Source organism: Platichthys flesus, chromosome 7, assembly GCF_949316205.1.
Source record: "Platichthys flesus chromosome 7, fPlaFle2.1, whole genome shotgun sequence".
Taxonomy (NCBI): domain Eukaryota; kingdom Metazoa; phylum Chordata; class Actinopteri; order Pleuronectiformes; family Pleuronectidae; genus Platichthys; species Platichthys flesus.
The window spans coordinates 4,751,673-4,871,494 of record NC_084951.1 but is presented as its reverse complement, the minus strand read 5'-3'; the positions used below and the strand labels follow the sequence as shown (position 1 = coordinate 4,871,494).

General features: G+C 42.7%; 5 protein-coding genes across 9 annotated transcripts; 3 read left to right on the top strand and 2 right to left on the bottom strand.

Moving 5' to 3' along the window:
* Positions 1 to 4,324: 4,324 nt before the first annotated feature.
* pard6b (par-6 partitioning defective 6 homolog beta (C. elegans)) lies at positions 4,325 to 25,884 on the top strand. Its single transcript, XM_062392195.1, has 3 exons — positions 4,325 to 4,706; positions 6,487 to 6,709; positions 21,331 to 25,884. Exons 1-3 carry the CDS (start codon positions 4,644 to 4,646, stop codon positions 22,269 to 22,271), a joined length of 1,227 nt encoding a protein of 408 aa, XP_062248179.1. The 5' UTR covers positions 4,325 to 4,643; the 3' UTR covers positions 22,272 to 25,884.
* A 44-nt stretch (positions 25,885 to 25,928) lies between these two features.
* Positions 25,929 to 31,256, bottom strand: LOC133956831 (mucin-2-like). Its single transcript, XM_062392166.1, has 6 exons — positions 31,092 to 31,256; positions 29,991 to 30,749; positions 28,806 to 29,133; positions 27,685 to 28,259; positions 27,140 to 27,242; positions 25,929 to 26,032 (listed from the first exon to the last, which is right to left on the bottom strand). The coding sequence occupies exons 1-6, from the start codon at positions 31,254 to 31,256 to the stop codon at positions 25,929 to 25,931; spliced, it is 2,034 nt and encodes a 677-aa protein (XP_062248150.1).
* Positions 31,257 to 32,523: 1,267 nt separating this feature from the next.
* Positions 32,524 to 59,901, top strand: arfgef2 (ADP-ribosylation factor guanine nucleotide-exchange factor 2 (brefeldin A-inhibited)). Its single transcript, XM_062391458.1, has 39 exons — positions 32,524 to 32,873; positions 35,443 to 35,473; positions 35,894 to 36,017; positions 36,482 to 36,628; positions 37,550 to 37,729; positions 38,417 to 38,729; positions 38,894 to 39,046; positions 39,135 to 39,262; positions 40,711 to 40,844; positions 41,832 to 42,066; positions 42,166 to 42,265; positions 42,897 to 43,036; positions 43,138 to 43,246; positions 43,327 to 43,516; positions 43,672 to 43,783; positions 43,869 to 44,074; positions 44,227 to 44,311; positions 45,515 to 45,686; positions 45,869 to 46,020; positions 46,131 to 46,259; positions 46,411 to 46,569; positions 47,548 to 47,695; positions 48,467 to 48,563; positions 48,704 to 48,744; positions 48,836 to 49,005; positions 49,612 to 49,763; positions 49,925 to 50,097; positions 50,560 to 50,720; positions 50,864 to 50,994; positions 51,801 to 51,930; positions 52,091 to 52,226; positions 54,037 to 54,175; positions 54,432 to 54,489; positions 54,672 to 54,780; positions 54,926 to 55,056; positions 55,573 to 55,744; positions 56,452 to 56,590; positions 57,402 to 57,519; positions 58,229 to 59,901. Exons 1-39 carry the CDS (start codon positions 32,672 to 32,674, stop codon positions 58,391 to 58,393), a joined length of 5,571 nt encoding a protein of 1,856 aa, XP_062247442.1. The 5' UTR covers positions 32,524 to 32,671; the 3' UTR covers positions 58,394 to 59,901.
* A 4,512-nt stretch (positions 59,902 to 64,413) lies between these two features.
* Positions 64,414 to 94,561, top strand: bcl2l1 (BCL2 like 1). 5 transcript variants are annotated; one of them, XM_062391593.1, is made up of 3 exons: positions 64,414 to 64,516; positions 69,502 to 70,265; positions 90,883 to 94,561. In XM_062391593.1, the coding sequence occupies exons 2-3, from the start codon at positions 69,711 to 69,713 to the stop codon at positions 91,024 to 91,026; spliced, it is 699 nt and encodes a 232-aa protein (XP_062247577.1). In that variant the 5' UTR covers positions 64,414 to 64,516; positions 69,502 to 69,710; the 3' UTR covers positions 91,027 to 94,561. The 5 variants fall into 5 exon arrangements, with proteins under 5 accessions (XP_062247577.1, XP_062247579.1, XP_062247581.1 ...); XM_062391595.1 differs by lacking the exon at positions 64,414 to 64,516 and adding an exon at positions 64,960 to 65,080; XM_062391597.1 differs by lacking the exon at positions 64,414 to 64,516 and adding an exon at positions 65,062 to 65,084.
* A 4,594-nt stretch (positions 94,562 to 99,155) lies between these two features.
* LOC133956655 (cytochrome c oxidase subunit 4 isoform 2, mitochondrial) lies at positions 99,156 to 105,019 on the bottom strand. Its single transcript, XM_062391889.1, has 5 exons — positions 104,860 to 105,019; positions 102,929 to 103,022; positions 101,437 to 101,601; positions 100,201 to 100,332; positions 99,156 to 99,523 (listed from the first exon to the last, which is right to left on the bottom strand). Exons 2-5 carry the CDS (start codon positions 103,020 to 103,022, stop codon positions 99,390 to 99,392), a joined length of 525 nt encoding a protein of 174 aa, XP_062247873.1. The 5' UTR covers positions 104,860 to 105,019; the 3' UTR covers positions 99,156 to 99,389.
* Between the last annotated feature and the right edge of the window lie 14,803 nt (positions 105,020 to 119,822).

Below are 119,822 nucleotides of genomic sequence, written 5' to 3'. Positions count from 1 at the left end.
GTCATTCGGTCCTGACCGCTGCAGGCCAGTGACGACCAGCATACTAAATGAGACGTTTCTTCAGTTTTGTAAACAACACAGTGGAGTAATGTAAACAAACTTTAAATACATGCAGTGAAAGGGACTAAAGAAGCTACAATCTATAATGATATAGATTACGTATGGATTACATGGCTTTTTGTAGCAAAAGGTGTTGCTCTTTTTGATGAACCTACATATCATCACCATATCTAAATTTCCCTTTCAGGTTGTTCATGTCATTGTTCCACTTTTACTGTTTTGGTTCACTCTCGTATTACTTCCGCCTGAAACATGCAGCTGTTTTCTGGGAAAAGGCAAAAAAAATCTAAACTAACCTGCTGAGCATCAAACAGCTCAAACGTGTTTCAGTCCATGCAGGTTAAACATTTGCTTTGCTAACTGACTCTACACCTCTGAGTCTGTCTGACCACATTTTATTGTATCTTGTCTCAGAAAAGCAGGGTCTTTTGTGAATTTAGCGAAATTAGAGCCGAATTCAGATGAAGCTGCATGCTCTCGCTTTGATTGAGATAACATTTGTGTGTGTCCGTGGAAGTGCTGATGCCACTTTGTTTTGGGATTATCCTAACGGTGAAGAGCACAACATGATCAGGGAGAAAATGAATTCCCATGTTCATCCAGGTATCTGTCGGATAATCTCAGAGTGGCTGGTGATCAGTGGAAGTTGGGTGATGCAGCAGAATATCAAGGTAAATCTACAGAGTAACTTCAACAATCAGTTTTTTCAGAGTCAGAGTAAGGGACTCTATGGAATGACCTCAGGAGGACTGATCACAACAAACTTCATATGGCCAATCAATTTTCACGTAAGAATTCCCATGTAAACGATTACATTTGCAAAACTCTGGATGCTCAAACAAGACTTGATGAAAAGTTCATCCCTTATCAATGACACTTCTTTGAGGGAGATAAGGGGCCAGAGCCAATCCCAGCAGAAAATGGGTGAGAGGTGGGATATACCACCTGGACAGGTCCCCAGCAGGGCTGACATACAAAGACAAACAACCACACTCACCTTCACACATATAAGAGCAATTCAAAGTCTCCAAATAATGTAAGCTGCATGTCTTTGGACTGGGAGGAAGCTGCTCCTGGAGAAAATCTACACAGACAAAGGGAGAACATGCAAACCCTGAACCTTCTTACTGTGAGGAGACATTGCCAGCCAATGTTCCACCTGCTGCACATTGATGTTGCATTAGAACAAAAGATACAATTTGTCCTCGTGCCAAGACATGTCATTGACTATTGGACAGAAAACTTTAAAAGTGATGACAACAAAAAATCAGTTTGAAAAAGTTCCTGGAGTTTAGGGTCACCCAAAGATGTCCGGTTCGGACATTGAAAAGTTTAGAAATAATCAATAATCAATGGTTCGATAAGCACTTCTTCCATACCAACTGTTCCCACAGCTGCTCAATAGGATAGAGATTCATTGACTAGCTGTTCCATAAAAGACACAACACCAGTTGACGGCTTCTTGTCTAAATAGCTCATGCATAGTTTGGAGCTGTGCTTTGGGTCATTGCCCTGTTGTCAGAGCAAACTGGCTCCAATCCATCAGCCTCCACAGGAGATGGTGTGGCGTTCTTGTTCAAGAACCCTTTTATTCTGTAAAAATCTCCACCTTACTTCACAGATTTGGGCAAGCACTCCTCCAGCATCTTTTCATTTGTTCCCTGTCTCACAAATATCTCAATAAAATCCAAATCCCTTTTGCCTTAATGTTCCTCTGGCCATGACCCGTGATCTTTTTCCCATCTTATCTTTTCCTTTCCAGTCTCAGGTATGATTTCAACTCTCCCCAGAGGCCCAGTAGCCTGGAGTCATCTCTTCATACTGGACGTTGGTGTTCTGTGGGTGCCAAGTCATAAAGCTGCCAGCTGATCCCTCGACTGTTTCTCAATCTAGAGACTTAGCTTGTCGTCATTCTCAGTTGTGCAGTGGGGTCTCCATCTTCTCTTGAAGGTAGTAGTGAACATAATCTCTAACATACATGGGAGAAAGAGACTACTTTAATAAATAAAATGATCTATAATTGAATCACAGGGTGATAGCCCTTGTACGCCTTTGTAGAAATTCCTTGATGATGGATCATTGAACATTGTTATTATTAACCCAATTATTATTCGCAACATGATCAATTCAATGTTATATCAATTGAAAACAAATGTGCTTTTCTTTCACAACCGACGAACATTAGCGCTTTATTTTATACGCTTAAAACTGCAACTTCCAATGGCCTGAATGACAAATGCAATCTAGTTGACTTTCTGTAAAACATATTGTTGGGAGCAGGGTATAAAAAAGTAAAAATATCCTAATGATCTAGTATCTTGCTTCCTTCATGTGGCAGTGCTGACAACACATTGGGTGCCACGTATTTCATTGCCTTGTCTGGTGTAATGCTAATATCACCAGACAAGGCAATCAAATAGGAATGTGCTACATCAAAAGGCAGCTACATTAACATTTAGACTTTTACAAACAAGACCTCTTGCTCACCAACTGTGACCCTGATATATCAGTATCAGTGAATATGTAATACAAATTAAATAGAATAATCCTACTGCATCATGTCAACATGTCCTCACATTTCGTCAATTTCATCCTGTGTTTTGTTTATTATGATCTTAAGACTGTGTTCCATTGCTTAATGAAACACGCTGTAACTATTATTTTAGGAAAAGTGCATTAAAAATAAAACCATAATATCATGAATCCTTTCAAATTCCATCTTTATAATTTTGTTGAGCGTACTCATTAAATAAAAAAATGAAACTGAGATTTTTTTCCCCAGAAGACATTTTAACGGGCAGAAATCCACAGGTGTAAATATTAAAATGAATTATGGCTGAATTCCATTTAGCTGCTTCAGTTTCAGGGACCTGTTGTTCATGCTGACTCACTGACACTGTCATATTTCACTGGGACATTTAAACAGAAGAGAGACATTGTTAATAATATTAACACCTTTGCTTTTTCTGTTACGGCAAATTAAAAATGTATTGTCCTATAAATACCCAACATGTAACAAAGCCTCAGAGGGACAATTCAAGTATCCTGCTAATTCCACTGCATCACACAATTTGTAACTAGCATCATTTTACCAACTAGTTGGTAAACTAGTTGGTAAAATGATGCTAGTACATGCTAGTACAAGATAAAATGCTAGTACAAGATAAAATCACTCATCCAAGGTACAATGATGTTTTCTTTAAGAAGAAGTGAACATGGATAAACTGGTTTTCATTGACACTGACTCCGGGCTATTTCGATTAACAACATAGTAGAAGGAGAGTTAGACCAATCGCGCAGTGCACACAGACTAAATTGTGAATGCACTTTAATTATGTGTGCAGCACCCTGCAGCCAGTGGGCCTTTATAGCTTTGGCCAGAAGATGTCGCTATAGAATAAGAAACATGGTTCAGTCAACTATAAATATTTTATTTGTATTACCTTCATAAATGTTGTATGTGGAGCTATATCTGACATTGTAACGATTCCGTTTATATACTTGGAGTAGGGTACACACTGTAACTCACGAAAACATGCAAATAATACAACACATTGTATAAATATTGAGACACATGCACATCAGGTTACAAGTTGAGATTTAGGCTCACCATTAGGATATGTTATCTTGTATGAACAATGCTGAAGTTGACTTAATTCTAAGGGCCTGTTTATCCCATAATACTTTCTAGGTGAGACCATAGAACTTTAGCATATGATTAATGTATATTCATAAAGATAAAAAAAGGTGATTATTGTAAAGTTTCTCATCTTTTAAAAACCATTACACGGTACAAAGAACATTTTAGCCATATCTTTTATTTCATAATATAAAATGATTTCAGGTGCTCGGTTAAATTTGGATTCTTTAATATAAATATATGAATTTGATCATTTTCATTATGCTATAGTGACTTCACTGACTTGTTACATTTGTTCATTTTTGTATTGCCTTCAGTGGGACTGTTACCAAATCATGGCAAATAGTTCAGGACCTAATAGGGTACTAGTTGAATTATTCAGGGTATGGAAAGTCGGTATAAAAAGCTTATGCTTCAGCCTGCACCTATTCACTTAATAATTCGTTTTTTGTTTCACCTCTTAAATAAACTGAACTGAAGTGAAGGGACTGGAATGTAAGGGGCTCTTATTTTGAAGGGACGGGTTAGAGGAAAAGACAGTGGCTGCGACTTTTATTTTGAAATGTAATGTCGCCAGCTCTCCAGGCACACACTCACACGCACTCACTCACACACAAACACTCACACACAAACACTTAGAGGTAGAGTTAGAGGTGAACAACACACACACACACACACACACAGTGTACAGCAGTTCCGCTGGAGCGGCTGTGACATCAGTCAGCATGAGAGGAGCTAAGTTTCCAGGCTGATCGGTGCTGTCGCAATCACAGAGTGGACGTGAAGCCCCGGGACGTCGAGGATCCGCGGGGACACTGGCCAGAAACAGCCGCTCTGACACGCGCGGTGCTCGGATACTCAGCAGCAGCAGTAGCGGCGGCGGCGGCAGGAGGACCAGGGCGAGTGTGTGAGGCGAGGCGGCGGGACCCGCTGCTAGCGAAACATGAACAAGAACCACCGGGTGCCGAGCAGCCGTTCACTCAGTGCCGTGGAGGTGAAGAGCAAGGTGCGTGTGGACTCTTCTTCATCACTTTATTTCACATCTTCACTCTCTTCTGGCTCCGACTCCTCAGGCTAAATTAGCTGCTAAGTGGCTTGATGGCGAGTTATGATGTCGCACAAATGAGCGACATACGAGCTCGAGCTTAACGAGCCTGCGCGGCTCCTGTCACTCCGGACCAGCTCTTGGTTGTTCGGTATATTAAAAACTTTGACGCCAACCGTGTGGTGGTTCTGATTTCAGGTAGAAGTGATAAGTTTAATCTAGCTAGGAAGTTTGAAGGTGGAGGTTATTGTCAGCTGACGCCACAGTGAGCCCGTGTCACCTGTCACAGCTCCCTCCTCCCCTGCTGTTTACCTCACTAATGCAGTGCCCCAGCCAAACCTGGCTGTTCTCAACCCTAAACCCACCTGTTCTAAACCCTTAACCCGCCTGTTCTAAACCCTAGACCGGCCTGTCCTAAACCTACTGTCCTAAAACCCCAGACCTGCCTGTTCTAAACTCTAAACCCTAAACCTAGTTGTTCTAAACTTCCTGTTCTAAACCTGCCTCTTCTAAACCCGCCTTTTCTAAACCTGCATATTCTATACCCTAGACCTGCCTTTACTAAACCCACCTGTTCTTAACCCTAGTCGTGCCTGTTCTAGAACCAATGGTTCTGAGCCCTAAACCTTCCTCTTCTTAACGTCCTGTTCTAAACCTGCCTCTTTTAATCCCCCTCTTTCTATATCCGATATTTTTGTTCACATGTGTGGTTGATATATAGGCTAATTTTGGGGGATTTATTTCATAAAGTTATTTTTCATACCGAACATGTTGGAGGGCTCTGCTAAGCAATCTACACAATATTCAGACCCAAGTTCACAGCTTTTCAAAATACAGGCTCTTTGAACATTGTGCATTTACTTGAAATAAAAATGTCCTAAGAGGAAGTGATTCTGTGACAGTTGTTGCCACGACGGCCCCTGTGACTCCTGTCAATCAGTCGGTTATGGTGAAATGAAAATCAGCTAATAATCAAAACGATCCGGCTGAATGAGTATGTAAATAATACTGAGTCTAAGTTTGAATTAAGTCTTCGTCTCAGCAGAACCCAAAGAACCCAGTGGGAAGGGTTCTTTACTCATGAGGCGTTCATGTCAAATTAGCCTGTTAGAAGCGACCTCCTGTGCAGGTGTCGTACGGCTCCCTGCGCCACAGGCAGCCTGCCTCCTGCCTGCTGCGTGATGACACTCATGCTGAGGAGCGGGGCCCCTCAAGGCGCTGTTTGCTGCTACAAACTAGTATTTAGAGCTAGATGTAGGTATTGACACAAACTGTGGCCTATTTCCAGTCAGATCACCACTGAATAATATGTAACTCAAAAGCCAGTGATGTGTTTTGTAGTAACACAAGTCTGTCATGCAACAACGTGCATTCCAAGCATTCTGACAGGCAGCATTCTACAGTCTTGAACATGCTTAATCCACAAGCATAGAAAGACAGACACAAATGTCACAAAGTCTACATGAATAATTCATCACATGTGGCATGTCAGAGCTGTCCACGTGGTAGACAGACTCTTACAAGGCTGCCAGTGCAGCGTAGTGTCTGCTCCTCCGTCACAGCCTCAAATCTCAGATTCTTTCAAGAGATGCTCCTTAATATTGCATGTATGCCTTTAACTAGAACTCGCACACTTTTTTTCCGGTTCTTAAATTAGACTATTTCTTTGTCTCTTTCATACTCGTATTTGCTTTTGTTTGCACACTTGTCCTCATGTGGATATCCTTTTGTTCCTTCCCAGTTTGGTGCAGAGTTTCGTCGGTTCTCTTTGGATCGGTCCAAGCCGGGCCGATTTGACGAGTTCTATGGCCTCCTGCAGCACGTACACCGCATCCCCAATGTGGACTTGTTGGTGGGCTACGCTGATGTGCAAGGCGACCTACTGCCCATCAACAACGATGACAACTACCACAAGGCCATCTCCACTGCCAGTCCTCTGCTCAGGCTGTTCCTGCAGAGGAAAGGTAATCACAGAGGAAGTGCTTGAACAAAGCGGCCTAGATTTTTCACTGTCAGGTGGAATCTGCTTTTCTATGAAAATACAAACGAAAGTCTTGTGTTGGCTTTGAAAATGCAGTTTAGAAAGACGGGATAGGTCCTTAAATAGAAAGTACTTTTTGATAATATATAATATAATAATATAATAGACAAAATATTGTAGGATCGTGTTACCTCTTCATTTGTAAGTATATTTCCTGAGTATTTTGTCCTCATTGCAAACAAATGACTAAATCCCTTGCCCAAGGACAAAAATAAATCAGTAATATAAAGAGCAAGAGAGATAAATTAATGCTTTGTTGTTTCTTGGAATTTATTCAATTCTCTGAACACCCTTCATAAAACTCCCCTGGGGGCACTCAACCAGATAAGATGTCCTGTAGTTTAGAATGGCATCACTCGGGAGGTGTGTTTTTTACTGTTTGCCTGCTGACTGATAGTTCTAAAAAAAAATGAAGGTTTAAAGTTCATTACATACACTTTCGGGTACAATACTCTCATTGTCTCTCACTTCCTCACTGACTTATTACTGCACTGTTGGTCCTGCTGTTATAGCACATGGTGTCATTCATCTCTTTTGGGGATAGAAAAATACTTTTGTTACTGTAATTAATGCTCATAACTGAACTTAACTTGCACATGCTTAGGGATTGCATGAACCTCTTTCGTCAGATTGACAATCAAACATTGTAACTGCTCTCTTTGATTTGAAGCTCATCCTAATTCATGAGATTCTGAGTGTGACCTGTTGAATGCAGGGAGGACCCTAAGGTCGGCTGGCTGGGGCAGGGCGGGCTGCACAGTATTGTGTGTAAGCCCCCTCCCTGTACCATATGACCCTATAGAAGCTAAGCCACGTTGTCATGAGGAGATTAGTGGGGTCACTGTGTAGCGCTGCATGAGACCGTGTTTCAATTACATGCCCCAGACACTAGCCCCATGCTGGGCTCACTGCTGCTCACACACACACACAAATAACACAAAAACACATGTCATGCAGGCAAGCAGGCATCCCACATTAGTTATGCACTCACAAGTGCACCGCCTTCTAGAAAAGATTGAACAAATCCAGTTTGTCGCACACAAACACTAATGCAGCCCCCCCCCGCAGACCTATTTCCCTCAGACCCTAGTTTCCTTCCTGATTTTGCCAATCCCCCCCTCAAGCACCATTTGGTCCGAGCTTAAAAGGCCCTGCACTGTGCAGAGGCAGCAAATTGGCCGCTTATAGGTCATTTATTATATATCTGCAGTTATTATCTCGTGATGGCTGTGTTGTGTATTGAGTTAATGGCTTCTATATGTTGGGGCCAAGTGAGCTGTGTCAGGCCAAGGGCCCACTCAGAACATTTTTAACACTGAGCACCAAGAGTAGTTTATCTGAATAGTATTTCAGATCCTTAAATTCTGCTTTCTCTGGAACATGATGTGAGACTGACAGAAAAAACTAATTATTTTGAGGTAGAGCAATCGGTTTTGTCATGACCGTGTTTGTTGAAATAGTGCTATCTGCAAAAGATGACTCCCCACCAAGAGTAGATGGTGTTTAATCAGACCACTGTGGGACGGCAACTCTAACTGGTGCAACCCTACCACACTTTTGTAGCTGCTGACTGCTGAGTGATTCCACCACACCAGTTTGTGTTTAGTTCATTACAGTGATTCAGCTTTACAGTCACAAGCTGGATTATAATGCAATCGGACTACTATGTCCTTTGGAGACCATCGTTTTCTTAGATGGCCGGTAGTCAGATAGGATTAGATTGGTTAATGTCGCAGTAGAGCAGGATTTGAAATGAGGCAGCAGTGTGGGCTAAAGTTAGTTCCTACTTGACTTCATAGAAAAGACCGGTGGAGTCTAATTGCACAGATATCTGGGAAATGTGTTTTGAAGGTAATAAAACCAAAGCTGCAGCTTTAGTCTCACTGATAATAAAAAAATATGTCTTTGAGACAGCCTCTGTTGACATCAGCTGCTTTCAGACCTGCCCTGAATTCAGGATAATCTCCTGAAATTATCCAAAGGGTCTGTAACTGAGAATGTATATGTCTGTGTCAGTTGCTGCAGACATTATCTGTGAGATTATCAATAGGAGATTATCCGGAGGATTCCCTACGAACATGGGGGTGTTGATAACATTTCTAACACGCAAAGGATGCAAAACAAGAAAATAATTCAAATATATGAAAAAGAGATGCCATACATGTAGAGGACAACTACAAAGATCCTAACTTGGAATAGACAACAAAAGCCCTTGGTCCAAGGGCTTTTGTTGTCTATTCCAAGTTGTCTATTCTAAGAAACACAGGCCTGATGCCTGTGTTTCTGTGTTTGCAAAACATGTGATCTCAACAGTGGAATTTACATGTTACATCCTGGTGCAGCACCCCTCACCTGAACACTGAGAATTTGCTTGAAAATGCATCTGACCCGAGAATCTCCTGCTGCCTCCTTTACATAATAAAATGCAAACTCTGGACCAAGTCCACATCCCGTCTGAACAGTTAATGCCTGAAAACAGCTATGATGACAGTTCAGTGCGCGTCATGTTAGGTTATTTGTCTGGAAGACTCTCCCAGCCTGTGTATATCTTAAGATAGGTGCTCTTTGGGTTTTATACATTCATTGGTGAGCAGGTGGTTTGGTGGATGGACAGAGGGATGGATATGCGGCTGTGTGTGTCTGTTGGTGTATTGTTGTGGTCTGGGTCTTGAATAATGCCCACATTGTTGTTGTTTCTGCATCATTGCTACATTTCTGATCAGCCATTAGTGATCCATTGTTCACTGCAGAAAAAGGGCCTAAGTGTTTGTGCTTGTGTGGACTCTGTCACTGCCAATCATTTCTAAACTTGCCATAGCACACACACCGCTACAACTCAACTATAAGCCCTGCCCTCCGCTCGTGAACAATGTGTCGATGGCTATTGAGCTGGCAGTGAGGTGTCCACTGTTTACTGGTTGTCATGGCAGCTCTGAAGAGGCCTGTTCATAGGTGGATTAACAGTTTTGGAGTCTCTTTAAGGCTGATGAGAGCTGCAAAGCATGCTGGGAGCAGGGTTGCTAGCATTCAAACTTGAAAACACAAGAGGTCTGTCTGAGCTGTCTTGTTACAGCTTTATTTGTCATTTCAGTTTGTTGATATTCAGCTGATTGATTAGTATAGTAGTATGTGTGTCAGACTAACTACACAAACTCCTAGTTCATAAACACAATGAAAATCAATAAATCTTAATTCATACCCACTCCAGGCAGCACATTATCATTCACTGATCGCTGTTCAGAGCCATTTCCTGGTTCAGGCTGTTTTTGCTATGCTCTGTGTAAATGGAGAACATGGTGTTCATTAGTCAGCTGCCAAAGATATAACTGTAGTGTTGTTTTGTCAATGACTGCTGTTTTAAATCCTGAAAAATGCAGCTGTTTCACATCTGGCCTTTCACTTATCAGCTAGTCGGCTATCCTAACATCTTGTCTTCCACATTGCTTTCGTTTATAGCATTGTGATAATAACATACTTTGCCTTTAAGTACATTATAAATTTAAAATGTATCTACAAAACACCATCACAGTGGTTTAGAAACTTTACAAAATATATATAATAATCCAGTAATATATTAAGGGTATATTTAGATTAAAGCCCAATAAATATTGGCTTTTTAAAGCCACTACTAATGTCAATATTGACATATATATAAAAAAGCATTTAGTAGCCTGGATTATCAACCCTAGATTTTATTATTTTGGATCTCAGGATACAGAAAAGACCCTTCCCAACATTCTTAGTGCAAGGTTTTCTGTTGATGTATTTAAGCAGAGCCCAGTGGAATGCAGGTTTAGCAGAGAAAATGGCTTTCTTGCTGAACAACAGTATACTTGTTTGTAGTGTGGTTTTGACAAGCAGCCAGGGTAATGTTGGGGGCATTTTGTCACCACTGGTATGAAATATATATATATAGTTTTCTAGCACCTCTGTTCCAGACAAACTGCAACTGCAATAGTTGGTCTGTCCGATATATCGCTCTGGCTGACATGTTATAACCGCCACATATATTCTGAGATTGAAAATCTTTGCATTGTGTGGTCCATGTGTTTCACATATCTTTGTTTATTTGTAAATGCAGTAGACAGTAAAACATTGTATTGGTTTGCAGGGAAGATATTTTAGTTGGCTACAAAGGCCTGTTGAGAAATGTTTAATGTCACATTCCAGTTGAAGTTTCTGATACAACCGAGGCTGACATCAGGGAAACTGTTGGTCACGCCCGATTTTGCAAATGATTGACTGTTCACATAGTTGTCACAGGAGATTTTTCTCAGTTCAAGAGACTCCCATGTTTACCTGTATCAGTCGTACAGAACATTCTTTGAGTTTGCACAATCACAACATACACCGAGTTTCCAGGTCTTCGTCCATGTAGCAGTTTCTCTTTTGGCCTCTCTCAGGGACTCAGTTTGTTTGGTGACATTGCTCATTGCTTGCGCGGTTTCGGTGCCTTCACCCTTCACTAGAGGGGAAAGGTATGGAGGGGGACAGGAATGCTTTTATTTGCATATCCCTGCAGGGACTGTCTTGGTAATTAGTCACCAGCACATGAGTCATTTGTCCACAGAAAAGGAAATGTACACAAGAGTCTACCCACCCTGCAAAGTAAGCAGTAGAGCAGGATAACTTGTGATAAACACTGTACTGAACAAAGTCTGTTAAGTCATGGAGGGGAGAGATGCTGTAGCTGTGTAGTGACAAGGTTGGGGTGAGAGTGTCACAGTCACAATGAGCCACATCAAACAAAGGAAGACATGGTGGACACAGTGTTTCAAGTGTAAAAAAGAAAGCATGAAGTCAGAATGAGTATGGAAGGGGAGATCTATAGAGATGATGAAGGGATTAATGCAAAAGAGACAAAGTGTTGGTTCTAGAGCTGGTTGAGTTCAAGAGCATGATCTGTGAAACTATTAATCAGCCATCCCTCCCGTGGATCTGAAGTTGTCCACAGAGCGCAGATTATTCCCTGGGATGCAATATGTAATGAGAGAGGGAAGGATGAATTCATAGCACCGGTGGAGGAATGTGTGGAGGAGGAACATATCTTCGGTCTAATAAGAGAGATGGAAGGATGAAAGAGAGAGGGAGGGTAAACGGTATTAAAGAGGGAGTAATGTATAAGTCATTGTTTAGGCAAGGCATGTAATTAGAGATGTGGGGAAAGGAGAGGGACTAGTGTAAGTAAGTGAGAGAGAGAGAGAGAGAGAAAAATACTATTAGTGAGGGAGGAATGCAGAATGAGGCCCAAGCTGGGGAGGGTGGGACAGAGAGAGAGAAATGGAGGGAGGGGACCTTTTTTTGGCGGAATGTGGCCAGTCTCTGATCACGTCTGCTTGCTAGATTAGACAGGACAACAGGCCAGACTGGACTACAAATGGATAGAGAAAGTGAAGGAGAACAGGTGCAACGAGAGAGAGCGCACAGCCTTGTTCTCTCTGCCCTTTGAAACCTGGCTTGATAAGACCGTAACAAGATGGAGGGAGAGCGGCTTAGATGGAAGGGGGGAAACGTTGGTGGCCCACGCGCTCTGTCAAAGAATCTGTCAGAATTTCTCAGTTCAGTTGGTTTGAGGAGGATGAATGGACAGAGGAGGAAGGGAATGAAATGGACTTTGGAATGAACTTTACCAGCTTGGAAGTCAAATATATGGCCATCATAAATGTGAGCTGATATGTTGTTGCTGCTGGAGAACCCCTCAGACTGTGTAAAGAGTTCAAACATAGACACTTGTTTAACTGCTAGGCACTGGTTTCGAGCAGGGATAGTGGTTTTCCTGAGCAAAGATATGAATGTGTAGTCATTAATTGTGAATAAAAAAGAAAATCATGGATTTGAACTGAAGTGAAGATCAGTAGTTTATTCCCATTCTAAGAATTGGTGGCATTAATGAGGAAATCACATTTTAGACCTCAGTGATAACGTGTGCCATTATTTTTATTTTGACTTGCAAGCAGTATTTCATGCCTGGTTTTAATTAAAAAGACACATTCTTTATGTTGTTTTTGTCCCTTGGGCTGTGTGCTAAAGCGATACTGATATGAAGCTTGATAACTGATGTGCTTATCTGTGAATTTCTTTCAGCACGCCATTCTAGCTTATTAACCCTGGATGGCTACATATGAGCAGACCAGTAGGCTCTGACATGCTGCTCCCAAACACTGTTGCTTAACTGCCGCCACTGTTTTTACTTAATTTTCTCCTTTCTACACTGTGAAATAAAATGATGTTGACATACCTGTATGTAATGTGAGAGGGTTAGTGATTATTGTGATTGTTTCCTATCCATCCCTGCTGTAATAAGATCTCTTCCTAATGATTTCAATGGAAGTGTTTGCGATCTCAGTAATTACCAAGATCAAATTTTGAGTTATGAATCAGGGTAATTTAAACAAAGATCATGAAACAATCTAGGGCTGGGCGATACAAATATAACGAGAATAATTAATGCGATAGAACTTTTCCTAGATAGAAATTGAAGACATGGTCGATCAAACGTCGATAGAACTCATTCCATCATATTTTGACGGTCAAAAAGAACAGCCAATGATAATGATAATAGCACCGTGCCGAACCAATCCTGTTGCTCCAATAAGACCAGGACAGACACACAAGAAAGGTCTGGTCATCCTGTGTCAGAATCTGTCAGAGTCTGCTTCCTCCTCACTCCTTTGACCTGTGCTCACACTACAGTAAAACGATAAACGCCAACACTGATCAAAAGTTTGATTAGATCAAGAGTTTATGAGGCACACGTTTAAACCTGCTACCCAAGACGAGACGTTTGGTGACGCGCACAGTTAGGACATTAGGGTTAAAGTGACTGGAACGATTAGGAGTCATGATTCGGCACCATGGATTTATAACTCAGTACATGTGATGGTGAGTTTGCGTTCGAGGGACAGAGATGAGTGCACACACACACTCCTGCAGACACAATGTCCTTCCACAGATTTGACACAACGCTGGGTTTCAACTTCATTGTTAAAGAAGAAACGACGCCCCATTTATCCAGGATCATAAGTAGGAATTCAGCAGGTTTCTATAAAGATCAGTTCTAAGTGTGAGTGATTGAAATCAGAGTCACTTGTTGACCTGCAAAGAGTAATGCGCCTCAGTGCAATGGTGAAGATATATATCCGTATCGAATGATATTTTTTTCATAACGCCCAGCCCAAGATACACAAGACTTGTCCCAATTCAGCGGCCGCTTCCTTTGGAGGATGCGGTCTACACTGTCCATGAAGGACGCAGTCTTTGTGGGCTAATGTTAAAAATATACTTTTAACATTAGTTGACACAATTATTCTTCAAATGCAGGCTCCAAAGGATGCAGCCCCTGAGTTGAGACCCCATTATTGTCATTGGACTCAACCTTATTTGGAATATGCACAGATTTGTAGTCATCTCTCAGCAGACATTTTGACCAGTCACAGTAAGAAAAGCACAGATGACAATAGCAACGACAGCTCCTTGTTTTCAAGTGTAGCAGAAAGTCATGTCAATGAGACAGTGGAACAGTATGTAGTTTATCAGGACTTGGAAACAAAGCAGAGTCCAGTTATCATAACCTACATCTATGCTTTCTGTGAGAAAGGCAGAATCTGATGAAGAAACCTCTTATATACCTTGATCCCAAAATGAACTGGTGTATTGGTGTAAATATTTTCTGTTAAGTCTTTCATTCTGTCACCTACTGTGCATTCAGCTCAGTGTTTACTTTGACAGTGTGAAATTACCTTATCTGCCAGATCTAACTTCAAAGCTGAAGTCAGCAGTCCGCCCAGAGTAAAGTCCTTAAACAGACGCATGAGTGACAGGTTTGTGAGGCTAGACTTGGGTTCCCCCACCCCACTTGGCTGCTCCTCCCTCCCTTCCTCTCCTCCATCCTCCCCCATATCTCCTCCTTTATGTCCCTTCTCCTCCTTTAGGCTAGCCATAGCACGGCTACTTAGAAGGCGCAGTTTATCAGACCTCGATCTCACCACCACACCCATGACTCAAGGGAAGAGAGGTATAACAGAGGCAGAAATCTGTAAGACCAAGAGGGACAGACAGAGGTGGAGATGCAGAAAACTCATACTGAGCCTGAGTGACTGCAGGACAGATATGAATAAAGCCACAGAAATTGCAGAGGAGGGAGAGAGGTGTCTATGTCAGCACAAACGATATTGATGGAGTTACCTCATACCGCAGTGACGAGGTACAAACATGCACACAGGGAGAGTGTTGTATACAAGTGTAGACAAGCAAATGAAATGTGTTAAATCTGTATTGATGTGCTAATTCTACATCACATTCTGCTACATTATAGCTGGGTTCCCTGCAGTGTAGATTTGAGTTTCTTTATTTTCTGATAAATGACTCGTGCCAAGACAGAGTAATGAAGCAGGACTGATGATTGTCATAGATAATTCATGAGTGAGATTATATGAAGAGGCCTGAAAAGGGCTAATGTCTATGACCAGACTCTTTTTAATTATGGATTTAACAAGTAATTCTTCAAATGGTCAGTTCAATAACATATCAAGGCTTTGTCTATGTCTCCACCTCTGCCTCTACAGCATCTCCTTCTCCCAGACACCGGACTTATATTTGTACACTGTATAGAATGCATGTCTTTTTTTTTTCTTGGTGTCCCTATTCCGTCCTTCTCTTCTTCTTCAGCACTCTCTCTTTGACACCCCTCCTTCCATTTCTTTCTCCTGCTCATATCAGCAGCAATGAGGCACTTTTATCTGGGCTGTGCCAGGGAGGTATGCTCACCACACCAGGAATAGTAACCCTCCGGGAATGTACTCCTTTGAAAGTTTTGTTTTTAATCAACTCCTCCCTCTCTATTTTCCTTTCCTCGCTCTCTCTCTCTCTCTCTCTCCCTCTCTCCGTCTCAGTCCCTCTCTGTCCGCTGTGTGTATTTGCTGTGTTTCTCTCTCTCCTGCCTGTTTCACATCTTTAGTTTTCCTCCAGTGCTGGTTTTTGTCTCTGCACAAGTTCACGCTGACAGACGCACACTCCCTGTACACTCCCCCTCTCCTCCCCTTCTTGTATCGTTCTGTGTCAGGAACACCCTGGCACCAGCCATGTGGTGAACATCCGAGCTTGTCATCAACAAACCTGACTGATTCCAGAACACTACACACTTAAACTCCTCATCTTTCGTCTATGTTTTTGTTCCTTTCATTGACATTTCATTTGAATAATTTAAAGTTGTTAAATTATCTACAGAACCTTTTATGCGTTTGTATAGTGTTTGACTAGTTTTCCTCAATTGATTACTTATTTGACCTTGTTCATAATCAAATATTGTACTTTTCATTTTTCCTACCATTAGTAGTTGTAATACTAATCGTAGTAGTCGTCCTCTTTTGACAGTCACAGTGCTCGGTGTCAGGTTTCCCTAACACAGCCCCTGAACAAGTACCAGGAAGTCATGGATATTTGGTGTTGTCGTCAGGAGTCATTACCTTACAATGAAACCCAGTGCTTTGTCATCCTGTATCATCATAATTCTTACACAGTGTGACCAGAGGACAAGTGGGTGTAATGATAAGGCGCTACTACAAACGGGTTCACATTTCTCTCAACTGAAAAAGGTGTGACCCGAGTTTAAAAAAAAAGAAGCCTATTTTCCATAATTTCTTTTGGTCAAGATAAGCATTTCCGGACAGAGATAGTGGTGTAAAAAGCTGGGGCGTGTTCTGAATGCCTGCACATTGCACTTATTCTCAGCTATTGACACTGGCTCTTTAAAAGCCAGTCCACAGTTTGACCGTGATGCATCCAGATTGTGTGTAGAACCGAGCACCGAGGGAGATGATGTGTTCAACCAATCCATGCCAGTTCACACACACAAGTAGTTTCTTCTCCTTAGGCAGAGTTGCATTAGTCCCTTCAATGTCAGGAAGGAGATGCATTAATTGGTTCCCCCCCCATGTGTGCGTGCGTGCGCGTGTGCGTGTGTGTGTGGAAAGTTACATACTACAGAGAAGAATGACAAGGCAATTCCTTGTGTGTCCTCACTTGTGACGTTGTGTTGCTGGGTTGTCATTTCCTTCTCTGCTACTTCGCTTCCTCTGCTCCTCACTGACTCCATTCAGCGTGGGAAATAGCACAGCAGTCATTGCATAGCTGGGATACCTAACCTGTACAGAGCCATGGCAAGTGTAGTTACCTTTTATCTTCTAGGTTTTGTGAATAATTCCTGAAGTATGAAGATTGTGATACACTTCTATCATGCGGATTGACATATATTCATGTAAAATATTCACATGGAGGAGGTGAAATGTTCGCTGACAAATTCTTCACGTCTTAAGGGATTTGCTTTAAACGCCAGCTATTTGATAATTACCCTCCTAAATCTGGAAATTTTACAGTTTTCTTTACAGTTTTCTATCACCTAGTTGACCTCTGATTGTTTTTTTTATTAATCATTATCTAAAGCAGCCGCATACCTGTACACTCGTTAGCTGCAGCATGTTAACCATTGGTCCAGCAGCTTCTTCATTGGCTCATGTTGAGATGTCTGTCTTGTAGCCAAGGTCAGATTGACAGGTGAAAACCAATTCTCCGGACATCCTCCAGAGGTTGTGATTGCAAACAGCTTAACATGGTTGCAAAGCCTATAGTGGCATATCTCCACATGCCCCTTTAGAGAAGCTGAAAGCATCTATGCATATCACAAATACAAGTTATAATCGGTCCTACATCACCAAGGTAAGTTGGTGATAACAGGCAGTCTGAGTTAAAGACCCAGACAGACTTTCGAATGATTTCAAATCAAATGTTGTAGTTACGTTACCACAGCCTTGAAAGAATGGATGAATGGGCAAATACCTGTATCTTAAACCAAATGCTATGATATAACACAAAATCTGTCCAGGTTTTTAAACATTTGGTGCCAGTTTGATTTAATGATGTAGATCAACGGATAGTTGGGAGATCAGTCCCAGGACCATCCCAAAGATTTTTTACCCAACATTTTGAAAAAGGGAAATTACCTTTTTAGATGACTGGTCTGATAATGGAGTCTGTGGTTTTTATAAATACACAACAACCATTTACAGGTCATCAAGTTACCTATTTTACATACAATATGCACTCAAAGTGCACAAGACTATTGTGCAAATAGTTTTATGTCTGCATCCCTGGGACATTTGGTAGTGTTATTCTATAAAGAAATGGAAGCAAAAGATAGTAATTTGTTCTTACAAATGAGGAACTGTGTGTGTGTTTGTTTGTATTTTGATTTGCCGATAGGTCTTTGTATCCAATTAGACTGAGAGCTTGGCTTGTTTGAGCTAATGAGCTGTAATGTAGCGATGGTGTTTTCAGGGTATTAGGTTTCTCTCATCATCATCATCACTAACCACAGATAAACTTTATAGATTGTGTGTGTGCGTGCATGTGTTCAAATGAATGCTGGATTGTGTGGGCTTGCAGATGCTCGCAAATGTTGTTTCTGTGTGTGAGTACACACACTGTATTCAAGAAGCTGCAAGCTGATACCATTTGACGCTAGAGCAGCATCTCCTTACCGTGTGTGTGTGCACCTGTGAGTGGCCCTAAGGGACATTACATACAACTATAAGCCTATACCTTCATAAGCTCGAGATGGAGGGATGGTTCAGATGAAAAGAAGACTAGAGTGAGTGACATGAGATGTGTAGGGTTGCCTCCTGCTGTGCACGACTGCACCGCAACAGCACCCTTTGTGGCCATGTGTTTGTGTGGCCCTTTTGCCCCTTTTTATCCCCAGGTTTGTTTGCATGTAGAAAGAACAGTGACAGGGATTGAGTGATTTAAACATATTTTCAGCATTTTGGCCTCATGGAACCTCATAAAGGTTCTGTTGCAATATTTCCTCATATGTAGTTGTCGCCCATACCAAGGTCAGGACTGGCAAAGATCTAGCAAATGTGTATACACTAGACTCGTGCCTCATGGGAACTGAAATGCGAAACTGCTCAGGACAATCGATCCTTTGTTTTGTTTTTAGGAATGGAGGGGGGAGTGGTGGGGTCAGAACCTGAGAGCTAGACTATTTATCAGCCACCTGAGTGGACATTTCACTTGATTACACACACACACATACACACACACACACACACACACACACACACACACGCGCACACACAGAGGGACAGAGAAATAGGAACGTTTTCAGTGTAAGACTGCCAGAGCTTTATTTATAGAGCACTTTCATCTAATAATGGAGATTTCAAAGTGCTGTAAAGATGAGGAAGTTAAAAATAGCATCAGAAACAGAAACACCTTCGACTCAGCTGAGTGAAAAGCTGCAGCCACAGTTGCAGAAGCATATGCCGGCCTTCAGAGAAACAAGGTCCTGTTTCCCCTCCTTTACTTGTCCAGCCCTTGGCCTAGTGTAAATATGAGCCACACTGCGTTAAAGTCAATAGTAGCATGACAGTGTTGACACTCCCAGTGCAAAATGTACATAACATGCATAGTTCAGTGGCATCCCAGTGACTCGTGCAGCTAAGATATGCCCATAATATTCAAGGAACAAGGATCTTTACTATCGCTATGAGGGTAATTTGTTGTACGGTCAGCAGTCAATCACACAATCATCTGACAAACAGTGAAGAATGGACAATAAATACAACAAAGAACTTGCACTGAGTTATTTAAAATACAAATAGCAGCTGGTACAAGTGCTTTTCAGCAGGCTGGGATCAGGAGTAGTTTAGCATTTGAGAATTTGCTCATTCGCTTTTTTTTGCTGATAGGTGGTTGAAAAGATTGATACCACTTGTTTCTGTGTTGAAGATTTTCATTTGAATAAATGTCTGCTAAATCCCTATTGACAAATGAGGTAGCATAAAACTGATAGGTAGCTTAAAATATTACTAATTGAGTGTCTGAAGGGATTGTTTCATAACATATGTTGTATGAAGTTACTGCTGATGCAAACCAAACATATCCTACTGCTGCAGCTTCACATTAAAATCATTTCACTCACATTATTATGTCAATTGTAAGCAAGGTTAGCACCACAAAACAAAACTCTGGTAATTTTTAACATTATTTTGAAAGCAGGATCTGAAATATATCACGGACAGAGCACCAGGAACAGCCACAGTGAGCTGCAGATGATGGGTTACACACACCTTCAATTTCTCAGTGACGTTTGCAGTTTCTGTCACTGTGGCCTCAAGTTCCCAGACTCTTGCTGTGTGCATCATAAAATCAGATCGCTGTTGTTCCGAATGATTGGCAATTATTACCCGACTTCTTTATTATAACAACAATAAATTGAAGTCTGTGACCTGTGGCATTAAACTAAATTGTATTGTAGATTTGGCCATTTCAGCTGAGACTAAAATCTTTCTCACCTTTAATTGAATCTTCAGCCAGGAGATACTTGGATGTAACCTTAAAGATTGGAAATGGGAAAATGGCTCAATGGTGTCTGTCCACAGCTCACACAATGAATACAACCAATCATTTCATTCAGTCCAAATGAAGTAAAGATCAAGTGGTTAGTATATCTGTCTGTCAATAACTGACCTGCCTGCCTGTGCGCATCTTGCACCTGCTCTTACTGTGCATGACAGGCGTCTTCAGCCAGAGATACATAAACCAGGAATCACAGAGAAGTCGTCTTTTGGCGGGTTTTAGTCAGTGCTTGTTCATGTGTTTGGGGGTGTGGCTTTGACGAGAGGACTGATGGGAGGAGCAGGAGGTTTCGGTTGCATTTCTCCAAAGTCTAGCCTGCCCTTACTAGCTTTTCAAGGATTACAAACCCTAGCTTTAATTAGTAATCTTAAGAGGTTCTTCTATATAGGACAGAGCCAGGCCAGCTGTTTCCGTCTGCCACCAGGCAATACTAGCTGTAGCTATCTGGTTCCTGGTTGTATCTTCACATTCAATGGTCAGATATGATCGTTATGTAGCTCACACTGAATCGCCAATGAACATAATAATTTTCTCCAACTTTCAGATTAGTCCTTTAAAAATTCTAGGTCACTGACAGGATTGAGCTTTATGTCCTTCATTAAGTAGGAGCGCATCATTATAAAAAAATGCATCCTGAAATTAAAAGGATTCACACCAAACATATGCTCATTAAATCAATAAAACAGCATTCCTGTGCACCTGCAAGGCTGTGTGAAGCATATGGAGTCTAATTTGTGTGCCGCAGCGCGACTGAGCGCTGATGAAGGAGTTGAGCTGAGCGCCTGTTTGGCTGCTGTGGCATTTTGCATCAGAACGACCTGAGGGGAGTTTTGGGGATCAGCGTCTTGTGTGTGTTTAACACAGGCACCCTGCAGTGAAACCTCAGGCTCAGAGCTGTTCTATCGCAAAACATTATTCATTCTCCTGAAACGACATGATGCAACAGAATGTCAGCCTGAATAATGACTTCATGTTTAATGAGCCCAGCTTGAAATTAATGTAAAATTAACCAGCTTTTGTTAAATATCTTCTTTGTTTTTCTCTTCTTCTTCTTCTTCTACCACCTAACCTTCCCCCTTTTGTCTTCCTCTTCTCTCTCTCTACTTCCTCTATCTTGTTATTTTGCAGAGGAAGCTGATTACACAACCTTTGGTACCAACTCGCTGACCAGGAAGAAAAACACTGTGCTTTCTGCGGTTCTTCTACGGCCTGACACCAACAGGAAAAAACCTCCTGTCATCATCAGCCTCCCTAAGGACTTTCGCCCCGTGTCCTCCATCATCGATGTGGACATCCTCCCTGAGACGCACCGACGTGTACGCCTCTACAAGCATGGTCAGGAAAAACCATTGGGCTTCTACATCCGTGATGGTTCCAGTGTACGGGTCACCCCACAGGGCCTGGAGAAGGTGCCGGGGATATTCATCTCTCGCATGGTGCCTGGTGGGCTGGCAGAGAGCACCGGCCTGCTAGCAGTCAACGATGAGGTGCTGGAAGTGAACGGTATTGAGGTGGCCGGGAAGTCTCTGGACCAGGTGACGGACATGATGATTGCAAACAGCCACAACCTCATCATCACCGTGAAGCCTGCTAACCAGCGGAACAATGTTGTTCGCGGTGGAGGAGGAGGAGGAGGAGGAGGAGGCGGCGCGTCTGGAAGCTCAGGACGCTCATCAGACAGCGGGGCCAGTTACTATGGCTACTCATCACACGGCGGTGCTGCAGCCTCCATGCCGTCGCATATCATCCAGAACTTCCCTGTCGGGGAGCTGGAGAGCGACGAGGACGACGAGGACCTGGTGATCGAGGTGGGAGGCGAGGCCGAGCCAATCAGACACTCCCCTTCCAACTACAGCATGCCATCACTGCCCCGGTATGAGCCGCACCTCAACCTCCGCACTAACACCAACTCCGCTTCTGCTCATTCCATCAATGCCAATGGGACCCTGCTAGCCAGCGGCAGCAGTGGATCACTAAGCTACGCCAACGCCACTTCGACCACTCCATCTCCAGACAGAGCAATGGAGAGGCAGAGCCTGGAGGAAGATGGCACTGTTATAACTCTGTAGACATTCACACACTAAACACTGGAAACAAACGCAAAATACTTCCTCACACATTTGGGGGTCATGGACCGGCAGTTCAGACACAGGTTCCATCGTACAGTGACTGTATCTGAGAAGCACAATGATGTGTGTACATATTACATCTGACAGTTAAATGTTTGTACATCCCAACATGTACACGACAAACACTGCACCCTATACCTTGCACCTCTACATGCCAATAATCACGCATGTGTGCCATAGTGGTGACTGGCCCCCATCCTAAGTTCTTCAGGCACAAAATTGTCGAAGAAAAAGAAAAAGTGTAGTTTTTGTTCTCCACTACCCTCCACTTTATTTTTTTAACCACTAGAAGCACTTGTTTTTAACCCCAAACTGTATTTCTGCTGAATTTCCACTAGAGGGCAGAGATGAGATATTGTCATCAAACCATTTGTGGACTATCTGGTACTGTTTTGTTTTTTTGCCTTGTCTCCCCACACCTCCACCCCTGCACCGTACTACGTCTCCCAGGTGACCACAGCCCCCGACAGAATTCTATCCTACTAAGGCAATTGACCAGTAGCTGAGACCTGCATAAAACCTTTTAGTTTTTGTTAGGGGGCGAACGACCTAAAAACAAAGCAAGTCTTTGTGTAGGTTCAGATGCTTTTTTTTAAACCACTAGTTTTATTAGTTTTTCCTCTTTATATGCTGTGTTAATGACTGAAAGGTTGATGATTTTTAATAATAATTATTCTTCCCATAAACATTAGGCCTGTATCTTTATATGATTTGCATATTTTGTTTATGTAAAATTTGTTTGAATACATGATAGGGCTGTCACTTTTTCTAAAAAGGGTTAGGGTTAACCATGTGCAGTTCCCCCTAGCCCAAGGTGTCGTGAGCCTTTACTTGCTAGCGTTCCTCCATTTTTGTAGCAAAACAATGCAACATAACTGACCTACTTTATTGATGGCAATTGATCAAGCTGACAGTGATCGGCCTCTGCTGGATCGTCTGATGTGCTTCTAGACTAAATGCAGAACATGTCATTATAGGTCAAATATTAACTTATCTTCCCACGTTGGAATTTAAGTTTTAATTTTGAATATAAAGTGACAGCCCTAACGTATTAATGTATCTCACAGGTCACGACATAGACCATATTCCATCTGTTTCACGTCACTCACGTAAAATTGCTTCTCCCTGGGAATTGGACATGTTAGAAGTAATAATCCTTAATCTTGCACACCCTCTCCTTTCCATGACAAGGGCTATTTCCCCTGCTGCATGTCTACAAATGAGAAAATGTGAATGTGACTTTAATTTGTTTGTGTTTGTGTGTTTGTTTGTTTGGTCTCTCCCCCTTGGTTCTGTCTGGGCCACAACACAATATATCTTATCTCAGTGCTGTACAATATATTCATCTCTTTTTATCCATAGGCCCTGAGTTCACTTGGATGTGTCCTGAGTCATTCACATATGAAAAGTGATCTCTCCAGTGTTTTTGCACCGTTTCCTTTGTGTATCATCGTTTTCATTGAACTCAATTAACGACACTCTATGAGCGAATGCTTGATTTTGAATCTGGGCCTAAATTGCACATCGATTGTTGGGCTGTAACACTTTTAGCAAACACAACCACAGAAATAAGTTGAAAGGACTGGTATACACACACACACACACGCACACAGTGACAGTAGAGAAACTTCCTGTATCTCAAAGTAAAGCCCGGTTGAGTCACATTGAAACAAACACACTTGCAGGTACACTGGGCACAGACTGATTCACTTTGTTTGTCGAAGGTGAGGCTGGTCCGCTGAAAGTACTGCATGTCTTTTACTGCAATACTGTTTTCATAAACCGTTCTTAAAAACCGTGCGACCTTCAAGGCAAATTTCAGATGTTGGGAGCTGTAGAAATTTGATTTGAATTTTACGTGGCAGAGTTGATCCTAATCAACCAACAAACGTTTACATGACATTAAATTGTATGTGAGGTATTTATTGGTCCTTGAATCTAAATTAATTTGCTGCTGACATTACTTATTGTTTGAGAAGCGGTTCACTGCCTCTCTGAAGTCAAAGCAGATGGTCTTTTTATTAGCATTTTGCTGTCCTGTAATAGGTGATATCTTTAACATTATTGCTCATTGAAACTTTGACTCCCAACATTAGCCATTTTCAGACAACTCTGGAGAGCAGGGTCTGAACTTTCTCTGCAGTTTGCCTTTCACCCATGGAGAATGCCGCAGTAGATTCTCTGCTCAGACGCGTTCACAACAACACAGGAATCTCCGGAGCGTTCAGGTGAAGAGTGATGCTGAGGCAGGAAGTAACGTTAGCTGCAGAGATCACGTGTTTTGTTTACAGCACATCAACACCGACGTTGTCTTATCACCAAAAAGCTCTCATGACATCTCTGTCGGTGTCTTCTACATGAACGGCACTTATGCAAAAATACAACGTCATGTATCCGTCAGCGAACACCTACTGGATTGCGGTGAATCCTGCAGACGATATCCTGCCGTTTTCTTACATGGGTTCAATCGGACACTATGCAGACTTTTTACTCGGGGGGGGCTTGCTGGATAAAGTCCGGAGCCTGTCACCTACACATTTGTGTTCTCACCTGAAGCCCCTCAGGAGAATGACTGGAGATTATCTGGAGTTCGGTGAATGTCTGAAAAGCGGCAAAGTCTGTCAGTAAGGTCTATTGGTTTCATTTGAGCCAATACTCACTTGTAATAACCATATAATCCATACCACACCATTTATCATTGTAATTTTCTGGTTATTATTGAAATCACATATCACATATATATGTCTATGACTGGAAACCAACACACAGGACATGTATGTGCATCCACCATTGTATTTCACGATATATGTACAAGGTACTGTTTCTTTAGCCTTTTTTTGTTATAGTCGCGCTGGTGAAGGTTAGATTCTGGCTTCTTTCACTCCCAACATCAAGCACAGTGATCAATGGTACTCTTGAAAGGATTTTTTTTTTTTTTTTAAATCAATGTTAATTTATTTTCTTTATCTCTTTACCACAGGACACTGGGATTGTAACCATGGCGGCATTTGTTATTTATTCTCTAATCATTGCTTTGCATATTCTCTGTTCACATTGTACGACTATTTTATATATTGATTGTTTTGGTTGTACATCTCATGGTACAGTAGATGTTATTGCCCATTAGGAGACGTTTTAATCGCTGATATCCCTGTTCCTCCTGACGCAAGAGGAGAATCTGTGCAAGACATGACACTATTATTTTATTTTTACAAACTGTGAATTATCATTATTATTTTGTGGGAGAAAAGAAACAGTTCTGTCGGTATAATTTCAAAAGATGCGACTTGTTCTTTGCTTTTGAGTCTTTACTTTTTTTTTTAAGTGATTGAGCAATGATTTGTTTTTTTTTGCTAGCCAGATAAAACCTATGGTATAGATTTATAATGAAGATTGTCAGTATTTTCATATCGATGCTATATATGATGATGTACATTTTTATCACGTTTAATGAAAAATGTTTTAAGATTCAACTGGAGACTAATGATTAAATAGATATACACCTGTACTGATTTAAGGAGCTGGATAAAATAAAGTCATGTAGCAACCCTCAGTGTTTGGTGTGATTGTTGAGATGCTACTGTCCCTGCCCTCCTCCTACTTTTTCTTTATCTTCGCCTCCTCTTTCTTTTCCACCTCCCTCATCTTCTTGTCCTTCTCCTCCCGCTTGTTCATCTCCTTCTCCTCCTCCTTTGTCCTCTCTGGAGTTTTACGGGAGTGGTTATCCAGTGTTGCATCACTTCCATCTCCTTGATTCTCCCTCGTAGGTATTTATAGTCAGTTTATTTGGCCCTTTTTATAAATATATATTTGTTCCCATGTGTACCCGTTTTACTTTCTAACAGTGATTCACCTGCTTCTTCTGCGCCACCTGCAGGACATTTCAGGAACTACCTCTGGTTCAGGGAGCGCTTGACAAAACCTATCATTGTTGTTCTCCTGTAGAGTTGGCGCAGTTGAAATGGTCAGACCTCTCTTGTGCGGTCTTTATTTATTTTTAGCCACACATTTGACAAGAGACAAAGCATAGATAAACATTAGTTTTTTTCTGTATCAAACTTAATCAACAATAACAATTATGACAAGGAGGGACGTTCAAGAAAAAAAACTAAGAATCTTAGAAAAATTATATCAATCAATCAAATTTGATTTGTATAGTCCATATTCACAAATAACAATTCATCTCATAGGGCTTTAACAGGGTGTGACATCCTCTGACCTTAATGTCCTTAATGTTATAAGTTCATTGACCAAACAAAACAATTTAAATGCAAACACAAAATCTAAAATATTTAATGAATAAAGAGCAGAAAGCATAATAATCTTATATAGCATTAAAAAATATTGATAATTTTCGAGAATCATTTATTAATTAAATTCATATATTAAATAATACATAAATTGTCCTAGTGTAGAAGGTGTGATCCGGTGACGTAGGATTGACCCAGTGTCTGAGGTGACCTGGTTTGATCTTGTGTCGGGTGTGTGACCCAGTGTAGAAGGTGCGATCCGGTGTCTGAGGTGACCTGGTGTGTGATCTGGTGATGGAAGTGTGCCCCAGTGTCTGAGGTGACCTGGTGTGGGGGGTGTGATCCGGTGATGGAGGTGTGACCCTGTGTCTGAGGTGACCTGGTGTGGAGGATGTGATCCGGAGACAGAGGTGTGACCCGGTGTCTGAGGTGAACTGGGGTGGGGGGTGTGATCCGGTGACGGAGCTGTGACCCGGTGTCTGAGGTGACCTGTTGTGGGGGGGGGGGGGGGGGGGGTGTGATCCAGTGATGGAGGTGTGACCCGGTGTCTCATGTGACCTGGTGGGGGGGGTGTGATCTGTTGACGGAAGTGTGACTCAATGTCTGAGGTGACCTGGTGTGATCCGGTGACGGAGGTGTGACCCGGGGTGTCTGAGGTGACCTGGTGTGGGGGGTGTGATCCGGTGACGGAGGTGTGACCCTGTGTCTGAGGTGACCTGGTGTGGAGGATGTGATCCGGAGACGGAGCTGTGACCCGGTGTCTGAGGTGACCTGTTGTGGGGGGGGGGGGTGATCCAGTGATGGAGGTGTGACCCGGTGTCTCATGTGACCTGGTGGGGGGGGTGTGATCTGTTGACGGAAGTGTGACTCAATGTCTGAGGTGACCTGGTGTGATCCGGTGACGGAGGTTTGACCCGGGGTGTCTGAGGTGACCTGGTGTGGGGGGTGTGATCCGGTGACGGAGGTGTGACCCTGTGTCTGAGGTGACCTGGTGTGGAGGATGTGATCCGGAGACGGAGCTGTGACCCGGTGTCTGAGGTGACCTGTTGTGGGGGGGGGGGGGGGATCCAGTGATGGAGGTGTGACCCGGTGTCTCATGTGACCTGGTGGGGGGGTGTGATCTGTTGACGGAAGTGTGACTCAATGTCTGAGGTGACCTGGTGTGATCCGGTGACGGAGGTGTGACCCGGGGTGTCTGAGCTGACCTGGTGTGGGGGGTGTGATCTGGTGACGGAGGTGTGACCCGGTGTCTGAGGTGAACTGGGGTGGGGGGTGTGATCTGGTGACGGAGCTGTGACCCGGTGTCTGAGGTGACCTGTTGTGGGGGGGGGGTGATCCAGTGATGGAGGTGTGACCCGGTGTCTCATGTGACCTGGTGGGGGGGGTGTGATCTGTTGACGGAAGTGTGACTCAATGTCTGAGGTGACCTGGTGTGATCCGGTGACGGAGGTGTGACCCGGGGTGTCTGAGGTGACCTGGTGTGGGGGGTGTGATCCGGGGAGGGAGGTGTGACCCGGTGTCTGAGGTGACCTGGTCTGCAGGATGTGATCTGGTGACGGAGATGTGACCCAGTGTCTGAGGTGACCTGGTGTGGGGGGTGTGACCTGGTGTGGGGGGTGTGACCTGGTGTGGGGGGTGTGATCCGGTGACGGTGGTGTGACCCGGTATCTGAAGTGACCTGGTGTGGGGGATGTGATCCGGTGACGGAGGTGTGACCCTATGTCTTAGGTGACCTGGTGTGGGGGGTGTGATCGGGTGACGGAGGTGTGATCGGGTGACGGAGGTGTGATCCGGTGAGGGAGGTGTGACCTGGTGTCTGAGGTGAACTGGTGTGGGGGGTGTGATCAGGTGAGAGAGCTGTGACCCGGTGTCTGAGGTGACCTGTTGTGGGCGGGATTTATCCGGTGATGGAGGTGTGACCCGGTGTCTCACGTGACCTGGTGGGGGGGGGGGGGGTGTGATCCAGTAACGGCGGTTTGTCTCTGTGTCTGAGGTGACCTGGTGTGATCCGGTGACGCAGGTGGGACCACGTGTCTGAGGTGACCTGGTGTGTGGGGGGTGATCCGGTGAGGGAGCTGTGACCCGGTGTCTGAGGTGACAAGGTGTGTGTGTGTGTGTGGGGGGGGGGGTGATCCGGTGACAGAGATGTGACCCGGTGTCTGAGGTGACTTGATGTGGGGGGGGGGGGTGAACGGCGGAGGTGTGACCCAGTGTCTGAGGTGACCTGGATTGGTGGGGCTGTGATCCGGTGAGGGAGGTGTGACCCGGTGTCTGAGGTGAACTGGTGTGGGGACTGTGATACGGTGATGGGGCTGTGACCCGGTGTCTGAGGTGACCTGTTGTGTGGGGTTGGCTGATCCGGTGACGGAGGTGTGACCCGGTGTCTCATGTGACCTGGTGGGGGGGGGGTGCGATCCGTTGACGGAGATGTGACTCGATGTCTGAGGTGACCTGGTGTGATCCGGTGACGGAGGTGTGACCCGGTGTCTGAGGTGACCTGGTGTGGGGGATGTGATCCGTTGACGGAGATGTGACCCTGTGTCTGAGGTGACCTGGTGTTGCGGGTGTGATTGGGTGATGGAGGTGTGACACAGTGTTTGAGGTGACCTGTTTTGATGGGGTTGTGATCCAGTAAGGGAGATGTGACCCGGTGTCAGAGGGGAACTGGTGTGGGGAATGTGATCCGATGACAGAGCTGTGACCCGGTGTCTGAGGTGAACTGGTGTGGGGGGTGTGATCCGGTGACAGAGCTGTGACCCGGTGTCTGAGGTGACCAGTTGTGGGGGGGGGGGTTTATCCGGTGACGGAGCTGTGACCTGGTGTCTCATGTGACCTGGTGAGGGGGGGGGGGGGGGTTTGATCCGGTGACGGAGGTGTGACTCTGTGTCTGAGGTGACCTGGTGTGATCCAGTGACGGAGGTGTGACCCGGTGTCTGAGGTGACCTGGTATGGGGGGTTTGATACGGGGAGGGAGGTGTTACCCGGTGTCTGAGGTGACCTGTTGTGCAGGGTGTGATCCGGTGACAGAGGTGTGACCCAGTGTCTGAGGTGACCTGGTGTGTGGGGGGTGATCAGGTGACAGAAGTGTGACCCGGTATCTGAGGTGACCAGGTGTTGGGGGGGTGAACGGCAGAGGTGTGACCCAGTGTCGGAGGTGACCTAGTTTGGGGGGGGGTGTGATCCGGGGAGGTAGGTGTGACTCAGTGTCTGAGGTGAACTGGTTTTGGGGGGGTGTGATCCGATGATGGAGCTGTGACCCGGTTTCTGAGGTGACCTGTTGTGGGGGGGGGGGGGGTGATCCGGTGACAGAGGTGTGACCCGGTGACGGAGCTGTGACCCGGTGACGGAGCTGGGGGGGGGGGGGGGGGGGGATCCAGTGATGGAGGTGTGACCCGGTGTCTCATGTGACCTGGTGGGGGGGTGTGATCTGTTGACGGAAGTGTGACTCAATGTCTGAGGTGACCTGGTGTGATCCGGTGACGGAGGTGTGACCCGGGGTGTCTGAGCTGACCTGGTGTGGGGGGTGTGATCTGGTGACGGAGGTGTGACCCGGTGTCTGAGGTGAACTGGGGTGGGGGGTGTGATCTGGTGACGGAGCTGTGACCCGGTGTCTGAGGTGACCTGTTGTGGGGGGGGGGTGATCCAGTGATGGAGGTGTGACCTGGTGTCTCATGTGACCTGGTGGGGGGGGTGTGATCTGTTGACGGAAGTGTGACTCAATGTCTGAGGTGACCTGGTGTGATCCGGTGACGGAGGTGTGACCCGGGGTGTCTGAGGTGACCTGGTGTGGGGGGTGTGATCCGGGGAGGGAGGTGTGACCCGGTGTCTGAGGTGACCTGGTCTGCAGGATGTGATCTGGTGACGGAGATGTGACCCAGTGTCTGAGGTGACCTGGTGTGGGGGGTGTGACCTGGTGTGGGGGGTGTGATCCGGTGACGGTGGTGTGACCCGGTATCTGAAGTGACCTGGTGTGGGGGATGTGATCCGGTGACGGAGGTGTGACCCTATGTCTTAGGTGACCTGGTGTGGGGGGTGTGATCGGGTGACGGAGGTGTGATCGGGTGACGGAGGTGTGATCCGGTGAGGGAGGTGTGACCTGGTGTCTGAGGTGAACTGGTGTGGGGGGTGTGATCAGGTGAGAGAGCTGTGACCCGGTGTCTGAGGTGACCTGTTGTGGGCGGGATTTATCCGGTGATGGAGGTGTGACCCGGTGTCTCACGTGACCTGGTGGGGGGGGGGGGGGGTGTGATCCAGTAACGGCGGTTTGTCTCTGTGTCTGAGGTGACCTGGTGTGATCCGGTGACGCAGGTGGGACCACGTGTCTGAGGTGACCTGGTGTGTGGGGGGTGATCCGGTGAGGGAGCTGTGACCCGGTGTCTGAGGTGACAAGGTGTGTGTGTGTGTGTGGGGGGGGGGTGATCCGGTGACAGAGATGTGACCCGGTGTCTGAGGTGACTTGATGTGGGGGGGGGGGTGAACGGCGGAGGTGTGACCCAGTGTCTGAGGTGACCTGGATTGGTGGGGCTGTGATCCGGTGAGGGAGGTGTGACCCGGTGTCTGAGGTGAACTGGTGTGGGGACTGTGATACGGTGATGGGGCTGTGACCCGGTGTCTGAGGTGACCTGTTGTGTGGGGTTGGCTGATCCGGTGACGGAGGTGTGACCCGGTGTCTCATGTGACCTGGTGGGGGGGGGGTGCGATCCGTTGACGGAGATGTGACTCGATGTCTGAGGTGACCTGGTGTGATCCGGTGACGGAGGTGTGACCCGGTGTCTGAGGTGACCTGGTGTGGGGGATGTGATCCGTTGACGGAGATGTGACCCTGTGTCTGAGGTGACCTGGTGTTGCGGGTGCGATTGGGTGATGGAGGTGTGACACAGTGTTTGAGGTGACCTGTTTTGATGGGGTTGTGATCCGGTAAGGGAGATGTGACCCGGTGTCAGAGGGGAACTGGTGTGGGGAATGTGATCCGATGACAGAGCTGTGACCCGGTGTCTGAGGTGAACTGGTGTGGGGGGTGTGATCCGGTGACAGAGCTGTGACCCGGTGTCTGAGGTGACCAGTTGTGGGGGGGGGGGGGTTTATCCGGTGACGGAGCTGTGACCTGGTGTCTCATGTGACCTGGTGAGGGGGGGGGGGGGGGGGGGGGGTTGATCCGGTGACGGAGGTGTGACTCTGTGTCTGAGGTGACCTGGTGTGATCCAGTGACGGAGGTGTGACCCGGTGTCTGAGGTGACCTGGTATGGGGGGTTTGATACGGGGAGGGAGGTGTTACCCGGTGTCTGAGGTGACCTGTTGTGCAGGGTGTGATCCGGTGACAGAGGTGTGACCCAGTGTCTGAGGTGACCTGGTGTGTGGGGGGTGATCAGGTGACAGAAGTGTGACCCGGTATCTGAGGTGACCAGGTGTTGGGGGGGTGAACGGCAGAGGTGTGACCCAGTGTCGGAGGTGACCTAGTTTGGGGGGGGGTGTGATCCGGGGAGGTAGGTGTGACCCAGTGTCTGAGGTGAACTGGTTTGGGGGGGGTGTGATCCGATGATGGAGCTGTGACCCGGTTTCTGAGGTGACCTGTTGTGGGGGGGGGGGGGTGATCCGGTGACAGAGGTGTGACCCGGTGACGGAGCTGTGACCCGGTGACGGAGCTGTGACCTGGTGTCTGAGGTGACCTATTGTGGGGGGGTTGTGATCCGGTGACGGAGGTTTGACCCGGTGTCTGAGGTGATCTGGTGTGGGGGGGTGTGATCCCGTGAGGGAGGTGTGACCCGGTGTATGAGGTGACCTGGTGTGGGGGGGGGGGGTGATCCGGTGACGGAGGTGTGACCCGGTGTATGAGGTGACCTGGTTTGGGGGGGGGTGATCCAGGGAGGGAGGGGTGACCCTGTGTCTGAAGTGACCTGCTCGTCAGCGCAGCCCAGGCGCAGACAGCGGAGAGTCATGTGACCTGACGTGTCGGCAGCATGGCGGCGCTGAGCTGAGGCAGCGACTCCACAGGACTGACACCGATAGTCTGAGGCTCGTTAGCTTTCCTGTCACCGCGGGGCCCGGCCGAACATGACGGCCTGAGAGAGGAGCCGCGACCAGAACCGAGAGATGCAGCAGCAACTACCACAGCCCCGGCCACCAGCTCCAGCCCAACCGCAGCAGCAGCCGCAGCACTACTCGCATTCGAAGGCAGAAAACAGCAGAACCAAGAGCATGTTTCTGTCCCGGGCGCTGGAGAAGATCCTCTCCGACAAGGAGGTGAAGAGGAGCCAGCACAGCCAGCTGCGCAAAGCCTGCCAGGTGGCGCTCGGTACGTGTCGGTGTTGTGCGCTGCCTTTGCTTGTATGTGCCTCTCATCGCTAGTATCTGGGAGACAGCGGAGTTAGCTAGTGTTAGCATTAGCATCCGAGTGGCCTCCCGTCGTCAGCTCAGGTATCGGCTGACGTTCACGGGCAGCAGCAGCTCGGCGTGTGCTTGTTGTCACTCTCATGTCTTTATGTTGGGTCTGACATCTTAACAGTCTGCACAGCTGTCACCGGGCCAACCAGCTAGCTGGTAGCCGCCGTTAGCTCCTCCGGGTTGGCTAGGTTAGCTAGCTAAACAGACCAATCCCTGTATTGTACGTAGCACTGTCACCCGGCCAGACTGACTGGTCCTGCTCTGCACCCAGACAAACAGGCGACCTCACTCCAGGATACTGGAGTGTGTCCTCCTCCATTCAACACTGATAGTGTTACATACACACACACACACACACACACACACTGTGATCAACCTAGCTGATGGTGTGAATGTGACCATGTTGATAATAACCCTCCTCAGATAGTGGTCTGACACTCGTTCTGATACAATGAGCTGTTGAATTGAGGAAATGGCAAACAACAGGTAGTGTTTCCTTGTCGAAGAACAGTGAGGCTGTTGAACCACAGGACCGACTGCAATGAAATACATGTCACATGTGAGAGGTGGGCAAACAGGTTTGTGTGTGTGTGTGTGTGTGTGTGTGTGTGTGTGGGTGTGGGTGTGGGTGAGTGTGAGTGTGAGCTGCCCCTGTCTGTCATGGACATTCTCATTATTCATGAAGCCAGCTGAACACAACACTGCTTTTCGAGTCCTCGTGCCACCATCTTGGGCCATGTTGTGGTTATCCTAACACCGTGGTTGTGGCTGTGTGTCTTGTGTCTTTGTAAATTCTACACCAAGCTTCATCAGATTGTCCCCAGTGCCAAATCTTTGTTTCTCAGTTCAAATATCCAAGTTGTGCTGTGGACTGCAGGCTTTTGCATCTGCTGCCTCTGTGATCTATCAGGCATGCAGTGGAAAGTGAGATTATATTTTAATGGCTGTTTTCTTTTATTTAAAGACAATAGTTTAGCCAGTCGACAAAATAGAGAGAGCAAGTACTATCAACCTCATATACTTTGGTCCAATCAGACTTTTTCCAATGTAGAGAAAACAACTGGGTTTGTATTTTCATCTACCTACTAATTCCATGAACCTCTGTGTGTGGAATGCATATCTCCCGAATTGTTTATCTAATTTGCCTCACATTTGCCATGCGTATTGTAAATTGCCCCAAGAATGCAGTGCAGAGTGTGGTGTGATTTAGACATGGATATGTTCAATATGAATAAAACAACCAGCAACCGGTGCTCTGTAGCAGCCAGTGGGGGTGGGGCAATATGCCTTAAGCCTGTGGACTTAGTTGAAACTTTTTCCACGTCCTATGTAAACTACAGCAGCAGCCAGCAACTGGAAACCTGCAACCAATAAAATCTGTCCTGCCATATGAGTTTGATAATCGGATCATTTTTATTTCACCATGTCAGACTGACACATTCACAGGTGGCGGCAGTAAATTCATAAAATAACATCCTCTTCAGAAAGTTGTCCTCAAAGTAAGAGCACAGCAAAAGCCTTATTGCTATAATGCTTTATTTTGAGCAGAATTATAGAGCTTTTACTTCGAAAAGTTGTGGACTTGTCAGGGTTAATTAAGTAAATCATTCAAACTATATAAGCCACATATTTAATGGTAGTAATAAACAGTAATAAAGCAAATTCATTTTCATTGTATGAAAAACACTGACTGACGATAAACCAGGTAGGACGAACAACTTCGCTCTGTACCATACTGTGTTTATAGAAAGCTTTGCACACAACCTGCAGCTCAAACAATAAAAAGTGCCGGTAGAGTGTAGACCTGTTTGAGGAGGACTCACTAATGATAAGGAATAATTCTCAAGTAGCTCTGGAGCATTAAAGGGATGGTTCACAGAAAAAGGAAAATTCACTCATCAACTCACTTCTACTGATTTTTCGGTGAACTATCCCTCTCTAACCCAGGACAAGCAAATGGCTAGTACCAAACTGGCAGGTTTAGATTAGAAATATCAGGGCAATAAAATGTATGCTCACTTTAACAGTGACTGATATTTCTGTGAATATTCTCTGTGCCTGTGTAAGGAGGTTATGAAAGATGAGTCTAGTAGCGTTTTCTGCCACGTTGTGTTTGAATCTAATCGATATGGACGGTCACATCTGCCTGAATGCAGACCATAACTCACTATGTAGCCAATAATGTGACACCCAGTAGGTAGGAAGTACGCATTCACCTTTCGATTGATTGGAGAGGGATGAAAATTATGAAGAATAGGAAATTGGTTCAGGAGCGCTCTTTAGAAAGCATAAAGATGGGGATCGGAAAGTGTGAGATCAAGGTGTAGTCAAAATGTTGTTAAATCCTATGTAATACATTAAATTGACCAGAATTTTTTTTTTCCTGAAGATTTCAGTCCAATCACATCACATTGCTGTGAGCTGCGAGGGTCAAAGTAAAGACTTCAATAACATTTCATCTCCTGTGTCTCCCTTTACAGATGAAATCAAGGCAGAGCTTGATAAACAAAAGTAAGTATTCTTATGCACATACCTTTACCCACTGAATGAATCAGCAGTGGGTTCAAGGTTTCTTCAGAGTTCGGGTCTACCCTGAAGCAGTCTGTCGTAAACAAAGGGTGATCACTGTGATTTGTGACTTCGGCAATTTGCTTCTTTTATAACTGCTACTTAGTAGTATATCACCAGCATTTCAAGCAGGCTTCAGGTCATGTGTCTGCTTCTATAGGCAAGCTGTTTTCTTAATTATGTGCCATTATGCTTTTCCAAGGTTTTAAAGATAAAAGTCAGAGCTCTAAATTCTGCACTATAAAAAGTAATATGTTTTATAATGCACTTCATTAGCATACCATGAGTATTTTCTTTAGGTATGTGAACAACCAGTGTTAATAGAAAGAGCTGCTGTCATTGCATCTCTCCTCTTTCCTGCAGGGATGGTTCCGTGGTCCCACCCAGAGCAAACTACATTGAGGCCGACAAATATGTGCTGCCCTTTGAGTTGGCATGTCAGTCAAAGTCCCCCCGGATAGTTAGCACCTCTTTGGACTGTCTGCAGGTTAATATTCACTGTCACATACATGCACGCGCACACACATGTTTACGCACATGCATTCAGTTGAACTCAGTTCCACTCAACCCCTTTTAATGTCAAAATGACTATTTCAATTTCTACACCTCCTTCAAATGTCAGACATGCACCTAGAACATAACAGGCACACACACACACACACACACACACACACACACTACATCCTTTAATCTATTTATAGCTTCTCATAGATGGATGCAACCCCTGAATTGCGTAACAGCTATGAATATTTACAGAAGCAGACAGGGAGGACACAATTAAGAACTCTTTGAATTGCATTATGAGATACAGTGAGAGTGGAAATTCTCTTTTTCACAATTAAATGAAGACGCTGTTCATATAAACCCTAAATTTACACACATGCATCTCAAAACAAGCCCACAATCAAACACTTCTGCTGCTCTAACCTGTGTACTATCGCTCTACGGTAGAAACTGATGGCGTACGGCCATATCACAGGCAACGCCCCGGACAACAGAAGCCCGGGCAAAAGGCTGATTGACCGCCTGGTGGAAACAATCTGCAACTGTTTCCAAGGCCCGCAGACTGATGAGGGAGTCCAGCTACAGATCATTAAGGTACCCCCCCCCCCCCCCCCCCCAAGTTCCTCTCTGTACATCTGGAAGGCTTCAGAACCTCTGTCTGTCAGTGGCATTGTTTTATTCATTTTTTTTTGGTTTATCTTTGGATCAATGAGGCAGGAGTGAGTCCACTGTATTTAAGAGAAGTCAGTCATGGTTCTCAATAAAGACGAGTTTCTACATCTTTATTGTCATATCTGTTCTAATGTGATGAATTTAGGAAAGTTATATAATGTTAAATATTTAAATATGCTCTGTCTTTAGTTGCATCTTTATCACATCAACCACGTAAGACTAATTGGATATGTGATTTCACAATCATTCAAAAATGTCTGGCTTAAAAGTCACCTTTACTTCCTACCCAGCAGTTAAGTGATTGTGGCCTGACTAAACACTAAAATCACGTAAAGTTTTTTTAGACTCATTAATCTAGAAAAGCTTCAATAATTACGTTCATATCTCAGTTTTCAGAAGTGCTTGAGCATATTTAAGAATTGTCTTTGTGTATGCATTAGGTTTGGTTCACAGCTGGTGCGTATTGAAGTTTACTCAGAGGTTTATTTAAATGTCAAACACACCCAGGTTGGTTATAAAGGTCAAAGTCTGGCCTGTAAGAAGCATGCAGTATTATCACTGTTGACCAAAGATTTATACGTCAGACCATCAACATCATGAACTCTGACTAATACAAATTATTTTATAAAACAAATGAAACTGCCTTGAAGGTATTTGTTTAATTTTGAATTCTTTCATTTGAAAAGGTTTGTCTAACAACAAAATGGCAAAAGGGTATGATAACTAAATATCTGCGGCTTACAGAAGTAGGGAAGTGAAGTTGTGACTCAGCAGGTGAAGCCGCTGCATCTTCTCCACAAGACATCCTGTGTGATAACGCTTCACTTCCTTTTCTCTGCCTAGGCCTTGCTGACTGCAGTGACCTCCCCGCACATAGAGATCCACGAGGGCACGGTGCTCCTCACCGTAAGGACTTGCTACAACATCTACCTGGCCAGCCGCAACCTCATCAACCAGACCACCGCCAAGGCCACGCTCACACAGATGCTCAATGTTATCTTCACACGCATGGAGAACCAGGCCGTTAGTTTACACACCTATCACCTATCCATACAATTGTTGGCACTTTTTTGGCAAAACATGGGAAATGTAATATTTACCACTCTGGATGTTGTCTTGAGATTTAAGGCAAAAGGAATGCAAGTGAAAAATATCTGTGAGATACTTTCTGAACAACAAAACAACCTGAAGAAGAAGGCCGATGAAATGTGCATTGCCCCAGGCTGACTACTCTTAGGCTACATCAACATCACCATGTTTTCATTACAAAACTCTGCTTCAGATCCGCCCCCCTCAGCCGCTAAAACAGAGAATATTGAAAATTAAATATATATATATATATATATATATTCTTACAACTGTAAACACTACAGAAGTGTTATTATTAGGTTTGTGCTCAACTTATAGAGCCATGTTAGTTCATTGCACTCGCATAATCTTGGCATGAAGCTGGTGTAACCCTATAATAAGGCCCGCTGAACACTGGTGGTGATTCAGTTCCTTCAGTTTTATTGGAACGTTAGTGGATGATAAGCTCATCACTGATGGGAATAATCTTGTCAGAATTTATAATATGAAGAGACTTTATTATAATGAACAATCTATTTTCTTTCAAGTTCTATTAACATCTGCTTCTATTACATGAGGCAGACTGAAAGCGTTGCATTTTGTCTTTATCAAACTCCTCTTCTACTCCTCCTGACTCCGCAGGCTCTGGAGGCTCAGGAGCAGGAGAAGGAGAGGCTGCGACCACCGCAGCAGAACCCATCTCCAGTCCCTGGTAATCAGAGGTCTGGCTCCCCCTGGTCGGACCGGACGCCGACCCCAGAGCCCCAAGGCTCACCTTCTCCAGCTGCCAGTACTCCAGACCTCACAACCACCTATACCACCAGCTCAACACCCACACCATCAGCCCCTGACGTGGACCAGGATCAACCACCAGACACAGCATCAATTAATGGAGAACCTGATAACGGCAACAATATGATGAATGGAGGAGAAGAACAGGCCACACCATCAAGAGGTGTGTGTCAACTCTGGCTTTCAGTATAAGTTCCAATTCAGGAGAAGCTTGTAGATCTTTCTTTCTGTTTTTCCTCTCACGTTAAGAAAGTCTGAAGGTGTTACTCAGGGAGAAGCATCTTTCAGGTTGTATTTTCTTTCATCCTAATCCCTCTTCATTCTCAGTTTTTGAAGATGACGGTGCAGAGACGCCTCCTACAGCATCACAGCCGGCTGTGGAGGGGGACAAACCAGAGAGCAATTCAGATCCAACAGAGTCAGCAACGACTGAAGGAGAGGAGGAAGAGCAGCCGCCAACACAGATACTTAGTGGAACAGGTCAGAACTTAACCTGTTTTACTTATGACATCGATACACTTCTTTCATGGTTGTGAGCTGTAAATCTCTTCTACTGCCTTGCCCCCAGGAGACGAGCACCCAGCCCACCCTGTCCCGGAGCAGACAGAGGCGGCCCCCACCACAGTCAGAGCAGAGGGCCAGCAGATGAATGGCATCATTGAGGACCGCTCCTCTGTCTCATCCACAGATATGCTGGTGAGCAGTGTTAGAAAAATTAGTTATTATCCAGTGTTTCAAAGTTCATCTTAAAGTGGTTGTAGATGCTTCAGCTGTTGGGGTTTTAATTATGAAATAAATTGTAAAATTGTTTCAGATTCTGTCACTCAGCTAAAAGTGTTGAGAGCGTTATAAGAGCAAAGTAATATTGTGTGAAGAATAGCATTTTTCTTTACTGAATAGATATTAAACAACCCAAATATAATTTGATAAGCAGATCTTGTGTGCCTCTGCAGGAGCATTAATGCAACATTTACACAGATCTCTCAAGTCCTGATTTTGCTTTTTATTTTTTTTAACTAAATGTCTTCTTGTGCAAAAGTGCAGAATTTCAATATTTGTCTTAATGCCCTGTTCAGACCTGGTATTAACATATGTTCTGAGTGAACCCATCACAAGTGGCCTGTTCTAAACACATCCGATCACATATGCAACTTTACTATAAGTTAAGTTTCTATGCATTTGGAGAAAAAGAAGATAACCTTTTTGTTTTGGTTAACTGGTCATTGTTAATTGTGTGATGGTTGACAAAAATATTTTAAAACCCTGAGAATTGTTAAAATACTTAAGGTTGATTGTGAAATTGCTGCGGGTCAGAGGACGCCAGTACATGCTGGTGAAGTTACAATTGAAACAAATGCGATGAGTAAGGCAAAATGAGAGACACATGTGGGGAGCATGTTTACCCTGTTGGTAAGATTGTTGATCTAAACAGATAAAGGGAGTAACCAAGACTTCAACCTCTGGTGCGAAGGAAACATTTGGAGCTTTGCCACATACCTTCAACTATTGAAGGGTTCTGACACAGAAACTGGGTCAGGCTGACAATTCAGGGGACATTCAGACTTTTTAGTTAAGTCTGAACCAAAATAACAGATGTGAAAGGTGCCTCAGATGAGTTGTTTACAAACTTGCAAAATAAGTCACACCGAAAGAGGCGGTCTTGTTCTAGATTGAATTGAGCCATGGTTCCGATCGTTTGAAATGGGAAAATAATTTTTTGGGATAGTTTCAGCTTTTGGAAGAAGAACATAAAATACAAGCCTTTCTGGTCTCTCCAGAAATGTAATTTTAAATTTGTTGAACAGTGTCACCAGTGTTGAGTACTGCACCTGATGTTGGTGGTGCTGGTAAACATACCATAATGATATTATGATATAAAGTGGCAGGTTCATTAATATTCTCTATACAAATGGAAAGATTACAAACCTGCGAACTGGGAACACAACAACGTCAGACACATGCTCATCTTCAAAACAGTCAATGGTCAATGATTACAGGACGTATGTATGTCACACAAAATACTTTGATACTTTACTTGTTAAATTGCAATGTGAAACCAAAACAAGATCAAATTAATTAATACAGTGTAAGACTTCAAGCTTGGTTTGGACTAAAGTGGGATTGACTTTATTCTTCTGTCCCAGGATGCAGAAACCCTGCAGGGAGCCAACAACGCTGCACGATTCTCTCACATTCTCCAGAAGGACGCTTTTCTGGTGTTCCGCTCGCTCTGCAAACTCTCCATGAAGCCACTTGCTGATGGACCTCCAGACCCAAAGTGAGTTGTTTTCAGTCATGAACAACGGAGGGTGTCCGCAATTTTTTTTCCGGAGTTTATATTTCACACATGAACAATGCAGGAAGAGATTTTCCTCTCAGACGTGTTTTCAACAACACAGAAATCTCTGCAGCGTTCAGCTGAGGGGTGGTGCAGAGGCATAATGTAATGTTTTAGTTCTGCTGTATAGAGCACATGTTTTTGTTAACAGCACATCGATACTGGCATAGTCCCTTATCAACATTAGCTGTCTTTGACATCCTTGTTCGTGTGTTCTCATTGCTTATTCATCCGGAGATATTTGTATTCTTTTTGCTTCTTTTCTTTTTGAGTACGTGGCGTGTTAGAAACACCATCAGCGCTTTTGCTATGGCTGGAGAATCTCCGGAGAAGCTCAGTTCAGTGCATGTCTGAAAGCAAGTTTAGTCAGTGGTTTTTTTTACATCATAACGTGAAGATATTTTTTGTAACACTCAAACAATCTGTGTTACCCAGAACTTGAGTCCTGAATCATGAACACTCCTGCTTTGATGCATCTTTGGTCTTTTATGTTGTCCCTTCTTTTTGTCACGCTGCAGTTTGCAAAAAGAAATGTAGCTGCCTTCAGCACACGCACACTGCTTCAGCTCAGTCTCTACAGGTTAACTTGCCCTTTTCCATCCTGGTGCGGTTCTGTCATCTCTAGTTACTGTAACATTAGACACTGAGCCAGCCAGTCTGAATAGGCCAGAGTAAACTGAGCCAAGTAGGAACCTCTGAGACGTCAGCCTGGCCTACATTAGATACCATGAAACACCATTATACCCCTGTAGTGTTTGTTCTCCCTAATTCAGAGTTAACTGTATCACACTATTTATAGATAAAACACGAAAACACCTGAATTCCATTGAGCATGCTGCCATAAGTGCCTCAAGTGTCTTTGTAGATCACTTTATATTGCACTTAAGGTAGTATAATTGATACTCATACGGTTCCTCTCCTCTCCAGGTCCCATGAGTTGCGGTCCAAGATTGTCTCCCTACAGCTGCTGCTCTCTGTGCTGCAGGGTGCCGGGCCAGTGTTTCGCACTCATGAGATGTTCGTCAACGCCATCAAACAGTATTTATGTGTGGCACTTTCCAAAAATGGTGTGTCCTCAGTGCCTGAGGTGTTCGAGCTGTCCCTGGCTATCTTCCTTACCCTGCTCTCCCACTTCAAAGTCCACCTGAAGATGCAGATTGAGGTACAGGATGCAACCGTTTGGTTTGACAAATCTTAGACTGATTGAGGAAGTTCATAGTTCAGTTGTCACACTTACTGTTTTTTGTCCACCGTGGCTCAGGTGTTTTTTCGGGAGATTTTTCTGACCATCCTGGAGACATCGACCAGCTCCTTTGAGCACAAGTGGATGGTTATCCAGACACTGACACGCATCTGTGCAGGTATAAATCCACTCATTCAAGTTTTCCTCAAACTATAAGATGAATAATCGAACTAAAAATGGAGAAACTTTTTTAATTCAGAAAAATTTACTTAAATGTTGAAATTACTGCCATCTTTATTTAGACATTACAGGATATTCATAGGAGTATCCTTGGGAGATTTGGACACATTTTTAGCTGTCCTGTATTTAAAGCTAGTTATTCATGTTTTAATCCATCCACTTGAGACATATAATGAGACAGTTGGTCTGTTTATAACTCTTTGTTGTTGTCAATAATTAGATTCCTCAGTGGATTCAGAAAGGCTTTTTGTTGGTACTACCATCCATCAGCTCGCATGTCATCGTTTCACCAAGTGCCACCCTGACAGTGATGCATTTAACCCTTGAGGTTTCTAGCTGCATGGTGACGTTTTTGAAAGTTGGAATTTGAGAAGTTGTCTTTAAATCCTTTTACGAAGAAACCCTGATATGGTACTGCAGTCAAAGTCATTCATGTAAAAAAAAAAACGGATCGCCACGCCAACACTGTCATCTCCCTTTGTATCTAAAGAAATACATTTTGTCAGTATCATTTAAACTGTTTTGTTATTGAAGGATTTCCAGTTTGGTAACACATTCCTTTCCCTCAGATGCCCAGTGCGTGGTCGACATCTATGTAAACTACGACTGTGACTTGAACGCCGCAAACATTTTTGAGCGCCTCGTCAACGACCTGTCTAAGATTGCTCAAGGCAGGAGTGGTCAGGAGCTTGGGATGACTCCTCTGCAGGTAAACAGTGATGGAGTCTCACAATAATGCATCATCCACATCATAGCATCCCATTTTGATTTCAATGTTCTATAACTTGGATTTTGTACCCATATCAACAGGAGCTGAGTCTACGTAAAAAGGGTTTGGAATGTCTGGTTTCCATCCTCAAATGTATGGTAGAGTGGAGCAAAGACATGTACATCAATCCAAACCTTCAAGCTAACCTTGGTAAGTACTGTGATGGACAGTAAAGAAATGTGAACAATGCACACGTTCAGGTCTTAACGTATTATCACTGATATTTGCAGGCCAGGAGCATCCGTCTGATAGTGACGGAGGAGAGTTGAAGCTCCCGGAGCAGCTGGTTGGACGTCGAGATAGCATCAGCTCGCTGGACTCCACCGTCTCCTCCAGCGTCAATGTTTCTCAGGCCGACCATCCAGAACAGTACGAGGTCATCAAACAGCAGAAGGACATCATCGAGCACGGAATCGAACTGTGAGCCCTTTTTCTTAGTCTGGTTAACATTTGTATAATGGTTTATTTGATGTTGGCCTTTATCAATAGAACACTCCCTGAGTGTGTAAGATTTCCCATTTTGTTCTTGTTTGGAAAAGACATGCATAGATTTGTTCATTTTCTTCTTTTCCTAGGTTCAACAAGAAGCCAAAGCGAGGTGTCCAGTACCTGCAGGACCAGGGCATGCTGGGATCCAAAGCCGAGGACATCGCCCAGTTCTTACACCAAGAGGAAAGACTGGACACGGTGAGCGATTACACTATGTTTAATTGTACAAAGCTGTTTAGTCAGGTCAGTCATCCTCCAACCACCTTTTCCGCTGCATCCACAGACCCAGGTGGGAGAGTTCCTGGGCGAGAATATCAAGTTCAATAAAGAAGTGATGTACTGCTACGTGGACCAGCTGGACTTCTGCGGACGGGACTTTGTTTCAGCTCTCAGAGTGTTCCTGGAAGGCTTCAGACTTCCTGGTGAGGCCCAGAAGATCGACAGGCTGATGGAGAAGTTTGCAGCTCGATACCTGGAATGCTACCAGGGGTAAGGCTTCATCTTTACTGGAAAAATAGATCTCCCGCTAAAATATTCTGGCTTGATTTCCGAAGTTGTACCTGCGTTAGGTTGTTTTAAAATTAAAACATCAGACCAGTGCAGCTGCTATCTGTTGCCCTAATATGTGACTCCTTTTGCAGACCGACCCTGTTTGCCAGTGCAGACACTGCCTACGTGCTGGCATACTCCATCATTATGCTCACCACAGACCTGCACAGTCCTCAGGTGAGAACTGTTCAGCTTTGTGTCTCGTCACCAGCATCGCCATGTCATCGTATGTGGTTCCTGGTGTCACAGGAGTCCTAATGGTTGTTAATTACGAAACAAAACTACACAATTCTTTTATGCATCGTGGAAATTTGTTTTTGTCTATGCAGTATGAATTTTACAGTATTCTGACCTCAAACAAACCAAGGTTTAGAAAAGGAAAGCAACTCTTTAAACTTTTAGTGCTGTCAGATGCCAAATCCTTACAAAGAAGTTTTTAACACTGACAGTGTTTTGAGACGTCTATTTAAAAACCAAACTCTGCATTGGCAGGCCCACTGTATCAACACAGTGTCTTCATGCAAACGGATGACAGGGACACATAGGCCTCTAACGTTCTGACTTGTACAAAGGAAATTGCATTTGAAATTGAAAGTCTGGGAAAAGAAGGTGTAACATATTTCACACTGTGACACACACAACTGAAGCCAGGGAGGAGCAGTGAGAACGTGCAACAAAGACCCTGTCAGACGTGTACCAAGCCACATTAAAAGACAGTTTACTGTAATGTTTCCATACATTGCTTATTTTTGTCAACTATCACAATATTTATAGTAACTAGCACATATTGGTTTAGCTGAATCAAGTATTAACCCTCAAAATAACCTACAGGAGTGAGTCAGAGCGTGAAGACCGATCAAAATGTACTCCCTTCCCCGAAATCTCCACGCTCTGTAAGGCTCAAAATTGTCCTAACAAAGATATCTGTACAAATACACACACTAACAGCAGACCCATCTGTCTTAATTAGACTGAAAAAGACATCATTTTGTCTTTGAAAACTAATTATGTATGAGTTTATTTGCATAAATAGCAGGGGATCGACTACTTAAAGCTGTCCACTTGTGATCAGATCATCTGAGAGGGTTGTGAAAACCAGGTCTGAATAGGCCCATTGATTCATATAAACCCACGCTGTATTTTTTCGAAGCACTGCAATCAACCATGTTTTTAATCATCATTTAAATTTGAAACAGTTTTAAAAAACCATCAAGAATTTACCCGTGAAACATTTTCATCCCAATCTTGTCCAGCACAATATGACAGTAATGCTTTGTGTGTATGTTCATACATACAGAGTCCTGTTGTTAAAGCCCAGAATTCTTTCCCTTCTTTAACAATCACTCCAACTCTCTTTCTCAATTTTGTTCATGATTGCAGGTAAAGAACAAAATGACAAAGGAGCAGTACATCAAGATGAACCGTGGTATTAATGACAGTAAAGACCTGCCGGAAGAATATCTATCTTCTATATATGATGAGATCGCAGGCAAGAAGATTGCCATGAAGGACAGCAAAGAGTTTTCACTCACCCCAAAGTCCACCAAGCAGAGTGAGTACCTGTGTGTCAGCTCATGCACCTTCCAGTAGGATTACTCGCAAACAAATGGTTTTCTCTAACTTTTTGAACAGTGTCACTCTGGCTGTTAAATAAAGAGCACCAGCACAGTGATGCATCCTTTAGTCTCCTTACCTCCCTGTATGCTGAGAAACAAAGCTATGTCCTCCCTCCAGGTGTGGCCAGCGAGAAGCAGCGTCGTCTGCTGTACAACGTGGAGATGGAGCAGATGGCAAAGACTGCTAAGGCACTAATGGAGGCCGTCAGCCATGCTCAGGCTCCCTTCTTCAGCGCCACACACCTGGAGCATGTCAGGCCTATGTTCAAGGTATAGTGTCAGAGCAACTGTTTGCTGTAGCTTAGTACATCAAGAGGAGGAGTTGGGGGGGGGGGGAAACAAATAGAAACAGAATTAAGGTTTCAATTTCTGTGTTGTAGCTGGCGTGGACCCCCTTGCTTGCAGCATTTAGCGTGGGACTGCAGGACTGTGACGACCCAGAGGTGGCCTCACTGTGTCTGGAGGGCATCCGATGTGCCATCAGGATCGCCTGCATCTTCAACATGCAGGTCTGGTGACATTAGTGATGTAGAGGAGATGATGCATTTGTTTGTTTTTCCATGAGTCACATCATAATTATCTTGTACATCATTCTTTATACGACTCAATGTTCCTAGTGATAACAACAGACTATGTAGTAACATGCCCGTGTGTCTGTAGCTGGAGCGAGATGCGTACGTCCAGGCCTTGGCCCGATTCACCCTGCTGACAGCCAGCTCCAGCATAACAGAGATGAAGCAGAAGAACATTGACACCATCAAGACCCTGATCACCGTGGCCCACACAGATGGAAACTACCTGGGCAACTCCTGGCATGAGGTGAGATCAAGTTTTCTTGAATCTCAGGGATAAGAACCTTTGTAAAGGATTGATCGAATATAGTTAAGTGGCACATACATTTTTTTCATAAAATGGCAAAAAGAGAAGAAGCTTCCTACCTCACATGATGGAGAAAGTACATCCATGATTATCTGTGTTTTATTCGGAACTTGTCAGAAAGAATATTTCAAGTAGTGGTACATTGCATAACACTTTTTTATTAAATAAAACCAGAGTAGGGAATAACTCTTTTCAGCTCTCTTAAGTTAGGAAATGTCTGATATTTGTGGTGATATTCAAGAGAGCTCAAAAGATTTCTTAACTTGTTAGGATTTGCCAGTAGATGGCGTCCAGGCAGAGATATGCAAGTGTATTCTTGTCATTTAGCTTTATATATATTTTGTTGTGGCTTTCTCTAAAAGAAGAGGTCCTAGCAAGAATACAAATACATTTTCCAAAAGTAATGATTTGATAATGAAACATCACAGTTACTGCTCCTCATGTAATTTGCATGGATGAAAGCTGTGGAGAACAAGCTCTGGCCATAGCAGGGTCGTTCATTCATTCAGTGTTTGATAAGTATTTCTAAATTGATTTTAAATTGCAAAACAAAAGTTGATAGGATAGAGCTGGAAAAATAAAAAATGTGTTAATACCTTAATTTTTAAGCTCCATAAGACAAATAGTTTTACAGTGTTTTTCTTATGGGCTTTTGCAAATAAATTATAATGAAATATCATTATCAATATATTTTTGCAACCTAGATATATTGTCACTTAATGTTTCACATTTCTGCTGTTTTCGACTTATTTAATCTTCCCACTGTTCTCTTCTTCCATCTTCCCTAATATTTCAAACTGCTATAGATTCCTCTAAAATACGAGGTCATGTCTCATATGAACTGCATTCAAAACGTTATTATTCATCACAACAGTCTGAATAACATAAAGTTATTTGTGGTTTCTATCTGTGTTATAGATTCTGAGGTGTATCAGCCAGCTGGAGCTCGCCCAGTTGATCGGCACAGGGGTGAAGACGCGCTACATCTCAGGGGTGGTGCGGGACAAAGAGGGCGGCATTAAGGGCTTACCGTCTGGCACAGAGGAGTTCATGCCATTGGGCCTTGGTAAGACGTGCACAAAACTTCTACTCTAAATTTAACCCGTAACATAATATCTCCAGTGTTCATTGTTTATGCAAAAACAACGACACTGTCTGAAAATAACTTGAGATGTATGGTGCTGAATAACAACGCAATCTAAAACTTAAGCATTGTTTGAACATCCACCTAAAACCTGAGGGTTTTCTGAAGCGGATAGATACATGAAATTAAAAGAAGCTAACATTTTATATCGTAAACATTTGGCTTTCATTGTAAATCATCATCGTTTCCCCAAAGTTCGTGAACATTTTAAAAAAAAGGAAAAACCAGGCAGACTCTGATCCCCCTTTTTCCTCCTCCTCAAGCATGTCTTACCAACTAAGTCTCAGGTCAGCAGAACATCGCCTGGGTCTGAGTCTTCATTATTATTTTCATTGTTGCTTTCCTCAATGAAACTCTACTATACACCGCTTCAACTTCGCTCATCTCATTCAGATTGCCAGCCATTGTCTGAAACACTAATATCGAAGAGAGATAACAAACTACATTTCCCATAATGTATTTAACCTTTCAGCACTTATCATCCGGTTGTAAAGGAACAAGCTCAAATGTCACACAGGGTCTTAAATGCATAAACCAAATATTTTGCATCCAGTCTAATGAATTAAAACAGCAAACACAATCATTCTGCACTAAAGCCTTGTTCAGTGTGCTTTTAAAAGTCTGACAAACCTTTCGTCTGTGTCTGATGCCTGACTGAACATTAACCTGTGTTCAATGGGTTTGCTGTTGCAGGAAACCTGGTGGGAAGTCAGGACAAGAGACAGATGGCTCATATCCAGGAGTCGGTAGGAGAGACCAGCTCTCAGAGTGTGGTGGTGGCTGTGGACAGGTAAGACAAAATACTCACAAGGGAGCCCACATACAGAATATCAATACCATAAGTGCATGATCTATATACACTTTGTGATTTGTAATGAATGAGCTTTTCTATTCCCTAAAAATACTGAAGGTGTTTTTTTTTGTTTGCAGGATCTTCACTGGTTCGACCAGACTAGATGGAAATGCAATCGGTTAGTGTGGCTTTCTTCGATTCTCACATCTCTGTCCATCTTTTAAAAGTAAGAGAAGTTATTCACAGTGTTGCCATGTGATTGCTTCCAGTGGACTTTGTGCGGTGGTTGTGTGCCGTGTCTATGGATGAGCTGGCCTCGACACACCAGCCAAGAATGTTCAGCTTGCAGAAGATTGTGGAGATTTCCTACTACAACATGAACCGCATCAGGCTGCAGTGGTCTAGAATTTGGCAGGTCATAGGAGACCACTTTAACAAGGTCAGTGAACAAAGTTTGGAGAATTGTTAATCAGGCACGAGTAGGAGCTGCTTTTATTGAGTGGTGTAGCAGAGAGTAGCAGGGTGATGAGGTTATCTTTTGTTGGTGCTCCCTGCCGCTCTGTGCACTTAATGCTGTCCTGCAGTGCCCCCCTGAGGAATCAGATTTATAACAGTGGTCTGAGAGCTCTGTAATTATGTCTACTCAGCGTGTATGCAGTATCCAGGTGGGAAACATTTATTTTAAAATGTACTTAGGTAGGACATGTTTTGGTCTTGAAGTTGTATATTTATGTTGGTCTGTGTTTTGCCTCATTAGTGTTTTTTTCACTGTCTGCTACTTCAGCACCAATCAGCACAAAGAGTCTGATAATGGCCAGTGAACACAGCAGAGTGGTTAATTGCTAAAGAGCCTGATAACTCCCCTCAGCGGCTGAGCTTTAAATCACCAGCCATATCAGCTCTAAGTGTTGTATTTACAACTTGTTGTGCCCGTAGATAGCCTGAAAATTTAAGTATCGCAGTTTAAACATGATCGTAAACTCGGAACGTAACAAAAACACGATAAGCCCATTTAATCCATGGCTGATGTATGTGTCTCTTGCAGGTGGGTTGCAACCCCAATGAGGATGTAGCCATTTTTGCCGTGGACTCACTGAGGCAGCTCTCGATGAAGTTCTTGGAGAAAGGAGAGCTGGCCAATTTCCGCTTCCAGAAAGACTTCCTCAGGCCGTTTGAGCACATCATGAAGAAGAACAGGTAGATAATAGACATTTTTATTTATATCATTGGTGGCTCCGATGAAAATGTTTTCTACCTTAATACATACGTGTGTTATTTACACTAGAAGTGTGGAAGAAAGTAGATGTTTGTTAATCAAATTTGAAGATATTAATTTGATGTTCTGCACCATGTGATAGGTCCCCCACTATCAGAGACATGGTGATTAGGTGTGTGGCTCAGATGGTCAACTCCCAAGCAGCCAACATCCGTTCAGGCTGGAAGAACATCTTCTCAGTGTTTCACCAGGCAGCCGCCGACCATGACGAGACTATAGTGGAGCTCGCCTTCCAGACCACTGGGCACATTGTCAGTGAGTACAGCTGCGTTCAGATCCACAGTGAACACTACTTCCTGTTCAGGAAATGTCGGTTCAGAAAACTTCCCTTCACTAACACACACACAGCAACGTCCCACACGTTGACATCACTTCCTCCGTTTGTTGCTCTGGTAACATAAACACATCAGATACCTTCTGCTGCTACTGTTGAAATAAAATGTTACACCTATTAAACTAAAATACAGATTACATGGCCTATTGAAACCAAAACTGATACCATTACTAAACCTCTTGTGATTGGAATGTGTGAAAAATGTGATATGTTGAATTTAGATGTACATTGTCCATTTTGGCTGAGACGCCTAAAAGCCAACTTACAGAGGTTGTGATGTGTCAAGCTGACAGTGAGACATACTGTCAGTTTTGCTTTAGCTTTTATAAGGCTAGTCTGTTTTTGATTTCTTACTTTCCTTCTCTACATCCCTCCTCCCTCAGCAAACACTTTCCAGGAGCACTTTGCAGCTGCTATAGATTCGTTCCAAGATGCAGTGAAGTGCTTGTCCGAGTTTGTGTGCAACGCAGCTTTTCCTGACACCAGCATGGAGGCCATCAGACTCATCCGGCACTGTGCTAAATACGTCTCAGAAAGACCACAGGTAGAGGCAGCTGACTTGTGACAATGCCAGTTCAATAAAATGGCAACTGTGACAAAATAATCTCACTCACTATGTGGTTTCTTCAGGACTTATGATGTAATATTTCACTTGATGATCTTGTGTCACACTCTGTCTCTGGCCAGGCTCTGAGGGAATACACGAGTGATGACATGAATGTTGCCCCGGGGGATCGGGTGTGGGTTCGTGGCTGGTTTCCCATTCTGTTCGAGCTTTCTTGTATCATCAACCGCTGCAAGCTGGATGTTCGGACCAGGTACATAAACAGTTCATCGGTGGAGTGTAGCTCACACTGTTGTTCTTAACAAAATTGGTGTGATCTGGACATGATATACATTAAATATTAATACAATTAAACATCTATGGAAGTGATGACGATTACTAGATTATTAGCATAATTGCTATTTTAATAGTCGTTTCATTGGCTTAATTATACAAGATAATACTGAGTGGTTCCAGTTGGTCTTTAAATGTGAGGATTTGCTGCTTTACTGTATTTATTTATTTTTTTAAATGAGTATCTTGTGGTTTGGAACTTACTACACAAAGGGGAAAAAGACCTTTGAGATCTTTATCTTCAACCTCAGGCCATGTTGACATTTTCACAATCAATTGTTTTTTTAAATAAATTACAGATAATCCATGATATTTATCTTTAGTTAACAATTAAGCAACTAACAAGTAACTCATTCTTACCCAGTATCAGTTGTTAGTCAGAATAGGTTGGAATTGAGGCTCTGATTTGTTACTGCAAATCATCAACATTTTATGCAGCTCCGTAATGCACACACACAAAATACAGAAATATGATAAATATAATGTATGAAAGATGAAAAAACTGACGCATAGATACAATGTTCTCCACTCAAATAGCATGCACATTTAAAAAATAAACTGTAACAGTTGTTTCCTTAATACAAATAGTACATTTTGACTGAAAATCTACATGCATGTAGAATGCAGCATGATATCACAAAGGATATATCATTGTAGTGCTAGTCATGTTTCCCCTTGCCGCTCATCAGTCTGATGAGGCTTTAACTGTTTCTTTGCTTCTGACAGAGGTCTCACAGTCATGTTTGAGATCATGAAGAGTTACGGCCACACCTTCGAGAACCACTGGTGGCATGACCTCTTCAGAATCGTCTTCCGCATCTTTGACAACATGAAGCTCCCTGAGCAGCAAACAGAGGTCAGAGCTCACTGGTTGTTCATGTTTTAAACAAGCAGCTGAACTATTTGAAGGATATCCTCCTCTGGGATTTGGAGAGGCAGGAGTCTTCAGTTACTGTCAACAGTTGTATGCACTTTTATAAAACACCTGATCATGTTTGTTTATTGTTTGCTTGTAGAAAACCGAGTGGATGACAACAACATGCAACCATGCGCTGTACGCCATCTGTGACGTGTTCACTCAGTTCTATGAGCCTCTCAGTGAAATCCTGCTGGTTGACATTTTCACACAGCTACAGTGGTGTGTCAGACAAGGTGGGTGTTTAAATGCATGCAGCGTAGAGCAGAAACACATTCTTTTCGTGTTCCTATGGCAGAAAAGGAACACATAACTATGTTATCAGATTTTATACACCAGATACTTTGCTACTGTCCTGATTAGCTATTGTGTATATGCAGCCATGACTGAGTGGAGTGCAGAGGGGTAGAAACATACGCTTCCCCTTTCCTCAGCATTCTGCTTCCCTTCAAATTTCCTCAGCATGATTCATATTTTCACTAGACTCGGAGATTGTGAAAGAGACTTTCTATATAGACCAGACAAGTCATGATAATATGGTGCTCATACCAAAATATTAAGCATTTCATAATTTGTGTAACATCTCCTACAGTATAAGTTATTTATTATTATTAACATACTCCACAGCCCTCATTTTAACATGGGGTGCATACTGATCTTATGATATTCCACCTCTAATATGACATGTGGTCTAAATATTTTACTATTCTTTCAAACTTTTTTTTGTTCTTGTAATATTACCCCTTGTCTCTCCTTAAATTATGACATTTGTCTTGTAATATTCATATAATATTACGTCAGTTTGCAGTCTCGTCATTACCGACTAAAGGTGCATTAATCATGATTGTCAGTTCCTAATCGATTGTCGGGAGAATTAACGATAGATTTTTGATTAATCGTTAATATTTTATATTAAAATGCACTATTTACAGGCTCTGTTAAAATGCAGTGAAAATATAGATCTTTATTACAAGGTGAACAAGTTAACAAGTGGCAGTTAAACAGGAACCGCTCACTGGTTACACGTGAAAATATGCGCTGCTGTTCTCTTAAGCCCCGATGAGAGTGCAGCTAGCCGCTGTGAGCTAGCTGGATTTTACGGTTCTCGACCTCTCAGTCCGGTGGTTGTCACCCCTCACCCAGAGCCGGCTCTGTCTGGGTCCGAAGGGGCTAGCTTTGGAGCTAGACCTCCTACTGGAAGAGAGCAGTGGACTCCTCAGGCACTCATGGAGACGTATAGCCTTGCAGTGTTGGCAGTGAGCGCAACAGAATTACTTTTATGACAAAATGTCATCTAGGAAATTCTTAAGGATCAATTAATCGATTATCGATTAATTATGCCCATTTCTCGTTTTTACTAACGGTCACTAACCTACCTGTAACTTTTATTGGCAGTGTAATTATTTTACAGAATATGGGTATACATGAGTATTTTTGGCAATGCGACTTGGCTATTTAGACTATTTAATAATGCATGATTATTTATAGCTCAGTTTGAAAATGTAATGGGCTTTTTCACTTTGAAAACGCAAATAAAATGTTCTCCCCATGTACCCCCTGAACCACTTTGCGTACCCCTGGGGGTACATGTACTCCAGTTTGGGAACCGAGGCCCTAGGCCACCAGGCAGGACAGTGTAATTGATTAATCCGTTTAATTACCAAGATAAGAATTTCAATTTTAATTTAAACAAAGCACAATTCGACTTTTATCTGTGCCATATATTAATGATGCATATTTAGGTTTGTAATGAGCAGTGTGCTTGAAATTTTGTTGTATTCAATTGAGAAAAATAATCGTTCAAAGATAATTTTCTGTTTCCACAATAAAAATATTCTTCTCTGAATTAACGTGATGGTTAAAAAACGTTTAGAATCTCCTATCCACAGGATACCGTCCCTGCTGTTAATCAGCCTGAGCTTCCAACAGTGCCGTGCGATTACAAGTTTTACATTACTTAAAGACACAACTATCTCACTTTGTCTCAACCCAAAGCGTTCAGTGCTCATATGAAGCAGCTGTGAAGTCATTCTCTTTCTTTTACAGACAACGAGCAACTGGCTCGATCAGGAACTAACTGTCTGGAGAACCTGGTGATTCTGAACGGGGAGAAGTTCAGCCCAGAGGTCTGGAAAATCACCTGTTCCTGTATGTTGGAGATCTTCCAAAACACCAGCCCTCACGCGTAAGTCCCCAACCCCTGTTGTTGACTTCAGGTCGGATCAGTTTCTATTACAGCTGTTGAACAATGTTGATGTGAGAATTAAATGTAGTCCTGTGTTTGAGTTATTGAAGGTCAATTTAACTGTTACAATGATAACAAGCACTGCAGAGTTTAGGACTTATGGCCGTTGTATTTACATTGCTGTTGTATAATGCTGCGACAGGATGTAAGTTACAACACCTGATTCTCAAATCATTGCGTTTGCTTTTCACATCAGTTTGTTGACTTGGAGACCGGCTGGACAGGATGAGGAAACTGCTGATGGGAAGCACTTTGTAAGAAAACAAATAAATTCACTCAGAGACTAAACAATGATTCCATTTAACATCTGCTTTGCTGATGCTGCCTACTTGGTCTGGAACATGATAAGCAACTGTTTGCTAATGAAAGGAATGTTTTATTTCCATGATGTATCTGAAGGATGGCACTGAATGGTTTTGCTACTCTAAATCTGCAGGATGCTGATTTCGACAGTCAGTCCCAGAGCAGCTACGACAGAGCTCTGTCAGAGAGAGGACACAGTCAGATGTCCAGCGATGACACCTGGAAGGGAAAGTCCAATGCTCGTGAGTACATGGAATGCACAAGCACACACTAATTTATGTCATTGTCCAACCCATAATCAAAACGAACCTGTAAATCAGAAAATATGAGTTTTAAACTCAAATCATATTTGTTGATGTAGCTGTTTTTGTGCTACATGAGTTGCAGACCAGAAACTTTTTGCTGGGCTGCTGATCAAATGTGTGGTACAGCTCGAACTAATCCAGACCATAGACAACATAGTCTTCTACCCAGCAACCAGCAAGAAGGAAGATGCTGAGAACATGGCTGCTGCACAGGTTGGTAACGACAGCTTCTGTGAAATGCTGCTCTCTAATCTGAATTAAGACCTTAAATGTCAGATAAAAATCCACTCCAAAACTTAAGTATTGTTTGAAAACATCACCTAAAACCTTTGGGTTTACAGAAAACTTTTTTTCTCAGCCTCTGACACATGAGAGACATGAAATAAAAAAATTGTATAGCTTAAACATTTGTAAATAGCCGGCAAACTCGCCAAGGGCACTAACAGACAACCGACATTAGTATGTATTGAAGCCAATCATGATCTATTTCATCCATCACATGTAAGAAAATTCTTACATGGAGGATAAGACACACATCTTATCTGGCTCTAAAGGGAAAAGCACATAAATGCCAGTCTTAGAGGGATAAATACACACACATCCAGTGGAAAAGGGCTAAATGAGGAGACAATCAACTTCTGATTAAATATCAGATCAGGTCTAATGAAACTTATAAAAGTCTCAGTTATTCCTATAGCCTAAGTTGTCCCAACACTTCCCTCTCTTCAGAGAGATGCTCTGGAAGAATCGGACGGTGGAGAGCTTGGTCCGGATCAGGGTATGTACAGACACATGACCTCTGCACACCTCTTCAAGCTACTAGACTGTCTGCTGGAGTCACACTCCTTTGCCAAGGACTTCAACTCCAACAACGAACAGAGGACGGCACTCTGGAGGGCAGGTAAATAGAATCATATAAACATCTATTTTGAACTTCTTCTGTATGAGGTTATGTGACTGTGTTTTGTCTAAACACCTTCACGTATATACACATTTTCTACGGTCAACACCTTGAAGGTCTTTAATCCTATTTCTAAAATGATTTACTGTTGCATGGAAATGTAAAATCTGGACTGAATTCTTTGAACTACTGGGTGACTGATAGGTCAGAGGTTTTTTGATGTCATTAAAACAAAGGAAAGGACATCACTCTTATTGTAAAACTGTCTTGTTTAATTTGGCTCTTCCTCTACTGTTGTTTAGGGGGGTTCATTAATTTCGGGGTAATTTTGTGTCTTTATTGGAAAGTTAGCAGAAGAGAAATGCCAGGATGCATCGATGCATTTCAATGACGAAACATCCACATTTTCTATATAAGTGCTGGTGGCTGCTTTTTCATCAATTAATGCAATCAGTTAGACAAACATGAAATGAGGTTTTCAATAAAAAAATCTGACAATAGTAAGTGTATGACAGTGGTTAGTGCTCTCGAAACTGATTTGACATTATTTTGTTTAGGTCTTGTTTGCTACAGCTAGGAGTTATGATGTATAACATAGATCAATGATGATGCAGTCACAGTGTTGGATCTCAGGCAATGCACTGCCCCCTTTTAGTTCTTCTGGGTTTCTTGATTTTAACAATCATCACCTTTCTCTTTGCCATCAGGGTTTAAAGGGAAATCCAAACCCAACTTGTTGAAGCAGGAAACCAGCAGTCTTGCATGCAGCCTGAGGATCTTGTTCAAGATGTACTCTGACCCTCAGCTGAAGGACTCGTGGCCTGACATCCAGACACGCCTGCTGCTGTGAGAACAACCTACAACACCATCTTTGTTAAAACGACCAACATTTCAGTACAAGATAAAGCTGACAAAACTGTATTGTTTATTTTTTTCACCATGATAACGAAACCAACGATATCTTTCAGTTCTTTTCAGTATCAACAAAAATTTATCACAAAAGAATAAGTAGAATTTTTTCATAAAGCTACAAATTTCCTAAAACAGTTGGGTGCTGTAGGTCCTACATAAAACTACTCAAACAGACATAACGGCACCGATTCATACATGCTTGGTTCACTAGTGAGTATTTACAGCATCAGCACAGTGTATGTGAGCTGTAATATATTGGATTGCCCATTCTCACTATAATGAGACTCACTAATGTATTTTCAGTAGACAACAAAAGAACAAGATATCTTAAGGTTTGGATACAAATACTCAAAAATTTTATATATTGTACTTTACCTGTGTAAAGAGCAGCACTGGTGTTGTTCTGTGTTGTGTTAGCTGTGTTTTGACGCACGGCTCATACTTCATTATATATTTATCAACTGTACGTGTATGTACTTCGTAGAATTTACTGACATGTGAGAGCGTGGCACAAATCACTGTGTTGTGTTTGTCGCTGAGCAGCTGCACTCGTTGACTCATTTATTACATCTGGAATGCCTTTGGGTGGTGTTAATCATTAAGGCGTCCTTGATCTGCTTCTCTACAATACTAATACTTTTACAGAGGCGGTGGTGATAGCGACAGAATCCCTCTGTCTGTTCCGTGTTTGGAATATGTCTTTATGATGTTGTTAATAATATGGGCCTTGTTTCGTCTCCGTCAGGGTGTGCAGCGAAGCTCTGGCCTACTTCATCAGTCTGACCTCAGAGAGCCACAGAGAAGCTTGGAACAGCCTGCTCATGCTGCTGCTCACCAGGACGCTACGGATGCCCGATGATAAGGCAGGAACATGCACACATAAACATTCAGATAAAGACACTCGTAGTAAAATTTCAACTACACATGTCAAGCTGTGATTAGATCTGAACTAGGATCAGAAATGAAAGAGACTCAGGGCTCTCTGAGGAAAAACTAATGGGATTTAAATTGTATGAGGCAATTATTTTTCCTCTTTTAGTTTCAAATTTTGTGATGTTAAACACAAGCAAGCTGACACCCTTGTGTGTCACTCTGATTCATGGATGAGTCATGGCAGCCAATGACTCAGTGGAATTTTTTTTACATATTCAGGGCATTTTAGGCCAAAACTTTTGTAGCTTTTAGTCGGGCAACTTCCCAGCATGTAGCTTAAAGCAGCAGGAAATATTGGCACAGTGCTGCCAGCTACAAAAAGATCGTGCCACACAAAACACTGCATCAACAAAAATGAAAACACTATTGTTAAAGTAGACCGGTCTGCACCATGCTGTTGTGCAGGGATTGCTGTGAGTTTTGGGAAAGTGTGTTGAGTGAATTTGCCTTTATAAGCAGAAAGCTTTTAGCTATAATACATACATTTAAACTCTGCACTGCGAACGCTGTGGTCCCAGCAGGGTCCATACATCCCAGTGGAACCACCCCTCCTTTTGGGGGTTGCATTTTTTGAAAAATAATTAGCAGAGGTTCAACGTGCTGCGGATTTACATGTTTCATTTTCTCCTTTATTTCCAGTTCAAGCCCCATGCTTCCTGCTACTACCCCCAGCTGTGTGAAATGATGCAGTTTGACCTGATCCCTGAACTGCGGGCCGTCCTCAGGCGTTTCTTCCTGCGCATCGGCTCCGTCTTCCACATCGCCGCTCCAGAGGGGGCGTCTGCTCGTTCTCCCGTACCCTAGATTGGGTGGATGCAGAAAGGAGTGTAGGGAGCGGATGGGGGAAATGGAAATGATGGAGGTGGACATGACATATAAGAGACTTTTCCCCTCTTCTCTCTTGGGCTGGAGACAGATTACAGAGGGACTACAATGTCCGCAGGAAGATAAAAAAGACCGTAGCTTTTCCCACTCAGATCAGGACTCGGCATTAAAGTGTTCAGCTTTTCTACCACACTTAGTTTGTAGAAAAGTCTTCACCCTGTACTTCCTCCCTTCTTTCTCTCGGGGATGAACAGCACTGTGACCAGCTCTCTCTGCTGACTGTTGTCATTCGTCATCCCTTGACTCATCTCAAACTGTAATGACTAGAAAAGAAGTGTACACAGATAATTTATTGATATTGTTGCGAGCCCTGTACCGGATTTTTCTTTATTTAATACTCAACAAAAGAAAGTATATCTACATGATGAAAGCAAGTGAGGTACACCATGAATTTGATGAATCTTTTATTTGATCTTTGCGAAAATCTGTGTTGGCCACCTGTGCCTGTTAGAAAATGATGACACCATCAGTTTCGCCCTTCTTGTGATTTTGGTGATCGAATCAAAAATGTTGTAATATCCATTGTGTACCACAACCCAAAGCATTGTTTGTCACTTTAATGTTCATGTTCCTTGTTATTTGTGTGTTATTTGGTTGCGGGCTCTTTCCATGTAGCAGAGACTGAAACTCTCATCTGCATCTCTTATCATTATCAGAGGTCGAATGCAGCTTTGCTTGGGACGTTCTCTGTGACACAACCGTCCTGTCATCTTTATCATTCTTGCCTGTCAATGAGATTTTACTTATTTATTTTTGCTCATTTTCTTTCATTTGTTTTATGATACTGTTTCCGGGATAATTGCTGGTTTACAATGAAATGATGGTAGAAGGACTCTTATCATACATTCCTTCATGTGTTGACCCACTAAGCCTTAACACTGAAGGATTTAGCACGGAGTCAACTCCTCCTGGTTTGCAAACCCTCCCACTAATCCACCGGTCAGCTCTACGCCACCCTCGCCTGTTGCAGACAGTATGCTCATGTATGAACACCACCCAGGGGGCCGACCTGCTCTGGCTGGTTGGAATGCTCATCAGTGTTTTGTCAGATTCAACAGAAGAATTGGGAACAGAGCAAAACCAAAGCTCGCATCTACAGAGGCACTGGAATCTCTGCGCCCTGGATCCTTGGTCGTTTATTCCATGCCTTTTTTTAAAAGAAGGATGTATGTAATTATTTTAAGTGCATTTAAATATTTTTTGAGAAGCATTCCTGTCCGCGCAACTATGGATGTCTAATTTTCTTCCCTTAAGCTAGGGAATATATAAATATATATATATACAGTAAATGGGAAAAAATGCCGACTGTAAAGTTTTCAGTGTAAGATACAGAGAAAAGAAAGTGCTATACAGTTCTATACATAATATTGTGATGTAATCTTTCAAGCATTTGGTGAAGTAATCAATAAACCTGAATTCTGATCCACTCCAGTGACCAATGATTCAGCTTTAAAATGGTGTAATAACATTAACAATCAATGTTTTCCAGACTGATATGATGTGCATGCTGGCTGGTAAAGCTTTCTGTGGCTGGAAGGAGCAGTCATTAGTTCTACTTGAACTCTTGCCTCAAATCAAAATGAGAGTTGCTTAAGGGCACTAAGGCCAGTCTGCATGTTTGCTGATCAATCAACTTTGTATAATCAATACTAACAAATAAGTTTTACATAATCATTCAAAAGAAAAAGTCTGACAGGAGATGAAAGGGGCAGCAGAGGCAATTGTCATAATTTCAGTTATAGTGGTATATGTGAGTTGGCATATTGTACATCTAGTGGTGATCATGATCCACAATCTGCGGCCCACTGAAAACAGTCCACCATCACCTTCATCTTCTGCAGTTCTTGTCTGCTCTTCACTTGATTCTCCTTTGCCCTCAGTTGTGCAAGGTACAGCGGAAAATGTATCAGCTGTCGGTCATTAATCGTGTGTGCCATTATGGTCTCTTCCTCGATTCACTGCACTGTTGAGTTAAGTTGTTACTCTGAATATGCTAACCGTTTAAAATGGTTAATATCATACACAAGCTATACAAACCCCTTCTAATGAACAACATGGGTAGAAAATCCCCCATATTCATAACACAGGAAATGAAAATGGGCCATGTTGTTCATGCATGACTGGGTGTTTCTTTGCTATATTCTTTCATATCTTATTCGTCCTTCATATAGGAAAAGGGATCCTTTGATGACTTTGAAGATGAGTCTTGAGTCTTCAGAGTCATCAAAAGATTCCCAGACACCCACAACTCCAGCTTGATCCTGTAGATTAGAACATAGTCAGGTTTTCAGCATCAGAGACTTCAGACTCATAATCAAGACCAAGAATTGCCTGCTCATCGTCTTCATCCTGTTCCTTAAACAGCATCTTTATGAACATGTCAATCATAAAAACTTACCAACCATTAGTCTGAAATGATTGTGAATACTAACACTCTGGATAAATAAAATCAAAGGCATATTTTCAAATGCAAATCATCAGTCTATTAAGTACATACTGCTATAATGTTTTTTTTTGTGATTCTATCTTTCGTTAGCTAACCAGAAATTAAGCTAGCCAGATAACAGCTAGTTAGTATTGTACATATTTCTCTTTCTCACTAGTAATTGATTGCAAAATAAGTTTACATGCATCCGATGTGCAAAGGCAGCTGTGTGAAATTAATGGTAGGTGTTCCGTAGTATTAGCCATTTTTGACCCATGTGTGTAAAAGGGATGTAGAAATACTGAATTTACCTTTGTTTGTAAAGTAAGAAAGGGAAAAGGAAAATAATGATTTGTGGTAATCAAAAACAAGTCATTTAATGAATACCCGGAATATCAAATGTTTATAGAAAGGAACAAAGGAAAAATTGAATAAGCATTTGTGGTGATCAAAAACAAGTTAATTGGGGAATACATTGATGAAATTCATGCACTGGTTGACTTCAACTGTGCCCCCCCAACAAGATCTGAGGTGAGGAAGACCATCAAGGCATTACGACCTGGCAAAGCAGCAGGGCCAGATGACATCCCATCAGAAGCTCTACAAGCGTATCTCAACACCTCAACCACCATGCTCCACAAATGGATTGAAGCAGGAAACATACCAACAGACTGGAAGGACGGGCTCATTTCTGTCATACCAAAGAAAGGAAGCCTCAGGGATAGCAACAGCTTCCGAGGGATCATGTTTCTATCAACACCAGGCAAAGTGTTCATCCTGGAGAGACTGCGGAAGGGGATTGATTATGAACTGAGAGAAAAGCTGGTTTAAGGATTTAAAGATCATGCAGCGACCAAATTGTTAGCCTTAGAATCATTATTGAGCAGTCCATAGAATGGCAAACACTCGTTTATTCAATTTCATAGACTTTGAAAAGGCATTTGACAGTGTAGACTGTGAAATGCTATGGAAACTGTCAGGCGTGTTGGTTTATCCTAAATAAGAGAAGAGCCGGACTGGTCCAATTTAAATATTTATTGAGATGCAATGAAAGTTGAACAACATAGCTATGGACAATTATCACAGCCTAGGCTAATTAAGTTAGCAATAGTTAGTTAATAATGGCCCCGAACAAAAGGGGTTTGATATAGTTATAACAGTAGATTTAATATGATTGGTTATGAAAGATTGAAGGGGAGTCGCCGCAAATCAATTTGGTTCTCCCTTGTTGGTGCACAGGCATGTCCACGCCTCTTGGCACAGAAATCCAGGAAGTGACAAGAAGCCGCTCTCTGTGACGCTTCTACTACTCTGATAGTTGCTAAGCAAAATGTTCTCTTCATGAAAGGCCTTGACACAGCTGATGCCATGTGGGCCATTGGCGAAAGGAATATGATGTTCCTGCTATATTCAAACAATGTCCTGTTGATGTAAACATTAGGATCCTCGAAACCAAAACAACGAAACAAAACAATGTCAACAAAGTCACCATGTCCGACCTCCAGAACTTATCAGACAGCTGCTTGAAATATATTTCTGAATGACTCTAAGGGAATAATGGTTTAATACCAAAAGTTAGAATTCAGAACAATTATAAGATTCATTATTAACAATATGCAGCAAGGGTTATTTATAAATCATTTGAATAAAGGCCTTATATATGGCCCAACTGCTCATGCTCCCCCCCCCCCCCTTTAGTTGCAAATAGTTTCAGTCAGACCCAAATACCATCTAGAATTTAAATTCCTAACAAAACTCATGGCACTCTATGGAATCCCCCCAAAGTATATAATCACATAATTAATAACATGTACTGGGCCATGCAAAGCAACGTACTCTTCCAGGGATGCGCACAAGAAAAATTCCAAGTGTTCACCGTCGTGAAACAGGTTGGCGTGCTTTCCCCTTTCCTCTTCCTTCTGTGCATTGACTGGTACATGGTACAATCAACCCACAATAAAGGACTGGCATCCGGTGGAGTCTGACAGAACACCTGGAGGACCACCAGTAACATCACCAACAAACTTCAAACCTTTAAAAAACACTGCCTAAGATGCATCCTTGGAGTATTCTGGCCAAACACAATTAGCAACATCAACCTGTGGGAATACACAAAACAAGAAACAGTAGATATACACCTGTTAAGGAGAAAATGGAGCTGGATTGGACACACACTACGAAGAAACACAACAGCAATTATAAAGCAGGCACTGACATGGAACCCACAAGGCAAACCGGGTAGAGGACAACCCCAAAACACCTGGAGAAGAAGCACAGAGCAGGAATTCAAGAAGAAGGGCCTGACGTGGAAACAGCTGGAGTGGATGGCTCAAGACAGACGAGGGTGGAAACAATTCATCAATGGCCTATGTTCCGAAAGGAATCTAAAGGCTAAATAGAAAGAGTGAGAATTCCTTGCCAGTTTGCTTTGACCAATGACATCACAGATTCCTTTGATTGAAGAGAAACAAGTGTTTTTGACCTGAACAGATATATTAGTCTGTCTGTAGTGATAGTGACTACAACTTTAATTCGATTTCCATGAAATTGTCACTGTGTGGTCTACACCTCATTGGGTGGACCGTAATGCGTGATTGGTGTCGCATGACAGACGCAGGAAGTGACGTGTTTATCCTTCCCGCGATGCACAAGACGCTCGCAACATGGAGCCGTTTCGCCCGGTCCCTTTTCGCCCTCCTCCTCGGCCGAATCATGTCCCGAGATCAAAAGTGCTCGGGCCCGCACAGTGCTGATTGCAGCCCTAGTTTTGTATTCATTTTCACCTTGTTTTCAAAATTTTGATACAAATACATTTTAATGTTTTATGTCCCCGTGGAGCGCCTTAAATCTACCTCTGTGTATAGAAGGTACTTTATAAATAGAATAGCATTGACGCCAGGTTTCAGACTTATGTGTGTGTGTTGAACTCATGTATGTTATTTAGTTGTGAGATTTGGAAGTGTTTTTCAACAATCTTTTATTTTGAGAAGTTATAACAAAGTAGATCGTAGGAGAAGTATAAAGAAGGTGCCCAGAGGGGGGCGCTACTCTCACAGTCGTATAGCGCGCAGGATTTTGGGGTAACAAAGGTTACCATGGAGACCTCTCGCATCCTTTGTTTGGGGAGCTGAAGTGGGATGATGGCTGACAGCTGCAAGACACACTGTCATGTTATTATTCCATAAAAAGTGAGTAGATAGAAAAACATCGAGGAAAGTGTGGCACTCTACTCTTTCATATTTAATGTAAGAGTGAAGCCAGAGGCTCCGACAGCGCAAACTAGCTGACTTTCAGCTAGTTAGCGCGCACGCTAACTCCACTAGCCGGCTGGTTCTCGGGTCCAGTCTGCTGCTGACGTGTAAACACCACTTTACTGTGAGGGGTTTGTTCTCCGTTAACGTGTTTCTGGCCGAGTCATGTCTCTCAGAGACTGAACCTGAACCGGGTGAGTCGCGCTGACACGGTGAAGTTACGTAGGGAACGTAGCTGTGGGCGGATCTGCGCTAGCCAGTAGCAGCTAGCCAGTCGGGACAGGCTAGCAATGACGGATGGGATTATTCCTGCCGGTGTCTGGATTCTCATCCGCCGGACATGATTTCATGGAGAGCACCACACAAGTAAGAGCTTCTGGTCCGTCTACGAATGTTTTTCACGGGGTGTATATATGGCGAAATCGTGTGGTTAGCACCGCTAGAGAGGGAGGGTTTCCTCTCCGGATTCAGCGAGAGGAAGGAGGTCGACTGATTAGGAATAATGAGTAACCACAATCTTGCTTCCTGCTAGCCTCCTACGATTGACCGTTTTTACGATGTATAGTGCATTTTTTAATGGCAGTAAATAGTTCAGCTTCAGTAAACACACCTTTCTGTGTTTACAGGCTGTGAATGAACGATCGCACCACGACTCTGTGTTGGGTTAAATGACAGTGACAGCCATCTTCAGCAGCCAGCTCCAGTAACGTTAGCAGAGGGATCTGTGTGTGGAGCTTTGCTGTAAAAATCCGTGGTGTGCCTCTGATTCGTGCTGTGCCACATTCCCTATCAAGCTCGATGAGAGGCTGGTGTCGCAATGTGTTTATTCATTTGAGGCGATACGTTTAAAGGTCTCAGCCCAGTGTTTATGAAAGGAGGATGGGGAAGGCTTGTGCTGCCTTCAGGGACTCCTACTGAGCCCGATCATTCGTGAGTACGTTCAGTTTGAGTGAATGTGCTTTTTATTTGAAATAGCAATGCTGAGTGTTCGTACCAGCAAAGCAATAACACAATAATAGCTCACAGTTGGGACAGAGGTGACTCATGCTGGATAGGAGACGTGCGCCAGTGAATACAATGAACAAATGAGCTCTGTGATAGTTCACAGGGAAGTTCTGCATTCTTAATTTCAGTCATGCTAAACTGAAAAAGCTTCAGTTAGCATTTAATAATGAGTCATGCAGAGCCACATGTTTGTGGCCATAGCAATAACCCTGAACCTTTCATGCTCTGCTGAGGAATTTAGTGCATTCATGTTATGATTAGATTAACTGACTCATGAGGTTCTTTACAGAGACGAAACTCGGGTGACACAATGTACTCGTTTTGTATTTGAAAGCACTGGAACAAAAGTCTGTGTATGTGTTTTAATCCCTGTGGATTTATACATTGTGGTGATTGTATTTAGTGTTGAATATTGTCATTTATTTGAGCGTTATACTGACATGGACCTACAAGTCTGAAATTCAGTTTAAAATAAGAGAATGAATCAAACGTCTTTATTTCATATAGCTCCTCTCAAACAAATCAATTGCAGTTCAAAGTGCTTCGCAGGCAATTGACTAAATGTTTGATGAGTTAATGATTTATGAGTTCAGAGAATAATGCACTCATACTTTGTAAATGATTACGAAGTAAATGATAGTGAAACAAGATAAGATAAGATGATCCTCAGTAAAGCAATAGTATGGAAATATTAAAAAATATCGAATGGATAGAAATAATTGTGAAATAAAAGTGTCAGCAGAATATGTACAGGGAAACGGGTTGTACATTAGCCCTTGAATTGCAAAGACAGGATATAATATACCTAATCAGATTCTATAAGAAGGTGGGGTTGTCTCGTGTGTTTAGTAAAGCCCGAGCAATCGAGTCCTTTGGACACGGTGGTTATCTGTGTCCAGAAATGATATTCAGAAATCCCTGAAGGCGCCCTGTTACGTAACAGAGGAGGGCGGGGCGATAAGACGGGGGGCGTGGGAGGGAGACGTGCAAACACACACACTCTTTCACACAAATTGGCTGTTACACATTCCTGGTCCTTGACAGCTTTCTTAAAGACAGACAGACTTAAAGAAAGAGACGGAGAGAAAGAGAGAGAGAGAGAGAGAGACAGAAACACAGACAGTCATACAGACAGACAGAGAGACAGACAGAGAGACAGACAGATTTGGGACGTTTTGACAGAGGAGGACTTCGATCGAGGAGACTTGCCTTAGTACAACTGGTAAGAGTCGTGTTGTCTGGTGGTCGTACCTGATTCAGTCGTCTGTGGAGATTGTGAGCTGATGTTGTGGTGCGGGGATCTACGTCGACACGCGGGGCTGCGACACAACTCACGCAACCAGCGCAAACACACACGCAGATCAGTGTCGCATCGTTTTTCTAGTAAGTTCCAGTCCAGATTCCACCGCAGCGAACACGAGCTCAGCCACGCTACCCTTTTATGTTTGCTGTAATGCTTCAGTGGTTACAAATGTTGTGTTCAGGCGCTGCGTGTGGTCGCGACTCGCTGCTGTTCCTGTCGGGAGCTGCGTGGTGTTTACATCAGTGCTGGGCTAATAAAAAGCAGAGCCACGTGTTGGGAGCTGGGGACCATGTGGTCGTTGTAAACACTGCTGCCTTGTGGCCTTGTGAGTCTTTATCTGCCGTAAGAGCCCGTTCATGTTACTTACTCGTCACATTTTTGAAAGCGGTTCGCCCCCTGAGGGTATATTTTGTGAGAGGGTGAAGTTTTAAGCCTGAAACATGCTTCTGCGACTGCGTCTGCGTCTTTTCACGCCACTGTGGCGCAAGACTCGTTTTCATTCATGCTTCCCCAACCGTTGCGCGTCTTACAAAGCAATTACGCGCCAGAACACTAGGCGGAGTAATGCTTTTTGTCGAAGACGACCTTAGAGACGCCTTATTTCTTCTTCGTCTATTGTTTATTTACATAGCCACTGCGGCTCCTCGTAGCCTTTTTCTGGCGGACAAATCCGCCAGTCAGTGACAGGTTATACAAGTGATCATCCTATCGGATATCTTCTGCCAAGTGCTCTTCTATTTGGTCCATATTCGTTCTTCTAAATCTTCCGTGATTTCTGCCGGTATTATGGGGCATGAAACCGGAAATGCAGCTCCAGAAGGGATGTAGAGCAGACCAATCACAGCCTTGCGGGCTGAGTGAGCTTGCGGAGCTTTGCCGTAAATTTTAGAAAAGGGGGTCGACACCCGTCAGCACGTAAGGAGGCATACATAAGCACGTAAGGGACCCGGAAGGGCTCTTGCGCTTACGGGCCCGTGAAAACGCAGAAGCATGTTTCAGGCTTTAGGCGCTGGATTGAATTACAGGAGATGACTAGAGACCAAATCAGGCTTTCTTTGTGCGTGTATATGAAGACCGGTGACATACTATATAATAACAGAAGCACCATTTGCATGGAAATGCCTTCAATCTGACTCGCACACTAACTAACCACAATTTATCAGCTTAAATGTCAGTGTTGGTACAGGAAAGGTCAGGTTCCCACGTGATAACCAACAAGCAGTTCTGGGATCATCGGCAGGTCATGTTCCTCTCACATCTTTGTGTGGGACTGACTGTACACCTCAGATCGGTTAGGGACAGGGGATGAGGGAAGGTCTTTGTCCCACTGCTGCTCTCTCCTGTTCTCTTTTGTTTCAGGGACGCACTTGAACTCAAATTTACTGGCTTAAGGATATGAACATGTGTTGAAGTAAAATGTACCATATGTTTCAGTTATGGTGGCAAGCTGGTGTCAAAGTTTTTTTGAAGGGAACATTTTTTATTTTCTAGAGCGAGTACTTGATTATTTTATCGCAATCACAACAGATTTATCAACTCTGTAAACATTCAGAAAACGGAGAAAAATGCCCTAAACAATATCCCTAAGTGATGTCATCATATTTCCTTTGTACCCGACCAATAGTATTGATGAATTAGATAGTGTTTGGGATTTTTGTTAAAGAATTATATAAACCATTTGGTGTTTATCTGAATCATGGTTTATTTTTTAATTGGTTAATCTTTCTGTTACAATAATTTTTAACCAATGGAAACACAACATTTATTTTACAGTCTATATATCCGTAATTAATACTATAATTAACTCTTTGACCCTTTCATATCAGAGTGTTATTAAGGGTTAACCCCTGGGTGTTACTACTAACACAAGAACTGAACCACATAATTATTCAATGTGTTGTAAGATACACAATATACATAATATAATATAATATACCTTATGTACAATATCTTATCTTTCTTTGATTTCTTTATCCTGTCATCAAATCAAGTCATTCGGCTCTCAGGTAAATAAAAAGACATTTTGGCAGCCAGTATTTAGTCAGGTTAGAGTAATCCTATGATGAGGATGATTTATTTATGTTATAATAAGTTTATGCTGTGTTCAAATGTACATATAAAGCAGTGTAGTGTCAGACCACAATTAAACCCACATCGGAAGCAATGATGTGAAGCCAGAAGGAAAAGGTGTATCAGTGCATTCAGACTGTCCCTTTCACACACCTTGTTCAGGGCGGGAATGATGCACCTTCATTCTTCCATCTTTCAGCAGAGAGAGGATGTAGTCACTTTTTAAGACAAGGCTCGCAAGGAAGGGCCAGATGATAGCGATGATAACGCCTCAGATTCCAGAATGACAGTGTGTTATCTAAAACCACACACCGGGACTGCAATATGCCACTTTGTTTGTTTCACTGTAAACAAGAAGCACAATCAGAAGCCTTCTTAATGGTATTAAAGCAAATTTGGCATTAATTTGTTTTTTAAAGGAGGTTCATGTAAAGAAGGTTTTTGGATGCTGGATGTGTCCGAAAAGGTCTGTTTTATATGGAAGCTCAAGACATACGTAACTGTGACATGCACATCATTGTGTGTGAGTGAGTGACAGTAACCGAGAGGCTGCAGCTGAGATAAACAGGGAGCCTAAAAGCTCAGATTGGAAGTCAGAGGTCACTGATTAGGAGAGTGGTGGTCGGCATGGACCTTCAAGCCAGTCTGTCCCTATGATCTCTCATCACCTAATCCTCACCTCCCTCACACCATCCCTTCCTTTGTCTCCCATTCTCTCTCTCTCTCTCTCTCTCTCTCGCTCTCTCTCTTAAATATTCTCTCTACTATTCTCTCATTAATATCATTGCCATCTGCTCCATATGTAACAGCCCAATTAGAGAAAAGAACTTTGACCCTACCTGTCCAAATTTAATTTGAAAGTCTCCAACCTTCCCTGCACACTTCCTTTTCCTCACACACACATGCACGTAAAATCACTGCATGCTTATAGGCTGTCCAGACTTTGACCTTTTATTTTGTTTTCTGTCTACAGGACCTGAGCTGATTTGTCAGCCTTGCGTAGAGTTGGTTTCACCCCTCAAGTGTCCTTTGGATATCAACTGTCCATGGTTGTCTGAACAGAGGATAACACAGTAAGAAAGCGTGGCACAGTGTGCGGTCAGTACAACACAGCAGGGCTCCACCGAGAGAAGAGCGGAGATCGACCAACAAGTGAAGAGGAAAAGCTCATTTGAACACAACATGTCTCAAAACAGAGAACTGGTGGTTTACTACATACAGTATAAACTCTCCCAGAGGAACTATCCTCTCAAACACATGGGACTCAATGAGCCTACAAACAGGACTGACAGAGAGGAGACAGGCTCAAGTGAGGAGCAGCAAACAGCGACGCACGCCAACGGAACTTTAAATGGCATGAATCCCGGGACCCCTCCAGATTCCCCGCTGCGGCAGGAAAGGTTGCCATCAACGGCGGGTCTGGATGCGGTGAAAGAGGCCCTCCGAGACTCGACCAAAGAGTTTGAGCTGCGATATGCCCGCGCCTTCAGCGATCTGCACAACCAGCTGCACATCACGCCGGCCACAGCTTACCAAAGCTTTGAGAGCGTGATGGACGAGGTGTTCCGGGACGGTGTCAACTGGGGCCGCATCATAGGGCTTTTTGCATTCGGCGGGGCACTAAGTGTAGAGTGTGTGGAGAAGGAGATGAGTCCGCTGGTGGGCAGGATCACAGAGTGGATGACGGTCTACCTGGACAACAACATCCAGCCCTGGATCCAGAGTCAAGGAGGATGGGTGAGTCTGACACAAACAAAACATAACGTGTTGCCCTTTTTTAAATCAGCACCCTTCGTTACGTGCTTCAGTTATATTGGTGCAAGCTGAAGTCACCTGTATGGAAACAGTGGTCATGTGGAAATTAAGGAATTATCATTATTTTTTGCATGGATGCAAAAGACTTTTGTTGACAAGATTGCGCCTGCTACGATTCTCTCTCACTGTTTGTTGATGTCATGTGCCTGTTGGTCAGCTGTGTTTCTGTCTCAACAGTGAGTTTGCATGGACTGACCTCCAATGACACTGTATCTTTGGCTGATAAACAAAATCCAGAGCGTAGCTTTTCTTTCATCATACATGCATTGACTTGGCTCGTGCAGATGGGCCCAGACCGACCGCATACCCACATTTAAACTGTATCAGCCTCAGAGAGATCATTACATGGTACAGCGATGGGGTTGTCTTTACGACCAGCAAGATTAGATGTTACACAGCAGTAAAAAGTCTGAGCACGTGGTATCAAAAAGCATCTGTGTTTAAAAAGAGTAAAAACATCATGTTTGTTTGTGTGCTCAGCAGCTGCTCTCAGCTGTTCTCTAATTGATCAGCAGCATGGAGCTCAATGAGCTGAATCGAAGTGGGAGCTTAACAGGCTACATCGGGGCTTTGTAGCTGTCTGCGGTCTGCCAAGGGATCGAAGTTCGCTCATCACAGGGTGGGATGAAGTCCAGGGCTTTTACAGATAGCCCTTTGTTTTACTGGACTCAGTTGATTGGCTCTGTGCTTTGCTTTGCTTTTTTTTTCTTCAGCTATCTGTCTATTCTCCCCTTTTTGTCCGATCACAGCTGTATGTATGAAAGCTCTGTTCTTTTTCTGGGGTCAGCTTGAAAGTGGGCTGTCCTGGTACCTGACAATCCAGTGTTTGTGTGTGTGTTTGTTTGCTACTGAACCCTTCCAGGACAGTTAAGGTCAGCTCCATTCCTTTGTGCTGACCATTTGATGGCACGGGGGAGAGCAGGAGCGAGGGGAGGGGTGTTTATAGTCTCACCAGTGCTGTATAATGCCAGGTCGAAGGTTGATCCTATGGAAACTGACATACCATTGGCAGAACAGCAGACCTAGAACAAATCCAATTGGGCAGATCATGGCTTTGCTGTTGTTTGTACTGCCAACCTCAAATATTTTTTATTTTTGTACGGAAAGCCAGAGATAATACAGAGGAGGGGCCGTAGGCAGAGTGACAATATGGAAACAGGTGACAGGATAACACACTGATGGTGGATGTCCTTTGTGGAAGGGATGTTGTAGCATTTGTTTCAAAATGTACTTATTATTGCACTATTTATTTATTATCTACTCCTGATACTTCAGTAGCTGTTTGTATAGAAACAATAAGTACAAATCAGAGAATAGTTCAAGGTGAAAACCATGAAGTGGCTAGAAAAGTTTAACCTCATGTCTCATCATGATCACAAATAAATATTTTGTTGTTAACAAAATATTTGTCATGTGCGGCAGATCTAGCTCACACATACAAAAAAACATACTAATACTGCTACAATACAGTTGCTGGGCTAACAACATTGTGTAGTTGCTTGCTGTTAGTGGCTCACATGTCAGTGTAACCCAGACTTGGAGAAGTGAATGACTTGATCAGGAATTGTTGAATGGATCAGCATATACCAGTATCCGGTTGTGTGGTTTCATTTCTCCCTCCAGTTAATTTTTTTTTTCTTGAGCACATGATTTCACTTCCTTCCCCACTAATCTTTGTGTAATTCACTTTTATTCCCTCAATGATTCAGTCACCTGGTGCTGGGGAGAGAGAGCATGTGTCCCGTGTCAATTGTTCATAAGTTGCCACAGGGGTAGTCCCAGTGATGTGCACCACAGAGTGTGCACCGCAGAATCCATAGATATGAAGGTGGTTTACTGTTGGAGCCGCATCATTTTGGTCCGTCTTGTCGTTCTCATGCTTTCCCCTGTCTATGTCACATGTCTTCACGCTTTCATTTTTTGTGGTTCGACTTTTCAAAGTCAGCCTACACTTTCCCTGAAATGCACTTGAGTTTCTCAGTCTCAGTAAACCCACAAGAGACTTTTTCTTTCTCTTTCTTTCTTGCTTCCTTCCCTCCCCTGATGCCTGCTCACAGGGATGAGGAATAGAGCCGTTGGCAGATGTTGGAACCTGAGTGTAGCTGTGAGGCAGGTGTGCCCTTAGTGCTAGCTGATGAAATACTAGTCTGCTTTAGCAGCAGCAAGGTCACTTTCTCCCTCTTTCTCCCAGAGATCACTCCCTCTCACCTACTTATAGTTTCTTCACACACTCTTAAATATTTACTCTCTGGAAGGGTTGTGACAGAGAGGACGGTTTGTTTGAAGGTGATTCAATATCTGATAAAATATGATGTAAATGAATGATGTAAACCAATATTTTCAACTCATCTTCAAGTAAAAATTGTCGTTGTGTGCATAATTAGTTGCGCTCAGGGGTGTTTACCCAAAGTTTGGAATTTGCAATATTTGTTTAAGCTCCATAATATGGCACTTGAGAAGAGACTTTAACATCACAGCACTGCCTTCACAAGTTGACATGTTAACAAAGAAGCAGTTATTTTTCCAATATTACGCACATTGAATATACAGCTCCAGAAATTATATGACCAATTGATTGTAGCTTGACAAAATAATGACTAGTTTATTTATCACATATGACTTGGGCTGTTGGTTGAAAATGTCTCAAATGAAACATGTATAAAATTTTATTTTATAAACCAAACTTTTGATAGATTTATCTTCTTGAGTCATCGTAACTAAAAATTACGACAAAGTATAAGGGGTAACAAAAGGAAAAATTGGGAAAAATAATTCATGAATAAATTCTTAAGGCTATGAGAGTAGTCAACTCAACCACTACCAAACATTTCTGTCTTCACTTCCTCCACGTCTGTGCTTCTCTTTCTCTGGAATAGACAGTTTCAACAAAAATTTTCAAAGTACTAAAGGGATTTTCATGATAATCTAATAATACGACAAACCAAAATTCCCTTTTAGTGGCCATAATACTCAGAATTGATTCTTGTAAGCCTCATTATTCCAACTGCATTTTCACGTTGGTTTCTAACACATAATCAATAAAAATAGAAAAGGAAAGATAGAAACTTAAACCACACACCCTAACAAAGCCAATTCAATCTCATGTGTCAAAAATATTTCTGATAAAACCAGTCAGTTTTTTTTATCTCCTGTCAGAAAAGGCCCCTTTAGCTGGACCTCAACTTTATCTGAGAAAATCAAAAACATGAGCATTAAATAAATGGGTATCAAGTGGAGGTCATGCTACTGACAAGCTGTTGTCCTTCACTAGTAACAGAGAACTTATATGTCCACCTAAACACACAAACACAGTGGAAAGAGCCTGCGCAGGAGACATTGTTGAGGTGACAGTTGAGTATCGAGAAGTGAAAGGGGTTTTTTGCACAGCAGAACAAATCTTGCTGTCATAAAAATTGATAAAGCCTCGGCCAAAACTATCCTGCTGGAGGTTATTTTAGAGCTCCCACTTTCCGGGATGCTGAGATGTAGTATTTGATAGTAGCGTGTGAGGTGAGATAAATATGCCCGGACAGATTCTCCCCTTCGCAGCCCATGGTTTTAGAAGAAGAGCCCGAGCAAAGCCATATATTTTCAGATAATAAACCTCCTTGGCAGAGGTAGAGACAGTGCCATCGACCTAATAATGCTGTTTCCAGCAGAGCAGGCGATGGTTGTGATTACTCAGTGGAGACTGAGCCGCCTCGGGGTGGGGGTGCAGGGTTATTACCAATTATAGATGAATAATATCTCGACCTGCTACTGAGGAAAACAATGTTTTTTCCCCCCTGACAGACTAATAAAGGTTTAACTCATTTAAACGAACCACGATGCCACGGTCTGAGGAAGCTTGGCTGCAGCTGGATGTGTGTGTGTGTGGGGGGGAGATGAGACCATTAGCCCAGTTGTTTTGCTTTGTGGCATCGATGGTCTCTGTAAGGTCAAAGAAAAGTTAACTACATGAAAAATGTCTATGAGCAGTGAAAGTCTGCCTGGTTTCCTTGGCTTCTTTTCCTTTTTTCCCCCCTGTCACCACCGCTGCTTGTGGCTGTGCACGGTACATTGTTATGCCTCGTTCAGCACTAGCGCTTTGAATGATGGGTCTTGTGATACCATATATTTCTCTCACTGTCAAGAATGGGTAAAAAACTGCAATATTGATAAGTGATCTTACTATGTGAGCGAATGTCGGCTATTCGTCTGCGCCACAGAGCTCCATTGTTTCCCAAAAATGATTGAATACACATTGGTGAGCGTCACTGATGCACTGCTGACGTGTTCCTTCCTAAACATGAAGATACTAACGACAGTGTGTGGTGCAACCTCTGAGCCACAGTGTTGTGAAGTCAGAATATATTCAAAGATGGTATCACATATTGTGTGTTTTGGCTTTTTCAATGCGAGTATTTCAAAATGGTCTAACATTCATGTATTTGTGTATATGTGTGGTTATAAATACGTGCAGACTGACTGTAGTGTGAAGTGGGTTAAAAGCAAAGGCTGCAATTAAAGGCCTATGGAGAGTACCTCCATTGACTTGTTTTGACGAGGGAAGCACCTGAGCTTCCTTTGTGCCATTTTCCTCAGCAGACTTATTTACTCTCTCTCTCGCTCTGTCTCTCTCTCTCTCTCTCTCTCTCTGTAATTAACATGCACATAGGATAGGCGGTTAGATCCACAGAGTCGTCTGTCAGACTGCCCTATCGAAGAAAAGCAGGAGATCTCACCCTTGGGACCGATCCAGTCCGCCCCCCCCCCACACTCTCCGCCCCTCTCTCTCTCCTGTCACAACCCCCACTTTATCTTCCATACGTCTCTCCCTCCATCTCCTCTACGTGCATGCCTCCCCCCTGCCACTAGTCAATTTGGTCCCATCTTTTTCTTTCTGCCTCCCTCCTTCCTCCCCACTGCTCTATTTATCATTTTGGAGCTTCTTTTTTTCCCCACCTTGCCTGCCCTTCCTCCTTTTTCATCCCTTACCTAAATCCATCCCGACATCCATCCATCTCCAGTCTACAATACTACCCAGATTACAGTGGCCAAAATATTTTACAGGTCAAACACGCCACATTCCTCCTCAATCCCACTGTTAACCCTGTGTCCCAGTGTTCTAGTTCTTCTTCCAATGTTTTTCAGTTTGTTTATCAAATAACGCGCACACATTGCCCAGAACACGGCCGTCAGCCGTATTGATTCCCTCATACTTGATCCCCTTACCCAAACTACTGCCACCATCCCTTTATATTTGCCTTCATCCCTCTTTTACTCCCCTCTCATCTCTCACCATCCCATCCTCCTGTGCCCTTTATCACTGATGGCTCACGTGTGACTATTTAGGAGGGATGTTTTTTTTTACATGGTGGCTCTCTGGCTCCGTGTTCAGGACAGTGGCGTTGCTAATTTCATCAAGCAAACTTTGATGAGCTGATTTATGTTCATTCGTCGTCACACATCTGGCACGGGTGGTGTTGTCTAGTGCGTTTTATTGTATAGTGGCTTGCTGCAGAGGGGAGGGGACAACAGCAAGTCGGACTGGTCATGTGACTACCTCAAACAAAGGATTTGTGGCCACACACACACACACACACACACCCACACACACACAAATTTAGCTTTACTGGCTTTTTAGTTGTACCCACAGGTGTGCCGTCGCTTTACAGGCAAAGTCATCTCTGGAAAGGACGCGACTTTGTCATTGTCTCATTCTTTAACTTGCAACACACATCAAATCCACACACAGACAATGCTCCCGCGTAGCCTTTTTTGCATTGGATCAATGGCGGGCGTTTTTGTTCGGGTGCTGTCAATAAACGCCTCTGTGTGGTGGTCGGCTCTATGCAGATTGATCTCTGATTGTTCTCATCTGAATGTAGCTGCTCAACCATGGATGTGTCTATTGTTTTTGCATGCATGTGTTTAAGCTCACGCATTACTTTTTACAAGATCTGTGACATCATGTGTGCATCTGTGAATGTGTGTATGTGTTTGTGTGTGCGTGTGTTTATACTCAGTGGTGTGTGTCAGAGCCACAGCTTGAAAATGGCAGCAAACAGATTGTATGATTCAGTTGCCTCCAGCTCAACGACAAAAACATGGTCCATGTTGGGTGACTGGTTTTGTTTACATGAGCATGAGTACAGGTGTCCTACTTGTGCAGAGACTTTATGCCTTTACGGAGACGGAGTAATGCCTTGTACTATCTGCCTGATGCAAAAGCATGAGCTAGGGCTGCTCGATTATGGAAAAAATCATAATCACGATTATTTTGGACAATATCAAAATCATGATTATTTAAACGATTACTAATATGTGCCCCTATTCTGAAGTCTAAGCTTTATTTTTTTTGAATCACTTCCGGTTCCGGTAAACACTGATGACGGCTGCGTGTCTTATTTCTCCATGAAACCAGGATATCGGTGCCCGGTTATTCAAACCCTTAATGATGGCAACCCTAACGCTCTCTGACCGGCTGACTGGCGCAGGGGAATGCGGTTCCGGTCTGACCGGTCTGAACAGCCAGGCGGGAGCGCGCTTGAGAATAGCAGTGCGCAGAGCGGCCGCTACATGGTGTGCTGCTGCCCTCCCTGCTTTTCCACTCGCGCTGTTTTTTCCACCGCCAATCACCACACACACAACTCGTCTCCTTCTCTTTACAGGTGCTTGAGTGCCAGTCAGCCTAGCCGCTGAATACTTTTGGGGAAGGACTGAATTGCGCATGTGCGTATCTTTCGAAAAAAATGGCAATTAATCGTTTCAACTCGATAATAGTAGTTTGGAGATCGTTTGACCCCATAATCGTAATCACGATTTAATTTCGATTAATCGAGCAGCCCTAGCATGAGCGCACAATGAAACAGCGGATGTAGAGAGGGTCTTGTGAATTGTGCGACTAGATGACTAGAGGGTTGTAGTGAATTTATAAAGAAGCAAAAGCAAATCAGAAAGCGTAGGCTAATCAGTGGCTGACCGTTCCACTGTCGTTACATATGTGATGTGATATGTGTTGGACGAAGTAAGGACTCGCGCAGAGAGGATGGGACGTCAAACAAACTGCGTGTGCTTCTATCTAAACACACAAACTGTCACAGATGTTTTATTGAACTATTTCTGTTTTGATGAGTCTCTTGTTTACTCATGTATATTCTCTCTCTGTGTGTGAGAGAGAATTGTGTTTGACAGCAAAAATGTATTGTATGTATAACTGTCTAACCCTAACCCTAACTGGTTTGGGCCGGTGGGTGGGTGTTAAAAGGTTTTGTCAGTTGTCAAAGATGGTAACTTGTAGCCCTGAAACACACACACACAGCAGGGTGACATCAATACTGACTCACACTAATGACTACATCTGGAGCATTTGCAATGCATCTGAATCTGTTCATCTGTGTCTCCGTGCTCTCATTAAGAGACAAATGCTGGTGATGTAGCGAGACGTCTGTATGTTCCATATCCAGGCGCTGTTTATGTATACAGCACAGATATCCAGCTGTGTAATAGATGCGCTTTTGTTTGTGAGTCTATACTGCCGGCCCACTATAGAGTGTGGAGCTATTAGAGCGGCTTTGCCTTACCATGCCTCCCTGGATATGTCTGGCAGTGCATGGAAGCAGAGGATGGAGAAGACAAACTCTGAGAGGGGCAGATGCAGATGGCATGTAGGCAGACCGAGAGGAAGAGGAGGCCGGTGACTCAGCTAGTTGAAGATGCAGAATGCGTGTCAGGGAGTTAGACTGGTTGTACAGTGTGGTGCATCTTTCTTTATGTGCAGCTTCCATGTTGCATGAGCAGAACAGCTGCAGGTTTGTAGAGCAGAGTGTAGACAGTGTGTTTGGTTGCCTGCATGCTGCTCCACTTCTCTTAGGCTTACTGTTGAAATCAGGTCACAAGCGAGTCCCCCCCCCCCTCCTTCCATCTTCCTCTTCATTCTCCCATCTTCCTCTGTCTACTTGCCCCCTCATTTTTTACCCCACTGCTCCAGCTCACATGCCTGTGCTTCCTCCTGTGTCAGATTCTTTTTTTCTTCACGCAGCCGAGTGCATCCTTCTCCTCACTGATTGCGTTTCATTCCTCTTCATGCTTCTCTCTGTAACGCTTCCTTGCTCTCTCCTTTCGGTTTTTCTCTCTATGCTCATATCTGTGATCAGATTATGAGCCATATCATGGGATTAGTGAGTCTCATGGCATGTATTAAAGTGGGAAAGCTGAGGGATGGATCGAGAGGCTTGATGAGTATTTCATGGTAATGCGGCACCCAATCTCATATAGCACAAGGGCTAAATGATGATAAAGAGCATCAAGGCCGTCATCGTTAAATTCATATGTGCTTGTTTGAATGGCCATGGGGGTAAAGTAATAAAGACAAAGGATATCTTCAGCATCTGCAATAAGAGAGAGGGGATAATAGAAAGATATAAGAGAAACGGACTGGTGCACGGCCCATAGATATGTATCTGCTGCTGAATTGGTTTTCTGTCATGTCTTCAGACTTTGTGAAAATGTACAGTATGCAACAGGAAGTCTAGTTTCAAGTTTCATTCTGTCTTAGAGCCAATGGCTGCCTCTTGCTCCTCTCTCTCCATATACTTTACTCGTCATCAGTTTCCCTCATTCCAGTTTCTACGCATTTTCATCAGCTTTTTTTTTTAAGTCTGCAGCCTATTATGCCCTTTGTTCCTTTTGTTCAGGTTACTTCTCATTTATCTTTGTTATTCTGTCCTACTCCCGGCTCGTCTTTGTGTCTTTCATTCTGTCCCTGTCTATCTGTTGCTCTCTCCTCTAGACAGATGGCAGGTCTAAGGGTCATGGTGAGGTGTCTGGGTCGGGTGATGGCCGACAGGGTGGAGCCTCCAGATGAAGACGTCCAGTCAGAGAGAAACCCTGTTCCTCATTTCTTGTCTTCACTGTCTCCACTTTCCTGAACATGTACTCACTCTGTCAGACAAACACACACACACACACACACACACACAAAGTTCTGAGTCCTTGGCCTTCCTGCTGTGTCTCAGTGTTGTATACATAAGTATCTGCACTTGTGTGTGTGTTTGTGTGTGTTTGCTGCCAGAATTGGGTTTTGTGGAGAGAAACCGCCCCTGAGTGGGGCAGCGAACAGATTGGAGTCTGAGCCTCCATGTCCTGACTCATTAATCTCCTCTTTAATTCATGGCCTCACCGCCGGCACACAGACGCACACATACTGTACACACGCATAGATGGATACACACTTTCAAAGAGCTCTGAGGTCCAAAAAAGAAGAACACCCTTTTTCTGGCACAAACACTGTCAATTGTCAGATTTAATGATTTAATTTCCTCATGTTTTAGCTTCCTGCTTGGAAATGATCCATCACACCTCAAACCAGGCCTGTCGTCCAACTACAGCACTCCTTCATTGCCAACATGAATCTCAGAATTTGTGAGGCAGTGATCGAGCCATTGATATGACTGATGACCTACAACCTACAGTGTTGGATACAGTGGAAAAACCTGGACTAGTTAGAGCAGGTTTTGAAGGTCCCACTTTCTGGCTGAACTCCAGGTTTCCATGAGGGTCACGCAGAAGAAAACTTAACACGTTATTATCACAAAAGTTCCTACTTGACCTTAAGCTTGTTTTAAAGCTGTGACAGTTTGGTGCTTGTGTGCAGTGCTGCCTGTCAGCTTGTCACTTAATATGCCAAGTTTTCCAAGCTGTATCAGAAAAATAAGTAGAGAGTGGGAGAACTGTTCCTTTTATATGAAACATGCACATTTTAAGCATGGCGATTCAAGTGGATGCTCTCTTCACCAGGGATGAGCAAGCACATAGTGTGTGTTTTTCATATTTTCCTCTAACAGTGTTTGTTTCTTCTGTGTGACTGTGCTTGGCAGTCTGTGTTTTAGGATTGAGCATTCCCAATTTTTGTATTATCCACCACCTGCTCTTGTCCCTTGCAAACTGAGTTTTTCCTTTTGCTACTCAAAGGGCATGAGGTAAATCCCTGAGTTGTAAGATCTTACTGTTCTGCCAGCCTCTCGGCTCAGGGCTCAGCTCTACAGTAATTCCTTCTCGCCTTGTACACACTGGATCTTTGTTAGTTGAACTGATGTCCTTGCTCCTCAAAACGCCTTGAGAATTGTGAAAAGCATTTAAAGGAAGCTGAAGGCCTTGAGGAGGAGCAGGCAGAGATGGTACTTGTGGAGATAATGGGGACATTGACAAGGAAGGAGGAACAGACCCCACACATTGTTGTTTGTTTTTCTGACTAGACATCGATTTGTTGACATAAGCATAAAAACTGATCAAAATCAAACCACTAGAATAATACAATAATACAACTGCAAACGCTTATAATAAATAAAGTAACTAGCATTTCAACTTTCCTGGTAGATCCTCTAAAGCTCAGACACTTTTCCTGTGCGAGCTTCACATTTCTTCCGAGATGATTTTAGCACATTCAGTGTCTCTGAATGTGCTAAAATCTGAGGTCACTCCAGCGTTGTCTTGACTGCATGCTTTTGTTCATCAAATATCATCATGCTGCTTCCAAATAGAACTCGTGGAGATCATGGTCATGATGTGGAAATCCCCTAAAGGCTAAGCTTGGTGCTCAGGTGGTGAAGTTGTGGGAACATTGCTGCCAGGTGATGGCAACCTGGCGCTTTAAGAAAATTCAGAGGTCCAACATAGGTAAGCATTGCCTCTCCTCAAGAACACAATAAACACAACTCCATGGGAAGGCAGCATGAGGTTGTGTTCACTCTGAAGCATTTATGCTTCTTCAATAATGAGGATCAGCAGTTTTCTCATTGGTCTCATTGGATCAGAGAACGTTTTTTGTCATGATCTCAGGGTCCTTTAAATGCCTTGTGCACTCCAAGTGCACAATCATGTCCTCCATAGCCACTGTACCGTAAAGTGATTATTTTCTGCAGGCTTTCCTATCTCTGCTCTGTCAAACTTTCAAAGCTGTTAGGAATTTTTTCCACCACTGGCCAGATAACTTGACTAGACACAATTTTTGCAGAGGCTTTTATTTTGATAAGCGCTGTGAAATGTGGGAACTTGTATACACAGGTGTGTGTTTTTGAGTTTCATTCTGCGTGATATTTTCACAATTAATCTTTTGTTTGTGATCTTGCAGAGTCACTGACCATGGTCTTATGATCTAGCCAATGTAAGGTAGAGGTCATAGCACACAGCATTGTTTGATATCGTGTTGTTTCACCTGCCAGGACTTCATGTCACCTCTGTTTGTTGCTCTGTAGACACATTCAACAGTGAAATTACTCAATTCACAAAAATACAGCATGTCTTGTGTTCTACACTGTGCTCTGGGCTCGGGGACACTGAATTATTTGTGTGCACATCCTCAGTGTTGCAACTTTCAGGAAGTGTTACTGATCTATAGCCAGGACTGATGACATTTTTGAATGACGCAGCTCTTTCTCCTTGTGACATTCAGGGACAAGCAGGTTTGATCACTGGTTACTACTTGCTTTCCTATTTCCTACCTATCCCCAAGTCTTCAGATTGTTTCGTTCCTCACCTGTTTCCTTTTTGGTTTTCCCCATATTCAAATGTTGTGAATCGGTCAAATCAAGACATCCGTTACAGGGGGTTGAAAAGGAAATCTTTTAAACCACTCCTCTTAAAGACAGCCCTCTCAAAAAGGCTGGATTAGAGTTGATGTGTTAAGGAGATGTGTCCCCAGGCTGCGGCTAGCGGGAATCACTGCCTTAGATTTAGTCTTTAGGAGAAATGAAACAAACAATAAACCCTCCCTCTACTTATGTTCTCCCTTGTCTGTTCATTGTAGGCGAGGCTTTTATCACATAGATACACAGATACAACCTTCATTACACATGCATAGGGAATTCAATACATGCTTATGAAGTGTTGTTTGTACTTCAAACCATAGGAACAGTGTCACATGGTTGAGTTTGGTATCAACAACAGTTTTTGAAATCTAACCCATTTGAAAATATGTTGGACTCTGTATGATAACAAGTCTTAGGGGCCAGAGTAAAGAAGAAAACTAAAATATTTTTTATAATTTATTGCCACAATGCCTGGTTCCTCATAGAGCATTGCCTCCTATAGTCCCGGTACTGTCTGCTTTACCTTGTGAGCACATTTGTCTCCTTTCCCTGGAAGAAACTGGTTGAAAGCTGGTTGATCTAGATTGTACTTGTCAAGTCATTGCTACAAAGAGGGAGTGTTGCATGCAACACACATACTTACACACGCACTCACACACACATTTAACGCATAAAGGCCTTTTGAGTGAGTGAGTGTGTTTGTGTGTGTGTGTCCAGTCCTTTGTCAGCTTTTTATCAGAACATAGAACTTTCTGTTTACTTCTGCTGAATTATCTGGATTCTCTTGTGCTTGGTAACTATAGTGACCTCCCCGGTGTCAGTTCTGTTTCATCACAGCCACCAACTCTGCTTCTTTCCTCCAGTTTCGAGCAGTTGCTTGTGGCCGGTGTGGCTGAACGTCACATGCTCTGCAGGTTGCTAGAAAGCGCTCTACAGCAGTTGAAAGGGTTAAGGCCGGCGCATGTTTCTGCAACTGCGTCGGCAGCTTTTCACGCAGCTGTGTCGCAGGGCTCTTTGTCATTCATGCTTCCCCAAGCTTCCCCAAGCGCTGCGCGTCTTACACAGCAGTTCCCTAACCCAGAACACTAGGCGGAGTAATGTATTTTGTTGAAGATGACTTTAGAGACGCCTTCTTTCTTTTTCGTCGATTGTTTATTTACGTAGCCACTGCGGCTCCTCATAGCCTTTTTCTGGCGGACATATCAGCCAGTCAGTGACGTGTTATACAAGTAATCATACTTTCGGATCTCTTCTGTCAAGTGCTCTTCTATTTGGTCCATATTCGTTCTTCTAAATCTTCCGTTGTTTCTGCCGTTATAATGTGGCAGGAAACCAAAAATGCGACTCCGGAAAGAATGTAGTTAGCAGACCAATCACATACCTTGCGGGCTGCGGGAGGCTCGCGGAGCTTTGTCGTCTAGTAAGAAAAATTGGGCGAAGCATGTAAGCACGTAAGAAGAGATACATAAGCACGTAAGGGGCCCTGAAGGGCTCTTGCGCTTGCGGGCCCGTGAAAACGCAGAAGCATGCGCCGGCCTCTAGGGTTGTCTCAATCAGATGTTTCACACAGCCACAGAGGGACTCTTACATCAACATTCACTAGAAACGTCCTCACATAAATGAACAAATCAATAATTATCATATGATTTATTTCACAGAGATATCTTTAGTGAAGCCCCATGGGGAGAGGCGGCGGTCTAGTGGCAGAAACTTGGACTATGGGCAGAGAAGGTCTCTGGTTCGTCTCTGGTTCGACTCCACGGAGAAACAACAAAAAGACGAACCTGGATCTATCTGTCCAAATTCCAAGAGTCTCCCTACCCTGTCTAGTGCCCCTGAGCAAGGCACCTTACATTACATGTCATTTGGCTGGCGCTTTTGTCCAAAGCGACTTACAATTATTAGACTCAACATTCATGAGGGGCCATTTAGGGGTTCAGTATCTTGCCAAGGACACTTCGGCATGCAGATGGGAGAGAGTGGGGTTTGAACCGGCAACCTTCGTTCTGAAGAACCACCACTCTAACCACTAGGCCACACCTTACTCCCCCACATCTGTCAAAAGCAGAGATTAAATTTCCCTACCTTCATGAGTGTGCCTTTGCATGTCTGTGCATATGTTTGGGACTAATAAATGCATCTTAATCTTAATGATTTTTGTTTATATAATATTTTAATTGCAAAGTAACAGTGCTTAACACAGGTAAAACTAAATGAATCCCATCAAGCTTGAGCTACTAGAAAAGTGTAAGCTTTGTAAGGTTTGATAAACTTTTACACAGTTACACAAGATCTTAGAAAACACACCCTTTATTCACAGTAAATTCAAGACTAATGTTCATCACATAGATACAACAGGAGCTCAGAGTGTGGGTGTGTTTGAGATAAAACAGAACTTTCCGATTATGTGAGTGGTGCAACCTGATTGTTTTCCATTTAAAAACTCCTGTAGTCTGAGCATTTATAATATCAGTCAATCATTTTGTTTATTTGAGAGGGAGATAAACAAACCGCTTACATGACCCGCTCACAAGCTCTCATCCTGACCTTAGCCCTCATAGGCCAGTCTCACCACTTGGCAGCCATCTTTGCAACGACCCCGAAGCATTAATTTAGAGCCAACAAGACCAGGCCCAATCCAAATAAACGGGAAGTATCAATTACTCTTTCAATGGTCACTCGCACATTCAAATTACATGAATAGGATCAACAGTCAGGTCTCCACTGCTTAAAAAGTTGGGTACCCCGAACCAATCACTTCCTATGTTTTGCAGATCAACAGATGATTGGCTGTTTAAAGGGAGGTCCGAGATATGCGTCATCTTTGACATTTAATAGGGTTGTCTCTTGCCTAATAACATCTCTGCCTTGACATAATGATTGCACATATGATTGCTAATATTAACACTATATTTTTTCAATGTGTCCCCAAGGTATTGAATTTCAATCTGTCTTCAGCTCCATTTTGCCTATAAGGAAAAGGATGGGAGTTGTTAATCGATGTGTGTGTATGTGGTGGTGTGTGTGTGTGTGTCGTGTTCAGGGGTTTCAACATCAGGGGATTTGAGTGTTGCTGCTGGTGCAACACTGGAGCAACCGACAAGTCAGAGCTGATGAATGGGAAGCTGCTGCTAATGATCGTTAAAATGCTCCTTTCTCCACATGTATCACCGGGCCATTTGTCAGCCACAGAAACGGACCTACAGACCCAAACTCACATCAAACACGCTAATCAGCTGCTTTCTGGTAGCCCTGGCAACCAACTGCACAATCTCCTTCCCTTTGCCCCTTCACGTTTTCACTTCCTCTCGCTCTCTCTCTCTCATACCAAACCTCTCGCTTTCATGAGCTAAACCCTTTTTCATCCTTTCCCCCCTGGCTAACAAGGAAAGAGAACGTTAAAGGCAAAGGGGAGAAACTGAGACGAGGCCTGAAAGCAATCGGTAGGCCGCTGCCTAGCACCTGATTTCCTCTGGGAACTCAGAAGAGATAAAGAAATAAAGGCGTGACCGTGTGAAAGAGAAAGGAAGAGAGCAGATAAAGACGGGGTTTACCTGTTAGGTGGGACAAGGGGAGACAGAGCATATCAAACCAACAGTGCAGCCTTGACATGTGGAAACTGAGCTGACTGGTAATAAAGCAGGGCCCTTCACTCTTTCTGTTAGAAGCATATCAAGTAAAATGAAGGTCTTTTATATATTGTCAGTAGTTTCCCAATCGGTTAAAAAATAGAGTTCAAAGGTCGATAGGTAAGAAACCATTTTTTTAATTCATACTTTGAGGTATGTTTTCAAATGGGTAAAGCAGGAACAGCAGCATACAACTCAAATCAAATTTGCATAGCCCATTTTCACAAATCACTATTTGCTGTATAGTGCCCAGCAATCTGTCGCATCCTATCCCCTTAACCCTCGACTAGAGTGAGGAAAAAGTAAAAACCTCAGAGAGTGAGGGAGCCAATAAAAGTCAAAATAAAAGCACTGGACACTTGATGATGAGTTTACTCGCAGTCAGATCTACTGTGAAACCTAAAACCTACTTTTGGCAGCACGTGAAGTGGGGGACATTTACATCCCTTGACCACATTATCAATACACACTGCCTCATGGTACCCACTCCATAGTAACATGTCTTGACATGTCTGTTTAAAAGGTGCCAGTCATCATCACAAGGAGCTGCAGCTCTGCTCTCTGCACACACATTCCTCACATTGCTCTAAGATTTCACATCCAGGGATAGGCAGAAGAAACCCTTAACGGGCCGCAATAAAACACTGACTCATATCACTTCATTTGTGTGTGTGTGTGTGTGTGTGTGTGTGTGTGTGTGTGTGTGTGTGTGTGTGTGTGTGTGTGTGTGTGTGTGTGTGTGTGTGTGTGTGTGTGTGTGTGTGTGTGTGTGTGTGTGTGTGTGTGTGTGTGTGTGTGTGTGTGTGTGTGTGTGTGTGTGTGTGTGTGTGTGTGTGTTCCGTTCGTTTTCTCTGCTGGACACAGAAGTCGCCTTTGCTCGAGATGCCACTTTATTAATCACTGACACAAAGACTCATGCGAATGAGGGCGGAAAAACTATGAATTTTACCCTCATGCTCTCCGCACATCCAAAGCCACTCTTTTCTCTTCCGGCTCTCTCTGGCACTCACTCTCACACACACACACGACCCCGCCCCCCATGTCACTCACATGCATGCTGCATTCACTGGACAGGCACACAGTAGGAAACCACAAAGGAGTTACATTTATGTAGTTGCATTTCAATTGACCAACAAGTACCAATGCCAGGATAGAAGATGTGGAGCAGGGACAGTACTACAAATACAGATTGATTTGAAATACAGAGCCATAGTTTTTAAACAATACTTAAATTATTCTAAAGAAAAGAAAACAACAGAATATATCTCCCAGTGAAAACATGTGTCAAACATGTTTAAGACACCAAGGAAGATGTCTAGAAAGTTTGTGGTGATAAGAGCTGACGACAGTGTGTTCAAAAAATCACATGATCTCTGCAGCAGAGTTAATATGTCACTTCTTGCCTCTGCCTGCTGCACCTCTTGCCTGAATAATGCGTAGATCAGTTGCTGATGTGAACGAGATTGTGCACAGAACCTCCTGCTGCATTGTGCATGTGTGAAAGGCCGACTGCGGGTAAACTCCGCAGCCAATTTTAACCACAGGTCATGTCTGAAAACTCCTATAGTTTGATTCTGTTTGTGTGAGGTCAGGAGCAGGTCATCACATTGCCATCTTCCCTCTTATCTTACCCAACACATTCACACCCCGCATGTTCTTCAAAACTTAAACCACAGAGCTAAAGATTAGCTTCCTCAGAACCTCTGCTCAGAATAATATTTCTACACAAACACACACATCAGCCCCTCTCATACATGTAATATGGTATGAGTAGTCAGCTGAGCATCCAGAGAGCAGATAGGATAATTGCTTAGGTTTGAATCTATATTTGAACTGGTCTACTTGTCACGATAAAGGTCATGGTGACGATGATGATGATGTCATGCATCAGGCAGCAAGAGACAGCAGGGCGTGAAAGAAACTAGACTCCGCACTTGTGTCATCATCAAACTAAATCATAATGTCTTAAAACTCCTGGAATGAACTCCAGCGCTCTCTCACTCCTCCGCCTCCCTGAAACCCTTTCTCTCTGTCAGTCACGTCTGACTTGTGATTGTCACTCCCTCTCAACTTAGTCATTATGTCTATTTGGGCCTAAACCCAGAGTCTGTTGTCTAACAGAAAATCAGGGTTTGTTGAAGGACAGCTGTCCCCTCCCCCACAGCCCTGTATTCGTGCCTCAAGGAGCTATCGAAATCAGCGCTTCATTTCCTTGGCGATGATTCGTTATCGAAGCTCATGAATTAACATGAATTAGAACAGTGATGTCTCATCTCACATTAAACACTGTGACTCTGGGTTGTCCTGATAGCTGAATGGTGGTTGGGGGGGCTTATCACATGGGCCTTCTTCATGCCCTGATCAGCGGGTATATGGTTTGACTCCTGGCCGAACTCACAGACTATTTTCTGCATGTTATTCTGACTTCTCTCTTCTCTAAGTTTCCGTTTCTACTCTCTCTCTCTTTCTATCTAAATAAAGGCCAAAAATGTATACTTAAAAGTAAAGGAAAATATTGTAACTCTGAGGTTAGAACAATTCTACTGCACTGAAACATTTATTTCACGTTGCTTTCGTACAAGAACTTATTCAGTATGAAGCTCCGTAAATTAAGCCACACCGATCAATGAGAAATTATGTCATATGCTGATGGTGTGATTGGTTTCACTGGTGGAACATAAGTACACGGCCAGCATGTGGTGCAGAAGATAAACCTGCAAGAAATCATTGGAAATTCATGGGCTGCCACATCTACACTAAGCTAATATCATGCTGGTAGAAGCCGATGTACTGGATATCAATTACCATTTCAAGTTGTTCTCTCAACTAATCAGTTAATAATTTTGAGATGTTGTTATTATCAGCGGAATACCCATCACAAGTTCCCAGAGCCCAAGATGACATCCAAAGTCCTTGTTTTGTCTGAACACTAAATATTTTCAGTTTTTATCAGAAATGACGAACTTATAAAACATGTTTACTTTACTAAGCTGTGTACATGTTTGAAATTGATTTACATAGATTACATTGCTTATTGTTACCAGCTGGGCATCATATTTGAACAATAAAAGCTTTTTATCGGAAAATAAAGCTCTTTTGGCTGCTCCTGGGTAATTCTGAGGCATACACACTGTGCCTCCGTGTAGACTAGTCCTACATGTGTGCGTTTAGTAAGGTGCAGTGATGAAGCTGTGGCATCCACAGCAGCTATTCAGCAGGGGGCGCTGTTGTTATTGAAAACCATTTGACAAGTCATAATGGTCATATATGACTTAAGTGCTGCAGTTTGGGCACCAAAGCAGATGCTTGACAAAAATCAACAGTGTGGAAATACTCGACCAGAGCAGATAAAACTAGATCAGATGTTAATGCCTTACATGTGAGGCTGCCCTAAACTACATCAACAATACCAGCACTATGCACCATCTTAAGACACGTCATGGCTAATGCTAGTGCAACAGGGGTGTGGATAAGGGCATGGAACACAACGACTCACAAATGTTTCCCAGCATTTATTTGCTCCCTCATCAATGTGGGTCGCATTGTGTGTATTGTATTTACAAAATACTTTGATCAGACATTACAGTCTACACTTAGCTCATAGTACATTGCTAAATGGAGCAGAGAGCAATTAAAATGGACCAGGAAACATTTTCTACTTATATATAATATGTTTCCGAAAACAATGAACAAAAGGATGAACAGTGTGACACCTATTGGTCATAATATAGAAAGTGCATGGAGTAGGAAAACCAACCTGCAAAGGACAATATAAAAACATAAACGTCCTCCTGTCTCAAACATATTGACAAGGGTCGTGAAAAATATGCTTCCAAAGGTTAGTCGACTTCTTTTTGGGAATAGTTTACAACTACTAAAATGCTGAAGTCGTGAATCCCCTAACAAACACGCATTTATATTTCTATCTTGAAAGGGGGGTTGGAGGTTCTGCCTTTTTAGCCCCATGTCATGGTGGATCAGTGTTACTGGAGCTCAACTGATAAATAGGTTTTTCAAGTACATGCTCGACTCAGGGTAGAGTTCAGAGTAAAATACATTGTTAAATCCCCTTTCTGGAACACACCGCATGATCCGCTAAGTCATTTAGTACACTACAAAAACCCAACAACACCAACTCCCACCCCGTCAGTAATTGCTTCTATGTTCTCTCTCTCGCGCGCGCGCGCGCTCTTGCTCTCTGCAGTTTCCAGTTACAGCCGCCTGCTGCTGTCCCATAAACACCGTCTGTCCTGCTCTGAAGAAGCAGCATTGTCCTCCGACAAAGAAACTTACATAGTACTGACAAATCAACAGAAGTGACTCAGGAAGCCAAGGCCATCTCAGCTGATCTGCTGTTGTGTTTGTAGAGGAGAATTTTGTTAGCCTGAGTGGCGCCGCTTTGTGGCCAGAGATGAAAGCTGCATAATCTCCGGCGCATTTCCAGGAAAGGATATCAGTTTGTGGTAAGGCTGGCTAGGCAGTGCCATACAGCAGCGGGAAAGAATGTCGGCACACAGCAACACTTCTGTGATCGGCCTCACAGCTGATGGGATTTCTGGGAAGGAGGGGGAGGGGCAGTGGAAATGACATTAAGTCCAGTCTGTTTAATAATGAGGATTACTCCTCTAAATCAATGAGATCTTGTGGTTAGTGTGAATGAATCATCAATGCAGGTGGCTTCTGGGGGGTTTTGTCGGTGGGGACGGCAGCCTTACCGGATTTGTGTGGTGGATGGAAATTTCCACACATAACGTGTGGGCTGTGACGGTCATATTGATACCTAGCTTCTTGCTCGTGGCCTGGAGACCTTTACAGAAGGGAATGTACCTGACTCTCTAAACCTGCCTGTGACTTGTTTACTTACTCTTGAATGGGGACTTTTGGGAAGTGCTACATGCATGTGGGATTGTGGGTATTTTTTTTAATTTTAAATCATCCACCTACTAATTCCACAAACGTTTGACTTTTTGTATGTGAAAAGCATTTCTCGCTAACCGTGCATTTAATCGGCTTCACACTTTTCATGTCTATTGTAAATTGTACAAGAAAGTACAGTTCCACATTTAATGTGTTTGACATTTGATACATTCAATATTAAGACAGGTGACCAGCTCTCTGGGGGTGGGGCACTGTGCTAACTTTCCATCTGTGGACATGTCTTTTTCTATGTCCATTGATAAACTATTGCAGTGCTGTGATAAAATTGCTGACTATTTGTTTTTCAACACAGAGACACAGATACACAGCATAGCTGATAATCCCCGGCATGGCCAAAATTTTCATAGAATCACTCTCTGACGTTTAACTCCTTCTTAATCTCTCTTTGTTTTTGTCTTCTAGGAGCACTTTGCTGAAATCTTCGGGAATGACTCTGCGGCGGAGAGCAGGAAGTCCCAGGAGAGTTTCAAGAAGTGGCTGTTCGCAGGGATGACCCTGGTGACCGGGGTGGTGGTTGGTTCCCTCATAGCCCAAAAACGCATGTGAGAGAAGATGGACAACAACCTCTTTTAACACTCTTCTCCCATGATCCTCCCCACCTGCTACCTTCACTGCCCTGATCGTACACCACGCAAGTTCAAATGAAGGTCCTGTTTGTCTCGTCAGAACTGCTGAAGAAGTTTACCTTTTGTTTTATCCCCCCCCTCCTCACACATCCCACAGTGGACTGAGAATCCTCATATGTTGCTGGACTTTTTGAGAAAAAGACCGGAGGGGGAAGGAGATCGAGTATTGCTGTTTCATCTTATTCCACCCTGATGAAACATGCGTGGATATACAGAGACAGGCCTATTATTCTTTCATTCACTCAACCAATTGTTCCCTCTGTTCCTTTTTCTCCTCTTGTATAATTTTTGATTTTGTTTGTATGTATGTATGTATGTATTAGTTTTAACAAATTTTTTTCCCATCTTCATCCTTGAAAAAAGGCAAGGCCTGATCTCAGAATTCACAGTTCACCTGTCTGATACAGAGTCGCTGGTTGTGTGGTCTCGGCTGCTCCAAGCGAGTCGTTTTGAAAACTTGCAGCTCTACATTAGCTTTGTCTGTGCCATATGGAGAGTGGTGGCAGGGGGAGGATGTAGCACCTGCCCATGAAGAAGCTTCTGTAGTTCCCATTTCCTGCCACCTTGCCATTCAGATCACACACACTCACAGCGCAACCCAGGAATTTCAACCATTTTTGTAATAATGATCTAAATGAGTCCAACAGACTTTAGTTAACAGAATATGGGAGTCTTACACTTAAAAGCTCAATGGGAAAACTAAATCCTCTGCTTTTTTGTGTTTGTTTTTGCGTTTGCTTTTGGAATTTCTGTACCATTAAAACCTGCTGATCTGTGCTTAATGGTCATACTTGGCCGCCATTCGACCCTGCCAGAGCCTTGTGTGTGTGCGTGTGTGTGTGTGTGTGCGTGTGTGTGTGTGTGTGTGTGTGTGTGTGTGTGTGTGTGTGTGTGTGTGTGTGTGTGTGTGTGTGTGTGTGTGTGTGTGTGTGTGTGTGTGTGTGTGTGTGTGTGTGTGTGTGTGTGTGTGTGTGTGTGTGTGTGTGTGTGTGTGTGTGTGTGTGTGAGAGAGAGAGAGTGAGAATCAGCATTTATCCAAGCAGAGCACCACGGCTCGACCCACCATGTTTATTACGCAGTAGCTAAAGAATGCAGCAATTACTGTAGCAACACACACAAGAGACAGAACCCCCCCCCCCCCCCCCATCTCTCTATTTAGCTTTCATAGACGATACAAAACTATTCATTAAAGGTTTACACCACGCTGTAATGTAATTGCAAGCAGATTTAAGAACAATTCAAAATTGTGATGCTTTTGTCACCAATCTCTGCCTTTTCTTGTTACCTATTGGGTTATTTGAACATTTCTTTTAAGATTAACATCTAAATGAGGCATCTGCAGTAAGCAGATATAATATCGATCATTGTATTGTGTATTATATTGTCAGACATTCATTATCTGCTCATACACCAATTATGGAAGCTTCAAAGGACCTGTAACTGTTGGGAAAAATTACATTTTATTAAACTCTCTTTGTCTTGTTACATTATTAAGTAGTATAACTGTTAAATTTCCATCTCAAATAACAAATATCTACTATTTAAAGCTTTTCACATGTCTTTTCTCTCTTTATATGACTATAAACTGAATTCGACTGTGACAGGCATTTGTCACTGTGGACATGTTGCAGACCAAACCAGTAGTTAGTGAGGAGATGACCATTAATTGCAGCCCCTGTGTTTCTATACACTTTTCCACAGGGCGGAGGGGTTTAAAAACATTTTCATTGATCGTTTTGCAATACTCATGTTCTGCAATGTTAAAACAGAAAACCTTTTGGCGTTTTTTTCTGCTAATCCATTAATCATTCCTTATTCTTCATCTGTCTCATCATCTCAGCACCAGAGTAAAGATTTATTAAGCAAACGGATGGAGCAGCTGCTTTCGAGGAGACAATGCAGTTCTGCATGTGATTTGATTTGAGCTAAATGTGACAAGAAATGTGTCATAATGTGTCTGTTCCACATTTTAAGAAAATCTGCAACTGTAAGGGACTGTAGGGGCGTGTGCTACACACCCAAACTTTCATATCTCATCTCACACACTCATTCAGTCCAGCCCCTCCACGTCTCCACCTTCTCCTCCCCAGACAGCAAATCTGTCTAATCTCCGTCCGTCTCTCCTCCTCTTTTCCCGCTCCATGCAGCCCCATCTCTTCCTCTGTGGTCCCCCAGCTGTCACTGCACCTAGTCACGTGTGTCAGTCACAGCTGGCCCACCTGCTGCTTCACACACATATACACACGCGTGTAACATACACACCTGCCAGTCACATGTAGTCCAGGAGAGATGGGGGAAGAAGACCTTGTCTTTGTTTCTAAACATCCTTCCATCTCTAATTTGAAGCTGGAGGAGTGGTGTCGTCTGGGGTTTCACACACTGACAACTGTCAGCTGGGCTAATTTAATGGGAAGGGAGGGAAAAGGGTGTGTGTGAGATCCTATTCCAAATACTGTCTCCAGCTAACAACACTATGTCCTGGTGTAATGAAGAACAATACAGGTTTTTCATCAGAACTCAGAAAAAATATAGAAGAAGAAATCCGGATTTACAGGTGGAACACGCATCACTCCACTGTCAGTGCAGCTGTGCTTCTATCATCTCTTTCCTTTCATGTGGACTTCTGCTCTCTTTATCTTCACAGTACCATGTAACTATTATGAACAAGTTTCACTAAATAGAGTAAAAGACACAATAATATGACCCTGCATCGACTGTTGATGATTCTCCCTTTGTAAATGCTTGTGTCCTGAGCATCTTGTGAGCCAACGTCTGCTCTCATACATTCCAGTCCAGCATATATACAGTACATGAATATTCTATATTTTTCTAATGTGTGCCCCGCCAAGAAGCTGCTCGTAGGCTTTCCTCTGCTGAACAGGCTCTTAAACCAGTTCCGTTCCTAAACATATCGTGTGTGTGTGTGTGTATGCGTGTGTACATCTTTCTGTCTAGCAAAATGTACCTGAAGGAGGCACAAATGAAGGTAGCGTGACAGCATTGGCACAACCCTATACATATATATGTGTGTGTATATATATATATGTATATACATATATATACATATATATATGCTAGCTATTTAAACTGATTAGAATAGTTCATTAGCTTAGCCACATATTTAAGAAAAACTGAACCGATAGCTTTTAAACATTATTTATATTTGGTGTAAAAAACATAGTTACGCCTCTTCAAATGGCCTTAAATTACATCTTTGCGTTGATGTGCATCGTCCTTCATTGTGTTTTTGTTCTTTAGGATTATTTAACTGCTAGTAGACAGAAAAACACAGACAAAGCAAGAGGATATTTCCAAAAAGTCCGGTCTCTGGTGCATCTTTGTAGAGTACAGAGTCCGAGATTGCAACCATGTCCAGTGGTGTGTCTGTATGTATTAGAATGGCACTGTAAAATTGTAAACTGCATTGAACTCAATAAAGCCCATGTTGGAAGATATGCCTGTCTCTTCCTTTCCACAGTCTTGGATATTGGAGTCATCAAGGTTATTACAGTTCATCCTGATGAGAAATTCATTCACCCACCAGTTTTAATGACAATGACTGTCCCTAAGACATTTAACTCAAACACCCAAACATAAACCCCATGGTGGAGTCATTAGGATTCTGACCAGCACACGCCTACACATTTAATGGCAACCCATCAAATGGTTGATGAGACAGTTTAGTCTGAAGTGGTGGACTGATAAGCATAATTAAAAAAGACAAACAACTCATTAGCATTCAGGTCAGTGTCAGGAAGAACACATTTTGTATTATGCTGATGTTATGCATCGTAATAAACATTTTAGCTTCAAAGGTCTATAGTTTAACTATATATATATATATTATATCTGTACCCATCATGGTGATATGCACTGGTACATTGTTCATGAGCTTATTGTAAAGATTCTGTTTATACGAATCACCCATTTAGTAAAAACCTATTTGACGCAGATCTGGTTCAGAGACTTCATAAGTTCTGGGACAGATACGCAAAACGGACGTGGGCTTGTGTCCTTTGGAACAAAGGGCCAATAAAGGCATGTATCTGGTTTCCTTAATCTGTGGCCAGGGCTGTGCAAAGCTCCAATATGGATTTTATAAATATTCACTATCAGTGCTAATAAGATTTCAAGAACTTCTTCTACAAATATCAATGGATATTTAATGATTAATGATAGTTCATTATTTTTCGCTATTTGTCAGGACACTGATTCGTTCAACACTCAGTTACAGAAACAGATGAAACATTGATTCTGATTGATTAATGTTAATTTTCCTTTAGTTAAAGGCATAATGTAATAATGATGATATTACTGGTATCAAGGTGAACTAACATGTATATAAATACGAGTAAATGTCATGGTTCTGTTGTTTTGTCTGTCTAATAAAACAGTCTTGACTTCACGATTGTAAAGAATCATAAGCTAAATATTCATAAAGGAAATATCAGAAAAATAAAGTGACTTATTCAACAGAATACATTATTTAAGTGTTTTATGTATTATGTTCAATAAGGAATCAGCTGATTCACTCCAGTTATTGATCCAGAGTCTAAACACCACATTTTAAGGCAGGGACATTTTTGCACTTCATGTATTTTTATAAGTGAGTCTGTGTATCTTTCATGCAAGTTCCTGAGGTTCTCTAGGGACCTAAATCTGTTTACTGTCACATTATGGGGACGTAAAGCATTACAATTTAGGTTGAAGATATATTTAAGGTTAGGTTAAGGTTTGGTTAAAGTTCTGTTATGGTTAGGTTAAGGTTAGGTGTAGAAGTCCTTGTGTTATTGTTTTGTTTTGTTAAACCTCCCACCACTTGGGGTAGTAGTGCAGCTATCAATGAGGCAAGATGTTCATTCAGGTTGTTACTTGCTTTATCTCGGAAATTCCGAGACAAATGCCCGACAAAATAAAAAAATAAAAGTGAATGCAATACGCTTCCGTAGTCTTCTGTTGATTCTTTTTTTTTTTTATCTTGCCATAGGCCATCACTTCTCAAAATAACTTAATGACTTTAATGCTGTATCTAGACCCACATACATAAATCGTATTGTCCTGTAATGTTAAATGTTAGAATATATCAAAAGGCTGTTATGTGGGGTAGAACATCTAGCTCTAGGTCCAACCCTGCTCCTTTGATGTGCGCTGCAGGATGATCTGAGCCGACGATGTGCTCCACAGGATGAAGTGCGCTGCACGATGATGTGCGCCGCAAGACAATGTGCGCCGCAAGACGATGTGCGCCGATGTGTTCCGCAAGACGATGTGCACCGATGTGTGCCCCAGGATGATGTGCACCACAGGATGATGTGCGCTGCAGGATGATGTGCACCGCAGGATGATGTGCACCGATGTGTGCCCCAGGATGATGTGCACCACAGGATGAAGTGCGCTGCACGATGATGTGGACCGCAGGATGATGTGCGCCGCAGGATGATGTGCACCGCAGGATGATGTGCGCCACAGGATGATGTGTGCTGCAGGATGATGTGCGCAGCAGGATGATGTGCGCCTAACACTGATGTGCTGTGATGATGATATGCACCGCAGGATGAAGTGCGTCACAGGGTGAAGTGTGCTGCAGGATTTGCGACAAAGTCGCTAAATTGGCAACACTGCCTGTGAGCCGGCCAACACCAAGGTATGTGGAGACACTACAAACTATCGATGTGAGCACACATAACGTGAACGAGCACAACGAACTGAGCGCATGTTTACAAAGCTGAATTACCGTAATGGACTATGGAGTAAGAACACGTTCTTGATTTTGAAGTCATAACTAGGACAGAGCCTCAGGTAGATACAGGTGATATGGACTATACTCTGAAAAAAAAGCTGTGTGTTCAATTGACAGAAAAGCACTTGAGGGAAAGAAGAAAGAATTGTTGATTTGATGGGGGAAGCTAACAGATGTTACATATGTAAAATGTATGGTTCTCTGTGGTAAGGCAAAGAAAAATCCTTTGATGGGGTTGTTAACTGAAGTTGCGTTGGGAAAGCTTGAAATGTGGTATTGGTAAAAATGCTCAGTGTCAATGAGTTTATTGCTGATTTAAACAAAAGGTTGACTTGCAATGAAAGTTTCCTTTATGCTGAAAGTGTCAATATTCATAATGATGGGGTTAATGTGTCTCAGTACAGCATTACAAATGTTGAGTCTAATACTTCCAGCAAAGGCTCGGTTCCAAAAAGGAATGGGTTAGAACAGTGGAGAAAACATCAGAAGCTGACAAATATGAAAATAAAAATGCAGCTATGCAGAAAAGCTTCAAGCTGCCTAAATGTAGTAGAATAAAATCTGATCAATCAAGCCTCAAGTACATGGATCTCAACAGTCTGTTACAAGACAAATTAAGTAACACTCCTTGAACGGACACAGAATTCTCAGTTTCTACCACGCAGAGAAATTCCTATTTTTGTGTGGAAGCTAAAACCGAGGAGATTGTTTGTATTATCTGGAGCAATTCACTAGAGGGCAGCCTAGTCATCTGCCAGCACATGGCTCCAGATTGAGGTTATGCTGTGGCTAAAGACCTTATTGGCCACATTTTTGGGGAATGAATTAAAGGTCACAGCTGCCTATGTATCATTGGATGTCCAGCTGTTAAGGCAGAAGATGTTAAAGGTCTATGCATTGTTGTTACACGATTGTTGCAATGCTACGGAGGAAATACAGTATTTAGATGAACTCAATGTGACAGCAAACATGAAAGCAATAGTTTAGAAACTTCCTTTCAAGCTCAGAGAGAAATGGAGAGTGACTGCATTTGCTTTCTCTGAAACCCAAATTGGCAGATCTGGCTTGAGAGACATTATCAAGTTCATTGAGTGCCGAGTCAAAATCGTTTCAGATCCATCTTTGGCGACATGCAGGAGACTCAAGCTGGTATAAATAAGGGAAGCAACAAGGCAAAGTTACAGTAAAGGCACAGTTCAAAATGAACAGCTTTGCAACTGCTGTCTTTATCTCCTGAACCAGCTGTGAATGCAACCAAGAGAAGCGAACACAAAGTATGTCACCTACATCCTAAACATTGTTTCCTGTACGCATTGGAGAATTGTCCACAATTGAGACAATGCATCGGGGAAATTTATGCTTTTCTAAGGAGAAAGGAGTATGCTTTGGTTTCCTACGCATAGAGCAGATGAGCAAGGATTGCAATAAGTGCACATCTTGCAAAGTTTGTAACCAAAGTCATCCCAGTGTTCTTCACATTGAGAAAAGGAAAAGAAGCAAAGGCGAAGATCAGCCAAAAGAGCTGTTGGTGAGAGGCACACCTGTCTCTGCTTGTGCTCATACAGGGGCCGGGGGCAGTAACGGAATCCTTTCGATCTTACATGTTAATGTTATGTGTACAAAGGGAAACAAAATAATTCATACTTATGCATTTCTGGATCCAGGAAGTACAGACACTTTCTGCTCTGAAAGTCTAATGGCAAGGCTGAACATCAAAGGAAAAATAACAAAGGTTAATCTACATATAATGGGTCACAGTACTACTGTTCCAAGTTGTATTGTCAAAGGCTTGGAAATACCTGAAATTGCTGATGAGCAGTTTTTTTAGCTTCCTCCCAGTGTTGACAAACAATATCATTACAGAAGAAGAGCTGTTTAAGTGGTCTTTGCTTTCAAGACACCCAATGTATACATACAACTTTCATGAGGCTAAACATCGTGGCAGTGCACTGAAAACTGAAAGATGAAATTTTCCAAAGAGAATATTCCAACTGAACAGTCAGCTTCTGCAAGGACCTAGCTGAAAAGTATTTTTAGGAGTTTTTACATGGTTCAGGCAGGAACCAGTGACAAACATGGCTTATGTGCAATCAATGTTCCTTTTGCTTTATAAATTATAACTCAACTCTATTTATCTATACTGTCTGCTTTATGTTCCTGCCCTTAGTTACACTCATACAAGTCCATCATAATTCTACTCCTGTACTTGAGTAAATGTACTTAGTTACTTTTCAACTTTGGTGAAATGCAATATTTGTAAGGACCCTCCAGCTGAGCGTATACAATGTAATAAAAGACAGGGACAGAGACACTATTAGAAAACTTTATTATTGTTAGGCTGCACCTGGACGGACACAGTTGTCACCATGATAGAAAGCTGCAGGGGACGGAGGGGAGGCGGCAGACTGACAGCCAGAAGTGGCATGGAGTACAATCATATGCTGGTTAGGGCATGTGCTGTCTTACTAGTGGTTTTGGGTTCTGGAGTGACAGGTCCAAACACTGCACCACCTCAGCCATAGTCCCACCGTCTTTCTCTCGCTCTACTTCCACTGGCCCTTCTCATAGTCCCACTTGGCGGCGAAGCCCTCGATCGGGTTGACCCTCATGTCCAACATCCTCTTGTACTGTTTGGCCTGCCAGTCGGCATCAAAGGTCCTGGGGGCAGGAGGGTAGACTGGAGGGAAAGAGAGATACATAACAGACGAGTGCAGTGATGCTCCTTTCAGAGATGCTACTCTGCTAACAATAATAAAGCCTGCAGTCCAGGGGTTTATCCTAGGGTGGGGGCACTAGCTCCAACTGAAATCTGATTGGCCCCTAAAGTGCCCACTATCCTGTCCGTAGTAAAAATACCAACAACACTAACAATGAATGACTTGCATTTTTATTTCTAAGCTTTTTGGAAGAACTCAATGTGCTTGAACAGGAACACCTTTCGAAGCTATAGAGATAACAGTATACCAGGAATTACCTAAATGATTACCTTACTGAATCAGGAATTTTGCATTGATGTTGGACATATAATTGGCCCCTCTGTGTAAATTGTTTCTCCTTTATAGCCTCTGTTTTAGAAAAGTCAGAGATCTGCCACTGATCTTTTTAGATCTGGCACCCCAAGGGCCCTTGTAAAGTATGTGTGCTTGATGCTCAAAAGGTACAGAACTGTCACTGATGTTGTCACCTAAAGTTATACTTTCCTACAAATTCCAAATATCTGCTGAGAGAAATGTCTGCATAAGGTGATGCACAGCTGCACTGAGTGTGGGTGATGTAACTTCTTGTCATGTCACTGCAGATTTAAAAGGGATTGGTTTGTCCTGTCAGAGTTATAAAGGCAGATTTGTTGTTTACCGTAGGCTTTCTGCCACCAAACTATCAGGCCAGTGAAGCCAATTAGGATGAAGATGCCCCCCAAGACGGACTTCCACTCTGCTGACCGCTGCTTTATCTCGGGGAAGGTCTGGGAGAACATCAGCCGGTACACTGCAGGAGGTCAGAGAGGAGACGACAGGCAGGTGAACAGAGTCAGAAATCCGACACGACAGGTTGTGATGAAGTTGAATAATTTGCTCCTGGTCATGATCCCAAACTTGCCCATTTGCAGCCATTTGTCACATATTGATTGTCAAAAGAAAGTTTTCAAATGTTTTAGGTAAATAAGTGATAATAAATGATAAATAATAAATGAAGAAAAGATTAAAAACAAGAGTATAAATCTACATTTGTATAATTCAACTCTTCATTACAGTCCTCATTTATTTTCTCATGACCCTGAATTCATCTTGTGACTGTATTACTGATATGTTTGCACTGATGCATCAATAGAAATTTAAATGATGTGAAATAGTAAATCAGATTTGTCAAAGAGGCGATAATTGAAACTATTGGTTTAACTATTTAAAAAAGGAATCATGACTTTGTGCACCAAACTTCATGCTGAAAACTACAACTGTCAGATAAATGTAGTGGAGAATAAAAAGTAACAGTTCTGAAATAAATACTGGAAATACTCAAGGACAGTACAAGTACCTCAGAATTGTTCTTACATTAAGATCAGTACTCGAGTAATTGTACTTGGTTACGTTCCAACACCATTGATCAGTTATAAGCTCCATTTATGTGCGTTATGCAGAATAATCCTTAACTAGAATAGATATAGCATCTGAAAAAAAAATGAATGAGCAATAAGTACTTTGAGTATCAAAAGTAAAGATTTCCCACTATAAAGAAAAACATTTACTCAATGAGAGATGTATTATTGTATATCATTGATTATTGTTACTGAGGCATTTACATGTAACTTATAGTATTCTAAGTAGATAATATACCAATGGGCACATTTATGTAGAGGAGTTAATGGCACAGTATGATTAAATACTCTGAAATGTACGTCTAAAGTTGTATGAAATTAATATACAAGCACATAGCAGTACAGTACAAGTACCACTTTGTACTGCTAATTTCCCTGTGCTTTTAAATGACTGTTGATCTTGTATATTGACAGTGTTGACATCAGGGGTGTATTGAAGCTTGTTGTGTGTGTCCTGTACTGAGTACTGCCTCCGCGTCCGGGAGTTAAGGACCTACAGGCAACCTTCTCCTCTTTGGACAGTTGGCTCCAGGGACCTTGCTCCTTCTTCTTCAGGCTCTGGTCGCCAGCCGTCAGTGTGTCCTTGTAGGGTCTGTCAGGCAGAGGAATGTCCACACGGTCCCAGTACAAGGGCTGAGACATGTCCGTGGTCTCTGCCACGTCTGCAGGGACAGAGGCACAGACAGAGGACTCACTCTTTGTAATCAAATGCTGCAACAATGCAGCAGTTGAGAGAAAGTGGTGATCACTTTTTCTCATGATAAAAGCCTCAAAGACTGTGAGGCCACTAGGGTACTGCAGCGCCATCTGCTGGTTTGCTAGACAGAAAACTCCTTTACTAGTCTTTATACACTGTGTCTTTATCTACAGTCTATATATGGTTCTGGCACATAATCAGTTTTCATACATAAATCAAATTACAAAATTTATTTTGTCATTTTGTTGCTTATCTAAATTAATTCATTTGAACAAATTCAGCAAACACTGATAACTTCGAGTTAACATCTTTGTGCAGGTGTTACACCAAAATCGATGAGCCCTCAGGTTCTGTGACCTACTTACAATGTTGATTTATTCACTTTACATGTACACGCAGCAGCTGTTAGACGTAATGGCACTTCATTAGACTTGAGGGGAGGTCAAAAACTATAACAGTTGTGATTTAAATGGACCCAAACCTGTGACCGATGTTCAGCCATGGAAAGTCAACACGTTTTCTTTAATACAATTGTGTGGTACATTAGACGACCGTATCCATATCCTGTTACTTTATACTTTCACTTCACATTGATATGTGCATTTTACTCCATTGCATTGTGTCCCAGATTCAGTCACTAGTTTTGTTTCAGATTTAGATGATATCTGCTCAAATGCATTATGTTGATTAAAAGTTTAAATAAATTAAGACTTTATTGATTATCAGGCCACAGTAATACAGGATAATGTATCTGTTTATTATTGCAATAAAGATGGTTATCCAATAGTGTAATTGTTTTGAAATGATCCAATCTGGCTGGCCAGGTCTATCTATGTAGAGAAATGCAGGTTGTTTTAAAATCTAAATTCATTTTGAAACAACACACAAAAAGCAGCGTGATCCCCTCACATGATCCTCTCTAGTCTATGTCTATTTTTATACCAAAGACTAGCGACACCAGTTTTAGTTGTTGTGACGAACAATGTGTGGGTCCATGGGTCTGAATGTGAGAGTGAATGGATGTTTGTCTGTATTCGTCTCACCGGTGATAGAATGGTGACCTGTCCAGATCATAGATCATAGACTCTATCCAGACCAATACCTTTTAATTGTACACAGTGGTATAGCTTGAGGAAGAGTACTTTCTCTGATGTTAAAACTGGACACCAACTGGACGACAGTTTATCTTAATCAAAAATGTTCTATTACCACCACCTACTGACTTTCTACACAAGGAGAATGAACGCTTCTACTTCAGAGGCGGATGTGAAAGACCAGAGATGTAGTGGTACCGTGGCTCGCCATCCTCGCGCTGGTGGTGCTGAAGGCTGCAGTGGCGCGCCTGGCCAGGAGGCTTCCCACGCGCCCTGCTGTCAGGTGGAGCATCTGAAAACAGGTGAACAGGGACAGCGACTCATTTACTCCAGACGTCATTAGCACAGATATCCTTCTGACTAACCGCTCAAAGTGTTAGTCCAATGATCAGCAGTTATCATCTTGTTCGATAAATCAATCAATTATCTGAGTGACAATAGCTCACCTTCAGAAATTCTTAAAGAAGCCATTTAAGAGTGATTCACAGGGATGATCTACTTTTAAATGTCAATGATTGAATGATTTTTTACTTTTTAACAAGAATAAAGAAAACATCTTCAGACAATAAACCTACATTTGATATTTTTATAACTAGGTTATCAAATGTATCGGATGACACTAATGCTGCCTTTATGATTATGCTGAAAATCATTTTAGAAAGTGTATATGAAAGAATTCACCCTACTCCATCCTAATCTATAGGCCGGGCGATCATGACGTGTGAAGGGGAAGGCGGTGATGGCAGATACTGTCATTGACCTCAGCCTCAATCTCAATAGAAGCTTTATTTCTGCATTTGGTTTCCTTATGTTTATTTAGCCATAAATTACAAACAGTGACCCTGATTACAGTTGGATTTGTATTCTGGATGTTTGGCTGTGGGTCGGCCTCCCACTCTGCAGCATGTGGTGTAATATAGCACATTGGGGAAAAAGCGTCTCACAGGTCAAACCCAATTTTTTGGATGTTTTTTCACTATATTAATATGTAAAATGTATGGGTCCTGTTTCAAGCAAACCCCCAAAACAGTGCAAATGAAGGTGGAAGTGCTGGATTGTTCTATACTTACTATATTTTCCATTGTGTCTGTGACATGGTTAGTTTTTTTCATACAGAAGTTTTACACGAGTCCACATGTAATATAACTTCTGTTAAACAGTAAATTGTATTGTTTAGCAGGACAAGAGCACCTGAACAGTCTGGCAGCCTCATGATGTTTACAGTTAAATACATGATGTGATAATGTAACGAAGAAAGAACAAGTTCTTAAACTATTGCAGCTCAGAGATTCAGTCAAGTCCTCTGTCTGATGACACCTCACACATTAACATTCACTCCGAGACAAGCAACAGATCATATCAAAGTGTACAATAGCACACTGACTATACTCTGAAATATGAGGGTTGTTTATATTTAGTTACTAAGTATTAAGGAATCATGTTTAACTTATGTTTAAAGATTCAGATTCTCTCACATTGCTGTTGTCCTTTCACCTGTTCTTATGTGGCTTATCACACACACACACACACCCCCACACACACACACACAAACAGACACGCTTAAGCACGTAGAGTGAAAATGGCGGATATTGGCAGATATTCAAGTTGAGAGAGCACGCTGACCTTCTGAGAGGGACAAAGGAGAAAGACTTGAACTGTTTACTATTGAATGAAACAAGTGTTTAATTCTGTGGAACACAATATACAGCATGAAGAAATGTACTGGAGGGAGCACATTTTATGACCAAAATACTACGATTCATGTTTACTGTTTTAAGTGTTTTATTCTTGCACAGACGGACATTGCACAGAATAATGTGGAGATATTTTTATAACCATTCGTTAATGATCACGTTCTGGTATTAGAAAAGGAAAGCATCTGGTTTGACAAACTCTGTGCAGCAGTTCTTCAGATTCAGCTTCACAAACGGTCAACACTGCAGCACATTTGTGAACCTTGATCTGTGTCGTGCTTTAAGATCTTTTCTGCATGTCCGCCACTCTGTGTGTGGGGTTAAGTGAGGTAAGTGAAAAAGGGGGGGTCTCTCTGTCGTCCCCTCAACTGCTCCTTGCCAAACACCCTTTACAGTATAACCTGTTTGTTGGATTCAGCAGAGAGAGGTACTCACGGTGGTTGTTAGAGGGAAACAGCAGGATCAGAAGATGCAAACAGCACAAGAAGCACAATCTTGAGAGAAAAGGGCTGCACAGGACTTCTTTCCTGTTTTCGTCTCGGTTTTATCACCACATATCACCGAGCAGGAACCAACTGGTGGGTGGGATGGGAGGAATATAGAGGGAGAGGGAGGGAGCTCAGAAATGAGAGAGACCAAACCAGTGCAAGTAAACAATCTAACAAAGCATGTGATAGGACAGGCAGAGGCAGACGGATAGAGTGGGTTGAGTTTGGCTCACAGAGATACTTTCTTTTATTTCCGTATTCAAACGCTCCTCACTCTGCTCTAGCTCTCCTCGCTGCTCTCACTCAGACAAGATGACAGGGTCAAATTAAGTGAGGTTACAATAGGACAGACGGAGCTTAATATTTAAAGTAGGCTGAAAAAAGGCACAGAATGCACATGTGCAGGAGAAAGTGAAAGTGTCTTGTGGATTTAAAAGAGTAGATAGAAATGGACAGAACAAGGGAGAAGTTACCACATTTGACCCAAACTCCTGCACAAGTTAGGGTTGGCAACCGGCCACCTTTAGCTGTTGGCAAGGAGCCCAGCGGCTGGTGGACTGCGGGGGGGGGGTTGTGGTGTGAAAGCAGCAGATACGGAGGGAGAAGGGAAGGAGAGTCCCGGAGGTCAGATAAGGACAGACTTGTTCATAGTAGCCCCACGCTGCTCAGCTGTGTGCGTCTCCTGAAGCACTGACTTAAAATACAGGCGGGGGGAGAACGAAAATGTGCAATCAATCCTGTTCGATCAGCTTCATAGAGAGAAAACACGGTTCATTGTGCTTATTTTGGCTCAATTCTCTAACTATGTAGCATGACTCATTTTCAAACAAACCATAAACACATATTCTTTCAATCTTTCTGAAATGTATATATATATATATCACAATTTGGTCACATTGCCACGCCCCCACTGACTGCTATTCAATACGATGAACAGTTCACAAGGGTCACTGTTTTTGTTTCTCTCCAGTATTAAGCGTATGTTGTGCAGCCAGTCAGGTGCTTTGCTGCACTTTATGTTATTGTTCAATAATACTGTGTTTTATGAGAATACTAGATGTGGCTCATTAACTCTACCTGGGTTTTCAGTCTGTTTTCACCTCCCTCCACAAACACAGGCCAAAGCACATGGAGAAAGCCAGTGTCACTTGGCTGGAGGAAACATAACAAGTGTATTATCCTGTTATATAATCCCATTTATTTTACTTTATCTAACCCTAACCCAAGTGGTTGAAATGAACCAAGTGCATTTACTTCACCACTTTTCCATTTAATATAGTGTTGAAGAGCTTCGAATTCCCATTTAACACCAACACATCCCATTATTTTTCTACTCTCCCCCACTACATATATCTAAGAGCTATTTATTAAATGCTCTGCACTATCCAAATCTGAAATCAAAGATAATACCAATACAACAGCACATAAGCAAATCTGTATTCCTTTATTATATGGTAAATTGAACCTAATAATCTGACTCTATGTCCGTCTTAGAAATGAACCCATTGACCTGACTTTATAAATCTGTTATAACAAGAATGTCTTTCAGAAAAGCGCATAACTTTGCCAAGGCCCAACAGTCCCTTTAAAATATCAAACTGCACCAAATTTCACACACTCATAGAAATCTGTTCCCTAACTATGCCTGCTTATTTTCATCAAGATCCGTGAGCTATTCTCTGGGAATCAGTGATCCTGCAGCTAAATTGAATGGGTTCCACCAAGTTTCATGGTAATCCTTCAGCCAGTATTAAACCATGTTGTAATATCAAAATTAAATCTACCATTCTGACTCCATGATGGATACTTATAACAATAAACTAATTGTGCAGAAATAGATTTGATCACTTTATTAGCTGATACTGTGATTTACATTAACTAACAGCTGCTGACAAATCCAGCAGATGTGAACAATATTATCGTTCATTTGCAGTTTTCATCAGCTAGTTGTCAACCGTCTGTCTGATACTGGTCAGCAGAGGTGTCAAAAGTATTCCCATTCATTACTCAAGTAGAAGTATATAAACTAGGGTTTAAAAATACTTTTGTAGAAGATGAAGAATCAACTCAAGCTTTTTACTTAAGTAAAAGTGTAAAAGTACAGGTTTCAAAATTACTAAAAGTATAAAAGTAAAAATAATGTAAGGGGAATTTTTTAATGTAAATACATTATAGTACCATATGTGTACTAATGTGCATTAACATGCGTTTCGTGGAACACATAATAACTAGTTGCCAATAAGTAATGTAATCGTGCAAAAAGTCAAACTTCAGTGGAATGTTATCAATAACCTTTATTGGAAGAGACCTTGAGACCTTGGGGCTAAACCTGTATGTACAACAACTCTACTGATAGGCCTTGTTCAGCCGCAAAAGCAGCAGGTTCCTCAAGTTAATTGAGCCTATGCATGCTCTACCTGGCCTGAAGATGAGCCCTGCAACACTCAACAGTCTTTCACAGGCTGCTGAGGCCCTGAACTTTGATGGTTTAGTGAGGTCCTTGGATCGGCCCCGCCGGAGTCGGTAACGGCCCTGGCGGAGCGCCGAGAAGACGATCAAACTTGACTATCTAGAGGAATAGAAGTAAAAAGTCATCTGAAAAAGAAATACTCCAGTAAAGTATAGATATCCTAAATTTCTACTTAAGTAAGGTAACAAAGTATATGTACTTCGTTACTTGACACCTCTGCTGGTCAGGTTCATCAGCTCAACTCAAACAAAAGAGAAATCCTTTTTGGACCACAGCAGATCATACATCCTGTTATCACCTCACGCCTTGATTATCAATCTGTTCAAAACTCAGCAGCTAGGCTTTTGGAACTAAGACGTATGATCACATCATGCCTACTTTTTCATTTTTACTTTGGCTCCCAGTGTGTATTAGGATTGATTTTTAGATTTTATTGATTACTTTTATGACTCTTCATGGCCAGGCACCAGGTTGTATCTGTGATCTTTTTTTTTTTATCTTGTATTATTTTAACAATTTAGTCTCTGTTGTGTGGTGTTGAAGTGTTATTATTAGTATTACTAGAATATTTTTCAGTGCCCTTTTCACCATACAGATTTCCTGTCGGGAAGCAATACTGAAGAGGGCTGTAAGAGGAAACAAAAACAGTAAATAAACAACAATGTAATGAGCTGAAAGATGCTCAAACATCACTTCAAGCTGAGGGGAACTGCAGAATTTGCATGTTGCTCTACTGAAAACCAGTCATTTGATGCATTGTTAAAATATGAATTTGAGGCATGCTAAGAAAAACTTAAGGGCAGAACCTTTCTTGTAATTGACTATTCTATTTTTAATATGTTTATTCTGTAAAGTATGAGGATATATCTTGAAATGATTAATCTTCTATGCTGTTGGGTTGGAGAAGGCAATTACTGTAAGATGTCACACCTCAAAGCCTGCACTGGGGGGAAAGTGATTGGACGGACCCTTTTAAGATGAGTAAGTTGCTGGAACTGGAAATACCACAAAAGTCCACAAGAGAGCACCACTTCACAACCTTTTGAGGCAGAAGCAGCAGCTTGAAAATCACCGTGGACATAACACATTATAATGGACTCATTCAAAAACAAGACAGTTTTTCAGTTAAACGTTAAAACTGATGAAATCCAGATGTTTATCTTGATGAACTGGTCCAGGTTGTATTTCACTGGGGGGGGGGGGGGGGGGGGGGACATCTGCACCCGCTTTCAGGCTCTTAAAACTTGCCCCAAACCTGCAGAGTAATCACTAGCATGTAGGTTATTTTGTGTAAACTACAGGAGAATTAGAATCAGGACAGTGACCTCATTTTAAAGAATAATTGTAGTGGTCTGGTGGTCCTGCAGAAGAGTAACCGCTTGCACAATGATCAAGAGCATAGCTGCTTCAACAGTCATAAAAGTAAATCACCTTTTATTGGATAGATGAGAATGAATGAAACCGAAGCTCAAGCACTGTCAAATAGTTCCTGAGAGCACACTGCCTCTCCTGTTCTTCAACATGGATCTAATGGTTAACTCAGATGTGTCAGTGGTTCGCTCCCACTTCTTGTGAGAGCCATTGTCTGTCAATATCATCAGATTAGCCACATGCCGCCGAGCAGCCAGGTTTCCCTCTTGAGTTCTGGGAAAGCATGTGAAGCAGAGAAACACAAACACGGTGGCTCTGCAGCAGATTTTCCAGACATGCATCCAAAGCAACCTCACAGATGATTAAGTTATTGAAAAGTCAAGCTTCATTAAGTGCATCTATTTCTCCAGCAAGAAATGATTTGTGATGAAGCTACTCACTCGCTGACATTTAGCGAAGCCTTCTGTCAAAAGCAGCAGCAGCTGCCAGAACAATACAAACACAGTATGGCACGCGTCCTTGATTCATTTATGGAAATGAGGTTAGGACCTTGACGGTGCAAATAACCCCAGATCAACCCCCTTCTCCCCCACATTCACTTTGTCCTTTATCCCCAGTGGGGTTACACCCCATTTTGACCCACAGCCACCCTCTCCAGTCCCATTAGAATTGGAGATGTTTCGCCATCTCTCACGAGGAAACGTTTGTCGTTCGTCATCTGTCCTCTTCCCTTTGTTTAGTCACTCGCCCATCGTCTGTTTTCATAACAATTAAAGCTGCAGAAATGAGGACTGAAGGGGGGGGGGGGGTATCAGCACATAGTGTCAGTTTGGAGTTAACTGAACGACACACACTCACACACACACACACACACAAACTGATAGGCCCCCTTAATGGTCCTAACAGCAGATCTCTCGGTGTTCTTCTCAAACGTGTTTCGTGGCTGACATCCTGACAAAAGACGGACTCAGCCCCCCCCGCTCGCTCACAGTGACACTGACGCTTCTTTGCATTGTTGTCAGCTGAGGTGTCACTGAGGAAGCTCCGTCCCCTCCATTTGTCAAGATGTACACTTTGTCACATCGTTTTAATGAATTTAGTTCTGTTGTCCCTGCAGGAAAGTGATTCTGTGGCTGATTTGCTTCTTGAGAATTCCACTGCGCTTTAATCGCTCTGGCTCCTCTTTCATCTCTTCATTTACAGCGTGTATAACAGCGGCTCACTCAGCTGCGGGGCAGAGAGACGGCAGGAGCGTGGTCTGACTGTCTGCTTGTCAGTGACGAGAATGCTTCTGCAAGAAGAATCTCTTAATTCCTTTAACACGGTGAATGTAGGTCACAGCAAACAGTCAGCGTGATGGTGTGTGGCCACGCGTCTTTCTGTCGCTGCTCGGCCTCATGCTCCTCCGGTGTGAAAGCCTCAGACGTGCCTGGCTCGATCTGCCCCAGCGTCTCCTGGCTTGCTGTGATTGGCATTGTCCATCTGGGGGGCTTGTCTGGACATTGATCTGACCGTTTGTGTCGGCATGTGAGTTTGCAACATTTGTCTGTCCCCTCCACTTCCACCCTTGAGGCATTGTGCGTAACTGGGTCATACCGCCACCACTCCCATGCTAATGGTGTTGCTCCTCCTCCTCTTCTCCTCTCTTCCTCATTATTCCTTCTCCCAATCGCCTCTGCCATATTCCACTCTACTGCCCTTTGTTGTGTTGGTGGGCACCCTGCCCTCACCCCCTTATTGGCATCCCCTCAAAGAGAACAAAGATGCATGACTAAGTATGAAAGGGACTGGGAAGTGGCCTGTGATTGAGTTCTCTGCATGCATAATCAACGACAGCAGCCAAACATACATCCCACATAGCATTATTTGATCATACACTGCAGTGCATATAGAATATTCACCCTCCCACCATGCTTAAACTCTACATATCAACCATCCTTTCATCTGTAATTGTGGTTGGGTTGCAGTGGTAATAAGCCAAGTTAAGTAGCCCATGTGTTCTTTTCCCTAGCCACATGTTTCAAGGCCAGATATGTAATCCATCTAGCATGAACATACCCAAAATACCTCTGCAGGAAGACATCCAGGAGGGATCCAGACAACATGTCCAAATCACCCTAAGTGACCCCCTTCTGCACAGGGGAGCAGGAGTTCTTCTCCGAGGTGCCTTGGGACATCTCTATCTCTATGTATCCATGTATTCAGACAGAAACGAAATCCTTAGTGTCATACATGTAAATTTGACCTGTGGACGTTAATGCTAAGTTACAGATGGACACGCTTGGCTTTTTCTGTGGGAATCCATGCAGAACTCTGGTGATTTTGTTATGTTCCCCTACTCTTTCTATCTTCTTCGAACATTGTCGCTCTGGGCAAATTTATGTTTCACCATCAGGTGTAAAAATTCAGTATGAACACATGAGGCTTAATTCTGCTGCTCATATGTGATTCACTCTTTTGGTCATTACCCATAACTCTTGTGCATAGATGAAGATTAGAACAATTAGTGTGTCAAACATTTTTGTCTCATCTTCTATTCCCCATTTCACCCTCATTCTACAACAGGATACACAAACCGCTTCACTCTGGACTGAGATTTATTCCCGGGCGGTTTTCCAGCAGTGGACCAGCCTCAGACCTGGTGGTCAGCTGTAAAGTTCACTGGAGGTTATGTTTGATGAGACCTTTCCTGAGACCACCAGAGCAGATCCTCTCCATACCTCATCTCTCCTGGGAGATCAGGATCAGGTTCACCCCTCACAGAGCCTGACAATATGGCAGTATCTTTTACAAAATACCCCACAGGACCCACAATCCTTGCACAGGTCAATAAAACACATGTTCCATGACCAGCACAGAATCCACATTTCTCCTGAACCTGGAGTTTGTCCTTCCCAACAGTGGCAGAAGCTTCTTCAGTGGAAGGTGATGCAGCCCAACATGTGTTGTTCTGGTGTTGTCATTTCGTTCAACAGACATTTGAGTTTTTGGATTGAATTTAATTTCTTTTTTACTTTGGCATACAGTGCTTTTCCAGACTGGAACTCCAGATTAGAAATCATGTTTTTTATCACTAGCTTGTTTGCTAACTGTGGCACACATCATCTTCCATATGTCCACTCACCCGATGAAAGACTTCCACTGTTTGTTTCTGCTGATGCAGACCTGGAAAAGAGCCTAATCAGCACTGAGGCTCCTGCTGTCCTCCATACTTTCCTTTTCTCTCCCTCCTCCTCATCTATCGCTCAGTTCCTCTTCTGATAGTGAGTTTTTGAAGTAGAGGTCTGGTGAGTTGTGATAGCATTGTCTGTTTTTGTTGGTGTGGCACCATCATGGTTCTACTGTGCAAGATGTCTGACCCTAGGATGGCAGGTTCTTCTCAATCCACAAAGCTGGAAAAAAACAGCACTGATCTTTCTTGACTGTGTTTATTGAAACAAACAAATACAGATTAATGAGAAATCAGGTTAAGGTAGGAAACTTGTGTCTGTGCAGACATACACTGAATAACCAGGTTACTCTAAAATGTGTCTAAATAGTGGAATTAGATTCTACTATCTGTTATATTACTTCACCAGTATTATTGGTACACTAGTGAGATATGTTTTAAACTGAGGGTGATAAGAATAGTGTAAACAGAGGTCTCCTAAATATTTTTTATTTTGCCGTCAACCAGTCGGTTGTGTGTGAAGTGTCCTTTGCCCCAACATCAAGTTTAGTCAACACAGAAGCGGATCTAGTGTTTCCTTAGTTTCTGTAACTTTATGTTTTCATTAAAGACGTTTTAGTTTCCCTCAACAATTCTCTGAATTCCATCCATGTTTGTGTTACGATTCTGCACTGGGAATTCCTGCACATTTAATGGAAAATGTGTTTTCCTTGTTTTATTTTCTCCATTACATTACATGATATTACATTACATTTCATTTAGCTGATGCTTTTATCCAAAGCGACTTACAATAGGTGCATTCAACCCCAAGGGTACAGACCCAGGACGACAAGAATCAAGAAAGTAGTTTCTTCAAAATAAAGCAAAACTACAAAGTGCTTTAAGTAAGTGCCATTTAGTAAGGGTTACTAAATTGTTAGTTTAAAAAGTTGTTTTGTTGGTATTTTTATTATTTCTTTTATTTTAACTTTTTATTCTAGGTATAGTCGGAAAAGGAATGTTTTTAAAGTTTTCAGCGGAAGATGTGTAAACTTTCTGATGTCCGGAATTTTCAAATGAGTGTTTCAGTTGTTTGCTCCTTGAGTTAAGTTGTGTTACCTCCCTTGTAGTTCTCTGATTCAGTTAATTTACCTTTTTGTCATTCCTAATGTTTGATGATTCTTTTTTTTTCATTTTTATTTTGAAAGCCACATCTGGTCTTATTTAAGGTTACTTCACTTCCTGTTGTTTCTTGCGTCCTTGATCACCTGCACTTGCTGCCTTATGTGTCACACCTGTGTCTCATTGTCTCCCGTCCCTTTAGTATTTAGTCTCTGTCACAATGCATCCTTCAGAGGCAGCATCTGGAGTAACCGTATTTCGAGGGCTACTTCAAATGCACCCAAAAACCTATCTTTCCATCTCAGAGAAATGAAGGCTCCAACCGGTGGATCCCTCCGGTTCCAACCTATCCCAGGATTCATTGCTCTTCAGTGACAAAATGTTTCTCAGAGGTAATTCCGCCAGCAAGACTTTAATTGTGCGAGTATCCCGCTTCAGCTCAACCAAACAACTGCGGTACAAATGTTTACAAAAACAAGGTGTCTAAAACTTTCTTGGCTACTCAATAGTCATGTCCAACTTCAGGCAACGGCAACAAGACGAGCTGGTAACGCTGGAATCATGGAAATCCTCAGTAGACCAGACCATCTCATTAACGTTCAGCCCACCTGGCCCACAAAGGTTTCTTTATGGCTCTGTAGAGTGTGTCCTCAGAAGGATTCAGCCACTGACACAACTTGTGTTTCATCTTAGATAGTTTTAGTTTTTCTTGCTACCTTTGTGATCAGCGCTCCAGCTTTAATTATATTCATAATATATTCCAATTTGTATGACTTCTGACCCTCTTAGTGATGTTTGCCTTTTCTGATGATTCTTTAGAATCTCTAGGACTGACTTTTTTGTATTTTTTAACTTTTTATATCCAAGACCAATAAGCCTGATCCTGCGTCTGCATCTGGGTCCCCTCCTGTCGTGAACAGGATCGTTTGTCAGGTTTCTTCTCTTCTCTTGCTATTTTCACAGATAGGTATCCAGTGAGCTATACAGAAAGACGACCTCAGGAATCTTGATCATCCCTGACTGGTGCACTGTTACTGTCAGTGTTCACGTCAATCAACACAACAATCAGATGTTCTTTACAATTGTTGAACAAAAAAGCTGGGAGTGGTGAATCCAAGGTCTGGATCTACCATTTAAATAAACCTGGATGAAATCTCCAGGCCACTGAAGTCAGATTGTTTCATCAGAATGTCTCTTTGCTCCGTCAGTACGCTTGTAGTTTTTTGTGTTTGTTTTTTTTAGCTCTGTTGTGTTGGCGGGTTTCCGTGGCAGCACGGGGTTGGTTTTCTCAATGCCTTTAAAGCTGTGAGTCTTCCTCTGTGTGTCAGCAAGGGTTCAGTTCTCATGATGGATCCCCTATGGACACAATACCAGGGTCCCGACCCAATGGGGTTCCCAGCTCTGCCCTAATTAACTTAATACCAATTCATCTACAAGACTGCTCTGCTCTGCCACCTTGGTCTCTTTTGTGAGGGGGCCTGAATCGCCCAGGGCCTCGGACAAACGTGACAGGCATGAATCAGCTGCTGGTCTACGTAATTGGTGCTAATGGCTTTTCTTCTATGTCCAACAAACGGAGGAATGTTAGTTTGTCATTAGCTGTTCTTGAGCAGCTCATGACCCGAGGACCTGAGCTGCGGATGTTTCTCTGAAATGTACAGAGTTGAGGAGGTAGAGGAGCTGCGTCATAGCAACACAATGCAATCAGCCAAATACTGGATTTATAAACATTATACATGAGCTGGAACAAAATACTATAAACGGTAAAAATATGAGTAATTCTCAAATTAGATTTTGGTATTCATGATACTGTACTTAAAAAGAGATGACTTTAGCTGACAAATGAACTGTATTTATATAATACTTTTCATCTCAAAGCACTTCACAGAACAAGTCAGGCTCAGGATCCACGTTCATATTGTGCTTCTGTACACATGCTGCGTTTTCTTCTTTCAAAAACCACAACTGTCTGGGCGATTTAAAGTTCACTATCTGGCCCAAGAACATTTCAAATATACCAAATGGCAATTCAGTCCCATTGAAACTCAATTTTTTTTTTTGAGACCTCACAGTTCTTTGCATTTTATAAATGGACCCCACAGATGGCCCACTGAACTGAGTATGTTGATGAATACCTTTTTATACCGTTTATCCTGGATCACTGATATTTGTCTTAATAAAGCCTTGTAATCCAAGGAGAGCCAGACTAAGAGGACTTTTTTTCATGATGCAGGCCCCTGTCCTTTACATGTCAAGTTACATTTTCACCAGTGACACAACTCCACTGTCTCTACAGGTGGATTAACAATACCCTTTGAGGTTTTACCTTTTTCTATCAGTGGTGTTAAACACATCTTAATACCTCTTCTCTTTGTTAGTGTTTGTAATCTACCTACTAATCCCACAAATATCCATCTGTCTGTGTATTGGTAATTACCTTAGAAAGTGCAGTGCAGAGTTTTGTGTGATTTGGATTGCAGCATGCATTTGTATTCATCAATAACAATAAAAATTGAATAACCAGGCGACCCTTAACTCAGTCTGTAGACCATGTTGAACATGTCTTCTTCTCTGTCCTCAGATAAACTTCAGCAGTAGTCGGTAACTGGGTCAAACCATGGGTCAAAATCACCACCAGTTCTTTTGAATTATTTCAACAAATTATTTCAACATATCTGACCTGGAGAGACACTCACTGCTGTTGTAGGAGCTGACATCAGTCATGACGAGCACAAAGTGTGAGCTTGGGTCTGAATATTGTGTTGATTGCTTCACAAATCACATGCAACGTGCAGTATAAAAAATAAGAGCAGGACAGTAAATCATTTAAAACTACTAAAATACTACTAATAAAGCAAATTCAGTTTAATTTTATGGAAAACACCAACTATAAAATAACCAGGTAGGATGAACACAAAGTTTTCTGACTTCACTCTGCCCTGTATACTTTTCATAAAAAGCTCTGCATGCAAACAATAAAAAGTGACAGTGTATTGTAAAACTGTTTGAGTAGGACTGACAAATGACAAGGAATAATTCTGAGGGACATGTACGGTTTTCAGTTCAAAGTAAGGGGCAAGAAACTGTGACTTCTTGACTGAAATCCCACTCAACTGGGTTTTTGCTGTTTAGTTTGAAATATTCCATAAATGTGAACTTTCTGAGTCAATTTGTTAAAAAATACACACAACAAACCTACATGCAAAAAATATTTACATGTTTACGCAGCAGAATCAGATCACGCAAGATCGCAGAACATGAAGCAACACTGAGTTAAATATAACTCCTAATCCACCTTTGTCAACATGGCCAGACACGTCTTGGTACCCAACACACAAACACACACACACACAGAAAAATACAGAGACTCTGTAAAACCACCCTGGGAAAAGATCCAGAAATTCTCCAGAGGAATGCCTTCATATCCTGGTTTCCAAACAGATGACCTGTGTGGATTCGAGAGTGAGGCATGGCGGAGCTGCCCGAGGTTGTTTGAGCCCCGTGAGAGCAGCTGAAGCTCACCTCCTGCAGCTCACCATCTCAGACATGTTGCTGTCTTCTTGCTTCATTTCAAACCTCCATGATGAAACACTTTATTTGAAAAGATCTGAGCATGGATGCCATCACTGACAGATGTAATCTAGATACATTATGGGGTGCAGCTACCGCATTACTGTTGAGTTTCTGAGATGTATAGAGAGCCATAATATAATGGGAATAAAGTCGTAATATATCTGTTGAGGAATTTTTGACCACCCTCACAAATTACTGTATATGCCATTAGATATTAATGTATAATGTATATTACACATATCTGTACAGGAGAATGGTGCCTGTTTATTCCCACAGATACTCCCTTCTCTCTCCATGCAGTACCCAAGGTCAGGTTATAGATAAAGGACCACAAACAGTACATTGTAGTGACTACGCTTACGGACTTTCATATCTAACTCAGAAGCACCAGACAGGGAGGCACCGACATCAACTCTCACCAACTTCAGCTCTTGTGTATTTCACAAGTGGCAAAACGTAACAAACCAATGTGATTTAGTTTGACTTAATCTACTATGTGAAGCATCTTGTTAAGTTATAATTATGTGCATGGAACTAAGAGAAAGGTTTTTGCAAAATACGGAGACTGTTCATGAGAAAGAACTACACGGGAGGAAATTGTCGACTGCAATTGGTGTGGGACTTCGTAGTTTCTCACGAAAAAGTTGAATTTAAGGATCCAGAAGAAGTCGATGGCGAACAAAAATTTCCATATTTTCCTAGTACTTGGACTTTTTTGTTTTTTAAATATCGACTTTCTTCTCAATTTCGACTTTAATCTACTTCATAATTTTGTGACATTATTATCAGAATCGGTTTTGTATTAATGACGCTGTTAGTCTCCGTGTGTGTATGTGTGTGTGTGTTTGGAATCCCATTTAGTGAAATTGTGCATTATGCTTGCGCTGCTTATGTCATTAATTCCATGTGAAATTGTGACAAATGACAAATAGAATTTGTCTTGAAAGAACAACACTGGAAAAGGCATTATAGGATAAAAACAGACAATTATAAAATGTCATAATGTAATAAAATTGAATGACAACTACTATTATGAATAATTAGAAGTATTTTATTTACTTTTATATCACTGCTGCTGTCTCTCTCTCTCTTGATTACAGTGTTTCGAATGGTGGATTAGTTTTCTCTGTTTACACTGTATTCATACTCATGTTCTAATCTCCCTCCACTAAAGCAACACTTTCAGTTTTGGCTCTGTGCAAAGCACCAGCTTGCGTGACTTATTAAATTGATAGTGAGGATTAAAGAGATAATTTTGAATTGAGAATGAATAGTACAATCACCAAAACAGCATGTGATCCATGACCAGTGTCTGATTCAGTAGACAGATTCTCTAACATAATAAAGATGAACATGAAACACAGATTCAAATACATATAATTTCAGTTTAAGTGCTTTTTTTCCCCCCAACAAAGACGTTCACATCAAATGTAACATCCAGTTTTAGGAGGATTCAACTCTTGCTTCTCATCTTGCACTGCTCTGAGCATCAGTCATTGTATATTATCACCTTTTCATTATTCATTTTCATAGCATTCATAATTCATGTTTTGGTGAAGTGCCTTTGTATGCGTACAGCTGAGCGTCAGCAGGGGGGCTCGATGCTGCTGCAGTCTGGCTGGTGCCACACACACTGCATCATGTGTCCCAGATTATCAAAGATGAGGAGCTGGGGGTGGTGGTGGTGGTGGTGGGAGGCGACATGGAGGAAACAGGAAAATGTTGGGGTTGTGGAGTGTGCAGTGAGTGATGAGCGTGCTGAGTTAGTGGTGGGAGAGGGTCAGCTGTGATTCATAAAGAGACAGGATATCTTGGAAAATATGGAAAAATGATTAAAGGAATAATGAAACATTTTTGGAGCATTGCTTTCATCACGTCTTTACGAAAGACGAGCTCAGTAAGAGGAGACTTTAGTTTAGCATAAAGCTTGATCCAAAGGCTGCAAACAAACAAATACAGCTCATAAATAAACAAATGTACTTGGTTTATATCATCTTTAAAAAACTGTGGCAGGTCAACAAATTGTCCCATTTTTATGCAATATGTAGAAATAAAAAGGAAAACCTGTTTTTTTACCATCTTGTTCACATATCACCCTAAAATGAGGATGGAAACCTGAACAAAGCCCTCTATTTCTCTTTCTCGAAAGATCCCCATCACAAAGCATGGCGAGTGTAATCGTTGACTGCCACACTCAAATCAAATATTCACTTCCTCCCTCTGTGTCTCAGCTGTCACGGCAGTCACTCAGAGTCGGCCATGCTTCTGTTGCCAGTCTCCACATGACGTGTCCATCTTCAGAAAAACTACAAAGGGAAACTTCAACTGCAGACGAAGGCAAAACAGTCTTGACAGTTTCATTCTGTGATTCCGTCCTTTGAGGATGTCGTCACACCAGAAACGTGTCCTAAATTTGCTTCCTTTGCTGTTTTACATATATATAGTTGTTTTTAATAACATGAAAGAAAATATAAAAATGTGTGCAGCTCCTTTTGACATGAGCTGAAATGATAAGTGTCCATTTGTTATAATATTATATTTGTATTGAAATGTAGTTGCCAGTGATTGTAGCTTTGCATTCATGTTTCCACCCCTATGTGTGTGTAGTTGTTTTTGTCAATTGGCAGATGTCAGCTGTCAGAACTTCCTGAATTTCCAACATGGAATTACAAGTCACACGCTGACGTCTGTCTCCCACAGCTCCTCATTTTGAAGACTACAGGAGGTTATGAGATTTGAATAAATCAAATCCACCCATCCATCCATTATCTATACTGCTTATGCTTTTAGGGTCACAGGGAATCTGGAGCCAATCCCAGCTGACATTGGGTCAGAGGCATATCACAGAGCCAATATACCGAGACAAACAACCATTTACACTTAGAGTTACACCTATGGAAAAACTCTGTTGTGTCCAATTAACTTAACCCCAACCTGCATGTGTTTGGACTGTGGGAGGAAGCTGGGGCACGTAGTGACAAACCAGTGCAGACACAGAGAGATCATGCAAACTCCTTCAAACTGGAATTCAAAGTGGGAACCTTCTTTCATTCTTGATGTAAGGCGTCACATAAATATCAATATTTGTTTTTTACTGCAAATTTTGTTCGGATTAAACAAACAAGATGTCAAATGTTCAATTGTGAGCTTTACAGGTGCTGATAGTCAGATGTTGTTACTTTTGGAGAGAGCCAGGCTCGCTGTTTCCACTGCTTATATGCTTAAG

What these genes read in the sequence shown, in the direction of transcription:
- pard6b (XM_062392195.1), top strand. Translation starts at nt 4,644, where the DNA reads ATGAACAAGAACCACCGGGTGCCGAGCAGCCGTTCACTCAGTGCCGTG. An exon ending in CCGTGGAGGTGAAGAGCAAG is followed by an intron (nt 4,707 to 6,486) that starts GTGCGTGTGGAC and finishes GTTCCTTCCCAG; the next exon opens with TTTGGTGCAGAGTTTCGTCG. An exon ending in GCTGTTCCTGCAGAGGAAAG is followed by an intron (nt 6,710 to 21,330) that starts GTAATCACAGAG and finishes GTTATTTTGCAG; the next exon opens with AGGAAGCTGATTACACAACC.
- LOC133956831 (XM_062392166.1), bottom strand. Translation starts at nt 31,256, where the DNA reads ATGAGACACCGGGTCACACCTCCGTCACCGGATCAGCCAACCCCACAC. An exon ending in AGATCACACCCCCCCACCAG is followed by an intron (nt 29,134 to 29,990) that starts GTCACATGAGAC and finishes CCGCAACACCAG; the next exon opens with GTCACCTCAGACACAGGGTC. An exon ending in GATCACACCCCCCCCACCAG is followed by an intron (nt 26,033 to 27,139) that starts GTCACATGAGAC and finishes GTAAAACTCCAG; the next exon opens with AGAGGACAAAGGAGGAGGAG.
- arfgef2 (XM_062391458.1), top strand. Translation starts at nt 32,672, where the DNA reads ATGCAGCAGCAACTACCACAGCCCCGGCCACCAGCTCCAGCCCAACCG. An exon ending in GAAGGGAAAGTCCAATGCTC is followed by an intron (nt 54,781 to 54,925) that starts GTGAGTACATGG and finishes CATGAGTTGCAG; the next exon opens with ACCAGAAACTTTTTGCTGGG. An exon ending in AGAACATGGCTGCTGCACAG is followed by an intron (nt 55,057 to 55,572) that starts GTTGGTAACGAC and finishes CCCTCTCTTCAG; the next exon opens with AGAGATGCTCTGGAAGAATC.
- bcl2l1 (XM_062391593.1), top strand. Translation starts at nt 69,711, where the DNA reads ATGTCTCAAAACAGAGAACTGGTGGTTTACTACATACAGTATAAACTC. An exon ending in TCCAGAGTCAAGGAGGATGG is followed by an intron (nt 70,266 to 90,882) that starts GTGAGTCTGACA and finishes TTTGTCTTCTAG; the next exon opens with GAGCACTTTGCTGAAATCTT.
- LOC133956655 (XM_062391889.1), bottom strand. Translation starts at nt 103,022, where the DNA reads ATGCTCCACCTGACAGCAGGGCGCGTGGGAAGCCTCCTGGCCAGGCGC. An exon ending in CGCGAGGATGGCGAGCCACG is followed by an intron (nt 101,602 to 102,928) that starts GTACCACTACAT and finishes CTGTCCCTGCAG; the next exon opens with ACGTGGCAGAGACCACGGAC. An exon ending in CAAAGAGGAGAAGGTTGCCT is followed by an intron (nt 100,333 to 101,436) that starts GTAGGTCCTTAA and finishes GACCTCCTGCAG; the next exon opens with TGTACCGGCTGATGTTCTCC.